At 41.1% G+C, this 108,581-nt stretch overlaps 1 protein-coding gene and 3 pseudogenes across 1 annotated transcript; 1 reads left to right on the top strand and 3 right to left on the bottom strand.

The window, feature by feature from the left end:
- Positions 1-5,816: 5,816 nt before the first annotated feature.
- WDR59 (WD repeat domain 59) lies at positions 5,817-69,457 on the top strand. The gene is made up of 26 exons (XM_074316012.1): positions 5,817-5,990; positions 10,979-11,028; positions 17,035-17,170; positions 20,221-20,306; positions 21,296-21,376; positions 23,954-23,991; positions 27,009-27,097; positions 29,419-29,567; positions 34,632-34,720; positions 36,100-36,179; positions 37,303-37,435; positions 37,573-37,697; positions 39,225-39,389; positions 41,213-41,308; positions 41,464-41,620; positions 42,123-42,192; positions 45,136-45,289; positions 48,782-48,838; positions 54,795-54,928; positions 56,064-56,145; positions 58,900-59,012; positions 60,371-60,521; positions 60,615-60,687; positions 61,664-61,790; positions 61,946-62,088; positions 68,622-69,457. The coding sequence occupies exons 1-26, from the start codon at positions 5,937-5,939 to the stop codon at positions 68,855-68,857; spliced, it is 2,868 nt and encodes a 955-aa protein (XP_074172113.1). The 5' UTR covers positions 5,817-5,936; the 3' UTR covers positions 68,858-69,457.
- Positions 69,458-83,677: 14,220 nt separating this feature from the next.
- Positions 83,678-86,161, bottom strand: LOC109433895 (cold shock domain-containing protein E1; annotated as a pseudogene).
- Positions 86,162-91,036: 4,875 nt separating this feature from the next.
- Positions 91,037-92,374, bottom strand: LOC109459264 (elongation factor 1-alpha 1; annotated as a pseudogene).
- A 7,939-nt stretch (positions 92,375-100,313) lies between these two features.
- LOC109433898 (hypoxanthine-guanine phosphoribosyltransferase) lies at positions 100,314-100,963 on the bottom strand (annotated as a pseudogene).
- Between the last annotated feature and the right edge of the window lie 7,618 nt (positions 100,964-108,581).

Below are 108,581 nucleotides of genomic sequence, written 5' to 3' on the forward strand. Positions count from 1 at the left end.
GTTTCAAGAAGAGAAAAATGTTCCAAACAAAGGGAACAGCATGTTCAAAGGCCTGGAGAACACGGCATCTTCAGGGAACTGAAGGATGCAATAGAGTTCCAATGAAAGGAAGTGGGAACCAAAGATGAAGCTGGTCCTCAGGGCAGCTGGTTCAATTCCCACATGGGCCAGTGAGATACACCCTCCACAACTAGATTGAAAACAACGACTTGACTTGGAGCTGATAGGTCCTGGAAAAACACACTGTTCCCCAATATTCCCCAATAAAAATTAAAAACAACAACAATAATGACCAATGATTAATGAGCACTGAAGATGCTAAGACTTGCAAAATTCAGAAACTTCCCTCTTCCCCAAATAAAGATCTATATTTTTCTTAGCTTATATATTCTTAAAGATACTGGATAGAAACACGAAAGAGCATAATGTAGTCCCCTGGGGAGTGGGCAGCAGGAACTGGAGAGTTGGGTGACAGGATGGATAAGAAACATTTTGTTTCATTATATACCTTTTTGTATTTGTGTTTGACCCATTTTTTGTAAATTTGTAGAAAGGTAGATAGATAGATAGATAGATAGATAGATAGATAGATAGATAGATAAAGTATATACCACGGGCACACTAAAAAGTCACATAGCTGGTAGGAGCAGAACTTCTAACCTTTATACATGCTCATCAAATAATTTTTAGTTAACAATTTCATTTTCTCTGTATGCTTTGGGGTGAAAAAGATTAGATCTGTTTAATAGCTATGTTTCTTTTTGTAAATTAATAGTCTGCCCTTCATTTATATTCCAGTCTAATGGTTATCATAAGCCAGTCTCTCTCACATCTGGCACCACTGAACAGCTGAGGGCCTGAACTGAAAGGGTGAAGCCTCTACTCTCTGCAATGTTATGACAACAAGTTTAGGTGCCCTGTGGGACCCTGAATCACAGCCCTTTTCAGGCAATGTCCCTGTTATCTCCTTGTGCACTTATTCACATGACAATTTTCCCATCTGAAATGAAGATATTAAGATACAAAGCTCTTCATCCAGTAACTTGATTCTATCCTTTACATCTTGGAGAGAATGACTCAAGGCATAGCAACAGGCATCCACAGAGACCTGCAGCCTCAGATTAGTTTCAATGTGTCATTTGTTACATCAAGAATCCAGTATGTGTTTTGCTCCAAGTTTCTCTTTTGGGTTCTTGGTTTTAAGTTAATGGGTCTGGGGAAGTGTCAAGTCTTTTGAACTGTCTCAATGCAAGGCTATCAGATGCAGAAATGTCCCCAGCTAGATTTGGGACTCTTGTTTTATTTATTTTTCTATCTCCGTATCTTTATTTATTTTTCTATCTCGTATCTTCATGCTGTCACCCACCCTGGGTGAACTGCTTCCTGGCTCTCCTTCAGCTGTGAAACAGGGTTAATAAAGCACTGACCCACCTACCACAACAGTCAGGAGAAAGAGCTGATAAGATCAGTGTTGCCAAAACTTGCAAACACGAGTGCATAACTGTTGCAAAACCCAATTTTAAACATCTCCAGAAGAATATAAGTCAGAAAATGGGAGCAATGGATTGTTAGGGCTGCTCCTGGGAAGCTTTTGGGGAACCTGTGGCCTCCTCTCTGTCTCCAAGAGCCTGAGAGTGGGGAAGGCTCCCTACAGCTTTGGAGGGAGCCCCCAGCACCTCCTCTGGGGGTAGACAAGTGACTCCCAGTAAGAAACTTCCTCCCAGACCACTCAGAACTCTTTACGTTTTTATTGTTTTGTTTGAAAAGAGAAAACTTAAAGAGAGAAATCAGGGTAATGGGCAACCAAATGCACCTAGCAAGGAGCTTGAACAAGTGGGCATGTCCACAAATATTTGTTGACTGATGAAAAGAGGGAAATTACTAGTGGGGCTCCAGACAGGATTCCAAGATTCTTAGATGTAGACAGATGGAAGGGTCAGCTAAACTTCACATTGTCTAGAAAAGGAAACAGGACTGGAAAGATAAAGGATTCTGTTCAAAATTGCAAGTCTACTGTAGTAGTTGCTGATAAGAGCCAGCCAAAGCCCTGGATTTCTAGGTTGGCCAGAGATCCTGCTTTCCTAGCAAGTGACCTTCTGAAAATGCATTGCTTGGTTATAAGGGCCTTGGGGCCTGGTCAGCCGGTTGAGTTCTACTTGACAAGGGACTCCTAACGGTCCCCCGTTTCTGATTCAGACAGGATATTCATAGGTGGATCTCAGAGGTACATGGCAATGAAGCAGCAGCCAGAGAGCTCTAGATTTAGCTTAAGTCCCTCTTTCAATGTGGGTGGAAGATGGAAAGAAAGGGCCCAAGAAGGCAGTTTGAAAGGTGTTCATGCTCCCTCTCTCAAAAATTCTACTGGGCTCTTTTCACATTTAAGAAAGAAAACATTGAGAGAACACAGAGCACCAAGGACTTGAAACCCCAAGTACTTTCTGTGCCTACGAATCATGACAAGCAGATTTTCAGAACTAGACAGACATGAACTAAAGAGGTAGGAGTGGGGGAGGGTTGCAGAAATGTTCAGGCAAGAGCAATTCTACAGGTTTTAGTGGGAAACAGATTACCAAACTATTTACAGACAGAGAGCTTTGGACTCTCTCTCTCTCTCTCTCTCTCTCTCTCTCTCTCTCCCCCCCCCACCCCTAGCCTTTTCTAACTTTTCTAGCTATACTTCTTGCTACAACTTCCCATATGCCCTGACTATTTGCTAAATTGCTAATCACTTGTTCAGTGCATATTTATTGCGCACCCACTACATCCCAGGCAATAGGGAAATAAACAAATAAGATTATGGTATGTTAGATGAATTGATTAAATTTTTTTTTTTTTAGGGTCAGGGTCTTTTTTTTTTTTTTTTTTTAAGGGGAGCAGGACTTTATTGGGGAACAGTGTGTACTTCCAGGACTTTTTTCCAAGTCAATCTTAGTTGTGGAGGGCGCAGCTCAGCTCCAGGTCTAGTTGCCGTTACGTTGCAGGGGGCGCAGCCCACCATCCCTTGTGAGACTCGAGGATTTGAACTGGCAACCTTGTGGTTGAGAGCCCACTGGCCCTTGTGGGAATCGAACTGGCAGCCTTCGGGGTTAGGAGCATGGAGCTCTAACCACCTGAGCCACCAGGCCGGCCGAATTGATTAATTTTTATTAGAGACAAAAAAGGGGTTCTAGGGAAAGTAACCTCACAGGATGAACTGGGCAGGACATGGTGGGTAGTCACGCCCCAGGCATATACTTTTTTTTTTTAGTAAAAGGTTTGTCTTTGCCTTAAGCAAGCCCTGTCCATTGTTTCTGTGCATCTAGTTTAACACACTTGTGAAATAAGGGTAACCACCCTCAAGAGAGCACATAATCTTGTTAACTATCCTGAAATCCAATCACTGCCTTGCTTTCTCCCACCTTCATGTAATCTTCCTTACTTTCCCTCCTTATTTCCAAATGCTTAAAAAGAAACTGCCAAACCATTACTCTCCATAGCATTTGAGATCTTGCTTCCTGGCAATTGTCACCACTTTGGCTCAAATAAAACCTTACAGAAGTTCTTTAAACAACGTATTCCAGGACACTTAGAAAGTATTCTGTTTCTTTCTCCCTGCCCTTGAATCTGGCTTAAAAGATTTCCCCCTCTGGGCTGGCTAAGCTGAGGTGAGGCCCTTCTCTCTAGAGCAGTCTTTTGTGGTAGAGAATTAGGAGAAAAGTGGGAGACAAGGAAGAAAGGCTAATAATATAGGAGCGTGGAGGCCATGGCTGGAGTTTTTTAAGGGCTGCAGTGTGTGAGAATAACTGATAGGTGGATGGGAAAGAAAGCAAAGGGACTTGAAGGAGACTGGTGATTCTGTATTCCCTTCTGGGGGTAAAGAATTGCAGGTAACGATTTTGAATAGTTTTAAAAATTACATTTGGTTTCACAGAAGGCATCCCTTGACCTATACAGCAGCCTAAGGGTATGACTTTATATGCTTTTCACATTCATTCATTGGACAAATATTCATGGAGTTTCTTATATATGCAGTCACCACGCAGGGCTGAAAATAAAACAGACCTGGTCCCTGTCCTCCCAAAGCTTGAAAATGTTAAATAAAAAAATAAATGTTGAATTACAAATTGTGAAGTGTACTTTGAAAGAAAGCACAGTGCCCTGAGTGTTAATTGAGGAACTGCTTTGTGTCTTTGGAATGCATCCTTCTCTTCACACTTAAGGATCTTTGTTCACACTTCAATGCTGAAGTACTATTTCTGACAGTGTACGCTATGGAAATCCTAATTATACTGAAAAGCTTAAATGTCACCTGCTTCAGGATGCTATGTCAGGTCCCCCGTTTAGGATGTCCTCTCCTGGCACATTGCTTGCAAGTTTTTTGTAAAACCCAATTCATTCTGCCAAGTGTATACCTGTTGTACAGGGACCAACTGTCTCAGTTTATCTGGATTGAAGGGTTTGCTGGGATACGTTGGTCACCCTATTGATAAGTCTGTCTTCCCCATTACATCCAATACCCCAGGAGGGAAGGGAAGGCTTCTTATCTCTACTCAGGCAATGCCTTGCACATAGAAATAGTGATAGTATTAACAACAACAACAATAAAAATAGTTTACACTTGAGTATTGACTACATTCCAGGCTCTGTGCTTAACTCCTTGTAACAACCAAATGAATCAAGCATGTCATTTTCCCATTCTGTAAAGAAATAGAAGCTAAGCCAGTTAAGCCAGGATTTGAGAGCGTGGGACAAAAGAAGAGTAGCTAATCACCATTCATTGCGCAATCAGCAGTTCTCAAACGTTTTGATCTCAGGATCCCTTTACACTCTTACAACTTTTTAAAGATTCCTCCTGCCCAACTTTTATGTGGGCTATATATACTGATAGTAATTAATAGATTTAAAAATGAGAATTTAAAATATATTTATTCATGATTTTACTTATACATTAATGCACATTAGCATTAATAATACATTTTGTAAATGAAAAATAATTTATTTAAAAAAACAGTGGGATAAGTGGCAAATCTCTTTAATGTCTGGCTTAATAGAAAACTGCTTCAAATATATGGTGATGGAAGGAGAACTGACTGGGGTGTTGAACACACAATGGGATTAATAGATGATGTGATACAGAATTGTACACCTGAAATCTATGTAACTTTACCAACAATTGTCACCCCAGTTAACTTTAATTTAAAAAACAAACAAAAAAAAACAAACCCTGCTGAATTCTCACATCTGCTTCTACCATTCAATCTGCTACAATATATACCATGTAGCTTCTGGAAAACTTCACTGTACATTGGTGAAAGAAAGTGAAAAAGGCAAATAACGTCTTAGTATGATTATCAAAATTGTTTTGCCTTCAGAAACCCCATGAAAAGGTTGTGGAGACTCACTGGGGTCCCTGGACACTTTGGCAGGCGCTGCTGTTACTGGATGAAACAATAAATTTCACATTCAGACTTTTCAATGCCTTCATGGCAGGTTTGCACAAATGTTGGATTTTGGTTTGTAGACATCCTGGGTCTTACCGGTGACACCAGCGAGGAGACAGGGAAGACAACAAGCACTGCATCTCGGCCAAACTGCAATCTGCGAGCTTTTCCTGTGTTATCCACGCGCTACTCGACCTTGGACTACAACTCCCGGCCCAGCTTGCAGGAAGGGGGCGTGTGTCCGCAGCTGCGACGAAGCTTGTGTGACTCAAGCCGAGTGACGGAAGTGGAGGGGGCGTGCCTGTTTTGGGTAGGGACGGTTCCGCAGTTGGAGGAGTCTGGAAGAGGGGGCGGAGCCAGTGTTTGGGTCAGCCAATGATTTGCGCTCAGGCGGAAGAAGGGAACGGGGCGTGGCAGGGCTCAGTCGCAGGCTGCGTGGGGCTTACAGATCCCTGGTACGTGGGTTTCGGTGGCGGGAACGCGCGGTTCTGGGACCTGGGCTCCCGACTGCAGGAGATGGCTACGCGATGGAGCAGCGAGAACGTGGTGGTGGAGTTTCGCGACTCTCAGGTGAGCTGGTCGCCAAATGGAGCCTTCTGGGCATGCGCCCTTCCCGGTTCCCTTCCCCCCACGCTGCCGGGTCAGCTTCAGGGGCGGCGGGGCGACCCCCAAGCTTGGGCTGGGCTCGTGGACAAGAAGGTGACCCGGAGCTGTTAGACCCGAGCGGGCGAGGGGGAGCCTTGATGGCCATTGGGGGCGGTTGGGGCGGGCGCCGACAGGGTTTCGGGGTTCCCCGCGGGGGGTACGGGGGATGGTGTCTGCTTTGGGACTCCGAAGTGCAGAGATTGCGTGCGAGTGAGTGCTGGGAAGCTTCCAAACTCGGATGGTGGGCAAGGGGGTGTTTGCTCCCCGAGGCTGAGGGTCGCGCTTAGTGACTTTGGGCAAGACGCAGAACTTCTCTGAGCCTCACAGCTCTGTGGACTTAACGCTTCTTCACAGGACTTTGGGGGTGGATTCGATTAAAAAACAAAACTGCATGCATAGTGCCTGTTTCGGCGCCTAAGCTTTTAAGTGGTCGCTGCTGCTAGAATAGTGGAAAATACCGTATTGCCGGGTTCGAATCCCGGCTCAGCCCCTAGCCTGTCCGCACTCTCTGCGCGTCAGTTTGCTCACCTCAAAGGGCTGGCTTGAGAATTTTACTATGAGATCATTCACACATTTAGCATGTGTGGTACAGTGACAGGCACATGGTAAGCCTCAAGGAACGTTAGCACTTACTAGTGATTTTTACCATTTTTAAATTTCCTGTCTTCCATATGGCAGGCCTCGTGCTAAGTGATTTCTCTGTATTTTCTTTTTCTAATTCATGAAAGAACCACGCAAGATAAATAGATGTTATCCCTTTTTTTTCCAAACGGGGAAGCTGATCTCTGTTTGGCTGGTCCCAAGTGACCTGGCCAAGGCTCCCCTTATGTGGCTGCATTGGGATTTGAACTAAGGCATCTGGCCGCAGGGCTCTTGTTGGCCTCATTACACTACCTTGCTTCGTATTTTATGAGCCTGTCATACAGTCATTCCTCAACAAATACCATGTACCCCCAGCACCTTAGGACAGTGTGTTGGTGATTCGCTTTTTATGCTACAAATACAGAGGGTGCCAAAAAAATGTGTACACATTTTAAGAAAGGAAAAAACTGTGTGAAATTTGTAACACTCAATATTATACTGATAACAAAAGATGAATACAAGTCTTGTGTATACATTTTTTTGGCACCCCCGGTATTTATGGAATACCTTCTGTGTGCCAGGCTTTCAGTCACTCGTTTATTCAACAAGGATTTATTGAGCTCTTGCCAGGTGCAGACTGTGCCAGGCGCTGTGTTGAAACTCAGATGATTTATACTGAAGGGAAATTGGGATTACAACAAGGGGTGCTGTGGTTTCTTCTTTCTAAAATCCCATGGTCTCTTGCCATAAAGATAATGAGTGGAGGAGCCACCAACCAGTTTGCTCTGTGGTGCTCTCTGATACATAGTTCCTGGAGAATTTGAGCAGCAGCATTTGGATTAAAGAATTCTGAAGCACTTTGTACTGTCAGCACTGTCTCTGGGAGGCCTGCACTCCCAGGGGAGGCGCCAGACTGCTAGGGATAAAGAACCACATTCCTGTTACCCTTCTTGTTAATTACTTTCACTGGGGATTAAGAACAAAATCTTGTATGGAACCTGCTAATTTGGAAGCTACTAATCTGTAAACCCTTTAATTCTCATAGAAGTACAAGTAGCCTCTTACAGAGAAACCAAACCTCCCTATAGAAACGTCATTGAAGAGACCTGCAGAGAGGGTGCAGACACATAGGTTAGGATGCTATGAAGCAGTAGGATAATAAACCGAAACAGCAGTTGTTAAAGTCAGAGGATAAAGCAAATTGCGTAATTTAACTGTCTTGTGGGAGTTTCTGTTTTTCTTTCTGATTTTTCTGTTCATTTGGAAAGGTACATCTTCATGTTAATTATGGTTTTGTGGTTAATTCTGATGGTAATTGGTGGGGGAGTAGGGGCCCTTTTTTATGAACTATTTCATTAATGTAGAAATGAAGAGTTGAAACTCTTACTATTGTCTTTCTGAAGAGGAAGGCCAGAACAATAAACTTTTAAAAACACCCTGCCTCTTTAAAAAATAAAAGCTGTTAGGTTTTTCAGTGGAAAAACCCCAGCCTAAAAGGTGAAACTCTTTTTCTTTTACACCTTATACAAGCATTTATTTTATAAATCAATACCTGGAGATATTGTCACTGATTAATAGTGAAGAACCTCTGCTGCTTGGATCTACTCTTATTGTGTTTCCCTGAAAATAAGACCTAGCCGGATAATCAGCTCTAATGCGTCTTTTTGACCCGGTCTTATGTTAATTTTTGCTCCAAAAGAAACATTAGAGCTGATTGTCTGATTAGGTCTTATTTTCGAGGAAAACACGGTATGTGGTCCCTGGAATCAATGGATGTGGACACTGTAAGAAAACTTAGAGATAATCTTCTAGGGCAACACCATCGAGTAGAATTTTCTGTGATGATGGCAATGTGGCTGTTAAACACATGAAATGGGGTTAGTACAACTGACATTGTATTTTTAATTTAATCAGATTTTAATTAATTGCCATTTAAATAGCTACTTGTGGCTAGTGGCAATGGTATTGGAAAGTGTAGTGGAGAGTCAATAGTTTATACTCAAAGAGGTAAAATGGGGAAGAGGAATGTAGTGAAAAATGCAGTGAGTTTACAGGGCTACAGATGATTACTAGAATTAGTGGGGTGATCACACTGTAAGATAGAAAAGTGCTGAATCACTATATTGTGCACCTGAAACTAATATACCAATATATGATTGTATACCAACTCTACTTAAATGGAAAAAAAGAAGAATTCGTCATGGTTGGAGTGTTGGGCTGGACTTGGGAGGGGAGAGATGCGAGACAGCCTGTAGAAGTGATCAGAGAAGAGGTCTTAAGTGATCTTTAATGGCACGCCAAGGGTGTTGGACCTTGTCCTGTAGGCTGTGGGGAGCCACTAAAAGAGTGTGAGCAAGCAAGCAGCCTAACCAGGCTTAAGTGTAACAACAGCCCTGAGGGTGGAGAGTGAGGCTGGTGAGAGGCTGGGGTGCCTGTCCAGTGAGGACTAATGAAGGCCTGAGCCCAGGCAGAGATAGGGAGAAATGGATTGATTAGGAACAGACCAGGAAGGGGGGGTGTCCAAAGTTGGGAGGAATTTCAGGAAAGACTCATGTCATAGAAATCAAAGGTTTTAAGGAGGAGTCAGATCAAGTAAAAAACTAATAGAAAGTATCGACTAATTTCAGCAGTATAAGAGATCAGTGAGTTGTGCTGGATTGTTTTTTATTGTTGTATGCCTGAGGTGTGGTGGAGAAGGGTTTTGAACCTAGTTCTGACTCCAAAGCCTGTGCATACTTTTTCTACTGCACCGATGAACTCCGTTTTTCTGCAGAAATGCCGTGTAGAAATCTTTCTTCCTTTTGGTAAAATGTGATCAGTTTTTTTGGAGTGGTGAAACCAAATGCTTTAAGGAACACAGCTGACTTCATGAACATGATTTTTTAAATAATTATTAAACTTTTATTTATTTAAGTGTATTTTTCCAGGACCCATCAGCTCCAAGTCAGGTAGTTGTTTCAATCTAGCTGTGGAAGGCGCAGCTCACAGTGGCCCATGTGGGGATCGAACCAGCAAACCTTGTTGTTAAGAGCACTGCATTCTAACCAACTGAGCTAACTGGCTGCCCTAAACATGATTTTTTTAAAAGAAGGGCTGTAGCAATTTGTGTAAGTAAGGGGCTTACAGAGTCTCATGGAATTGATATCTTTTTTTTTTTTTTTTTTTAAAGATTTTATTGGGGAAGGGGAACAGGACTTTATTGGGAAACAGTGTGTACTTCCAGGACTTTTTCTCCAAGTCAAGTTGTTGTCCTTTCAATCTTAGTTGTGGAGGGTTCTGTTCAGCTTCAAGTTGTTGTTCTTTCAGTCTTAGTTGTGGAGGGCGCAGATCAGCTCCAGGTCCAGTTGCCGTTGCTAGTTGCAGGGGGCACAGCCCACCATCCCTTGCGGGAGTTGAGGAATTGAACTGGCAACCTTGTGGTTGAGAGCCCGCGCTCCAACCAACAACTGAGCCATCCGGGAGGCAGCTCAGCTCAAGGTGCCGTGTTCAATCTTAGTTGCAGGGGGCAGAGCCCACCATCCCTTGTGGTACTCGAGGAATTGAACTGGCAACCTTGTGGTTAAGAGCCCACTGGCCCATGTGGGAATCGAACCGGCAGCCTTCGGAGTTAGGAGCATGGAGCTCTAACTGCCTGAGCCACTGGGCCGGCCCCTGGAATTGATATCTTTTATTAGCCATCAGTTAGCCCATCTTTTACAAATTATTAGTTACATTTTCTCCAGGCTAATAAGAATCAAAAGTCACTGTTAATGCTATGGTAGTGTCATTTCATGAAGGTCACATGACTCCTAACGTGTGCCACAAAAGCCACCAGCCTGCAATTGAAGGAACAAGGGCTGTTAAGGACTTTATTCTCTTCTGTTAAAAGGTATCTCTTGACAGGGAGCAGTTCTGAAATAGTCTGCTTTCCTAGGAGTACACTTCAGTATCTAAAAACAAAGGGTGAAAGAAGATATGATTGGAATTTTACATTATAAAGTGTGTGGGTAAGGTACACCAATTTTATTCATCAGATTTCCCTAGTCTAATAGAAGGTTTCATACAGCAGGCAGTGAACTATCAAACTTTATTATCCTAGGAGGTATTAAAGAAATGAAGGCACTTTAGAAGTGTAGATAATTCATAGGTGATAAATTATCAAGGAATTATTAAGAGAAACTAGTGAAAAAATTTTTTGAGATGTTAAGGAAGGGCCTTGACACATGAGCTGGAAGGACCCTGATTTTGAAAGGGTGGGAAGAAGAAGACCCCAAGGTGACTGACAACCTGCCTGCCTTCTCCAACCTGAGCTGGCTTTCCTGGCAGAACTGAATCTGTGTTCTCTCTCACAGGCAACTGCAATGTCTGTGGACTGTCTGGGGCAGCATGCGGTGCTTTCTGGGTAAGTGAGCTTTCCATGACACCTGGGAACAAATCGCAAATCAAGAGGTTTCTGGGAAATTGGAAAGTACTCTTATATTTAAGGGTTACAGTGATAGGGCTTAGTTGTGCTGTCCTAGTGACTTCAGGGGTACTTGGAGGGATTATTTGCAGTTTATTTTTGTCTGCCCTAACAGGTAAGCAATAAAATTCCTTTGAAATTTTAGAGCTTGGTAGTTTGGTCTTGAAATTGCAATTTTTTGTTTACTGCACAGACTCTTCATAAAGATGCTGTGTGGTGTGGTCTCACAGGTAGTTGGTTACTAGGACTGAGGAGATGTGGGGTCGCGTTTGGCAGTGCCAATGATTATGAGCCCCTGGACATTTACTCAATTGGCTTCCTTGGACTTTGGTTTTCTCATGAAGGAATTCAATTTTATTATGAAGAAATTGAACTACATAATTTCTCTAGTGTCTTCTGGCTCAAACTTTTTAGGATTCTGGCAGTTAAGGGTCATCCCTGCATTGCTAATCACCCTAACATTGTACCAGTATGAGAACACTTAATGGTCAGAGTTCCCCCTTCCCTTTCATATTGCTTTAGGTTAATACCCCTACTTCTCAAATTTGGCAGTATTTTCATTAACTTGGTTGTTTATGAACCCATTTATAAATCAATGAGGTATTTTCTATTAACTTCATTATTTCATTTTATTTTATTATTTTTTTTATTGGGGAATATTATTGGGGAATAAATGTAGCATGTAGTGTATTCCTCCAGGGCCCATCAGCTCCAAGTCATTGTCCTTCAATCCAGTTGCGGAGGGCGCAGCTCAGCTCCAAGTCTAGTTGCCGTTTTCATTCTTAGTTGCAAGGGGCACAGCTCACCATCCCATGCGGGAATTGAACTGCAACCTTGTTGTTGAGAGCTTGCGCTCTAACCAGCTGAGCCATCCAGCTGCCCTTCTGGAAGGTCAGCGGCAGCTCGGCAGCTGGTTGTCTTCAGTCTAGTTGTAGAGGGCACAGCTCACTGGCTCATGTGGGAATTGAACCGGCAACCCTGTTGTTCAGAGCTTGCGCTCTAACCAACTGAGCCATCTGGTAGCCCCTTCATTATTTTATTTTGAAATCATTTTTTGACTTACCTTAAGACAAGCACATACCAAAGAAAGCATATACAATGGAAAGTAAGTTTCCTTCCTCCCTCCCTCTACCCGTTTCCCCAGAGACAATTATCCATACCATTTTCTTGTGTCACACTGGGTACATAGATAAGGAAAAATGGGTATGTCTCTTTTCTGCCTCCTCCCTACTCACTTTTTTTGGATTGCCTCCATTTTCCAAACAGTATATGATTCATCCATTGACTTTTTACAATAGAAGATGAGGATTTAGCACTTTTACTTTGCTCTGTGAGTCATTTACGTATATACCTGCCTTCCCCCCTTCTTCCAATATATAACAATTGTTGGGTTTAATCAATATTTGGGGTTCTTTTTCTGAGTTATTGTTGGGAGGTCCTATGTCGTTCTGATTCTAGACTCTGTATGTGACCTGTTTTTTCTCTTTGGAAGCTTTAAAATCCTATGTTTGTCTCTTGTGTTATCTCTAATGTGTGAAATTTTTACTGTGATTGCTTTCTTGTGTGTCTTTTTTCATTGATTGTGCAGGCACTTACAGCCCCCCTCCTTTTTTACATTATTACTTGTTTTATCTAAACAAATAGAAGCATAACATACACTTGGTATCATGTAGCTGTATTAACAACTCTCAGGTACCGTAAAATACTCTCAGGTACCCTGGAATAACTGTGTCTCAAAATGTTAGACTTCTCAGCATTCACCTATGCGTGTGTTGCTCATTCGTAGCATTCTGGGAGAGAATGGGGTTATGTAAATGGAAATCATGGAAGTGTTCCTGTTTGTGTGTATTCTTAGATATGTATACATCTATATTATTTTTTAACATGATCTTGAAGTTCACCATTTCATTTTCATATATTGAACTTGAACAATATGTGTAGTAAAGTGTATGCATAAAAGAACAACTCCGATAAATATACAGATATCTACACCATATGGTCACCACTCAGATTAAAATACAGAATAATTTTTAGCACCTTGGAAGGCCCTTTCAGTTAATTAGCATTTATTTGATACTGAATTTACTCCTGGGCCATAAGTTTTTGTTTCTTCATTTTCTTCTGGGAGATCTTTTTCTTCTGTACAACCTCCTCTCCTGGTTTAGAACAATCTGCTCTTTTTCAGTGAGGATCATCTCAGTGTGGCAGGGTGAGCTCATGCAGGCGTTAACCCATTAGCCCATGAGCACCATAAGTTCTGTGAAGCATCTTGTGCGCTTTGTTCACCTGGCTGTGCTCACTGATCAGAGAATTTACATCTCAGCCCTTAAGTTCAGCATGACTCTCTGCATTTTAAAGTATGTGCAGCAAAAATTCAGCATTTGTTTTGGGCTCCCGACCCTGCGTCAAGCCCCACTGTTTGGCCTGGGCACACCTACCTACTCCACCGTTTTAACGGAAAGGTACACGTTGTTTCTATAAAGTGACAGCCTTCAGATACTTGGTGGCTTTTTGGATATGCATACCCTCAATTGCCTGCTAGGGCAGTTTTACCAACGGTCTTAAAGTGAACACAAAGATTTAAATCTTTTTAATTTTTTAAATTTTTAACAAAATTTTATTCAAAGCACTAGGAAAATTATAGTCAAAACACAGAAATAATCAGACTATAACAATGCTGCATAGATAGTGGTATATAAGTTCCCTGACGCTTAGTGACTTCTTTCTAATTAAAACGTCAATTTTCAGATCACTAGGTAGAAAATGGTAGAGGCATTATTTTGTCTCTCGGAGGCTGAAAAAATGGCTTTCATGGTGAGAATTGACACCATTTAAACAACAATGATTAGATTATTCCCAATTTAATTATATTCCCTTCTTGTTATTTCCCAGAGATGAAAATTGAGAATGTAAGGATTACTAGATGGAACTAGGAGGTAAATTACCTGTTAGGAGATATCCTGATTGGTGCCTGCTTTAATAGACAAAACACTGATTAAAGTTTTAAAAATTGCAGCCATACCATTATGCTTAACTAAAATTATCAGTCTGAATACTTTTTTACATAACACATTACGTATGTACAAGAGAAAAAAATGACTTGTTTCCAATCCTTTGACCTTCAGTTAAGAAAAAAGCCATAACCTAGTGATTTACACATGTAATCTGGCAATTTGGGCTTTTCTCCCTACATTACAAAAATTAACTGCTTGTATTTCATCCAGCAAACCCCATGTATCCGTAACTCCTATTTCAGCGTTTTCTCTGGTGGCCTTTTTGTTTATAGTGATCGGACTTGGCTACCACCAGTGCTCTCTCACTGTCAGAGTTGCCCCTGGGGGCCACACAGTAAAAGGAGGACCGTAGGGGCTGGGCCTACGACTCAGAACTGGAAGGTGACATGCCAAGGGGGTCGAGGGCCCAAAGTGACGCTGCATGCACTAGCACGTGGGAGCTCTGGGAACTTTCTCTGTTACCAAGGGCAGTGGCCACCATGTTCCTAGCGCCAAATCCGCGATGGTACAGAACCCCAAGATTTGGACCTCTTGATTGGCATAATTTTGTGGGATTTTCTGGGTCACGTGAATAGTGAACCGTTTTAGAGGTCATGTCAGGCCACTTTCGGGAAGGGCGGAAATCTGTGTCTTATAGTTGAAGAAATTTTCCTGCATTATGTCGTTGAAAACACCCCCCCCTCCCCATTTCCTCTTCTCAGTCCTTTCTGGAGCTGCTATTAGTCATGTCAAATATCCTGTATGGATTCTCTTTTGGTCTTTTTGTTGTGCATTCTGGTAGTTTTCTTTAACTTCTAACCCTTCTATCAGATTTCTTTATTTAAACTATTTTAGTTTCTAAGAGCTCTTTCTTGGTCTCTGTTCTTTATATTGTCTTCTTTTGCCTCTCTGAGCATATTAATTCTAGGATTTTTTCTTTCCTCTGTGCCAACCTCATTTCCTTTTTCTTTCTCTCGATAATGCTGGCCTCTGTCATTCAGGTTTCCTCTGATGCTCCTGGCAACCTCTGTTAATGTGAGAGAATGGCTGGAATCTCTGTTCACATGGGCGGTGATGGGGTTCACTGTGGGGACATCAGGTGGGAACCAGGCCCTCTTGTTGGAGGATTTTGTTGTTGTTGTTATTTGTTTGTTTGCTTTTTCTTTTTCTTGAGCTGATTTCTTCCTGAGAAGAATCCTCCTGTCACTAGTCACTGTCTGAAGACTAAAAGCTCAGCGTTCTGAGTGCTGAATCAGGGGAGAGGCCTAAGGGTCTTACATTCACGTCCTGTTCTGAACTCAGCCCCTCTCACTGACTCTCTGCCGGGCCTCTTTTCCCAAGCCCGGCCTTCTGTGAAGTAATTTCTCCAAAGCACATCACCCACCCCTCCAACCTGAGTGAAGAAGAGGTGGAGAGACCGTCCCGGGGCTTAAACCACTCTCCTTAGTGTTCTTGCAACCAGTTCTTGTTTGGTTTGGTTTGGTTTTGTTCTGCTTTCGGTTCTCCAGCCTTCTCCCTTCTCCTTGCCTGTAGCCTGAAGCCTCCAGCCTGAGCAGTTCTGGGTTCTGCCGTGAATCACCTTGCTTCTCACTCACTCCTGTCGGCACGTGGCCATTAGCTGCCTTTACCCTAGATCAGTTACTGTTCATTCACATGCTGGTCCTGTCTCATTGTCTTTGTCTTTGTGGGTTTCTCTCTTATGTTCTTACTCTTATTTCAGTCGGTCTTCAGAGGGGAATGAAGATAAAAACACTTATGTTCAATCAGGCATCTTTTTCCTGAAGTGCTCACTGTCTGTCCTGTATTTGCTCTGGAATGTCTCTCTGAACTCCCTGCCAACACACACCCCATCTGTACAGCTCTTAGCCTTTTCCTGTTTCTTGTTCTAATGGCAAGATGTCAGCTGGCCTGCCGCAGGATCAGGTGATTCCTTCAGAGGAGGTCAGAGATTCTAGATCTTTATTTAGCAGTAACTTTCTTAGAAGTCCCAGTTCTGTGAATCTGTGTCTTACTTAGCAGTTCTCCCTTAACCATCCCTCCTAGGGTTTCTGCTAGAGTTTTCCATACTATTTTTACTTTCCATTTCTTAGCTTTTCTGAGCAGCGACTAGTAATCTTTTTCTTCATTATTGAGCCCACTTGTCCTCATTGATATGCGATATCCTCTAACAATGAAACGAGAGCTGATGGCTGCTGAGACGTTGATTCACACACCAGAGATTTTCACTAAAAAAAAAAGGAAAATAGGTGAACACAGAACATCCCTGTTTTCAGATCCTTTATAGTGATTGGCATCTTGAACATTATTAGCACTTAATACATTATTTTTATTATTAATTATTATTTTTTGTTATTATTTGCCCTCTGGATAGACTTAACTTAGTTCCCTTTCTAGTTAGTTGACTTCCAAGGGAATTTGAGATTTTCCACAGGATGTTTGGTTAAGCTATACGTGATGTGTTTAGCACACATTTATTGATTACAAAGCACTGGGCCTAGTGATGCTGGACATACAGAGATATTCGAGACTTGGTCCATACTCCAAACACTTAGTTGGTTCAGGACGAGAGCCTTAACATTAGTACGTAGTGCTGCTCAGAGATAAATGCTGCAGTCAACATGCAAAGCACGTGTTAGGAGTAATGTCGAAGCAGTGACTGTCCCAAGTGGGGGATTGGAAGAGGCTGGGTGAGGGCTGGGTTGGAGCTGGGTGCGGTGGGTGTGGTAGGGAAGACCACCTCTAGAGGTCGATTCTCGCAGGGATGTGACTCCCATTTGCCGACCAGCCTCCTTGAGTTATTCTTGTCACTTGTATGTCTTTCAGAGTAGATAAATGGTCATCTACCTCTGGGGATTTTTTGAGCACTGCTTGCAAACTATGTAATTCTAAATGTGCTTTTGTATCTCAATGCTAATGCTGTTGTATTGTCATAATGTTGATGTTGTTCTCCTAGCCGCCGATTCCTATACATCGTTAATCTAGATGCCCCTTTTGAAGGTCATCGAAAGATCTCTCGCCAGAGCAAATGGGACATTGGAGCTGTGCAGTGGAATCCTCATGACAGCTTCGCACACTATTTTGCAGCTTCGGTGAGCTTATTTAAGAAGGACAGGAGAAGGCTTTTAAACATGTGATCTGGGGCTGGCAGGTATAAGTCTTGAGGTAGAAAAGAGAATGTAACCCTCATTTCGCAGGCGGAAAAAAGATGTGGATGGTTCTACAAGGAAGATAGAGGCAAATTACAGATGAAAAAAAGATATATGTGAAGAGGTTTTGCTGGTATTGTAGGTGTCAGACCTTGCGTTTCTAAGGATTGAATCCAGATTTTGAAAGGGACACAGGTGGATGCCTTCATTTCTGTGTGTGATGAGAACCTGTTTTCATTAGCAGTAATGTAACTAGACATTCTAAGGGTGAAACTAGTAAGCTGGTCTGGGATTGACCTTCATTGCTTTCAGAGGGATTAGAAGATTCCATATACTCTTCCCCTCAAAGGAAGGGGTTCTTTCCTGATTGGGATTCATTAGATTAGTTCACCCCCTGAAAATTTATGTGTCTGGTTATCTATGAATTTTTCTAGGGAAAAGATGCATACATTTTATTAGGTTTTCCAAGGGATTCATGACTGAAAAAGGATTCTGGGGAGATCATTTCTGGTACCTTTCACCAAATTCTCTATGAGCATTCTGTTCTAGAACGATTAGAGATCTCAACCTCGGGCTCCTTTTGCACTGGGCCAGAAGGATAGTATTTAAAGGCACGCTTCTTATTGTCCAGGGGATGTGACCATTCACAGTGCTGTCTGGTGCTGTTCTTATCAGGAATGACAGTGTGTGAGAGGAAAGCATCTAAGAAAGAAGAGCAACACTGTCAGCTTTAGAAGGAACCACAAGCTTCTCTTCTCCGTCATTCCTAAAATAGAATCTGACTGTCTGCCTTTAACCATGGATGTGTGAGGTTGAACTGGTTGGGAAGAGTGTTCTGAAGGAGAAGGGGCAGGCAGTCTGCTGCTTTCCCGTTCTCCGTTTCTTTCCTGTGTGTTAGGACGGTTGCTCTTTCTGTTGGCTTACACCTTGATGCCCTTTAGCTCCCCTCTCATGCTCAGCTCCTGATCATTTGGTCCAGGGTTTCTCAACCGTGGCAGTATAGACAAGTTAGGTCAGATAATTCTTTGAGGTGGGGGCTGTTCTGTGCCTCAGCATTTAGTAGCATCCTCGGCCCCTGCCTACTAGATTCCTGTAGCATCCTCCTTCTCCCTCCTCATAGTGACAACCAAAATGTCTCTAGACATTGTTAAATGTCCTCTGGGAAGCAAAGTCACCCCTGATTGGGAAGCAGTGATTTAGGCCGACCCCTCAGTACTCGGTGCAAGTGGATTAACACTGCATTTATTTAGGAGTGGCAAGGAAGACAGCCTTTTTTAAAAAAGACAATCATTTAAAAGTGACACTTTAGTGTCATTACTGCATTCACAATGTTGTGTGACCATGACCTACCTCTGTGTAGTTCCCAAAAATCCATCACTTCATTGTAAGACCCCTTACAATTAAGCAATTTCTCCCCATTTCCCCCGCCCCATAGCCCCTGGCAACCACCAGTCTGTGTTCTGTCTTTATGGATTCATCTATTCTGGGTATTTCATATAAATGGAATCATGCAACACGTGACTTTTTGTGTCTGGCTTCTTTATCCGTGTTGTAGCAGGTATCACTACTTCACTGCTTTTTATGACTGAATAATACTCCATTGATGGATAGACTACATTTTGTTTATCCGTTCACCACTGATGGACGTTTGGGTTGGCGTTTGTGAATAGTGCCAATATGCACTGTGTGTACATGTACTTTTTGAGTACTTCATTTTGGTATATAGCTATGAGTGGATTTGTGGGGTCATATGGTAAATGTGTGTTTACCTTTTTGAGGAACCATCACACTTTTCTACAGTGGCGGACTGTTTTACGGCACCACCAGCAATGTGCAAGGGTTCCAGTTTCTCCCCATTTTCACCAAAATTTGTTATTTCCTGTTTTATTTAAAAAAAAAAAATGATAGCCACCCTAGTGGGTGTAAAGTGGTACCTCACTGTGGTTTTGATTTGCATTTCCCTAACACCTGTTGGCCATTTGTATATCTGTGTGTTTTTTTGGAGAAATATCTATTCAAATCCTTTGTCCATTTTTTAAAAAAGAAGTGTGCTTTTATTTATTTAGTTATTTAAAATTTTTTTTTATTGGGGAATATTGGGGAACAGTGTGTTTCTCCAGGGCGCATAAGCTCCAAGTCTCTGTCCTTCAATCTAGTTGTGGAGGGCGCAGCTCAGCTCCAAGTCCAGTTGCCGTTTTCAGTCTTTAGTTGCAGGGGACGCAGCCCACCATCCCATGTGGGAATTGAACCAGCAATTCGTACTCTTAACTGTCCGTTTTTAAATTGGGTTGCTTGTCTTTTTGCTGTCGAGTTGTAATAGTTTTTTTATATACTTTTTTCCCCCCTTTCTTCCATCGCTCCCCCCCCCCCACTCCGGTGCAAGCTGTTGTTTCTCAGTCTAGTTGTGTAGGACACAGCTCCCTGGCCCAGGCTGGTATTAGGAGCCTTGCGCTCACCCCACTGAGGTATTCGGTCACCAGTAGTCGGTCGACTGCTCACAGCAGCTCCCGGCAGCTCTCCGTTTTGGTGGTGGTCATTTTCTTTCTTATGCATCTCTTTTGTAAGTGTGGTAGATGGACTCTAGGCATTTAATAATGGGAAGAGTGAGTTAAAAAATCTAGTGCAACAGCAGCTAGAGAGATGGGTGTGTGACCTTCCAGTGGTTGGGGGACATCGCCATTACCCATAACTCACATGCTTCGTGGTGCATCTGTAGCTTCAGTTCAGCTCTGACTGTTCAAGATGGGTTCATTTTGAAGATATACTGCCTTTCCATTTTGAAATTCAGAGTTTGCTGTACTGAGTTGAGGTTAGCTCAAATGTTAATTATACTTATTTCTGATGGCTTTTTAAAAAAAAAGTTCAACCTGTAGGATCTTTGCCATGCAAGTTGTTTTCTACATGGCTTCCCCTTCTCGGCCTTCAGCAGATTGGGGTGAGAGCGTATATTCTGATGTACTACCTGCTGCCTTCTTTCCCTTGTTTCTTTTCAGAGTAACCAACGAGTCGACCTTTATAAGTGGAAAGATGGCAGTGGGGAAGTTGGCACAACCTTACAAGGCCACACACGTGTAATCAGGTAAGCACCAGCCCTCCACAGCTCCCTGGACTGTCTCGCTTTGTCCCAGTCCTTTGGGGAACGAAATGAAAGCACCCTCCTCTTTCCACAGCTTGATTCTCTGTGTTGCGTCAGCCCTGGGTGGCTTTAAGATTGTTAGTTTGCACTTAGGTGATGGCTTTCACAGCAGAGAACAACCAGCATCCATGCAGTGTTAACCCCGAGCCCAGAAAACAGGTGCAGCCAGTCCAGAGGAAGGATTCGAGCTGATTTTTGCCTCAGGAGGGAGGCGATGTTATGCAGGGAATCCCTCAGGTCACAGCTCGCAGTGCCCAGGAGTCCAGAGACAGCAGGGAGAAGGCTTGTGCTCTTTTCTCCGGCAGCTGTGGGTCACCACATAGAGCTACGTCACAGTCCATTATCTAGATGCACATTTGCCTTACACTCGTGGCCTTCCAGTTGCTTCTGGAGTGTTCCTTCATCCACCCTTTCCCTGGGTCCCTGTTTCTGGGTGGGGAAAATTTGTTCTGGGAAGTAGCAGCAGGGAGTGCAGGAGTGCTGAGGTGGACCTTAGAGGTGATGGGAAAGGCTAGACCCCCAGCCTGTGCTAACTGTTCGTGTAGGAACTGCCTTTCTGTGAGTGAGGGCGTGAGGAGGACCACAGGCCTGCTTGCCCTCCTGGAAGCTGTATGGCAGCTGGGCAGCTTGCACTGCTTTAAGAGATACTGGGCTTACTCAGGGTCCCTGTGGTTGAGTCCGATGTAGAAGACAGTAAATGAAAAATTGCTTCGTGTTTCCGATGCCAAGGGAAGGACCTGAACATTTCCTTCAGAACTCAGTTAAATCTTGTTCATTCCCAAAGAACTTTGGAGAATCTCAGCCTAAACCGTATTAAGAGGTCTGTTAACAGTGACTTTCTGAAGTCACCAGAGACAAAATCTGCTAGTGCTTTGGAACCAGACTTTGAATTTTTATCTCTTCAATGTTTTGTTTGTCTCTTGTGTCCCCAGCGACTTGGACTGGGCAGTGTTTGAGCCCGATCTCCTGGTTACCAGCTCTGTGGACACCTACATCTACGTGTGGGATATCAAGTAAGGACAACTAGGAGGCATAACCACTTGGTGTCGGGCAATTTCGGACCTTCGTTTTCGAGATCAGGTGTCTTAGTTTGGTTCCCCCTAGATGCAGACCCTGAGACAAGGATACTTGCCAGATACATTATTTAGGAGGCGAAAGAAACACTGTAGGGATAAAGAAGAGAGACAGGATCGGCAGGGCCCCAAATAGAGGGTGCGTTCTTCACCTGGGTACCACTGTGAACAGGTGGGGCTTAGTATTACTGGGGACCACTAAGTGCTAGTGTAAAGCCATCTCCTCAGAGGTGTCCCCCCAAGGCTAAGGAAGTGAGGGTGCTGTCACTGTCCATCATTGGTTGTCCCCAGGGGCCTTAATTCCTTGGCACTTCAGTCCTATCAGAAAGCTTTGCAAAATGGGCTTCAGGAACCAGGGAGGTCTCTTTGGTAAAGAAACACAGGTACTGGCATTCGGAAGTCAGGCTGGAGTTTACTGAAGTGGCAGGTGAGGAAGGGGGGATTTTAATGGGCACAGACACAACTGCTACAGAAGGCAGTGCTACGAGATACATCAGCTCAGCTCTTTGCCTGCTCTTTGTGAGTCTTCAGTTCCCCATCGGTAAGAGGGGGCTGAGTAACCCTGGTAGGGTTACTCTTCATGGAGGGAAGAGTGAAACCCAGGTCCTGGCATGGTATAAGTGCTTAGCAAACGTCTTTTCCTCTCTCCCTTTGTAGAGCAAGGTTTCCTTTTCCATAACAGAGGTGACTCACTAGAGGGTGTAGTCTGTAGAGTCCCCCAGATGGGACACTTTCCCCTCACGAGGCTGCTCTGCTCCGAAGTGGCAGTGGCTTTGTGATATTTTACACTGGAAGGTGGACTGTAGGTAGAAAACTAGCCAGGTATGGAGGTATGACAGACCTGACAGACCAGTGAAAGGGATTCTTCAGGAGTAAAGGTATGTCCGCTGACTTCACCTGCATTCCATACAGATAAGCCCTTCAGAGGTGATTAGTCTAAAGGCAGAGCCAGAGGGAGGCAAGGAGCACAAAATCCAGGGAAATGGAGGAGAGAAGCTCTTAAACAAACAGAGTACCCCGGGAGCCTTGGGGCCGGTGTAGAGTATTCCTCGTTGACATGAATCAATTGTTTTCATAACTTAAAGATTACAAGACACTGAAATGACAGTTCCTTTCAGGTTTTCTAAATAGTAAGCCGAGCTGCAGATTGGCCTTGTCTGGCCCCCTAGCTCTACCGTGCTGCCCAGCTCTCGTTTTACCATTTGTAGTAAATCATGAGCCTCTTCCTCCAAGAGTCTCCCGTTGTCTCCAGGAGTAGTTTGTTGTTGTTGTTTTTTGTTAATTGGCTATAAAACAGAGAACATAAAATGTACCATCTTCACCATTTTAAAGTGTACAGCCAGTAGTGTTAAGTACATTCACATTGTTGTGAACAGATCTCTAGAATGTTTTCATCTTGCGAAGCTAAAATAAAATTTTTTAATTTTTTTATTGGGGAACAGTGTATTCCTCCAGGGCCCATCAGCTCCAAGTCGTTGTCCTTCAATCTAGTTGTGGAGGGCGCAGTTCAGCTCCACCAAGTCCAGTTGGCGTTTTCAGTCTTTAGTTGGAGGGGGCACAGCCCACCATCCCATGTGGGAATTGAACCGGCAACTTTGTTGTTGAGAGCTCGCGCTCTAACCAACTGAGCCATCCGGCCACCCCTCCAGTAGCTCAGCAGAGCTGCAGCTCTTTGTCTTCAATCTAGTTGTGGAGGGTGCAGCTCACTGGCCCATGTGTTAATCGAACTGGCAACCCTGTTGTTCAGAGCTTGTGCTCTAATCAGCTGAGCCACCTGGCCACCCCGCAAAGCTAAAACTTTGTACTCATTAAACTACTTCCCATTTCCCCCTCCCGCTAGCTCCTGGCAACCACCACTCTACTTTCTGTCTCTATGAATTTGACACCTCTAGGGACCTCATATAAGTGGAATCATACAATATTTGTCCTTTCAGGACTGACTGATTTGACTTAGCATAATGCCCTTAAGGTTCATCCATGGTGTAGCATGTGACATGATTTCCTTCCTTTTTAAAGCCTAATGCTATTCCATCGTATCTGTAGACCACAGTTTGTTCATCCATTCATCAGTTGATGGACAGGGGCTGCTTTCACCTCTTGGCGATTGTGAACATCCAGAGTAGTTTTTCACTCCACCTTTGAAATGCTGATGGGAAGCTTCCTGCAGAGTTATGCCTCCCCGCATGACTGTCCCCTTGTTCTATTACGAGAAATGACACCAGGAGGGTATTCTTTGGGCATTTCTGCTCATCCATCAGGGTCACCCAGGCCATGCTGAATCATGTAATTCTTATTCTGTGGATACAGCTATATGATTTGAAATTCAGACTCAGCCTCAATTGAAGTGACTAACAAAGTTAATCTACCTGGAGGGAGACTGGCTTCTTTTTACACTTTATTAAGGCCCTCACGTTCCCACTGAACTCCAAGTACCCACTGAAAGGAAAGAAGAAATGTGTGTACAGGTGGATGGTGGCAGATGAATTGGGCATTTGATTTCTGACTTTTATATTTCAGAGACACGAGGAAACCTACCATTGCACTGTCTGCTGTAGGTGAGTGTGTATTCCCCCCCCAGCTTGTCTTCATTCCTTTCCTTCTAGCTCTCACACTGACCACCCCACTCCCCATGTGTGATCATGGCTGGGTGGAATCGTAAGTTTCATATTGCAAGGAGCTTGCTTCATGCTGCTCTTAGAAGTTAGAATCAGGACTGTTGAGTGTGGTCAGGGACTTATTTCAGAATTCAGGGGCAGGAACCAGATTGGTTTGTTCTTAAACTTGTTATTGTGGAAAATTTCAAATGTTTAAAAAAATAGAAGAAAATGAACTGCCTTGTGTTCCCCATCCACTGTATGGCCACTCTTATGTCATCTTTACCTCTACCCACTGTCCCACCCCCGACCCCATCCCCCTGGGATTATTTTGATGCAAATCCCAGGTTCATTTCATCAACAAATATTTTGCAGTATTTTTTACAAGAGAAGAATGTTTTACAGAAAAAAACATAATCACAATATCATTAACATTCCTAAAAATATTAACAATAGCCCTTTATTATCATCAAATATTTAAATAGTATTCAAATTTCCCCAATAGTCTCTCTTCCCCCACCCCCCTCCTCTCTCTTTTCCCTTACGAATTATTTGAATCAGAATCCAAGCAAAGTCAGTGCTTGCAAGTGGTTGATGCATTTCTCATCTTTTTTTAATCGGTAGGGTTCTTCTCCCTCTCCTTTTTTGATTTGTTTTTCTTTTCCTGCGGTTTATTTATTGAAGAAACCCGGTTGTTTGTCCTGTGGTTTCTCCCCAATCTAGATGATGCTGATTGTGTCCCTCTGGTGTCATTTAATATGGATGCACTGAGTCTTTGAAATTACTTTCTGATTTACCTGTTTTCATTGCTCAGAGTCAATTGAAATTGACTATTTTGGAGATTTTGCATTGGGACTGTTGTGGCGTTTTCCCACTATTTCCTGGGAGTAGAGCTTGGTTGTGGCGCTGGTATACCTTACAGTGATGAAACCGATATATCAGTTTTGCATTTTGGCATTCTTGATAAAAACATATCTATCTCTTGTGTCCTGCTCCTTTGTATCTTCTTGTTACATTTGAATTCTGATTTGGTGTTTATTCCAAAATGATTGCATGATTCTTATCTTTTCCCCTGCACCCCCATGTCTCATCAGTTAAAGGCATTTAGCATCACGATTGTATGAAGCAGCTTAGGGTTAGGGGCCATCTCTGTCTGGCTCATTGCTGCAGACCAAGGTCAGTATGTCTGCCTGACCCGAGGGGATGCTCCGTAAATGTTTGTTACTTGGATGTACTGTGCCTCTGTGCTAAGGGCTTAATGATTCCGTTGATCTGGTATTTCCCCCACCTTTTAGGCACTTACGGTCTCAGACATAGAATGGTCCATAGACCTGGTAGCAGAGGATATCCCAGTGAATAAAAATACAAATGGTCTGGAAATCCTCGATCACATTCCTCTGACTTTATTTCCATTCAACAGGTTTCTAAGTTAGATTGGTCATAGAACAACCCTAAAAATAAAGACAGTTCTTTTTTTTCAGCCCACTTATTCTAATTGCTTTCTTTTATAGGTCTTTCAAAAAAATAGAATTAGGAGACTTTTTCATTTTTTGCACCTCAGCCAGGTTTCTCAGTAGTGGTAAGGCTGCCCTGGGAGAAAGAAGCAACTGGGAGGCTTGTGGACCTTTGTAAGCTGTCCCATCTAACCTTCCCTGGAAGGTGCAGCCTTGGGTACTGCTGCTCTCCACGTCTGTGGTCCTCAGCTCTCCGGGAGTACATTGTTCATACCTTCGGGGAAGAGAGTCAGTGAGAGCATGTCCATGTGCTCCAAGTGTTCTCTGCATCCGGGACTCTTACATTGTGGGACCTCTGTGTGACCCCGGTGTCATGATCCTAGTCAAGCAGATTGAAGTAGGGGGTTCCCAGAATCTTTGGGAGGCTTCCTGGTCTGATGGACACCCTCCCCACACTCGCACTGGAAAAAGTATTTTCCCTGCATCTCAAGGACAAAAAAGACACAACAAACAAACAAATACCCTCACCAAAACCAAGAAAGGTTAAGTCCTGGATCTTATTTCCTGTTATATCCTAAGTTCTTACTTTATCTATTAAGATCTCTAGACTTCTTGGATCAGATTGTTCTCCAAAGCCCTGGCTCTACTATGGCGTCCTCAGTAATAACCACCCACCCAAGAGGAGAGGTGTCAAAGCGGAAATATGTATTGTTTGAGCAAGGACAAGGAGAGGCAAGAAGGAGGGCCATTGTTTGGTTCTGGGTTGATTAAGTTAATTATTTTTAAGAGATAGCTAGAATTACTGTTATGCCTCAGTTTTCCACGTCTCAGCCCCTTCTGGCATCTTACAGTGTGCCTCCTCTCCTAATTGGCTCTTTTGTCATTGTTACCTCTTTGTCTGGGCAGAATGCAAAAGGCCTGAGTTCACCCAGTGCCAGGGTGTTCCCTTTCCCTGACTCACCGCAGGGCAGTAGACGTGTGACTGCTGACGAGGAGATGTGGGGGGTGCACAAAACCTTCTGAGGGCAGAACTGGGGCTTATGCTTCATCTGAGCTTCAGCTGTGGGCTTTGTTTTTCCAAGACTGTTCCTCCAAAAAAAAGGAAGGAGCAGGCCCTGAGCTGAGGCTCTTCTGGTTGGGAGTGCAAGCTGGTTGCTGGAAATGGTGAAGGGCCAGGTTGTGTGATGAGTAAATTACTAACCAGCAGAGCTAAGCTCAACTTCTGCTCTCTAAGAAATTACATTTCCCTACTGATGCTGCTCGGAGGTAACTTTTAGATTTTTTTCCTAAGTGAAGGTATTTCTTCAAATACGAGACTCTGATCCTGTTCCCATGTGTTATTTAATTCATTTATCTTTTTGGCTTCATTTTATCTTTAATGATGGAGTTGGTGCAATCACAGAAAGTTGAAGGATTCTGTGCTTATTCAACTGGAACTCATTATCCCGCTCCCCTGGATATGCTCCCCTCTGCTTCTGAAGGTGTTGAGGGCAGCAGCTTTCTCCCTCTGATTTTTCTTTGCAGCGGGTGCCTCACAGGTCAAATGGAATAAAAAAAATGCTAATTGCCTTGCTACCAGTCATGACGGGGATGTAAGGATATGGGACAAGCGGGTGAGTAATCTCTCTTTTTCCCCCAGTTGGCCTTTAATCACTCCCAGAGGATACAAAGAGAATGTTGTGATTAGCAGGGCTTGTCTGTGAGAGTCTAGGGTGCCCTATGCAGCATGGTAAATCGCCATTTTAAAATCCCAGTACCAGATGACATTTGATTCCCCATCAAACTGGTGTTGATGGAATATAGGGAAGTGAGACATTGTGATCAGTGGTTAAGAAATGAACGTGGCGTGAGTCTCATTTTGCTGCCTGCTGAGTATATCAGTTGAGCCACTACACTTCATCAAGCCTCTGTTGCCTTATCTTTACAGTAAAGGTTATATTAATAGTGAGTGTATCATGGAGGAGAGATCAAACCTGGGGGTCCCGACTCTATTCTAGAAGGTCAGCTGCCTCAGGTTGCAAAGGGAAAACTAGCTGTTCCCGGACATATACCATCCTGAGTACCTCTGGTGTCAATCACTGAGGTGGGTACTCAGTATGGTCAGCTCCTCCCTTAGAAGCCTAGCTGTCCTGTCACCCTCCAAAGCGCTTACAAACCACGTGTTCTCCCTGAAGCAGCCCATGTAACTGACAGGTGTGAAAGAGGGGTAGGGTCCCAGGCTGCAGCTGTCTGTTGGAAATTTGGTATGTTTGCATCAATGAGAAGAATGATTCAGGGAAGAGGCCTCCCACATTTCTAATTGCCAGATGATTGGGTACTAATGCATAGTGCAGTCAGCTTCATGTAAGATCTGGGGTATAAATACTGCTTCCTGCTTTGTGAAACCTGAGCCTAGAGAACCTCAGCCTTTTGGGTAGCACCTACTTTGAGTTTTCCTGAGACTTGTTCAGGGGCTGTCCCAACTTGGGTGCTGACTGGAAAGTCTCAGCTTTGCTTCTGGCTGCCCTGCTCCCTTCCTCTTCTAGCTGTGGAGAAGGTCTTACAGTTGGAGAGAGGAGAGGGATGTAAAGCACAGACTGGGATCGTGCTGGGTTGGTGTGCTAGCCAAAGCCCTCTGCCCTAGGTAGGTCTTAGGTGAGAAGGTGATTTTATAAGTAGAGGGTGGATGGGTCTATCTTCCACATGTTAGTTTTTGTCTATCCCTTTAGTCCAGTCTGGTAATAGTTATTCTTTCCCTCTCTTTGTTTCTTAAATTGATGATTGGTGTTACTTCTTCTGTCACTAGCATAGCATTTAAATATAGTAAATGGTTTAAATAAAATATTTGGTTAATTGTAGTGCATACCTATTTGCCATAGACTATTTTCAAAGCCATAGGCAAAATAAACAATGTGACATTTAGTTATGAACTCTGTCAGTACCTGTTTTCCAAAACAGTACCTGTGTTCCTTATCTTGTAGAAATATACTGCCAAAGTGTTCCTTTCTAGCCTTTTATCAATTTCATTGAAAGGGTTTAAACTTTATTTTTGGTTATTAATACTTAGGACTTCTGCTCCGATGGATTGTAAAACTTTTTGGTCATATTTTTACTTCTCTGGCACTTTTCGAGTGTTAAACCAGCACTAACGGCCGTAAACATCAGAGGCTTAAAAAGTGCAGTATTAGTGATAATGTTGAATTTCATTCAAACTCATATAGACTAATAATATTAACATTTACTAAACGTATATTATGTGCTGGCATTGTTCTAAGAACACTGATTTATTTCTCTTTATAGCTAGCCTTTAAAGTAGTCACTATTTTTATCCCTATTCTACAGATGAGTAAACTGAGGCACAGTTTGTTGCTAGGATTTGAATTCAGGGAGGCTGGTTCTGGAAACTGCACTTTTAACCTCATAGACTAATGCTAATTATAGAAGTGAAAATGCTGCTAATACCAGCATGGGCCAGGGAGCTGTGTCCTACATAACTAGACTGAGAAACAATGGCTTGAACCGGAGTGGGAGGGAGATGGGAGAAGGGGAAAAAAAAAAAAGATTGGTGGTTTTTGCCTCAGGATTGAGGTTGGGTCTGTTTGGATGTCACAGCCCCTCTTCTTGGGTGATTGTGAGGAAGGGGAGTGGGAATTGCAGACCATACTTCTAAACCGGAAAAGTACCCATTAGCTCGTATCCTTCATTAAAGCCGTGCATGGGGCTGGAGCAGGGAGAAGTTAGGCTCATAGGCCCATGTATAGAGCATGCTTGAAGGAGAGCTGGGTAAGTCTTTCTGTTGTTGTTTTGTTTTAAACAAAACAAATTGGAGTTTCTTATGGATAGAGACAGTGTCTGGTAGCATTCCTGTATCCCCACTCAGTACCTAGCAGACTGTTACGTAGACACTCAGTAAGTTCTTTCTAAATTGACAACACTCAGTGCTGATCCTTTGCAGAAACCCAGTACAGCAGTGGAATATCTAGCAGCTCACCTCTCCAAAATCCATGGCCTGGACTGGCACCCGGACAGTGAGCACGTGCTTGCTACCTCCAGTCAAGACAACTCTGTCAAGGTGAGTGGTACCCACTGGGGCAGTTGGGGGAGGCATTAGATTGTGTGACAGCACACTCCTGGGAAGGAAAACTACAGTATGTTAGTATAGTGTGTGGTTTTCAGGGGTGCATGTACTTCTTGGGGAGCTAGGCAGGTAAACCTGGTTATGTAGACCAGCAGGAGTGATGATATAGTACTATGTATCTGAGATGGCTCCTGGACTTTGTTCAGAGGGTTTTCTCCTTTCCCTTTATGAAAGGAAGTCAGAGACAAAAGCACTTAGAAAGGAAAAACAGTTTACTTGCAAAGAAGTTGCCGGAAGTCAGATTTCAGGACTGACTTATCAAAAAAAAAAAAGAAAGATAAAAAAGCACAACAGATATGTAAATACAGCAGAAAAGCCCACAGAATTGTTAAGATTACCAAGTTTATGATTAGCATATCTGGGGTGGAAAATTTGTCACACAAGTATCGTATCTGTAAAATTACAACATCTGCAGACCATCAGCATTGAGAAAGTTAGGGATAGAGTCGTTTTGTTAGAGATTCTCTAACTTACAGGAAATGCTCAAGATTTTATGTGTTTTGGTGACCCTGTTATTTTTGGTTTATCTCGGAGTGCAGTGTTTCTGTTGTTTTTCCTCTCCTCCTGGGATGTCATGTGCATGCACCCTGTTCAAAACGACGCAGGGCACAGAGCCAGCCTCGCCCCACGGTTTCTCCTTGTGGTTAGGTCTCTGCCCAGAAGGACAGAGATTTGACCACATAAGTTTGCTTAGCAATTTTGTGATTCAGCATCACTAATTTATATGTAACTTATATGTTTTGTTTTATTTACATAGGCGTGTACAACGTCCTCTTGGTATCGTTAGCAAAACTAGAATCATACTAAGGCTTAAACGTTAACTTCTGGCTTGAGGTTTGTAAATCCCCTAGCGTTGTAATTTACTTTTATGTGCCAGACGTGTTTTTTTTTTTCTTGTTGTTAATTTGTTTGTTTGTTTGGAATTTGGGTTTTTGTCTCCTAAGTTCAGGAACAAGAAACCAGCCAATTGACCTCTGCCTCTTTCTTTAAGGTCCTCAAGTTTGTCACTGTATATAACATAACCATAAAAGTAATTTACAGGCACTTCGTATGATATTCAACCATTGTTTTTAGTAATTTGTAGATAAGGCTGAAATCACCTATGGATGAATATGGATGGGAGGATGGCATGGCTCTGGTTAATTTATTATAATGACCAATTCTATCAGATTGAAACGGTGAAATCCTCTATTCATATATTGGACTCCAGCACTGATTGCCTTGAAAATAAGAATATGTCACAAACAGGACTTTGTCAGATCTTCAGGTCCTCTAATTTAACCCATCAATTATATAATTGTCACCAATTGATGAGCATATTTAAACTTGGAAACAAAATCCTTTTTTAAAAAAAGGATTAATTTTGTTAATCATCATGCCAGTCTTTATAAATGAACATGGATAAACATTCATTTCCAACCTGAAAAGTAAACAATTGCTGAAATGCATTCATGGTAATAATATTTTACTGGTATATAATTAACCCAGAGCAGTTGAACTTCTCGTTTATGACTAGTTTTTCACATACGGTAGACTTGGTAGCAGGAAAGCATTCACCAAGTGTTGAGCTAATTAAAAATCTGGAGCATGCCAAGCTTAACCTGGTGATTTCTGGTTTCTTTTTTTTTTATAAGTTGAGGGAGCAAGTTATAGTTTACCCTGTGGCTATCTGGGAAACCCAAAAGCAGTTTAGATGGAAAAGACAGCTTAACAATTTGATTATTTGAATATGGGACCTGAATTTGGCAAAAAAGTGTTGTCAGGAGAAATAAGAATTACCTCATGCTGTCCCTTTGCAGTCACATCCTTCCCCAACACCTGACTCCTGGCAACCACTGTTTGTTCTCCATCACTATAGTTTTGTGTTTTTGAGAATGTCATTAAAATTGAATCATGCAGTACATAACTTTTTTTTTTTTTTTTTATTAATTAGTTTCAGGTGCACAAGACAAAGCAAAACTTAGACATTTATCATTTATATCCCTCACACTGTGTGAACCCCCCTCCCCCCATCCACTATCCCTCTGTACGTTCCCAAAACCTCTCACCTTCCCCTTATCCCCACCCCCCTGCCCATCTAGCAACCCTCAGTTTTTCCTCCATGTTTCCAAAACTGTTTCTGATTAGTTCATTCACTTATTCTTTTCTTTAGATTCCACATATAAGTGAGATCATATGGTATTTGTCTTTCTCTTTCTGACTTATTTCACTTAACATAATGTTCTCTAGGTCCATCCATGTTGTTGCAAATGGTAAGATTTCTTTCTTCTTTATGGCTGCGTAATACTCCATTGTATAAATGTACCACAGTTTCTTAATCCAGTCATCTACTGATGGGCATTTCGGTTGTTTCCAGGTCTTGGCTATTGTATATAGTGCTGCAATAAACATAGGAGTGCATAAAGATTTTTGAATTGGAGTTTTGGATTTCTCCGGATAGATACCTAGGAGTGGGATTGCTGGATCATAAGGTAGTTCCATTTTCAGATTTTTGAGATATCTCCAAACTGTTTTCCATAGTGGCTGCACCAATCTGCATTCCCACCAACAGTGCACCAGCGTTCCCTTTTCTCCGCATCCACGCCAGCACTTGTTGTTTGTTGATTTATTGATGATAGCCATCCTGACTGGGGTGAGGTGGTATCTCATTGTGGTTTTTATTTGCATTTCTCTAATGGTTAGTGAGGTTGAACATTTCTTCATATGTCTGTTTGCCATCTGTGTGTCCTTTTTAGAAAAATGTCTCTTCATGTCCTCTGCCCATTTTTTAATTGGGTTGTTTGTTTTTTTGGAGTTGAGTTGAGTGAGTTTTTATAAATTTGTGATATTAACCCCTTATCAGATATATCATTGGCAAATATCTTTTCCCAATCTGTAAGAAATTGATAGACTTGCTGTTGGATCATTTATAGGGCTGAAAAACTTTGGGGTCACTACCTTGAGAAGCCCCCGACAGTTGCCCTTGCCACTCTATTAATGAGGGAGACCCTAGGTCATCATTTGTACTGCCTACCACAGACTCCCATTTCTCGTCACACATACGTCCCATCCCATTGAAGATAGGTTTGGCCAAATGACTTGGTTTGATCATGAAACATGAACAGAAATGATGCGGTTTCTTCTGGGTTGAAGTATTAACAGCTAGTGTGCAATTACATGCTCTCATTGCCTCTGCCACAGCAACTGGTGAAACACCAGATGGAGCTGCTCTGGTCAGGAGTGAGCGTGAGGTGGAGATGTAGAGTGAGCAGGAAACCATTGCTTTAAGCTACTGAGATTAGGGGTTGTTTGTTATTGCAGCTTAATTAGCCAGCCCTCACTATTGTGGGGTCAGAATTACACTGGGAGTCAGGAAGCCCTCGACCTGAGTTTCTCCACCAACCCTCCATGCAAATTCAATTGCCACCTCTCTTTTCTTGAGATCTTATTGCCATGCTCTCTAAATGTTTTACTGAATAGAAATATATTTCTTGGTCTTTTCATATCATAGAAGGAAAGTTAGGCAGTGGAGTAGCGTGTCTTGTCTAGAGCCCAGGAAAGGTCTCTGGTAGATCTGGGATTAGAATGGTCATCTGACCCCCGCTTGTTTGTGACCCTCATAAACCTCTTCCAGAATTGTTTTGAAAGGACTCTTTTGGTCATCCTCATAATTTTCCTATTTTTATTTCTATAATCTGTCTTGTTTCTAGAAACATGAGGCTGCTTGGTCTTTATCCCATCAGTTTGCATGCATGACTTTGGCTTTCAACTTAATCTCTTGCATTTTGCCATTGTGAAAAGATGATGAGTTTCCCCGCAGTCTGGCAGGGAGAGGTTGGCCTGTAGTTTTGTGTTGAAATAAAAAGTTTTTAGCAACCCATTTTCAGTTATCTATGTGTGGTAGGGTGAATTGTGTAAATTGGGACTGTCTAGCCAGTTGTGAAATTTTGAGTACAAGTTATAGGTGTTTTTAAAATTCCTTTTTATTGTGTATTATATCATCTATCTAGAATATTGCATAAAACATGGACAGTTTAACAAATTATTATAAAGTGAAAATCTGTGTAACTACCACCAAGGTCAAGAAAAAGAACACTGCTAGAATCACAGAAGCTTCCTGATCACAATCCCCTCTCTTTCCCCAGAAGTAAACACTATCCTAATGCTTTTGATAGATGATAGTGGTTTCTGTTTTTATCTTTTTGGTTTTACTGCCTATTTATGCATCCCTCAAAACAGTTTAGGTGTGCTTGTTTTTAATCTTTTATGACTATAATCATCCTGCATGTATTCTTTTTTTTTTTTTTTTTTAATTAAATTTATTGGGGTGACAATTGTTAGTAAAATTACATAGATTTCAGGTGTACAATTCTGTATTACATCATCTATAAATCCCATTGTGTGTTCATCACCCAGAGTCACTTCTTCCATCACCATATATTCGATCCCCCTTACCCTCACCTCCACCCCCACCCCCCTTACCCTCTGGCAACCACTAAACTATTGTCCGTGTCTATGAGTTTCTGTTTCTCATTTGTTTGTCTTGTTCTTTTGTTGTTTTTGGTTTATATACCACATATCAGTGAAATCACATGGTTCTCTGCTTTTTCTGTCTGACTTGTTTCGCTCAGCATTACTCTCTCAAGATCCATCCATGTTGTCACAAATGTTCCTATATCATCTTTTCTCACTGCCGAATAGTATTCCATTGTGTATATGTACCACAACTTCTTTATCCATTCATCTATCGAAGGACATTTTGGTTGTTTCCATGTCTTGGCCACCGTAAACAAAGCTGCAATGAACATTGGCGCACACGTGTCTTTATCTCTAAATGTTTTCAGATTTTTTGGGTAGATACCCAGGAGAGGGATTGCTGGGTCATACGGCAATTCTATTCGTAATTCTTTGAGGAACCTCCACACTGCCTTCCATAACGGCTGCCCTGCATGTATTCTTGTATTTTAATTTTTATTTTTTCTGCCATATCTTTGTAGTCAATTTTTATTGGAAGATCTTAAGCTTTGATTTTGTTTTTTGCTGTGGTGTAGGAACTCCCAGAGAGGTAGCAAGGAAATCAGGACGTTACAGCCACAGGAAGAGGACGCTTCATTAGGGAAGTGGCGGTCATTGGTTTCAGGTGTTGCTGGAGAGAAACGCACTTCATTGTACAAATAGGAAGCCATGTATTTAAGAGAGGCATTCCGAAAGCAGATTGAGAATGGAAGCCAGATTGTAAGGTAGCTAAACAGAGGCAGCAGGAACTGGTTTTGTGAATGAAGTTGCCTTCAAAAGCAAGGTTGATTGGCAGAGGCTGCTGCCCTCTCTTTCTGAAGGCAAGGAGAAGATGCAAGAAGTGGGGTATGTGGGAAAGCAAAGGCCGTTTGAAAAGGAGATAGAATAGGGCCAAAGGCACAGCTAAAGCAGTTGGGTTTAGAAAGGAATTAGGCACAACTTTTCTTCAAAGTCAGGGACATGCAAAGAGGCCAGATGGGGAGTCAGAAAATAGTTGACGTGAACATGAGTCTAGATGGTAGAACTCGTAACAGGCAGTAGTTCGGGACTGCTGCTGTCTTGTTAGCTGTGTACAGGGATATATTGAAACACTGATTGAAGGCAATGACCCAGAGAAGGAACTTTTCTCCCTCACCCTATTAGCTTGAACAGATTGTGTTCTCTGTTGCCTCAGTTTCCCCATTTGTAAAACAAGGGAATTGGATGAAATTAGTTCTAAATTCTTTGTTCTCTGAAGATGGCCACGAAGGAGATTCTACACACTACATGATTACTGTGAAATGTCCTGATCTTTCATAAAGCTCTTTCATAAAGCACCCCGAACCTTTTCAGAATAATTGCCCTTTCACCAGACCTAATATTTGAAAATATAATTTGGTCAACTCAGAACATTAAAGATTGATTATTCATTTTATAAAGAAATGCATGCATCGCTTTTCCAAAAAAAATCCTTTTAAACAGTAAGATGTCATGATGCATTTAAAACAACTCATTTTACAAAAATTGTATGCATCCTCATCTCTTCTAGAGCATATAAAAGAAGAACGTTTGTGGAGGTGAAAGTTTAATGTGACATTAAACCCCAGCATCACTCTTCCCTTGCTAATTTGCCAGTTATTATTTCACTTCATTTAAGTTTCTGCTCAAATGTGACTTCTTCAGGGAGTCCTATCTAAAAATAGCTCTGCTATCAGTCTCTGTCCTCTTACCTGTGTAATTTACTTATTTTTTATAACACTATCACTACTGGATATTTTATTATATGTTTATTTGTTTGTCTGTTTCCACTACTGGAAGGTGAGATCTATAAAGACAGAGCTTGTTGTGTTCATGCTGTAGTTCTAGTGCCTAGGAAAACACCTGGCATGTAGGAGGTGTTCGATAAATATTTGTTGAATGGATGGATGGATGAATGAATGAATGAGTCTCATTCCATTGCAATCTGTAGCAAAATTGATGTTGAATCCAAAGACATTTCCAGGATTTTTACTTGGTGATTTCTAGGGTCCAAGGACTACCAGCTCGTTACATGGTCACGGGATCAGACCTTGAGAATGTGGCGGGTGGATTCCCAGATGCAGAGGGTATGTATTCATTGCTGTTGTGGAGGAATGTAACTGGATACATTGTAAAGTTTAAAAAAATACAAGATCTGGTATTTATGGAAGTTAGAAGATATGTATTCATTGCTATTGTGGAGGAATGTAACTGGATACATTGTAAAGTTTAAAAAAATACAAGATCTGGTATTTATGGAAGTTAGAAGATACGTCACAGAGGTGTTTAATACATACACATACTTGCTGGTTGGCCAAGTGGCTCATGTGTGCCACACTAGGGTGTGGGGTCTTCAAGAGCCAGCTTTGGGATTCAGCACTTTAAGGCTGAAAACCTCTAAAGGTCTCTGTTTCTCTTGTCCTGGTGTAAGAGGGTGTCAGTAGCATACCGAGCTAATAGCCTGTGGGCTTCATTTCTTTCTCTTCTTCTAAATGGACTGGGAAGCTTATCCTTGAACTCTGCAATGTTCTGAGTCCTCTACGGCCATAAATAACACCTGTTCTATAAAACCTCTTTCAGGTTTTGCCCCATAAATGATATGTTTCTTATATGAACCACAATGGTACCTGGTATGAACTGCTTTGTGGCCCTTGCTTTGTTCTGCCTCATCACAGGGTTCTGTCTTCTCATTTGGTGGCTGCATTTCTTGAAGGCGGGAACCAAATCTCACTTGTATTGCCTCCCCCACTGCACTCTATATGGAGTGGATACAAAACCCTGGATAAAATTTGCAGCACTGCTTAGTATGAAGTCACTCTTGAGTATTTTGGTCAATTATCATGACCTTACTGCCTTTCAAATTGGTTTTCTCCAAAAAGTACCACTTGTTCCAAATGCTTTGAAGATTATGATATTTTTGGTTTGGGGTTATGCGAATAACTCTATCAAGGCTTGGAATTTAAAATAATGTTTTCGGAGGTTTGCATAAACAAGAACAGGATGAAAAATTCAGGGTGGAATAATAGAGTCTATTCTCCTGAGTATTTACCTACGGAGAGTTGCTGATGGATAAAGCCTATCTTGATTGTATCAGTTTTTGGCCAACATCTCTGTCCTTTGCGATTCCCATTTTTAAGTTAGAACTCTTAATCAAACGTGATGATCATTTCCAGACTTGTCTAGAGCTAGATCTTCTACCCTTTGTTGCAGCTTTGTGCAAATGACATCCTAGATGGTGTTGATGAGTTCATCGAGAGCATTTCTCTTCTGCCGGAACCAGAGAAGATCCTCCACACTCAAGACACAGATCACCAGCACAACTCAAGCCATGGGGAGGAAGAAGGTAATTGGTCAACTGATGTTTTAGAGGGGGTGCCCCTCTACGCATTTCAGAGTTGTAGAAGATGAAGATACCCCAGAACTACTCTCTGGCTCAATTTCAGAATGTTTGCCAACAACTGAACCTCTCTCTCCTGCTAGTCTTAAAGGAAGACCCCCCAAGCAATCTCCTGGAAGAGAAGAAATCAGATCAGCCGGGACTGCCTCAGACTCTGCAGCAGGAGTTCTCCCTCATCAATGTGCAGATCCGGAACGTCAACGTGGAGGTAGGTGTTCAGAGTTTAATGCACTGTCTCTCGTGCTTGCGGGTGGCAGGTGGTGGGACAGAGGACTGTGTCAGCTTCGGTTTTCGCTAACTCATACCTTTGCTGCTCTAATAGGTAAGTCTCTTGGTTTGCTTTTTCATTTCCTAGGTTTTCTAAAGAAATAGTGTTTTGCAAACGCAGAATTTTTTTTTCCTTACATACTACTTTCTCATAGTACAAACTAAGGGTTAGACTGATGCTTATGTGTCTTAAAATTTTAGATGCTCTGACACCTCGTTTTACCATATGTGCAGATAGTTAGATCCTGGAAGGCTTAGTGATTTGGCAGAGAAGTTACTGCTGAAGTTAATAACGGAGCTGAGTTTAGAAGCCAAACTTCCTGACCACCCAGGGCTTTTTGGAGCTTTTCTGTGTGATCTTCCCTTAAAGTTGGTGATTTAGATTCAGAGTAAGAAGGTGACCAAGCCTTTTTGTTCATTTCACACATGGAGAGGTTCACTCTTTTCCTTTTGGGCAGGTATTGAAATATTTTGCTTCAGAGAATTGAGTCTCTCTCTACAAAGGAGTTTTAAAACTCGATTAGTTTTTCTTTTGCCCAGATTCAGTTAACAGTAGGCATGGATATGTGCACTTATGTAATTATCTCATTTAACCTTTAAAACAGCTCTGCAATAAGTGCTTTTATCCCCACTTAACAGAGAGGAAATGTAGACACTAAGAGATGAAATGACTTGTCTGAGGTCAGCAGCTATTTGGTGGAAGAGATAATATTTGAATCCAGGTCTCTAGATTTCCCACGTGTGAGCCTCTTTTCACTGCACATCAGGTGTCTTCCCTAGTTGGCAGCATAAGAAAGCAAAAGAGAGAAAATCCTTGATTAATTGGTTATCTCTCTCAACTTGGTTTATATTCCTTTGTCCCCATTGAAAACAGGGTGGCTACCTGGTGATCTGGTTTAACAAGGAGATATTGATTCCTTTCTCAGGCATGCTTTTTAAAAATTGAGATATAATTCACATACCATAATTTATCCTTTTAAAGTGTATAATTTAGTGGTTATTAATATAGTCACAAAATTGTGCAACCATTACCACTCTACTTCCAGAACCTTTTCTCATCCCAAAAGAAACCCTATATCCATGACCAGTCACTCCCCAGCCCCTGGAAACCACTAATCTACTTTTTGTCTCTATGGATTTTTCTAGGATCCCTTGTTAACTTGTTAGCTATTTAATTCTTTCCTGTTTTATTTCCTGGTCTCAAAATAAATATGACAAGTTTCAGCCTACCTCAGAGCTCTAGGATGAAGCATTTTTAAGTCGAAATATTTAGAATTTATTAAATCGGTGCTAAAATTAAAAATCTAACCTTGAAAATGAGTGGTCCAAATCTTCCAAATTCATTTGTCTTTGGAGATTCTCCCTTCATCTTTGGAGATTCCAGAAACTCAGAGCACTTAGCACCCATTTGTATGTAGAAATCCTTTGTGGTTTGTCTCCGGAGCAGTTGTCACTTTGTCCTTTGCAGATGGATGCAGCGGACAGGAGCTGCACTGTGTCTGTGCACTGTAGCAGCCATCGGGTCAAGATGCTGGTGAAGTTCCCTGCGCAGTATCCAAACAACGCTGCCCCTTCCTTCCAGTTTATCAACCCCACAACCATCACATCCACGATGAAAGCTAAGCTGCTAAAGGTGGGGATCTGTGTTCAAATTCTCCATGATGTAAGAGGAGAGCTCTGCTCATACACATCGGTGTCTGAGTTGAGTAGTAAAGTTGAATGAAAACTGATGGATACTATTTGGAAGTCACCTGTCCTTATCCACTGCAGTATTAACACTTCCTATTTATTTTGTGTAGAAAACGTTAGAGCAGTGATTCTTGCCTTTTTTTGGGTCCTAGACCCCCTTTGAAAGTCTAATGGAAACTATAGACCCTTCCCAGAAAAATTGGCACAAATATTGCATGTAACTTCAGAAATGTTGCATGTGAATAATATGCAGTTCTGTAATTGCATATAATCTGCTCACAGATCTCATTAAAGCTATGCATTAATCCCAGCTTAAGAACCCTGCAATACAATTTCATTTATCTGGAAACAATACGCAAGATATATTTTCAAGCTGAAAGGTGATAGAAAAAAGTACATAAGGTCATTTAAGAGAATCCATGCCATAAAAAGAGATGGTGCCATCCTAGAATGAGTCTGCCTGGCTGCACAGGTGAATGTAAAAGGATGGCAGTGCATCAGTGGAGGTGTTACAGGCTGGCATCTGGTCTTTACCCCTCCAGGTTCAGAACCTTGATTTGTCAGTTCATGCAGAACTAATCAGCCAGAATCCTTGTGAAAAAGCCCCATGAGCTGGGGATGATATATCTTTTTCAGTGTGAGCAGTGTCACATGTGAAGTCATAAAAATGTCTTGAAACCAAGTTGGCCTGAATGCTGTTCACTTTTGCCTAGTTTCATGCATGCTTGATTCATCTTCTTAGAGTATGATCTGTGACCTAGAAATTTTTCAAGTGTCATAAGGCTCTCTGAAAGGCTAATTACTCAGATTTTTGTGGTATTTGATGTTTTGTACTAGGAATTTGAATATTTCATTGTCTCATTTTGACATACAAAAAAAAGATTTTTCTATTGGTATAAAAATGATAGGACTAGGAAGTGTTTTTAAAGATCCAATTCAGTGCTGTCCAATAGAAATATAATGCAGGCCACATGAATTTAAAAATTTCTAGTAGTCACACTAAAAAAAATTAAAAATAGCAGGTAAATTAATTTCAGTAATAGTTTTATTTTATCCAGTATATCCAAAGCATTATAGCAACATGTAATCAATATGAAAATTAAAATTATTGAGATAATTTACATTCCTTTTTTTTTTTTTGTACTAAGTCTTTAACATCCATCTTGAATTTTGCACTTACAGCACATCTCAATTCAGACCAGCCATACTTCACATGCTCAATGTCCCCATGTGGGTAATGACTTCCATATTGGATAGTGCAGATCCAATTTACATGTCTGTCTTCAGTATGTGTATGTCACATTGTATATGCAGCATGTGCCTTAAAATGATGGGATTTCTATACTTTTCGCTAAAGTGAAATCTGTTCCCCCTGGCTTGTATTGCTCACTTAGAGCAATTTTCAGTTCAGGCCAGCAGGTGTTACTTCTAAGGTACCGAGATTTCTCATGGAGAGGATAGAATAAGGAGTGAGGAAAGGAATCGAATTCACTATAAATTAAGAATAGTTGTTCCATTACTAGAAATGTGCTCTCTCAAAACCAGCGTGTATGCTTACCCTGGCTTTCTAAGAAAAGGGCATCTGAAAGTGAGCTCAGAAACGAATTTTCTCTTTGAGCCTCTAGAGAAGGTAGAAAGTAGGATGTGGCTTTGGAAGCCTCAGGCACAGCCATGCACCAGTCGCCCTGCATCTTCTCTGCTTCCAAATACAAGTGAATCAGGAGAAAGAATGTTGCTGTTCCTGACTGTGTTTTGTACCTTTCCCAGATCCTGAAAGACACTTCCCTGCAAAAAGTGAAACGCAACCAGAGTTGTCTGGAGCCCTGCCTGCGCCAGCTTGTTTCCTGCCTTGAGTCTTTTGTGGTGAGATTCTTGTACCAACCTATGCTTTGGTGTTTTGTTTCATTTCTTCCTCCCTAAACTCCTGGGTGCCCTGATTTTGTAATAATGTATCTTTATTTTACAACTCCACTTTAAGACAAGTTGTGGGTTTCTATCTGTTGATTTTTACATTTTAGAACCAAGAAGACAGCACTTCCAGCAACCCCTTTGCACTCCCGAACTCAGTCACACCACCTTTACCCACATTTGCCCGAGTAACCACTGCCTATGGGTCCTACCAGGATGCCAATATTCCTTTTCCTAGGACCTCGGGGGCCAGGTTCTGTGGAGCAGGTTGGTCTCTTTTTGGTTTTATGATTCTAGATTTTGAGAAAGATCAGCTAAGGATGTCATATAGTCTATATAGTAATCCCTATCAGACGAGTTTTCTTTGTTTTTATTTCCTAAGACTCAGAAGACTTCTGTAGTAGTGTTTATATTGTCTGATGCTGAATTGGTGTCTGTGGACATATTCTGAGAATGTTCACCAGAATAACAGTCTTGATGAGCATAATTTTTGAGTCTTACTTAAAGCCCTGATTCTAAACAGCGGACAGGTCCCCTAACCAGGATATATAAAGTACCTGTGAAGACCTTTTCCAAACATCATATATCTTGTCTCTCCTGGGTCCTGGAGATTCTGACCTTTGTCCTTGTTAAGTATGGCTGCAGTCATGAGCCTTTGCACCTCATGAAAAGGTATTGAGATAGACAAAAGGTTGACCAATGCTGCCTTAGGGTTTCCCATGTCCAGTTTATTGACTTTGTTGTACACATGTGATGTCTTCTTTGTCAGGGTATCTGGTGTATTTCACAAGGCCTATGACGATGCATCGAGCAGTGTCTCCTACAGAACCTACTCCAAGGTGAGTCTGGGAGATGGCAGGTGTAATGTAAAGTGGTTTTTGTTTTCGTAATTGATAAATTTTATCTTTTAGAGCAACTTTAGGTTCAGGGCAAAATTGAGTGGATAGTACAGAGTTCTCATATTGCCCAGTCTTCATATACGTACAACCTCTCCCAAATTACTGGTTTTTTAAACTTAAATAAATATTATAAGTTATATACTGTAGACTTCTGGTTCTGCAATGTGGGGACCGAGATGACTTGGAAACCTTCCTGCTACAAACACCTGGATATCTTGGTGTAATGTAATCAGCATACTTAGGAGCAAATAACTGAGCTCACAAGAAAGAAAGGAGATTGAACCAAGTGCATGAGCAGGCGCTACTGCTCTCCTGGGACTTGGCCAGTCTCTGCAGTAACTCAGGCAGATGAGACTTTGGCTCTATAAGAATTGGGAATTAAGTGCTAGTGACCCCCTACGTTACATTATGTTCCTTATTTGAAAAGGTTGGACTAGAAAACAATCATCTACTCACAAAGGGAAACAAGAATATCTGGATTTTGGATCAGAGGGAAAAATGTTCCTATTTGAACATTTTTTTATGCTAACAGTATTTTATTGAAGCATAATTTACAGCATACAAATGTATACTTTTTTTCCCCCTCCTTCCCTCCACCCCCAACTCCGGTTCAAGCCGTTGTTTCTCAGTCTAGTTATGTAGGACACAGCTCTCTGGCCCATGCTGGTATTAGGAGCCTTGCGCTCCCCCGTCCCTGCGGCTGAGGAAGTCAGTCAGTCGCCAGTTGTTGGTCGGCCGCTCACGGCAGCTCTTGCCGGCTGCTGGCTACCGGCCGCGTGTGGCAGCACACAGTAGCCCATAGCAGCTCACGATGGTTGCCGGCCACTCACGCTGGCTGCTGGCCACTCACAGCGGCACATGGCAGCACACAGCAGCCCAAGGGAGCTCATGCTGAGCTTCAGCTGCTCACGGCAGCCCAACTCCAAGGAGAGCCTGTTGTTCAGAATCTTAGCTGTAGAGCATGCAGCTCACTGGCCCATGTGGGAATTGAACCGGCGCCTTTGGCGTTAGGAGCACGGTGCTGCAAACACCTGAGCCATCTGGCCGGCCCGAAATGTATACCTTGATGATCAGCACCCAGATCAAGATACAGAGCATTGCCTTCACCCCAAAAGTTCCCTGGTCCCTTTCCCCGTAGGAAACTGCTCCCCTGACTTCCATCATTGTAGTTTAGTTTGCCTGTGTTTAAATTTCATCTAAATAGAATGATGCAGCATGTAGTATTTTATGTCTGGCTTATTTTATTTTGCTCAACTTAATGTTTTTGAAATTGATCCACATTGTTGCACGTATCAATAGTTACATTGTATGAAAATAATACAGTTTATTCATACTCCAATTGATGGACGTTTGGATAATTTCCAGTTTGGGGCTATTATGTGTAGATCTACACATACGAGTCTTTTTATGGACATGGATATTAATTTCTCTACCTAAGGAGTTGAATCTCTGGGTCATAGGATAGCTATATGTTTGTTTAATTTTATTAGAATTGCCAAAACATCTCCCTCCAGTGGTTGTGTCATTTTACACTCTTTACAAGCAGTGTTTCAGAGTTCTGGTTGCTACATATCCTCTCCAAAACTTGATGTTTTTCAAGCTTTTCAATGTTAGCCATTGTGGTGGGTGTGCAGTATTATCTCATTGCGGCTTTAATTTGCCCTCCCATGGTGATGACTAACGAGGTTGAACCACTTTTGTGTGCTAATTGACCATTTGCGTATCTTTTTTTTGTGATGTGCCTGTTCACGTTAATCTGTGGCTTTTCTTTCTCCCTCCTTAGTAAATTTGTGATAAAGAGCAGTTTTTTATTTATTTTGATACAGTCCAGTTTACTGCTTTTAAAATTTTGTGGTTAGTGCTTTCTTTGCCTACCCCGAGGTCATGAAAATATTTTTCAGTTTAGCTGTTTCAATAGATATATATAAGTGTTCCAGCATCATTTATGGAAAAGGTTTTCCTTTTTTTTTTATTGAATTCGCATCGATAACTTTGTTAAATCAATTGAAAAAAAAAAAGAAAATCAATTGAGTATATGTTTGTGGATGTCTATTTTTTCCCTTTGATCTCTTGGTCTCTCCTTATGCCAGCACCACACACAGTAGCCCGTGGCAGCTCACGGCAGCCCAGCTCCAGGGAAAGCTGTTGTAGAGGGCGCAGTTCACTGGCCCATGTGGGAATCAAACCAGCATCCTTGGCGTTAGGAGCACAGCACTCCAACCACCTGAACCACCGGAAGTTTATTATTCTTATCCGGGATTGTGTTGGCTATTTTAGGTCCTTTGCATTTCTATAAAAATATGAAATCAGCTTATTGGTTTTTACTATAAAGCTCATATTTGGATTGGAATTGTGTTGACTCTGTAGATCAATTTGGAGAAAGTTGATATCTTAACAATATGGAGTTTTCCAATCTACTAACATGGTGTACTTCTGTTTGGGTCTTTTTCAGTTTCTCTCAGCAATATTTTGTATTTTGAACATACATTTTTTTCATTAAATTTGTTCCTAAGTACTTGAGGTATTTGATACTAGTATAAATGACATTTTTAAAATGTTTATTTTCCAAATGTCTGTTTCTAATATATAGAAATACAGTAGGTTTTTATAGATTGATGTATCTAAATTTACTTGTTAGTTTTAGTAATTTGTAGATTCCTTTGAATTTTCCATGTGTATAATCACAGAAACATTTTCTGCTTCAGCAGATAAAGCATTTTTCAGTTCTAAAAGTTCCATTTGTTCTTTTCCATTCCCCTTCCCCCCACACCTCCCATTTTATCCATCTTTTCCTCTTGGTTTCATCAAGTGCCAAGAACAGCACTACTCTAAAATGTGGAACGATTGAAGCCAGTGTGGGTAATTCTGCATTTTCAACCACAGATCACTCTCAGCTTTGTCTGCTTATCATACTGGCTTGATTGCGCCCATGAAGATCCGCACAGAGGCCCCTGGGAACCTACGTTTATACAGTGGGAGCCCCACTCGCAGTGAGAAAGAGCAGGTCTCCATCAGCTCCTTCTACTACAAGGAGCGGGTAAGCAGCAGAGCCACTGTCTTTGATTCTCCTCCCTTCCCTGGATTCTTGTTCTTTGCCTCCCTGCCTGCCACGCACAGCCGCTAAATTAGTAATCCCCTAGTCTTTCACTTCCATAATTAGTTTGTTAAAGAAAGACTATTGCTTTGTGCTTTTCTATTGGTTTTTACTACTGTAGAGTGTATGCGGTTGGGGGCATGGATAGTTCTCATAATCCATAGTCTTCTCTCCCCATTTAACCCTATCCTTGTAATCCCCAGTCAGTAAGCTGATTCCCATTCTTTCAGGTAGAATAATTTACCTTCAGGTTTTCCTTGGTATTCTGATGTTTGTTAATAAATTAAAGGGTGTTTATGAAGGCTTAGAATCTTGATTTATTTGGAACTTCATAGTTCTGAGACATTTTCAAGTTGATCTCTAAAACGTTTTATGCTTTTCTAAGTCTACACTGAAGTATCCATTTGAATGGACCAGTTTACATAAAAATCACCTGAACCCGTCCTTATGTTCCTTATGTTCCTGGGTTCGTAAGGAACTCATCGTCCCTAAAGTAGCTATTAAGCTGTCAGAAGCCTTTGGTGACGACAATGTAGAGAACATTGGCAGAGTGTAGGAAGGATGCTGAGAATTCTTTCTTGTCAGATTGAGAGTCTGGCTTAAACCAGCTTTTAACTGACAGCATGTTTTAAATAGAGCTACCACTGAGCTACTCACAAACTCAGTCCTTAGGGATTCTTTGCTGTCCCCCGCTAATTGAGAAATGATTGACTATAATTAAAATTTTAAAATTAAATTATTTTAAATAATTCTAGCAGGTGTTAAGGAGTCTTCCACTTATTGCAGTATAGTATCTAACCTTATTAGTTCACACTAATAGTTGGCCATCTCTTACTTTGTCTGATCTTAGGGTTGTATGACTGAAAGGAGTGGCAGGAACTGATGCGTGCGTGAGACAGGACCAGTCTTGGGAAAAACCATTCGGTCCAATAGGGAAAATGATTTTTAGTCCTTTCTTCATATCTCTGATGGAATTCTCCCACCCCATGCCCCGGCCACCTGCTGTCACAGACCTTCTTGGAACACCTATATCTTCCCAGGTCTTTTGCATTAAAAAATTCTTTTTCTGCAAGGTAGCAGGTAACTGATAAGATAATTTGATAAACTGGTTGGAACTAAGGCATTTTCTAATTGACGTACTAGCCAAGCAGACTCATGGTTGGATAAATGTGGGAATTTTCTTTAGCTCCAGAGTCAGGTTGAGGAGATCTTTTAGTCAAAGAAGCCGTTCTGAATTCCCTTCAAATCTTGTCATGTGCTACTCATGCTTGTGTTTGGATTGGGCAAAATACATGGACCAGCACTTTTGACTCTGTGACAGTGTGTAAAGACCATGTTGAGTCAAAATAATTCTCGTTCCAAGGTGGGACCTCTCCTAATGCAGAAGCAGTTGTGAAGCCTACATTCGTGTTTTTGATGTCTGGGTCCTTTTACTACAAACACCATAATCATAAAGAGGGACCAAAGGAAAAATTGGGATATTTCAGTTTGGGATGGTTCCCATTGTGCCGCTTCTCCTCAGAGAATGCGCTATGATAGATACTCCAACAGGATGACATAGTAAGTGGTCTTTAAGTTTTATTCCAGATAGTGATCAAGCAAAATGGAAGGAGATACTTTTATTATAATTGTATATGAAACTTCTGTGTTGCTGTACACATATGTACAGGAAAGTTCACAAATCATAAGACGGGTATAATTCAGTGAATTAACAATCATATTGACCAAGAAATAGAACATTACAAGAACTTTAGAAATCCTAGGGAAGGGAGGTACATTTCAGTGAATGACATACAGTAATTTAGGTTAAATCTTATGAAATTGGTGATATTTGAACATTTTAGACCTTAAAGAAAAGTTTCATGTGGTTCAACCTAAGAAGCAGTTAAAATGAGTCAGTCAGTTTTTTTGTGATGAATCTGAAATAAATTCATCTCTCATTGAAGCTTGTTCATGTCCATTCCATTTACATGAGGGAAAGGGGGAGGATTAAAGAAATGACATATGGCCACGATATTGGATATAGGCCAATATCTTCTTCTGGAGGGCATTATAGTTTTGTCCCTCGAGGAGTATTTTCTGATCCTCGTGTCTCGTTTCACATGTCAAGTAATATGACTTTCATTACTTTTGTTCTGGAAATGATTCCAGTTTACTAAATTTCTCTGTGCTAAGTCTTCATTTTCAGCCCAGATTTTTCTCCTATATATTTCTGTTCTCTTTTAGATTTCTACCCCTGGGATCTTTAAATGAGTAAGAATAAAGGAAGAGACTATAACTGCATTAAAGTATAGCAATGATGGAATTATAGCATATTTTGGAGATTACAAAAAATTTTTTATAGAGCCATTGAGGATTACTGTTTGTTTCTCTTGTTTTTGTGTGTTTTTAACCTGCCCTACTGACGTCATGTTATATGAAGCCAAATGTTCTTGAGATGGAATTCCAAGGTTTGCTTCTAAAAATTAAAAAAAAAGAGTGACACACATAAAAAACCATCAAATTTCATAGGAAGTTAGAAAACACACAGAGACGCTAGTATTCATTTGGTAACCGGACCAACTATTAACAGGTGAGGAACTATTGCTTCTTCCAAGGGTAAATTGGAAGACCCAGAACTTCTGAGAAACATTAGACATTATCCTATGAACATTCAAACAATTTTGCAACCTCCCACATTTGCTTTCGTTCGTGTAAGTAAAATAGCTCTAACATAAATACCTGGAGTGGTCTTGAAGTTACTACTAGAAGAAGTTCTGATTTCCACAGTCTGTTTATGCTCCCAGTTTTACACTGATATTTATGTTGTTAGAGTGCACGCAAGAGTATAGGTCCTTTCAGCCTTAGCTCCTGCTTTCCCACATTTCTCTGGGGCTCTCACTTCCCCATGGCATCGCTCTTAAAATAATCCTGTAGTCCCAAGGTCAAGATTTCCAGGTTCCCCAATCTCCCTCCAGCCACACACCAAAAAAATGAGGTATTGAGTCTATTGAATTTCTTCCTTTTTAGGAATGAGAATCTTCTCGCCACATATGTGTGCTCCTGAAGGGGAAAGCAGAGTCTTTCACCTGTTTCTGCACTTGTGCTGTGACCTTAATGCTTGGTAGAGAACCACAGACCTTGACCATAGTTCCTTGGTCAGAGCGGTGTGGACATTAGCCTCCTTATTATCTTGAAATGGGTTTTGGGCTGAAGAGCAATGACATTGAAGCGGGGTTTGGAATGTGATGGGTTGGATGGGAGGTGAGGGAATGCACATACTGCTGTGTTTAGGTTCAGATTTTTTGGCCATTTCAATTCCGATTTTGCAGTATGCTATGGTACCTTTTAGTCCATCAGATGTGTGGGAAGCTTTCATTTTATTCTATATTTTTCCCTTTTAATTTTCTTGGTGTTTTTCTTCCCTTCTCCTGGGTGTAACGTTTTCATACACAGATGTCTCCTCGCTCTGCCCGGCGACGTTGGTCCATACAAGCAATTAACGACTTCCCGGTACTGTGCGCTGTGCAAATGCTCTCCTTGACTAATCCTGTCTCTGCCAAAAGGCCCAAGAATAAAATGCCACCTGCCTGGCTTTGAGGAACCTGAAATGACAGGCTGGCTGGGTTTTAGGACCAGCAACAATAAATTTTCACTCTTGGGAGTCAGGCACCAAGGACCACCTCTTGTTCCATCCCAGTTTCAAATGGGCAAACAGTGATACTGTTAAGGATTGTGAATGGACTTGTTTGAAAAAGAACTGGATTCTTGGAAAGAACCCTGGTTGTAAGCCTTTAGTTTACCTGATTTCATTGGGAGTATTTGTATAATTTCATAGAACTTCCAAAAGCCGACCTTTGGTATAGGGGGAAGCAAGAGGAAGATATAAGAGGCTTCCACCATTTTGTCTCCTTTTATAGTCTTAGTTAATTCAAAGAGAGAAGTACCCACCTGCTTCATTGGCGTGACGCATAAGCTAGTTTTTATCCTTTGGGAATTTTCTGGAACCAATGTTTTCCAGAAAAATTTGTATTGACAGTAAATATTTTCTATTGACAGTAAAACCTCCGCTATAGACACCCTCTCTTCCTTTCCTTTCTTTCTTACTCATTCCTCTTCTGTCTTCCTCTCCCACCCCCTTCATGTTTCAGTAGTGCCACAGCAACTTCAGGCTGTGCAAGGCGCCCTTGAGACTTTAGCATAAATTTAATTTGGTGTAAAAAAATATTTAGGGGACTAGTTCAATAGCTTTTAAGTATAAAAACCAGTTGAAATCAGGAGCCCTGAAAGTACCACTGCTGCCAACAACTTGCAGGTGAAGCCACCAGCGTGGCCACCTTTCCTCAAAAAGTCTGTCCCAGCCAACCCAACTGCTGAATATCCACTGATTTTTCCAGCAGTCCCTGCTCCCACTGCTACTTAAATAGGAACTCATTTTGACTCCCTGCTGCTCTGCTGATTATGCATTGTTTATGGGGTTGCTGCGAAGCAGTTGGTGGCTTATTCTTGGGCTGTTTTTACATTTAACCCATTTATTGTTGCCTCCAATTGTAGCAGTAACACTGGTGGTACAGTCGCAAGCTGGCTATTGATTGTCATTCAGTGCTGTTTGCACCAATGCCTCCCTCCCTCCTCCTCCCACCCAACTCCTTTTTCCCCTGTCCTCTTTCCTGTAATTCCGCGAACACCTTCTTGGTATGTTCAGAGGAGCATCTGGTGCTCATTATGTGATAACCTGTCTGTCTTGCTTTGTCTCTCTTCCCTCAATCCCTGCTCATGAAATCTGTGGGAAAGGGCATTTTCTCTTGATGGGGCATTGAGAAGACCTAAGAGCAACGCAGAGTCCTTTGCTTCCCAGAGGTACCGATTGCACCGCACAGAAAAGTACCCATGTTCCAGCTCATCAGCATGGGACTGGAGTGAGGCAGGGGGTTTGGGGGCATTTGGGCCATGGTGCCCTCCCCTCACCTTGAGAGATCAGCCACACCTCAGCCTGGTGTGTCATTGTCTTCTGTGTGTTGTCACCTGACAGTTGCACAGATAAGAAAGACTCCTAAAATTGCCAGCAAGGAATTAAGGGAAAAGGAAGTCTTGGAGTATGAACCCTTTTTGTTGCCAAAGCTCTGGAAGAAGCACCCTGGGAAACTGTCCATGCTTGTTAGGGAGCAGCACGGATTGGAGATTTAGCACATCTTCACATAGGCGGCTTAATTTATTTGAATCCCCAGAGTAATTGGCCACTAGACAGGATTGCCGAGTGACTCCTGTAGCCTGAAGGGGAGAGAATTCCTATTGTAAAACCACTAACCATCAAATTGAAAAAAAACCAAACAAAACTGTTTCATGACCCTTTAAAGATTTTTGATACTGTTTTACAGTTATTTCTTGTTGGATTAAATGAACGAATAGTGCTGTCCCATAATTGCTTTTATAGTTTGATTCTTGGTGGCAGCTATAAGTAGGTGACACTGTGTTGGGGAAGCTTCTCCTATTATAGGCTCAAAGGCAGTTTCACGAGGTCCCATAAAACATAGCCTGTACGTCATTGTCAGTACAGATCAAACAGTGAAGCACCTAGAGGCCTGGTGTCTCAAGAAGTTGACGAGGAAGTCCCAGGAAATACAGACTGATTTTCATAATTCAGTGAGCACAGTAGCAGAAAGTTGTCCAAGACCCACTGTCTTTACCTTTTCATTGAGTTCTTATTGATGATTCGCACTGTTGTGTTTCTACCAATCTCTGTAGAAACCCAAGACTGCAACTGGGGAAGAGTCCTAGGACATCTTTTTGGACTCTGAGTCTTCTTTATGAATGTATCTAAACTTAACAAATCCAGGAAGGAGATTAAACAGTGTGAGGTGCAGGCTCGTGAGCCCGGCCAGAAATACGGCATCTGGGTCTGAGCCTGGCGTGTCCCCTGGGAAGCCAGCTAGCCCGGAAGCTGCTTGCCTCTGCTGGTCTTCAGCACACTGCTCTGGCTCAGCAGAACAGTCATGGTGCTTGGCAGGGAAGTGACTTTAGAAGTGAATAACTAACTGTAGATGATGGTGTGTTGGATAGGCCTCCCTAGAATCAGGTGTTGATTTCCTTATATGCAGAAATGGATCCGTTTAAAAGTGGACCAAACTATTTACGTATCGTAGGAACAGGTGGCATAGTCGGGACTTATTTGTTTTCCTTTTTAATCAAAAGTCATGTTCTTAAAAACAGGTTAACAAGGTTAACAAGGTTAACAGGTTAACAAGTTTAGCAGCCTGACAGGCTTGTGTTCAAATCTCAGCTCTTACGAGTGTGGGCTTGAGTAACGGAGGCAACACCCCTTCTGTCAGAGAGCTGTGCTGAGGCTCGTGCTCGCAGAGTGAGCAATCCGTAGCAGGAGCTAATGTTGATAATAACAGGCAAGCCTTTAAATCCTAAGTCAAACATCTATACACTTGGACTCGAGTCTAAGACATTTCTCATTTCCCACATGTGGGCTCCTGGGTCGCCATTTGTAGGTAAGACTCTGGGGAAATAAGATAATTGCTTATGATCTTCCATGTCCATTACCCACATCCCTTGGCTCAAGTATCTTTAACATTCTAAAATGATCATTTTTAGAAATAATTCAGGTCTGCTAGGAAAAACAGTTTAAAATGAGCTAGTCTATTTGCAGATGAACCACTTAATATTTTCATTAGGTTTGCTTAAAAAGTCGGGGAATTGTGGGTTTCACTGTGGTCTGAAAGCAGTAAACCCCATCCCTCAGGAGGCTTCCGTTTATTTCCAGTTTAGTTAAATGAAGCTATAGTGAGTTGCTCAATTGTCCAAGTGTTTCTCATTTTCTCTTTGTAATAAGGAGCCAGAGTCACCACTTAGAACAGTGTTTTAGAAGCCTTCCAACCAACCTGAAGACCCACTTAGATGGATAATAGTCCCTTCTTGGTTGAATCTTTTTAGTGTAGACCTTTCTCCCTCCCTCCCTCCCTCCTTTCCTTCTTTTCCTCCTTCTCTCCCCCTCTCATGTGTGCTCATTTTCTCTCCCCCTCCCCCTCCCCTCCCCCCTCCCCCCTCCTCCTCCTCTCCCTCCCCCTCTCCCTCTCCCTCTCCCTCCCTCCCTCCCTTCCTCTCTCCCTCTCCCTCCCTCTCTCCCTCTCCCTCCCCTCCCCCTCCCCTCCCCTCCTCCTCCTCCCCTCCTTCTCTCCCTCTCCCTCCCCTCCCTCTCTCCCTCTCCCTCGCTCTCTCCGTCTCCCCCACCTCCCTCTCCCTCTCCTCCCCCCACCTCCCTCTCCTCTCCCTCTCCCTCTCCCTCTCCCTCTCCCTCCCTCTCCCTCTCCCTCTCCCTCTCCCTCTCCCTCTCCCTCTCCCTCGCTCTCTCCGTCTCCCCCCCACCTCTCTCTCTCTCTCTCTCCCTCTCCCTCTCCCTCTCCCTCTCCCGCTCCTTCTCTGTCTCCCTCTCCCCCCTCCCCCTCTCTCCCCCCCCTCCCTCTCTCCCTCCTTCTCTCCCTCTCCCTCCTTCTCTCTCCCCCCCCCCAGTACCCTAAATCTCATCTGATGACCAATTATGTGGGACCTCTGGGTTTGTCATTTCCTGGGATTTTTAAACTCCTGGAAACCAGGATGAAAATCACAACGAAATTAGTGTATGTATTTATACCCTCCCTGTTCTAGTTAAGCACACGGGGCTGTTCCTGTCACTGCTGGATGGATGGAGGCCAAATTACCCTGCACTGTGACATGACAAAACCAGTCATGTCATAGTGCATGTCGTCTTGTGTTGGTTAACAAGGCCTGGCTCCAGCCCATTGTGACAGATTGTTTGCTCTTTCGCACCTTCTCCCCTTACTTGCACCCACGTCAGGATATTTGTGGCTAAAAGGATAGCGTTTTGTGAGTACGGTCGTAATTCTTCTTCAGAAAATAACCAAGGGTTAGTGGAGAATTGAAGGGCTACCCCACAATGATAGATTAAGTTTCCTCTTGTATTGCAGAATGATGTCTCCTGTATGGATAAATAGTAACTGAACTGCTTCTTAAAATTAAATGGGTTCAGGTCCATATTGATGTTGTAGCATACGTATTTACCAATTATGATAAGCAATTCAGAGACTTCATTTACCTTCTGTGAACTAAGTCTGAGTATCCTGGATTTCGTAGGTTCCATAACACTTCCTCATCCTATAGGAAGTTACATGCATTGGGCAACCTTGTGGATGAGAAGGGACATCAGTGGTCAGTAACACCTAGCATGACTAATTTATGGAAGAGTGATTGTATAAAAATCACCTGCGGAACATGAATTTGTGAATAATCTAAATAATGAACTAATCTAAGGTTTATACACATTCCTAAAGATTACGGATTTTAAAATTGCCCCTTTTCAGTTTACACGGTGTGTACTCTCACCTTTCCGTGTACTCTTGCTGACTTGGTGAGACAGCAGTGCTCATCCTGAGCCACAAGTTGTCACTGCGAAGAGAGTGATAGATTACATTCACAGCAAATAAGTGACTTGCCTGGGGCCACCTTCAACCAGTACGTGTGGCAAAAAGACCTTGGTTTTTTTGACTTAGAATTGCAGACCCTTTCACTAGCTTCTTTTGCCTCCGTTGTTAATAAATATGTCACTTGCCTCCTGAGTTGAATCACCTTGGTGGCCCCCTTTTTAATTTCTGGCAATGAAGTAAAATAGAATATCACTCCCTTGGCTCGTTGTCATTTTGAAGATAATCAGAGGGGGCTACACTCTAATAATTCTCATTTTTCCAGGACGTCTCTCATTTCCCACATCCAGTAGACTCCTCTGTAGCCAGTTGTAGGTAAGGCTCTGGGGAAATAGGATAATTGATCCTGATCTTCCATGTCCATTACCCACAACCCTCTGCTCAAGTCTTTTTGACATTCTAAAATCATCACTTTTAGAAATAATTCAAGTCTGCTAGGAAAAATGGTAATTTCCCTGAGCTGCTAAGTTTTTCTGTCTGCCTACCATAGATGAAGGTTTGCAGAGCCCACGCTGCTGTGTCTGGATTAAATTCTCAACATATCCTATGAAAACTCTCTGAGAAGGAGAGTTTTAAAAAACACAACAACTTTGATTAGTTTCAAACAAGAACTTTGAACCTAGGGCTGAACCCAGCCTTAAAAGTTGCTCTTCTCGCACATTTTTGTGGTCTTTACTAACTTATTTACCTGCTGTTCTTTTTCTTGTTTATTTTTTAAATTCTGGCTTCAAGGTATCTGTTTTTGAGCACCTGCAGAATATATACAGTTCTGTAGTAGGTGCTTATTTTCCTGTTGTGATTTGGGACCAAGAGATCAATGCCCTATGTCATCCTCTTATTTCCTGCAGATGCTGATTCATATAATTGTGGGCATGATGTAATGCAAAGTCTCTGCAAATTACCAATGACCCAACTATGATGTGTCTGTAACTGTGGGTTTCCATTCAGCAAGGTTCCCATTAGTTATATCTTGTCGTCTCCCCCAGAAATCAAGGAGATGGAAAAGTAAGCGCGAGGGATTGGACTCTGGCAATCGACCAATCAAGGCTGCTGGCAAAGTTATCATCCAGGATATTGCATGCCTTCTTCCTGTTCACAAGTCATTGGGAGAACTGTACATGTAAGTTCAAAATTTTAAGTGTGCCATGCTTACTATTACTTAGGAATGATTATCAAAGTATTGTGTGTGGTTTTTTTTTATATGTATTGGAACTCTTTCTTCAAAAGCAGTTTCAGGAGAAGTCCAGTGTATTAGCTTCCTATTGCTGTATAGCAAATTACCACAAATGTAATGGCTTAAAACAACGTCCATCTGTTATCTCACAATTTCCATGGATCAGGAGTCTGGGTATGGCTTAGCTGGGTCCTTGCTCAGGTCTCACGAGGCTGAAATCATGGAGTTGACCAGGTGGTACACTTATCCAACGCTTGGGATCCTCTTCCCAGCTCATTCAGGTTGTTAGCAGAATTCAGTTTCTTGCAGCCATAGAACTCCGTGAATTTCATCTTCTTCCGAGACCAGCAGGAGTGTCTCACTGATGCTGCACCGTCTTGCTCACCTGTCCTCTGATTAGGTCAAGCCCATTCAGGATAATTCTGACAATTTCAGAGTCGACTGATTAATAATAACGTAATCATGGAAGTATGTCTCACCAGTATTCACTGGTCTCACCTGCATTTAAAGGAAGGGGTTTATTATACAAGGTACTTAATAGCGGGGCAGTAATCTTGGGAGCAGTCTCAGAGTTCTGCCTATTAAGCCCAGTCAATAAAATAGATAAAGCAGAGCCACTTTGGTTAAAAGGAGATGAGTGACAAGCATACACAGGCTGGCCTGTGATTCCTCTTCTTCCTGAATTTGAACACATAACAAAAAGAACTTATTTTGTAGTATACACAGCATGCTATTCTTTGTGTTAGAAACTACAGTGTTGCACATATTTAAATCCATTGTTATTCAACCTTTGAGCCTGGGGAACTCCACAGAACACCGGGTTGCAAATTTGTCTTTGAGTGTGGTCTCCTCTCTTGACCTCAAAGAGGTGAGTGATTTCACCTTCCCAGGCCTGAACCCACAGCATAACAGCGAGTAGTTAAGCATTTTGTTCATGTCATGTGGGAAGGGAGCTTTAGGCCAATACAAATAAAACATTTTGAGTGATAGCCAAAGAAGCAGTTTTTGGCCTATTTGTTAAACCAGGAGTAATTGATTTAGGAAGTTAGAGAGAAACTTTCAAATTCTTTTTCAATTTCAGATTGAATGTAAATGATATCCAAGAAACGTGTCAGAAGAATGCCACTTCCGCCTTGCTTGTTGGAAGGAAGGATCTTGTTCAGGTATTATCCACCCCTTTTGGGGGAGATTTGGAGTTTTATTTTTGAGCAGGTTGTTTTCACTTTATAGTTGTGATTTAGTGATATTTCGAGGTGTGCCTACTATTGTGCAGTTCCTCCCCCAATTTCCTTGCCAAACTATAGGGCTGGAGCAGCTTTCTAAATGCCTTGGATGTTTTCTTATTAGTGCTTAGTTGAGATGGTCCTAAAGCATTTACTGAGTATTTTTTATTACATCCCTTTTCTATTCTAGTACCATGGCGATGGTTACCTAAATTTGGTTATCTGCATCTTTCCCATTTGCACCCTTAATTCTATTTTGTTTGGGTATTTTTGCTTTTAAAAACGCTTCATTTCATAATAGGTTTAGGAAAACATTTCTTTAGATGGAGACATGTTGAGTTTTAAAATACGATGCAATCTTACAAAAATTTAAATCTTCATTTTTGCAGGAAGACAGCAGTGTATTTAAAGCAAACTGCTCCTATGGTTTTTTCAAACAACTCGATTGAGATAATATGCAGTTCTCCCATTTAAAATGTGCCATTCCGTGGCTTTTAGTATATTCACAGGGTTTTGCAATAGTCACCACAAATAATTTTAGAACATTTCATCACCCTAAAAAGATAGCCCACATCCCTTAGCTCTCAATCCCTTCTTCCCGCACCTAGCCTTAGGCAACGCTTCATTTCATAATAGGTTTAGGAAAACATTTCTTTAGATGGAGATGTGTTGAGTTTTAAAATCTACTCTGTCTGTCTGTATTGCACCCATTATTCTTTAGTGTGAAGATTAGATTAAGCAATGGAAACTACTAGCTGTTATCCTGTCTGATCAGGTCTTTCCCTTATAACCCTCCAAATGACCTAGAGCTAAAGCTTGTCCTTGATTTTTATCTGAATGAAAACATTCCTTTTAAGTGAAATTTAGTCATGGATTTAATCTATTTCTCTAAGGACCCAGCCACCTAAAATTCTGTGAACAGTAAGAAGGCAAAATGAAGCAGTGGAATTTTTGTGGAATATGTAACAGGATGTATAGGTTTAACTCAGCTCCCTAGTGGTGTGACACTGGGCAAATTATTTCCGACTCTATGTACATTTGTAAAATGGGGATCATGAGAATAATGACCTCAATGGGTTGGTAAGAAGATTGGTAAATGCAGTGCGAAGGCAGACCATGGTCATGTTCTGAAAAACAGTCTCTGAGGAAAAATGACTTCCTGAAGTGTTTTGTTTTTTAAGTTTTTGTTAAGTTGATTTAGAAGGTCAGGCTAGTCCTAGTGAAGAAGAAAGACCCTTCCCTTGGGTTCAGACAGGCCCAGGTTTAAATCTGGGCTCTGTCACTTTGTTGTTACGTGATCCTGGGCAGCTGTCTCGTCTTTCTGAACCTCAGTTTCCTCGACTGTAAGATAGGAACAATACTTCTAAGGTCCTTATGAGAACTAAATAAGGTAATGATGTAAAATTCCCATATCTACATCCGATAGATGGTAACGACCCAATATATGGTACAATTACTGCTGCTGTTCTTGCAATTATTGTCACCATTTGTGGTATGGTACTGTTTAATGGGACAGAAATGACATCAATGCAAATGCTTGAAGAATTTTTAAAAAATTCTTTGTGCACGCATTGAAGATGATGTGCCTACTATTTTGCAAAGAGTTGCAGAAATAAACCTAAGTGTCAACTATTTCTGTTGAAGGCAGTAGGAAATATGTATTATAAGTGAGGAAATGTAATAACATGCCTAAATTGTCAGCAGGGTAGTAAACATCTACTCTGTCCCTTTCCACAATTATGTAGGTGAGTCATTGATTATAAAGATGAAGGTAACCAACTTTCTCAGCTGAACCCATGCTTCTGTGCATTATTTAAGTATATAGGTAATTTAACTGATTTTTTTTACAAATCTGATAAACTTCTCTACCTGTGTTTCAGTATTTTTATTTGGTTAGTCTTTTTTCCTTAGATTATAAACTCCTTGATTTAAAATCTGTACTTCTTTTGAGTATCTCACAGAGTCTAGTGTAGTGTTTTTCAGTTAGTGGGCATACAATGATGTGTTGCTGCTAGGAAAGATTTTCCCAAAAGTTCTATTCCAATTTTAAATGTGTGGAGGGGAGTGGGCTCTGTTGATGGCACGATGTATTCAGTGTGTGCTAAATTTTGCATTTAATAGACACTTAATGGACATTGGTTTCTGCTTGATGACTCCAAGCGCTGTGAGATTTCCGGACTTGGTGTCACCAAAAAAGGAAGCCAGGTCTGTTTTGTCTTGGCCTGTTTTTTTCTGTAGTTTCAGAGAGTATACTGCAACTTTTGTAAGGAAAGCAACAACGTTTTTCATTATTTGGCTAGAGAAGGACAGATCTTAAATATGATACCGAATACTCATTTTTCTCCCTGCCAGTTCAATAATGAAGCAGTAGAAAAAGTTACATGAGTTAGTGGCTAAATAGACAGCCAGCTGAAGTTACTACATGTATTATTTCTCTGAAGTTTGCTTAGTGAAAGTTTTTAAGGCTAGTGTTTCTCAAATGTTATAGTTCCTCAAGAATCTTGTTAAACGGCCAGTTCTGATTCAGTAGGTCTGGATTGAGGCCTGAAGTTCGTATTTCAAGAACTCCCAGCTTTTGGGGCTCTCAGAGTAGCAAGGGCGGAATGTAGGTGGAGGGGAGGGTGGGTTCTTTCATGCTTCCTGTTCCTGTCCTTACCAGTCTGAGTTTGGGGTTTTTCTCTTTGATTTGTTCAGGTTTGGTCGCTGGCTACGGTAGCTACAGATCTTTGCCTTGGTCCGAAATCTGACCCAGATTTGGAAACACCCTGGGCTCGACATCCATTTGGGCGACAGCTGCTGGAATCCCTGTAGGTTGGGAGAGCTAGAAGTGAGGAAATGAGTGATGTAAATTTTAGGTCTGTCAACACTTTCAAGGTTACAGTCTAAGAGAAAAGTACAGAGGCCTGAGGAATGAGAGATGGACATGAAATCTTCCTTTTTGTGCTACAATAATTTCTGTGCACAACTAACTCCTTGTATATAGCAGAAGGAACTATATAGTATTTGTCATCTATCACAGGGATTTGAGACTCATGTCCTTTAGAGATTTACACATTAGCCTATAAGTCACATCATGCTGAACACAGGAGTTTGAGCTTTTGAGATGGTAAATGTCTAGGCTGCTGTAGAGTTTCGCAACTGTGAACAGATTAGAGAATTGCGTGTTGGCTTTTACTGTTTTCGAAAGGCCATGATGCTTTCACTCTATTAGGCAATTTATGAAAACACTGAATTTGTGTTTCATTTATAACACTGAAATATGGCCAACTGGAAATACAACGTGCAAAATGATTTATAACCAGGTAAACCACTTGAACCTCCATAACAGTGAGCCAAGTTCTATAAGGACGTTCTCCTTTCTTCACGGGAAGGTTTGCTCTACCTACTGGTTGAGGCCAGACCTGGGACACTTGTGCTCATGCTTCAGTTGCCTCATGGTAACGCAGGGATGATGATGCTTGCTCTACCCACTTCACGTAAGGCTCAAATCAGTGTGAAAACACCTTACCTAATATTAGACATTGCCTGATAGGAAGGCACCAGTATCCCTCACAAGGGCCAGGTCCCTCCGATCCCTACCTCACACTGTAGCATAGTGATCCTAAAAGGAGCAAAGGGGATATGACTACCTACAAGGTAAAACTATTCCTTGTTCTTATTAATAGCTCATATTCCTAATTCCACCTCCTGAGTCTATCGTCTGCTCGCCATACAGTGGTGGTACAGTGTTCTCTGAGCACCTTCGCATAGCTTTAGGTTACATGAATGAAGTTTACAGGAACCTCCCAGAAAGCAGTGCAGTTGGGAAAGAGCATGTATGGCCTCACTCTGATCTCAGTTTAGTCTCCTTAGTTCTTGAAAAGCTATACATTCGAGTCTGAGCCCATGCCTAGATGCCAACCAGAAGCTTTCAAATTGATTTTCTAGGTCATTTGTAATACTTACATTTTATTCCAAAGCAAATTTAACCAAATTTAATCAAAGTAGATCAAGCCTCTGGATCTGTAGAAAGCCCTGGTTCCTAATGGGGGGGGTGGGGTGGTTGAGGAAGAATTAAGCATCCTCTCTTCCTATCCCTATGGCAACAGGCCACCACGGTGGTGATAGTATCCTTCCTCCATCCCTTCTGCAGACCTATATTCTCTTCTCTCATGTTTTCCTCTAGGTTGGCTCATTACTGCCAACTCCGGGATGTCCAGACATTGGCTATGCTGTGCAGCGTGTTTGAAGCCCAGTCTCGGCCTCAGGGAATACCAAACCCTTTTGTGCCTTTTCCTAGTCGTTCTTCAAATCTGGTGGTGTCCCACAGTCGATATGTAAGCTTGTGGTTTTCTGGTTTGGGTGTCTTTTCCTAAAGGTAAACTTTCATGGGGAATGGTATTCTGATGCTACTCGTGTTTGTTTTGCAGCCCAGCTTTACCTCCTCTGGTTCCTGCTCAAGCATGTCAGACCCAGGGCTCAACACCGGTGGCTGGAACATAGGTTGGTGTGGAGCTCGCTGATCCCACCCTGGATGTTTAGTTCTCTAAAAGCTGTGTGTGAATTGTTAGTAATACGTACTCTTTAGTTGATGAATATTCTCCACGTTTTTCCTCGTTTCTCATTTTTCTTTAAATTTAGTATGATGGCGATACTACATTCAGCAAGGCCGGGACTTTCATGTTTCAACAGGCCAGTTTCTGGAAGGTCTTTGTACCTTTCTGGGTTGCTTTTCATCCCATAACCTTGAGAAACTGACAGTGAGCCTTCCCAGTGTTCACCCCCAAAACCTAACCCTATCCTTTCTCTTCACCAACCTCTTCCATGGTCATCTGCCACTTCTATTATCTACCTCTTGCCATATAACTTTTAATGTAGAGAAATACAGCTGAGCCTCATTCTAGCTGGCCATAAAGATCTGTTTAATGAGTAGATGTTTTGTGTTCTCTGGATTTTTAAAATTTGTTGTTAAAAATGATCTTAATGTTCTTGATTATAAAAGTAATACAGTGAAGGAAGAAAAACAAAATACGAAGTATCAGAGAAGAAAATAGTAATCATTGATTGCCCCACCTAGAAATAACATGCGAACATTTCAGAGCATTTTCTTCCAATCTTTGTTTATGTGGGGTCTAGATGGAGTCATTATGTGATTTTGTGTTTGGTTTTTCATTTTATCATGAGCATTTTCTAATGTCATTTAAAAAGTCTTTATAAATAATGACTGCCTAGTATACTGTGCCATAATTTGCTTAATCATTATGTGTGTACTTAATTATCAGGTTATTTTAATAATAAATAATACCTCGATAAAAAAGTAAGTCTAGGAAAGACTTCAGTTTAGTTCTATTTCTCAGGATCTTCAACTTAGCTTATTTTTATTTTGGGGAATAAATTGGACACTGCTTTATGAAAGTTTTCAGAGATTTTCTATGTCTCCTCTGATTTCCATCTTCCCATCCCATTTGAATTTCTTCAGCAGGGAGAGAGATAGAACACGTATCTTCACCGTGGGGAGAGTCCTCACCAGAAGAAATCCGCTTTGGGAGTCTGACCTACAGTGATCCTCGTGAACGAGAACGTGACCAGCATGATAAGAATAAAAGGTAACGACCTTCCTAAGTGAGAGCTGCAGGTCTATAGTGCTTCCATTCTCCAACATTAGGACTCTGGTATTAAGAAAGATATATACAGAGCCAGCTGGTATTGAGCTTGTTTTTTCTTAAAGGAACTGACAGGAAATCTTTTGACTTTTATCCAGGCTCCTGGACCCCGCCAATACCCAGCAATTTGATGATTTTAAGAAATGCTATGGAGAAATCCTCTATCGCTGGGGTCTGAGAGAAAAGAGAGCCGAAGTGCTGAAGTTTGTTTCCTGTCCCCCTGACCCCCACAAAGGGATCGGTGAGTGTGCATTTTTTTATTTTTTTTATTTTCCTGTCATTATCTGAAAGCTTCTATAATTTGTCCATAGCACAATACATGGAATGAAGTTTTAGTTTCTTGTAAGTCAGCAGAAATTTCTGAGGCATTTTGGGTCTATTTTAAGCTTCTTGAAAGCCCTTGCATTTCATGACAAGATTAAATATTTATTGTGACAGAAGTAGTTTTATATACAATCCTCAGGTAGTAATTGGAAGTAGGGGCTTTTATTCATTTAATACTATAGGTATTCAACCAATATCTATCAAACTCCTCTTAAGTCACAGTGCTAGCACATTTCTTCCCTTTGTGGAACTCACAGATTAGTGGGGGAGAAAAAATAATTAAAAATTGTAATCAAACGATTTAAGAGCAAACAAAAGGGATATTGCGGCAGGGAAAGCAGGGAGGGATAATTTTAGAAGATGTAATGAGGTGTATTGGGAAGGTCTCTCTGAGGAGCTGAGGTCTGAAGAACAAGGAGCCATCTGTGCAGAGGACAACCAACAGAGTGTCCATGCAGAGGGAGCAGGCCGATGGGAGAAGCAACTTGTTATTTTAAGTAAGTGAAGGAAGCCCAGTGTGGCTAGAACACAATGAGTGAGAAGAGTGGTATAAAATTAGATTGTAGAATCATTAGGGACTTGTAAATATAGAATTTGAATTGTATTCTAAGTCCAGTGGTAAGCTTCAAAGGGCACTGAGAAGGGACTTGCTCTGGTTTCCATTTTAAGAGGATCACTTTGGCTGTTATCTGAAGAAAGGATTGGAGGAGGGCAGAAGTAGAGGTTGGAAGAACTTTGAAGACAGAGTAGTCCAAGAGAGATTAATAGCTTAGTCCAGGGGTCATATCAACTGGGGTAGGGAGAGATGAATGGAATAAAAATATGTTAGAAGTAGACTCAACATGACTTATGAACAAATTGGATGTGCGATTAAGGAAAAGGGACAAAACTTGAATAATTCCTAGGTTTCTAGCTTGAGCAACTGGGTAGATGATGGTGCCATATTCTAAGAAAACTGAGATCAAAAGACTGAAAGAAAATTGAGAGCTTAGTTTGGGACCGTCAGAGTTGTGTGTGAGATATCAGACTGTAGAAGTCGGATGTGAGTCTGAAGGTCAAAGGAGAGATTGAGGCTAGAACTAAGATTCTGGGAATCTTCAGCATCTGGATGGTATTCCAGCTGTGAGAATGGGTACATCTACCCGGGAGCTGGAGGGTGGAGAAGAAGAGTTTGAGGAGAACAAAACATGAGAGCCCACCCACTTTGGGTCTTGAGAGGAAACTAATACCTGGAGCTTGAGTCTGAGAGGAAGAACCAGAAATAGGAACTTAGAATGAGTCACCAATGAATTTCAATGAAAAGCAAAACTGTGATATGAAAGAAGCTGAGAGATGTTTTTTAAAGGGTAAAATGGAAGACTGCCAGAGAGTCAACTGAACAGACATTGATTTCTTCTCTCCCCAGACCCCACCAAAGTGTCTAGAGAGAGCTTTTCTGAAAAGGCATAACTGTGCAAGGAGAAATGTTGGCAATAAAATTTGGGACCCGGGAGGCAGATAGGTTAGTGGTACCTGATTTTACAGGGCCAGAGAAAGTTGAACCCCAAACCAGCAGGCAGAAAAACAGTAAGATACATGACAGAACCACCAAATGGCTCAGGAATTTGTGGTACCCGGTACTTCTGGAAGTAGCACGAAAGTGAGGTTAAAAACAGGAGCATTGTTTGATGGCCTTTGTAGGGTCCCAGGTCCCCTCTTCCAATTTGCACAGCAGGTTCCTACCCTTCCTCTACCCAAGCAGAAAACTGGAAGTTCATTCTCCAGAGAAGATAAACACGTTTCTAGATTGAAAGGGCTCACCAAGCACCTAGCATAATGAATGAAGACCCAGGCTAAAGAGAAGGCCCCAGAATTTTCCAGAGAGAAAACAGGTTACATACAAGGGATAAGAAATATGAATGGCATCACCCTTCCTCAGGAGCCGTGAACTAGTTGCTGGAAACTGGATGACAACACAGTAGTACCTTCAGAATTCTCAAGAAAATGACCAGTAACCTCGGATTCTGTACCTACTTTATGAATCAAGTGTGAAAGTGAAATGTTCCTTCTATCTAAGGAGGAGGAATAGAGTCAATCCAGGAAACCAGGGAACAGAATGATCATGAAGGGAGATCTGTAATGGCAGACCTAGAGGTAGACCAGTCCCGACTGGAGCTTCAGGAATGTTGTCTCCAGGAAGAGAAAACTGAAAAAATATTTAATGTATTTCAGTGTTCAGTGTATTTATAGAAGATTCAGATATCTAAGGGAGAATTTAGAGATGAATTATTGATAAGTACATAGTAAATTAAGCAGATGAACAAGATAAGACAGTCACCAACTCTAGGAAAAACAAAATGTGCCAGAAAGGAAAAGTTGTCACGGTACATGGCTTGAATAATGTTTACCTAGATAAATAATGTAAAAGCAGAATACTGATCCAACCAAATGATGATAGAACTATGTGGGGAAGGTGAGGGACAGGTGGTATATGCGTGTGGTTGGGCAGATTGGGGAATGAAAGAGAGCTTCCGCTGCAGAAAGTCAATAGATAATGCTTAGACATGAAAAGGAAGAAATAGCTTTATAAACATGTTGTTTAGAGATAGGGAGGTAAAAACAAAAGAAACAGTTAAATGGGTTAGAAGGATTTTCCCAGGGAGTGATGGGTGTGGGAGTGGAAGGGAATGCTAGTTTTGGTAATAAGATGTGGTATAGAATATTTAACTCTAAGTTGTATGTGTGTATGTATAGTTTCAATTTAAAAAACAAGTAAACCAGAGTAATACATAGATTTAAATACTGAATAACAAGGATTATTTTAACATGGATTATTTTGGTGTGTATGCTTGAAATGCAAAGACACAAAAGGCTATTTGGGCAATGTATTTTTCGGAGCATCTAAATGCATGAAAGTATAGCAGGGAGAGATTAATGATGGCCTGGAGCAATTTTGTCTGTTAAAATTAATTTTCAGGGAAATATATGAATCATAGAGATAAGTAACTGATGCATCAATCCATCAATCAGCTAAACTCTTACTGACATCTGCTATTAATATAAAGAATCCTGCTGGGTTCTGTGGGCTATACAAAGAACTATAAAGAGTGGTTTGGGGGGCTGGGTCAAGAAGTGTAATACAATCAGAGATTAAACATTAGCTCATGAAGACTTAAATGATGTTCAAGAGTGAATGATATGTCCTACTACCATTATAAACATTATTACAAGTTTTCAGAAAAGGGGGGATTGTGGAAGATTCACAGACAAAAACATTAAGAAAAATATTTTCATTCTTAAAGTTTTTACTGTTTGGAAGAGTCAGACTGCCCATATGTAGGAAACATCAGGTATTGAAAAAAACACACACAGGGTTACCAGGGCTACCATTGGTTTCCTCAGGTGGAAAACCAGCAATTTCTTCTTGTGCTCATTACATCTGCAAGGGTCATCGTACCATATCGGCAGCAAATTTGAGGGATAAAGTTGTTTTCATTAGGGGTTAGATACTTACAGAAAGGACTCAAAGCTTCATTATTTGAGGGAATAATGCTCAACAGAGTCATTTAAAAAAAAAGAAAATCTCTGGAAATAAGATGATTTTTGTTTTTTCCACTGTGGTATGTGGCTCTTGGTTGTAATGGTGGCTGAGCAAGGCGATTGCTTTACTTTGTAAGCCCTGCCTCTAGTTCCTTCTCCAGAGGTACACATCTCTGCTCCCCTAAATTTTGTACAGCAATTTTCTGCGTCAGCTGATTAATTTATTGTCTTATTTATGTGGCTGGTTTTATTTACATTTGTGCAATAGGTAATGTTAACTAATACAGCTCTTCTGTATGGTTAACAAACTAGAATCATGTGAGACTAAGCCTTTGGAGTTAGTTTCCTCCTGGAGGTTTCGTTAAGCCTTAGGAATCGTAATTTGGTCATCCTGTATGCCAGAGTATTTTTACTGCTGTAGTCGTTTGTTAGGAACCAGGAATGATTCGTTTCGCGTTTCCCAGGTTTCACCTGCAAAGCCTATAACCTGTGGTTGTATGCCTCCTTCCCTGAGATCCCTAAGCTTGTTGGCGTTGCTGTAAAGGACACCTTGACAGCTTTGGGATTTTGAACACATTCCATGTCCCTTTGTAGCTCCTAAATAGCGAAAGTTAGCATGTATGCCAGCATGGCCCAAAGGTGTCCGCACATCCTTCTCAGCTGTTAACTATTGGCCATTCCATTTTGTGTACCCCTAAGAGGCAAGAGAAAAATATTAAAATTATGTCAAGTGACTTAGTGTTTTTGTATTTTCTATCTGTGTGAATTTGTATCCACTTAACAATTATACATACACCCCCAAAGATTATTCATTAAGTAACTAAATGAAATATTAGTTCAAGGTCGTAAAGATAATAAGGATGTTAGAAATTACGTTTAAGCTGACACACTATAGAGAAACAATTATTAATGATATATTGAATTTTTCAGAGAGATGACATTTTAATAATTTTACCCAGATAGATACGAAGAGTGATTAAGTTTACATTTATAGCTATCTCAAGTGCCAAAGAACAACCCTTTTTAAAAGACATGTTGTCATAATTCTGTTAACTTGTACACATAATTTTACATCCTTATAATTTAAATGTTGAATCTTATCAAACCAATAAAACCAATAAAGGAAATTTAAGAAATTTAAACTAATTAGGCTTTTCATGAGAACATAAACTGAAGTCTTACATAATATAAAAAGTTATGCTTAGAGTAGGCATAGCTGTTTTTAAACCAGAATTATCAAAGCAGTCTAATTTGTCTCACGATTTACCTTAATTAGGGCTACCATAAAATTTTCTCCCTAGTTACCATGTATTTAAAAAAATACTTATTGGTACTTTTTTATGGCTATCAGTTGTCATAAAGCATAGGAACTGGCTGTGATAGAAGAAAGGACCCTTCTATTGTCAGAGGTAGAAGGACAAGAGGCACAAACTTAGGGAGACTTGAAGATTTGGTGATGGAGAGATGAAGGGGCCCCTATTTGAAGGCTTCTGTTTTCTCAGGGAAGAGAGAGAAGGGCCATCAGGTGACAGAGAGGGAGCGAAGGTGTGAGGGAGGAGTTTTTGGAATGTGGCTGGGGTATGAAGTAGCCGTCTTGGAAATGGACGAGAAACAGACCACTGTGCAGCGCTGGGAGTCTGTCCATGGTCGTGTATTTAGTGAGACACACATCGTGATGGTGGGCCTTCCCTCAGGATGGTGGGTCTTCCCGGGGCAGGCATGGAGTAGGCAGGGCATAGGGGTCATCCAAGGTTGAGGTTTTGCCAGGTGGGACCGTGGAGGGAGAGAGTGGCAAAGATGTTGAGGATATTTGCCAAAAAGTGATTACAAAGTTGGGTCATGTAATTCAGGCTGACCCAAAGGGCAAACTACAGCCAGAAGGAGGCTGATGGAATAAAAGTGAAGGTGGTAGATTAGAGATGAGCGGGCAGTGACCTAAGAGGTCAGGTGTGCAGAGGGTTAGTGGCGTAGATTTTTAAAGGTACCAAGGATCATGCCAGGAATTGCGGTAGAGGGAAGATTGAGGACCAAGAACAGAAGTCTTCAGTGTACGGTGTGTGTGTCCAGACTGTCAGTAGATGAGAGCCGTGGAAAAGAGGAAAGGCTGGTGAAACCAGGTGGCATAGCCTCTAGAAGAAAGGTAACAGCCTGGAGGCAGTAATGGGGCAAGTGCCCACCCTCCTGCCCCTGCTCATTCTTAAGAGCACATGGAAGGTTTGTGCCCAAGGTGGCACAGCGGAAGGCCAGGCAGGGAGGAGGCAGGATCTCCAGAGCAGCCGGGGATGAGCAGGGCGAGAAGGACAGTGAACCTGGGCCGGCTGCACTCAGGGAAGTGACTGAGGCAGCCTGGGATGAGCGGATGGTGGGATTAGCCCTCAGGGTCTCCTCTAGGAGGCTGGGGACCAGTCACAGCAGAACGGTCCTGGCTGCTTCCCCAGTGGTTGGCGGCACTGTGGTGTCCTGACCTGGTCCATCTTGTGCTGCCGGGTCATCAGCAGGTACAGACGATATTGTAAGACCGATCAGCTCTTGGCCCAAGTGTTTACTGAGTCCTTCAGTTCTTGGAACACGTGTTTGTTTATCGCTTTCCATGTGTCCTGCCCCTGCAACTGTTGGGGTGGGAAGAGGAATGAGACCCAGCTGCCACTGCGGCAGGCCCCGGGGTTTCACCAAGGCGTATGAGAGCCAGGCGCCTGCTGTACCCTCTGCCCGCACCCTGCCACTGCAGTGACAGCAGCTCCTCTTTATAACACTTGAAATTGTAGAAGAAGGGGTTCTGCTGTTTCAAACAAGAAAATCAAAAATCACTGGTCTAATAGGAGTCCTACAGAGTCCTAAGATGAATATGTCTGTCTTAGTTCACAATGCCCAGTTTGCTTTTGCAGAACTAAACTCGTGTCTCTTGTTTTGGCCATCTCCAACCATTTGCAGAGTTTGGCGTGTACTGCAGCCACTGCCGGAGCGAGGTCCGTGGCACACAGTGCACCATCTGCAAAGGCTTCACATTCCAGTGTGCCATCTGCCACGTGGCAGTTCGAGGATCGTCCAATTTCTGCCTGACCTGCGGGCATGGGGGACACACCAGCCACATGATGGAGTGGTTTCGGACCCAGGAGGTGTGTCCCACCGGGTGTGGGTGTCACTGCCTGCTTGAAAGCACTTTCTGAACTTACCGGGAGTTGTTGGAAATTCCAGAGGACCCCGTCAGTGCCCGGTGACAAGCTCTCTGCCAGGCGAGAGGCTGCAGGACCCATTCCTAACTAGAGTGGGATGTGTTCCCTCACGGACTACACAGCACCAGCTGTCGTGGCCCTCTCATTTGGTCGTGAGCCGTGGCCCTCTCATCTGGCTGTCAGTGACGTGGATGTTGCTGGAGGAGAAGGATGGCAGCCGTGCGGAGCTGCAAAGCCAGGTGGAAGTTTTCTCGGAGAAAAGCATCTGCCTTCAGAGCCGTGTTAACTTTTCAGGTGTTAACCTTAAATCCTTGAGGAGCATCTTTTCTGATGCCATTACAGAGACCAAGTTCAGAAGCAAAGGACAGGCTCCTGAGCCAAAGGACGGTGGACATTAATTTAGTTGACAAGGGGGCCTGTGACATAAGTTGGTATATTCCATGAACTGATGGATAGTGGCCTGTTAAAATATGATACTTAAATTATAAATCTATGATGTACTTAAGGATTCTTGAGATGTATTTTTTGTTATTTCTCTTCCAGTTGCTCTCCCTTGGCTAATAAAATTCTAGTACTTGTTAAAAAAAAAAAAAAGAGAAAGTTGAACAATATTTTAGTGGATCTTTTTTTACCCTACTTCCAATTGAAGTTAACTCTTGGATTGGAACAAAGAGAGGGCTCAGATTGTCAAAGGAAATGCTGATTTACTTTTGTTATCTGGCAGGAGAAAATAGAATTTGACATTTAAGGTTCTTCCCAACCCCAAGAATCTTTTAATCATTTCTTTCAGCAAAAGGACAATGAGACGGCATCGCAGCGTTGACGTAATCGTCTCCATTGCCGCTGTGCGGGTTGGCTGAGCTCTGGTAAGTTCCTTCACTAACTTCACCACGTATTTACCTGTGTGCCAACTGGTTATGACTCAGATATCCACCAGTTCTTCAGAATCATCGTCAGTGCTTCACATTTTGTATATGCCAGGAAAAGGTTCCTTCTTTCTGGTATTTCTACCGAAACTTGTATTTGTTTCTTAGAATTTTACTATTCCAGATTGATTAACTTAAGAAACTTCGCTCCATGTCTCAGAATGTGTTGTACATAGTCACTGAGGTAGGACCCATTAATGGATTGTGAAATCAATTTAGTAGACAAAAACCAGCGTAAAAAAAAAGTGAAATAGAGTAGAAGAAAAATGATCCACATGACCATATAGAGGGTAGTGTTGTTTTGTGTAACTGGTTTACGAGAGCACACACACACACACTTGCACACGTGTATAGTGGATCACAGTGTAAATTCATTTCTCACTGCAGCTTGTGGTCAAAACACTTTCAAAACACTGTTTGAGATGATGTTTGTACTTTGTCCCTTGTGTTGCTGGGTGCAAACCACCGTGACCTAAGAGAAGCCTAGATCCGTACAGTAAGAGCAGAGGTTTCTCCTGGGTTCTGATGTGAGGTCATATGTCAGCATCTGTGCACAGTAAGCTGAATAACGACGAGGTGCAGCAGGTACATTGGGGGGGCTGATAAAGGAGGCCGCCAAGGAAATTTGAATTTGTTCACTCTTTGCCTTTCACTGGTTTGTGTCGATGCTGCTGCAATGGTGATCACGGAAGGGGCTGACTGATTACACGGAGGACCCGCTGTGTTCCTCAGTGAGATCACTCCATTTGCGGAGAACAGTCTTTTCCTGTTCCCACTGGTCAAGCTAATGTAAAAATCTGTCCCTATCTGTCCCCATCAAGAATTAGATGTGTTTATTATAGGAACCTTATCTTCTAAATCTTAAAAACCTTAATAATGGGTATTAAGAACTTTAAAGCTTAGAAAGTTATGCAATGTCTTCTTTCAATATATGTATTCCTTTTGAATTTCCAAGGTACCAGAACAAAAGTCTAATATTTTAAAAATATTCACTACTGGAAACATATTGGTCTGGGTTGGGTGCTGGCCATGGTTGAGACTCTCTCTGCCTCGGAATAGATTATTACAAGCACCTAAGTCCTTTTTTGTGTATTTGTTTTTTAAAATAATATAAGCTGTGTTCCAAAGTACCTTGGAACTTGGCAAGGAAAACAGGGCTAATAGCAGCCTTATTTGTGCGCCAGAAACAAAATGTTGCTTAGGTGACCTACTGTAAAGAATGGGGGAAGGGCAACCACCAGCTTGATTTTGTTCCCCTGCCCCCTAAAACCCAAGTGGCATAATGCTTTCCTTGGTACTGTCACACAGAATCAATGTTGCTTTAAATTTTTTTGAAAAATTTCATCTGATATAAAAATGCATTCAGTCTGAAGGTGCTTTCTTTATTCAGTGATTCCCTGGGTGGCTGGCAGGATTTAGGAGAAAGCTGGCTCCGTTTCCGTGACTTAATGCAGCAGGAACTTGAAGGAAAGACAGGAGTCATGCATTTTGTCAGAAGATTGATGCTGAAGGGTGGGGGAGCTCATCAGTGGTCTCTATGCAACAGAACAATTTCTTAGAAGATTGATTTTTCTAGCAGTGGAAAAACAGTTCAGAAAACAGGGTTATAAATAACACCCTCTACTTTATGGCTCACCGAGTCATACTTTCCTCAAAGTTGGAGCTGGCAATAGGGTGTTATATACACACTCAAAGGACATATCCCAAGGGAGAAAACACACACCTTGATTTCCTCATTCTCCTTAGAACCTACTGTCCTTGTCAGAATCAGAAAGAAACCTGTCCTATTGGCATTCCATAATACTGGCACATTTATTTCACCACAATATCATTGATTTGATATTTTTTCTTAAATCTGAGAAGATCTGATTTAATTCATCAAGTATTTAACATGAGATGAGTGCTTGGACAAAGGTGAATATAGAGAATGTGAGTTCTACCCTGCTGGAATGCAGACTCTAGTAGGAATTTGTTACATAAATGCTCCTATGACAGTGTGCTGTTGGCTTCCGGGGGAAGGAAGGAGTAACTCCACTGAGGGCAGAGATCATACAGCGGAGGAGGCTTTGGCCGAGTTTAAGGGGGAGTATTCTTCAGGTGAGGAAGAGTGGGAAGGCAGAGGGAAGGGCTAAGCCAAGATGGACAAGCAAGCGTGTCATTTGGCACCGTACGTGGTTTCTTACAGGTGGAGCTTAGGTTGGGGCTGAGAATTGAAGCTGGGGAGCAGGACTGGAGTCAGAGCATAATGGGTCCTGAACGCTGTGCCAAGGAGTCTGGGCCAATCCTTTCCCCTGTAAGCCAGTTCTCCTCAGTCTTTTATCATCCACTGATTGCATAATGGGAATTCCACACAAATACAGACCACCAATTTTAATTTTTAAAAATATCACCCAACAGGAGTGTTTAAATGAATCACATCAGACCATATCTTTCACCAAGGTTTCCTTGTGTTTGTCTTGATGATGTATATACCATAAACTGTAGGTGAGGTTCCATAGTTGGTCTATTTTAATTTTTACTCTTTTTCCCCCATGTGAAGTAGAAAAATCTGAAATTCGTTATTATAGGTTCTTGAGAACACAAGTGTTTGGTGGTTACTGAACCTGAATCAGTGTCCCTGTCTATAGTTTCTTGATATTCTTGATATTTTGATGCTACAAAATTCTTGATATTTTTTATTCAAACGTGGATAATAAGTTATGGTGAGATTTTCCTCTGAAGACTTCATTCAGCATTTTGTCCAGTGGGCAAATGAGCACGTTTCTTAGAAGCTGGAAGAGCAATAACTGGATTCCCAATCCCCTTGTTGTTCTGTTGCAGCATTTTGCTGTGCTTTTAAATATATGCTCGGCAATAATGTTATCTCCTTTTTCTAACAAAGAAAATAAGCTTTGGGGAAGACTCAAATACTCGTCAATCAAGCCATTTACAGCACAGCTCATTCTCAAGAACTGATAACTTTTAACCTCAACATTAAATACACTTTCTTCTCCATCTTTGTTGATAAATTGAAACTGTTTTGTACTTGGTCTTAAAGGCACTTCATTGATTTCCAGAGAGGCCACGTGTTGTTATAAATGATAATAGCCAAGATTTGATGAAATACTGCGGAATAGGTACAAGTGGATAACCAGTTCAATAAGGTCTGATTTCAGGTATTTGTCATCGTATTCTATTATTCATAATCTTCTTTTCAGTTACACGCTTCACATGTAGTTGCTGAAAAAAGAATGATCAGAGCCTTAGGGCCAATAACAAAAGCTATAATAACATTTGTACCATCAGAATCCCAGAAGGGGACTGGAGAGAGGGGCTGAAAATAGTAGTCAATGAAAAAATGGCCAGAAACTCCCCAAATTTAATGAAAAGCATAAACCTACCAATTCAACTAGTTGAGATTTGTTTTTAAAATTTTAACTTATTAATTTACCAAATAGAATAAACCCAAAGAAATCCATGTCAAGACACATTATAATTAAACTTCTGAAAACTAAAGACAAAGAAAAAATCTTGAACACAGTAGAGAGAAACAACACATTATCTGTAGGGGAACACCAATTCAAATGATAAGAAACTCATTTGGAGGCTTGAAAGAAGTAGACAACATTGCTCAAAAGTTGAAAGAAAACTGTCAACCTAGAATTATATATCTGGCAAAATTATCCTTCAGGGATGAAGAATTTGTCACGAGCAGATTTATCCTAAAGAATGACTAACAGAAGTTCTTCAAACAGATACGAATGATAAAAGAAGGGATGTTGGAACATCAGGAAGAAGGAACAATGGAAAGAGCAAAAATATGGGTACATGCAATAATTATCCTTTTCATGAGTTATTTAAATCACATTTGATGATTGAAACAAAAATTATAACACCATTTGGAAATGATATTTAAAAGTGGGGAAGGTAAAGGGACCTGAATGAATGGAAGGTTTCCACACTTCACTCAAGGGGGTAAACGTTATACCAGTAGACTGTTGTTCCATGTATATTGTAATGCCCAGAGCCACCACTAGGAAAACGACAGAGTGATGCACTCAAAAAAATGCTATAAATGTAAAGTGGTACAGCCACGGTGGAAAACTGTATGGCAGTTCCTCAAAAAGTTAAAATTACAATTACCATATCATTCCATAGAGAATTACCAGCAATTCTAGTTCTGGGTATATACCCAAGAGAATTGAAAGCAGAGTCCCAAAGAGATACTTGTACACCCATACTCACAGCAGCATTATTCGTAACAGCTAAAATGTGGAAGCAACCCAAGTTGCCATCGATGGATGAATGGATAAGCCAGATGTGGTATGTTTATACAGTGGAATATTATTCCACCTTAAAAAGGAGGGAAATTCTGCCATATGCTACAATATGCATGAACGTGGAGTATACTATGCTAAATGAAATGAGTCATAAAAAACCAAATACTGTATAGTTCCACTTACATGAGGTACTTAGCGTAGTTAAAAGTACAGACAGAAAGTGGAATGGTGGTTGCCTGAGGCGGGGGGAAGGAGAGCATGGGGAGTTGTTTAATGAGTATAGTTTCAGGTTTGCAAGATGAAGAGTTACGGAGATGGATGGTGGTGATGGTTGCCTAACAATATGAATGTACTTAATCCCGCTGAAATGTACACTTGAAAATGGTTAAGATAGTAATTTTATGTACATGTATTTTACCACAATGAAAAATTGGAAAGGAGAAAAAAAATAAATCAAGATGAGATTCTAAAAAGTGTTCAGGTAACCCACAGGAAGGTAAGACAAGAGAAACAGAGAAATGAGAAACAGGAAACAGATACTAAAATGGCAGATTTGCAGTAGCCCAAACTGGAATTAGCCCAGGTGTCCTTCAACCAGTGAAGGGTTAAATAAACTGTAGTACATCTGTAGCGGTGCACCATGGGATGCTATATATCCTAAATCAATTCCTCTAGCAATCTTAGATTTTTCAGCTAGGGCCCTGTAAATTAGATGGACAAAAGACAGATTGATAAGAGAAAAATAATCAGAAGTTTATTAACATGTGCAAGTACTGAGGGGTGAGTAACTCAAAGAGGTGGCTTAGAATTCAGGTTTACTTATAAGACCTTCAACAAAAAACAATACATTTTTAGGGATGTGACAAGACAAAGGAAAGGGACCTTGAGTCTAGAAGGGCAGCAAATCATAGGAAGGCAAATATATGGGAACTAGTGGTAAATAAAGGATAGTCAAGTTTGTTTGTAGCTTTCCACTGGTGCCATCTCTCCAGACTGATAAGGGTCTAAAGCTGTCTCCAGAAATTAACTTTTGAACTTCCTGGTAGTGAGGGGAGGAGGGACACCTTTGTAAATTTACGTCCTCCTTTTAGGCAAACAAGGGGTAGGGCAGAGAGCTTTTCCTATGTTTGCTGCTGCTTAATCACCTTTAGCTCAAAATAATCCTATGTCAAACATGGAGTGACATATTCTGGTTTCCTTCACCAGGGCACAAGATTAAATCCTTCCTTAGTACAGTCACTTCCTAACACACATGACGTCTCCCTCTTCTAGCGGAGCTGATGTGTGCTCCCTTGTCTGCCAAGCCATGAGATTAGAGGCTCACATGTGGATCACTGTAGTGAATGTTGTCTTTCCTTTGACGATAGTGAGTTGAGGCTTGGAGCAGTTAAACTGACTTGCCCAAGGCTTTCTGGACATGAGCACAATCAGATTTGGAGCCAGGCAGACTCTCTGCACTTCAATAAGTCATGGAAATGGAGAGGAGGGTGGGAGGGTCTGGTATTTGGGTGGTAGATTCAGTAGGATTGAGTTAGCCTGGGTTTGCCTATATTAGAGGAGGTGGCTGATATTTAATCAGCATATCTAGTTTCTCATTCCAATTTTAATCATTTGACTCTGTTCCCTTATGATGGTTGGAATTATTTTCCAATAATACTTGTAGTTGAAAGGCAGTTAAAATGTTCAGGAATAGATGATAAATGTGATATCTGCCATCACTTTACACATATAACAAATCCTGGGAGACTGGTTATTACCTCCCAAACCAGAAACCAGAAATCCCCAGGGCTGCCGTAGGCATTGTTAGTGCGTGAGAATGCCTGTGGAGAAACTTTCAGATTAGACCAGGGGTGTCCAAACTTTTTTCAATGTTTTTTACCAACGGCCATATGTGGTAAAATACACAAACAGCCGGGCCACTCACTCGAGGTAAAGTACGTATTGCCTCACCGGGTTTATTTAAGTGAACTAAACATATTTTGGGAATTTTCTGCGGGTCAATAAAAAATGGATTGCGGCGCAGTTGGCCCGCGGGCCGCAGTTTGGACACCCCTGGATTAGACCAACAGAAAAAAGGTAAGCAAAGTGCAGACATGAGTATTCCACTTCCTTCTATCATAAAAGTATTTGTCTTACAGTAGCATAAATCTCAAAACCATCTCTAATTACTACCTTTATTTTGTGATGTTAAGCTGAAATACAATATAAAGGATGAGAAAACAATTAGATAGAAATGACCTGTCTTTTTGAGCTCAGCTTTTTGCTATCATGGCTCTGGATTGCCATTCAGGAAAGCACTCTTCTCTCTCTCACCTTGGTACTTTCAGAAGATCGAAAGCTTTGCTGGCATCACCTGGCCTGTGCAGCTCGTTGATTGGGTGCCTTTGTGTCTGTACTGGGAGTAACTCTGGTTTAAAGGCCTGGGGCCAGGCCAGACATTATGTTCTTCCGCCACTGTCTCAATTTAGAGAGAATCACTGATGGAGAGCACCCCGAAAACGATCTCTGTAGTTTTTCTTCTTTTCCTAATGGAGATCAGAAATGGAAGAAAAGGGGAAAAGATGGACATTGGTGTCCAAAATAGGTCTTTTTTTTTTTCCCAATCGGGAAAATATTCCAGAAACTAACGTGCTTGCTTGCTTTAGAAGGTTTGGGCCAATCTATCTTAAAGGAATCAAACTTTTTCCTTCTGTAAACGTTGTGAATACATTTAGTTCAACAGAGCTTAAACATTTGTGCAGTACAAATAGAGGATATACTTTTTCTTGTTCTCCCACAAAGGCCTTGGCAGAATTAGAAATCCTGGAATAGAGCGGCGGAAGGAGCTCAAGGTGTAATTGTCAGAGCACAGACCTTCCCCATTTACATCGTTAGAGCTGAGAAATTATTCCCACTAGATGGCAGCAGAGATCCAGATTTGGTGAATCGGTTAGATTTTCGTTTTCAGTCTGAAGTGAGGTTGAGGATGAAGGTTAATCCAGACTAGTCTGTACCTTTTCTCTAGTTGTAAAATGAACATTCTGCTTACTTGTAATTCACCCTAGATTCATAGATCCAGTGATTGAACAAACATACACCATCAGAAAGAAAAGCAGCTTGAAATCCTGCCCCTTACTTTCTTGAGTATGAACATTTCTCACAGATTATTGCTAAAATCTAAACTTTTAGCATTAATTTTAAATTGCATTTTAAAGTGAGAAACGTAGTTAAAATAGTTATTAAGTTGGTGCAGAAATAATTGCAGTTCTGCAATTGTTTTTAACCTTTTAAACTGCAATTACTTTTGCACCAACCTAATATTAATAAGGAAGATGGATGTGGTCACATCAAATCTAGGCACCTGGTCACTAAGGTGGTTCAGAGGATTCTATGAATATTGATTCTAGAAGCAACTGAGAAAGGCAGGCGCTGAACTAAGGAGAAAGTAAAATAGAATAAAATAAAATAAAAACATTAAGGTGAAGTGAGATGGATGTCTTTTTATGTACTTTCACCATTGACCTTCACAGAGACTTACCGAGGACACAGCCCATTTTACAGTTGATGACACCAAGGCTCAGAGACATTATGCTTAAGGTGATAGAAGACAAAGCTGGGATTAGAACCCAGATTTCCTGTAGTTTAGCCCTACATTCGCTCTATCACATTGCTTTTCTAGGAAGAATGTGCAGCAAATCCTTGACAGACGGCTCACTAGAAAACATATTCATATAAGATTGGTTGATGAAACAGAACTGAGATGTGTAATTCATATGTTGGATAATTGCATCCGATTAAGATTTTGAAAAACTCAACAAATTTATGGTGATGGATCCAGATTAAAAAGATAAGTTTTTATGAAGGATGAATACAAAGTCTGCAGTTAGTTAGAAACAATTAATAGTAAAAGTACAATTTTGATGAGGAGTTCATATGTAAAAGACCTAGAGATTTTAGCCAACTGAGTGTTTGAACAGCCAGGTAATAGACCTATTTATGCCACTTTGTCAGCCCACATATGGATCATTCTGTTCAGTTCAGGGGTGTTTTTACAGGAACAGTGTTCAAAGAATAAGAAAGGTGGTGAAGTGCTTGGGAACTGTACAAAATGAATTATTACAATAATTGGGAATTTTTGACCTGGCGAAGAGAAGGTATAGAGAAGACATGAAACGGTGACTTTTAAGGGCTGAAAGTAAATTAGGTTTATTCTGTAGTTCTGGAATTCAAAAATAGGATTACGGGAAACCAGTTACAAGGAAATAGATTTCAGCTCAGTATAAGTGGTAACAAAAAAAAATTAAAATAATTGATTGTCATGACTCACATATGTATGACATAACTCATGTATGACATAGCTCACCTTAGAGAAATAACCTTGATGAGCCTTTTTTGGGGTGAAAGGTGAGCTGCCTCTGGTGTGGTCGGAGAGGAGAAGATACAAAAAATAAAACTCCATTTTCCTGTCTAATCAGGTGAGAGAAATTTTCATATTCCCTGGGGAGCTATGGGAAGAAGGGAGGAAGGTGAGGAGGGCTGGGCAGAGAGCAGCCTGCAGAAGGCCTAGCTCCCTGGTGGGATATGCTGAGTGAGAAATTTGCTGAGGTGGGAAATGGCTGAATAACTTCCGGGAGCAGTAATACTTAACATTCCATTTGAAGTTATTTCCTGTTCTATGCCATAATTGCCCTCCGCTGCTACTAGGGTAACTGGTCCATAAAAGTCCGCCACACAGTGACTTTGTGTCCCTGGGGTTTTGGGGGAACGAAAGAAGAGGAATAAGGTTCAGGATGGAGTGAAGTGACCAGTAAGAGAAGACAGTGAATGTGGGCACTGAGGTATGAGCAAACGAACTTTACCCTGGACGGCCTAGATCCATATTGGTGTCTGGAAAATCCATGGGAATGTTGGGGGAGGCAGCCTAGATCTGCCTTATGTAGATATTAAAGATAAAGGTGATTTCAGCAGGATGGAGGGATTAGGGATATCTGGATTATACTCGGGGAGACTTAAAATTGTCCAACAAAAGGTAGTGAGCTCCCCGTTACTGAAAGAGTTCTCTTGGTAGCATCTGTTAAGAGTGTTGTAGAGGGAATTTTTGTGTCCGTTGTACCAGATGAACTGTAAGGACCTTAATGAATGAAACTGACTGCCTTCCCCTCTACCTACTTCATTATATCCTTTCATTCAAAGGTCAACGTTGGGTTGGCAAGAATTTAATGTGCCTCAATACATTAATACTTAAATAACAGATTATTTTTAAAGGTGTGAGTTTTTTCAAGTATCTGTTTCATTTCAGGCACTGTAACACGCTTGATTCCTGCCATTTTATAAGCTTACATTTTAGTATGCACTATGCTTATTATAACGAGGGTTTTCTGGGTTAGGAATCTGGAGTAGTGGGAATAGTGTCTGGGAATCTGGAGACTTTTGTTCTCACCCCAACTTTGCTGTGTAACTCTAGAGAAAGCACAGGACATCTGTGAATCTCGACTCATCTGTAAAGTAAAAGTGCACAACTATTCCAGGTGTCACAACTCGTAACATAAGGACGTGAAGCAAGCAGATGTTATGATTTGTTTCATAATGACACCTTACATGGAATTATTTAGAAAGATACTTTGCATATTAAGCACATTGCATTGTTCTCTTACACAAAGAATTGTGTTCTCCCATTTTTTTCTTGAAACACTCAGCCTTCTAGATCTTTCATTCATCTTCCCACATTGATAGAGTCACAGTGTAAGGGATTTTAGTGACACAGTAGGCTCCACCACAACTATTTTAAGCAGGAATGAGATTTGTGAAAGAGAAATAACTCACAGAAACTCTAGGAGGGCTGGAGAATCAGGCATGGGAGCTATGCAGCCAGGAGAAGGGTTGCCAGATAAAAATATAGGATGCCCAGGGAAATTTGAATTTCAGTCAGCACATACTTGTTGTTAATCTGAAGTTCAAACTTAAGTGGGGGCCTTGTATTTTTATTTGCTAAATCTGGCAACCTTAGCCAAGGGTTGTGCCTAAATTATACCGTGCAATGACTCCTGAGTATGGGATGCACCCCCGATCCCCACCCCAGGTCGCTTTTCATTGCTGACTCTGGGGTCTCACCTCTGTATCCCCTGTGCAAATTGTGATCTTAAAAAGAAGTCTAATAGCCAATCAACCAAAGGATAGATGCCCAGTCTCGCTAATAATCTGGGAAATGCAAATTAAGACAAAAGATAGCATCGGTGCGGCACTATGCATGAGTGGTCAGAGCATGGACCCTGAGGCCAGACCTCGCGATTGCATCTCAGCTGTCCTGTGTCCTTGGCACGGTGCACTGTGTCCTCCTCTGAAAAGTATGAGTAACAGTCCTTACCCCAAAGGGGTTATTTTGAACAGCGTATTTCTAAATTTCCAATATTGCTTCAAAGTTTGTTATGCTCTGACATGGGGTTTTTTCTGCTCCCTTAGCAGCGTCTGCTAAAGAATTAGGGGTCTCCTGCCCCGCCTAATAGCCTCGCCATCAAAGGGTTTACTTTGGAAACCCTCAGGACTCAACTCATCATGTCCTGTATACTTGCTTATGCCAACATAGGAAGTTTCTAAATGTATTTCACTCAGCTAGGTGATCAAGGTCAACATCAAGGTCAAGAATCATGTTGACAGTGTGATATGATAGTTGATACGTGATGAATTTTACCTCCAGGGTCATCCTCCCCCAAAGCTATAACCCCAGTCTAATCATGAGAAACACAGCAGACAAATCCCAACTGAAGGACATTTTACAAAATACTTGGCCAATATTCCTCAAAACTGTCAGGGTCATCCAAAGCAAGGAAAGTCTAGAAAACTGTCAGAGCAGAGAGGAGCCGAAGGAGACATTGCAACTAAACGTAATGTTGTCTCCCAAATGGGATCCTGGAACAGGGGACAGTTAGGGAGATCTGAGTAAAGTATGAACTTTAGTTAGTAATAATGTATCAATATTGGTTCATTAATTGTGACAAATGGACCATACTAATATAAGGTGCTAATACAGAGGGGAAACTGGTTGTGGTGTATATGGGAGCTGTCTGCACTGTCTTTGCAATTTTTCTGTAAATTTAAAACTCTTCTAAAATAAAAAGGTTATTTAAATGTATTTCAGTAAAGGATTTAAAATTTCTCATAGTGGCAGTAATAAATTTCTTCCAAAACTGTTCATAAGAGGTAAGAAAAGTTTGAAGATTTACTATACTCACTTCTCTGTTTAACCTATTCTTGAGACTGCCTGTTTCACCTAAACATACAATATGAATTGTCATCATTTCAAGATTTCAAGTGACTTGTGCTGACATTTCTAAATAATTGAATCAAAATTATAATTATTCCTTATGTTATCTGGATAAATCCCTTAATTCTTAGCTTGACATTTTAAGATCAAGGAGTAATCAGAAAGTGACACCAAAACACTGCTCAGTACATGATTAATCTTTCAAAAAGAGGCTGCAAAGCCAATTAATCATTCTTAGAAATAGGGATAAACTTTTGAAATAGCATCCATCTGTGTTACTACCCTGATTTTATTTAATTGTGTCACCATGTTCAGAAATGGCAGTAACCTTGCACTCCCTGGGTACTGGCTAAAAGCGCACACACACACACACACACACACACACACAAACTACCGTTTTCCACCTACAAGACTGGCAAAGATAAAAAAGTTGAAAAAACTCAGTGTTGGCTAGCATGTGGGGAAGTATGCGGTGTTATATCCTGGAGTGTTCACTGGTGTAGCCTTCTTAGAAAACAATTTGGCAATAGCTCTCAAACTGTTCAATACCCAACCCTTTGATGTAGTTTCATTTGTAGGAGTTTATTCCACAGATGCACTTACACAAATGCACAAAAATGTTTGTATGAGAATGTTTAATTTCACATTGTTTATTATAGTGGGGAAAAAACCCAACCTAAATGTTTATCAATAGGGTTCTGATTAAATAAACCGGTGTGTTCATACAATGGAATATTATATCACCATTAGAAAAACATGGATGCAGACTATAGGTGCTGCCGTATATATTATGTGAAAGAACACACTGGCAAACTGTGTATAAAGTGTGGTCCTATTTCTGTTTTGGTTTTTTTTAGTGATATACACATATACATTTATAAATGCATAGAAAATTTCTGGAAGGATACACTATTAATAGGAATGTTAGGAGGGGCTTGAGGAATAGGCCTGCAGGGTTTGGGGTAGAAAAGAGTTTTACTTTTTATTTTTAATTTTTTGTACTGTTTGATTTTTTAATATATTGCTTTGACTCTTCAATGCAAAAGAAAAAACTGTTAAATATTATAAAGCTTCCTTGCCAAAATCAAACAAGCAATTTTTTAATATATAAGTTTTAAATATAAAAAGAGAAGTTTTCCAGATTTCTCAGCACTGACTGAGAAGAATTTTGTGTTTTGGAGACCACTGGGTGCAAACCATTTTATTTCCTCAATTTTGTTTTAAACAGGATAGCTGTACCTGGGGCAAAAGGTTTATATGGGTCACAAAAGCACACACCCAAAGAATATGTGCTTATATATTTAGAGTTTTATTGAACAAATTTATAGCTAGGTAAATTTTATGGGTGTGTTTTACATTTTAAATGAGATATCAATTTGGCCTTAGGTAGTTGGCCTGTCATTACTTTAAGGTTAAAAGCTTAGTTAATAGGCGGTGACAATTAAAATCATATTTTAAAAGTCCTTCTCTAAAGAGTTTTGGCACTGAGTATATTACATAGTCCTTGGAATAATAATGCCACCCAAGAAAACTTGAGTCTTCTTCCAAAATAGTCTTAAAAGAAGATTATAAAGAGTAAAGGAAAGATTTTACCTCAAACAGGCTAGCTGAAGACCATTCCAAGAAATTTGAATCTCAAGAAGTTTGGAGCGGTTTGGAACAAATAATAATATGAGTATGTTAAGTAAAAAAGACATGATACAGAACTTATATTTATGTTAGTATTCCAGTTTGTGAAACAAAAAACTGCACGTATACACACTTATGATTAAAGGAGACTAAATTATTCCATGATTAAGAATAATAGTACCATTTCCAACTCCAGTCCATCTGCCACCATATACCAAGCGGCTGCTGAGGCTTCGGGTTGCTGGGTGTAGTGTGGATTTGGGCCCGCCCCACCATGGGACAAGTGCTTGGCAGCCAGTTTGGAGAGCTCTGCAGGGTGGCTATGGAAGCTCCTGGGCGCCCTGTGAGAGGAGATCTACCCTGCCTCAGACAGAGTCCGTGAGACCCCTGGAAGCCAAGGAGTTGGAACAGGTGGAGGTGGTGACCTGAAAGAATGAAATTAGTGGTGGTTACCAAGAGAAATGGGAAATGGATGTTGGGACAGTGATCACTAAATCCACTCTGGGAAACAATCATTAATGAGGGTTGACCTATGAGTATTTGAGGGTGGGATCCATTGTTATTGTTTTTTGTTTTTTTTAAAATTTAAAAACGGTTTTCTTAAATTTATTTTTTTTAAAACATAACACGAGGAAGATGTTAAACTAGTGTAATAGCTCAATAAAATAAGTATTCCAGATTTTGGGAGGGATGAAGAACCCTTTACCAGAATCCCCCCAACTTGATCATAGTGGATTAATGATGGGTTTTGTGGATGTGGTTAGTCAATGACACTGGCCTGTCAGATCTTTCTTTCTGCACCAAATCCCATTGAGTTCTCTGGTCCCCTTGGCCGATGAAGAACCATTAGGCAAGGAGCACTGGCGTCATCCAGTAGGTGATGTTCTTCAACCTATTGACCAACCTGTCAGGTTGTGGAGCTGCATCAGCCTTGGGGCCTTTGCAGATTCACCAAACATTATGACCACTGCATTTGCCAGTGCGCTGATTAAGAATCACTGAGAATTCCACCTCATCTCCAGCCTGTAGCTCAATGCCATCCTGAACTTCTTTCACATGGAAAACAAGCTTCTTGCTATCTCCTACTTCATAGTTAATGAGGCCAAACTGATCTTTCACACACTCCACTATGGCCCTCTGCAAGGGTTGATATTGTAGGCCATAGTCTGTGCATTTTGGTCCAGGACACACAATGGGGACTTGACACTCGCCCCTTTCTGCAGGCAATCCCTTTTGTTGGCCATTCCAACTATGCCACATGGATAGACCTCACCTTTCATATTCCCGCCTCCAGGATCTCAATCATTCCTTGGCACTCAGTCTGTGTTGGATCAACACTCTTCAAGGGGCGAATGACTTTTCCCCGAGTAGATGGTAGGATCAGCTTCCTCAATAATGCCATTCACCGGATGTGTTTTGTTGACTTTTTCTGCACTGACTTTGTTGCCTCTGCCTTTGGACAAGCTGTACTTGACCATGTCCCCCAGTTCCAGGCCATCGACATCACCATGTCCCCCAGTTCCAGGCCATCAGAGAACTCACTGTAATGGAAACAGATTTCCTTATCATGATTGGCTGTTTTAGTGAATCCAAAATTATCCTTCAGAGTCGCCACATAACCCAAGAGCCTGTTGGAGTTAGAATTACGACCTAAAAACTGCACACAAGTTACAATCAGCTGTCCAGGCCTCTGTTTGACACTAATACTAAATTCAGCCTTATCTCCTGTTTGAGGAGAAGTAGATCCTTCTAAATCCTTGGCTTGAAAAGCAGTAGTTTCACTCCACAATCATCATAAGCAATAACACCATCCTCAGCCTCCTTTTCTTTGCCTTTATTTGGGCTAGTGGTTTTAGGATTGGAAAAAGTGGCTTCTTTTTCTACAGTGCCCAGAAAACAGTGATCTGAATGGGAATGGAACGAAACGGTGCCCTTGGAAGCTTTTTAATCCTAATAGCATGATCTCTTTGGGCAGAGAGCATATCAGGAACCACAGTAAACTCTACTTCATCTGCAGTGGAAGGACATACAGCATCACGTCCACACTATGAAACCAAACCATCTGTCACGGCAGCAATTACACCCATTTCTCTGGCTTCATTAGTGAACGGAAATGTGTTTGATAGAACTTCTGTGTTGGTTGCTCATTCTAATTTGTCATGTCGCTCTGTTGAAATATGAAACCTGACATGGTCACCTTCCAACAGGATCACCTTGGATTTTGTATCTTTGTCTCCAAAGGGAAGTTCTTTAGGAATCACAAAGTCAACTTTGTGATGCATCCTGGCAATGGGTCATTCTGGTTTTTACTGGGTACTTTTGGGATAACTTTGGTTACAGTCCCTTCGAAATGTCCAATGCTGGTATCTTCAAAAATGACTGTTCCTGGAGTCAATCGTCTGACATTTGTTGCAACTTCTTTACCATTTCTGTCCTTGATTATGAATTCCCCATTGTCTACAGGCTGTAAGGCTTCTAAGTCACCCTTAAATTCACTGTAGTGAAAGAATATCTCTTTTACTACATCATCTCTTTCAATGAAGCCAAATGCCTCCTTCATGGCATGAACTACTCCCTGACAGTGGGCTTGCTTCTGTTTCAACAGCATAATGTTTTGAGCACTAAACAGCACCAGTATGTATATTGTTATCAACTACAAAGTTATCTCTGGTGTTCAGCTGAACGTTCCCTTCCACATTTTCAGGGGTGTCAGTCAGATAAAACACTTCTTGTCCATTCATTCGTTCTTCAGGGAGGATTTCTGGTTTTATCTTCACCAGTTTAACAGCAATGGGTTTCCCAGTCTGCCGGTCAGATGATCCTTCAAATCCAACATCATCTCCTACTTTGAAGTCTTGCAGGTTGCCATGACACTGTGAACAGTGGAAGAGAAGTCTAGCTTGATGTTCTGAACACTGAATAAATCCCTAAAGGTTAGCGGTTTTTCAGTAACCCCAGTCTCACGCAGTGCTGCTGAAGTACCATTGGAGTACCCATTGTGTTCATTGTTGTGGAGAAGATTTGGATCAAAGTTCATCTTGCAGTGATAATCAAACATTGCACTTTCAGTAGTATTTGCTGATCCTTCTTTTTCAGCACACGTTTCAAAGGATGAAAGTTGCTAGTATTAAAAAAAAGAGCAAGAGAAAATGATCTATCAAGCTAGTAAACAATACAACTGCTGCTGCACCAGCCAATCTCCCAGCACAGCACTGAAGAAAACAAAGACTAGTAGCAGCATTGGAAAGTGCTCTCTCAAAGCTGTTGAGTAGGCACAAACTTCTTGTTTCAGATTGAGTGCTGTGTCTTCAGCTGAAGTGTACATACTCTTCCTTGGTCTTGGTGGTTGTTTCGAGGTTTGTTCCTTGCCTGATCTAAACTTGAAGCAGCCATTTCAGGTGGTAAAGTTACACGTTAGACCCAACGGCTCAGCGACCCCTCTCCAGCGCTGCCATAAGCCAGGATCCGTTGTTTTTAAAGTTTTAAAGAACACCTCTGTCGATAACGCCTAGCTGAAGATCACCAGTAACACATCTGTAGGTGAACATCTGCCTTTGTTGCACCTTGCATAGAGGGAGAACACTCACCGTGGAACTTTTCATACCTGGATTGACGCAGTTTACATCAAAACTTATTTCCTCCTCATCTATATGTTTATTATTTATGCCTTTCTAGAATTACAAATTCACTTACCCACTTAAGAGGAGACGAGTAAGCATCTTGGGCTTGTTTCCACACCCAACAGTGGTTCAGGGCAACCAACCAGAAGGGCAGCCAGAGCATGTGAACTTGGGTCCATCATACCACAGATGAACGAGCTCAGGCCTTTCTCAGTGTTTGGCTCTCAACTCTACATCTTTGAACTGGGGTTAATTATAAATTTCTCTACCCAAGGCATCATACATTCTGGTCATCTTTTAAATTCATTCCCTACCAATCTTTCTGATTTTGGTAGATGGAAATTAGTACCTCTTCTCTTACCCCGACCTTGGATTGCAACCACTCTTCCGGCTGCCCCTTGAGAGCTCATTGAATTCTGCACTCTTTTAATGTTTCCCTTCTGTATCTACCTCATCTGCCCACATCCCAGAATTGTTTGTTGACAAATCGAACTTAGGAGTCCAAATAGAATGTGAACAGTCTCCTTTGGTCAAGTTTCTCATCCTTATGGCTATTTTGCAGGTAAAGAACTAGCCAATGAGAAATTAAGCAAGTGTCTTTCATGATAAATTTTCAGTTGAAAAGGTAGGACCATAATTCAGGACAACTTTCCCATCATATTACTAGGTCAAAAGTAAGCAGTACACGAATGGACACTGGTGTTGGATATACATGTTGTCATGTTGCTAATTGTCTCAGATGGATGCCCTGTCTACTCTTTAACTTTGTACCTTCTACTCTTCCATTTCTTCATATCTATGGGTGAGAGATTTTTTAAAAAGCATGTTACACAAATATTATGGTGCAACAAACTGATTGTGACATCTGCATGCCTTAAGCACTGAAATACCTTTATAGTCATTGTTCACTCAGTTATATAAAAGTATTGGCACTGCTGACTTGTTGGAATGGGCCTTGGGGCTTTATAGTAAAGGTATTGTTTAAAGTAACCTGTATTCCCTTTATTATTAAGCAACATATTTCCAATCTAAAGTTGGAGGTTACCATGGTCTTACAGCTCAGTTAGTCCATTTCTGTTTTTGATTTGTCTTTGTCTTATAGAAACATCTGCAGTTTCTATTACATTTGAAATAACAACCTATGCTGGAAACTACTAAGTGTTAAAATTTATATACTTGCCTAATTCTATACATACAGTAGCCTTAAAAATTCTATATACTTCTTTAAAAGCAGAATGCAAGCTAGAATCTACAACATGGCATTCTAGCTTGGGGTGGCTATAAAAAGGTGACTATTTATCTTTCTGATTGAAATAGTTTATTTTTTCCTTATGGATGCTGATGTGTTTTGTTTTTTTTAATACTTTGCCATTAGAATTGTTGGGTGACCTTGGGAGTCTAGTTGGAAATATCCCAAAGGAGTAAGCCAGCCATGTCTTGCTTAGCTCAGAGCAGAGAGGCCATACGCATCCAATCTAACCCTTTCAAGTGATATTTATGCACGTCAACCCTAGAGGGGTTTTGCTAACTCTCAGAGGTTCCCATGGCTGGTTAGGGCTGGCTACTTTGTGCCAACTTGGGCAGCAAGAGCTGCGCTAATAAAATCAAGACCAGAAGTAAAATTCCATTTTCTGTTTATTTACGAAAGCATTATTGTAGGCAGCTTACAGTATAAAATCTCACTGTGGTAGACTAAATAACGCCCCCACCCCCAAGATTTGTACATCCTAATTCCAGGAACCTGTGAATATATTATCTTACATTGTGTTTTAGTCTGTTCAGACTGCTCTAACAAAATTCCATAGACTGGGTGGCCTATAAACAACAGAAATTTATTTCTTCCCATTCTGGAGGCTGGGAAGTCCAAGATCAAAGTGCTGGCAAGATTCAGCATCTGGTGAGAACTTGCCTCCCGGTTCATAGACAGCTGGCTTCTTGCTATGTAGTCACATGGCGGAAGGAGGAAGGGTGCTCTGTGGAGTCTCTTTTATAAGGGTACTAAACGCATTCATGAGGGCTCCACTCTCGTCACCTAATCACCCCCCAAAGGCCCTGTTTTCTAATACCATCACACTGGGGATTAGGTTTCAACATATGAATTTGGGGGGACACAGACATTCGGTCTATAGCACAGGGTAAAAGAGATTTTGAAGATGTTATTAAATGAAGGATCTTGAGATTGTTCTGGATTAATCAGAGCAGGCCCAATGTAATCATAGGAGTCCTTATAAAAGGGAGGCAGGAGGGTCAGAACTAGAGCACATACATGAAGACAGAATCAGATGTTGGAGTGGTGTGCTTTGAAGTTGGAGGAAGGGGCCACAAGCCAAGAAATATGTGTGGCCTCTAGAAGTTGGAAAAGGCAAGGAAGCATATTCTTCCCTCGAGGCCTCAGAATAAACACAGTTCTGCCAAAACATTGATTTTAGCCCAAAAGACCCATTTTAGACTTCTGGCCTCTAGAATTGTATAGGTTCTTCTCCTGGCCCAGAAAATATAGGATAAGGTCATTGAGGTGGGCACAAGAGATCAAGGTCCTGAACTCCACAGAAGGTGAAAGTGCTGTCTGACTATAGCCTAGCCAGCTCTTAGAAGGAGAAATTAATGACCAAGGATATGTGGAACAAAGACAAACTTTCAAAAGCTAGAACTGTCGCCAGGATTGCTGGTCACACAGATAAGTAGTTGGTACTGATAAGGCAAAAGTGACAATTACTGCCTTAGGAAAAGGATGACAGTGTTACTCAAGGTTTACTTTCTTGTGGGTAGATAAGCCTTTGGTAATTCTTTCTAACTCTAACTCTTTTTAAGTCTCCAGCACTTTTAAAGTCAATACTTTAGGTTTCAATAAACCTGTTGTGAGAAACCATAAAATAAATGAAATGATAACTGAATGTAATTAAGGACAAATCCTGGACTATTATTGCTTCACCTGGAAGCAAAAACTTAAGAGGTAATATGGGTCAACCAATATGTTAGACTACTTGTTCTAGCTAGAAGTGCTTTTCAAAAAGAATAAATAGTGGAAGAGTCTTTGCTTTGCAGGAAAACATTCACTTCTTTTAAACTCAGCAAGTTCTAAAGCTCTCTTGAAACAAGGTTTGGTTGGTCAGTGTTTGAATAACTAATGAATATCTAGAATCTAAATGGGTAAATTTATTGAGTGTTTATTGTTGAATAACAGCATTGTTAGCATTATTAATAATGTAATTACTAATAAAAGGTAATTAACAAGGTGATTATTAAATGGTATTATCAGTAAGGTAAACATTCTTATTAGTTGGAAATTGGTCCTCAACTATGTCTCTTCTTTTCTCTGATTTATTCTAAGGGGTAAATATTACATTGCTTTTTACTCGTTGCATGATGCTACTACCAAATTTTGTAAGCAATGCTCAATCTTGTTTAATGGAAGAATAAATATTAATGATGTATTTTTCAATTTTTAAAATTGAGATATAATTGACATGTAACATTATATTAGTTTTAGGTGTAGAACATAATAATTTGATATATGTATATATTGCAAAATGGTTACCATAATAAGTTTAGTTAACATCTATCACCACAGAATTATAATTGTTTTCTTGTGATGAGAACTTTTAAGATTTACTCTGAGCAACTTTCAAATATACACTATTGTTAGCTATAGTCATCATGCTGTATATTACATCCCCAGGACTTATGATCATATAACTGGAAGTTTGTACTTTTTGACCTCTGGTGTATTTTTCAAGCGTCACCTAGTGAAGATAATATATAGTCTTTCCATTTTTATTCTAATAGACTCTGTGAGGTTATGTGTGGTGACCATAAGAATAAAGCAATGCAATAGGGCCATGGAGGGTGTTTTCTGGGCTCTAAAATGAAATTTCCAGGGAGGGGACACTGGCTTTCTGAAGTGAGCAGAGGAGAAGCCCTTGGTGAATGTGTGCTTTTCCTCGGCCCCCAGGTTGGGTGCCTCCCACCCACTATTCCTTGTGCTTTGCTTTCCTCCCTTCCCAGCATGGCCCCCCCCCATAGTGTATCTCCTCTCTCCCTAGACCATAAGCACCCCAGGACGAGGCCCACTGTTATCCCTTCCACATCTTTAGGCCTGGCACAATCCCCGGCACATGGTAAGTGCCAATCATTGGCTGAATACATAAAATATAGAGTAAAGTGTAAAACTTGTCCAGAGGAAGAGGAAATTAAAGTAGAAAAGCCATTTAGAATCAGTTTTGTGTGTGTATGTGTGTTTCCTCATTAAACTTTGTTTTAATGGGTCTCAAAATTGTGTGACAGGATTTTTGGTCAAGTTGTTTCCATTAAAAAGTACTGATTTTAAAAATTAATAACTGAAAAACTGCCACACGCACACAAAAACAAATGGTCCACAAAACATTCTCCTTTCCTTCTGAAGGTTTCACGATGCATTGTAATCATTAACCAGTCTTTTACTATTGAACTTAAACGGCCAATTGAGACAAATAGTTCTGAGACCGTTCTTCCACCACTTATTAAGACTGGGATGGCAAGTATTGGAGATAATATTCATTTAGCCTTCTGGGCTTTCTGGTCACCAAGGTTACCTTGGTGACCTTGCCAGATCCAGCTGCCTTCTGCTATCCACTGCTTTGATGACACCCACAGCAGCTGTCTCTCTCATGTCACAAACAGCAGAACAGCCCAGAAGAGGGTAGTCAGAGAAGCTGTCAACTCACATGGGCTTGCCAGGAACCAGATCAATGATGGCAGCATCACCAGATTTCAGAAACTTCAGGCCATCTTCCAGCTTTTCCCCAGAATGATCAATCTTCTCCTTCAGCTCAGCAAATTTGCAAGCAATGTGAGCTGTGTGACAGTCCAGCACAGGTTCATATCCAGCACTGATTTGACCTGGATGGTTCAGGATAATCACCTGAGCCATGAAGCCAGCTGCTTTCATTGGTGGGTTACCAGCCACATTGCCACGATAGACATCTTTGACAGACACATTCTTGACATTGAAGCCCACCTTGTTCTCAGGAAGAGCTTCACTCAAAGTTTCATGGTGCATTTCAACAGACTTGACTTTGGTTATAATGTTGACTGGAGCAAAGGTGACCACCACGCCAGGTTTGAGAACACCATTCTCCACTCGGCCCACAGGGACAGTACCAATACCACCAACTTTGTAGAGATCCTGGAGGGGCAGGCGGAAAGACTTGTCAGCAGTTCCACTGGCATTGCCATCTTTATGGGTGATATTCTATCCCTTGAACCAAGGTATGTTAGCACTTTGCTCCAGCATGTTGTCACCATTCCAACCAGAAATTGGCACAAATGTAGGTGCTGACTTCCTTAACGATTTCCCCATATCTCTTCTGGCTATAAGGCAGCTCAGTGGAATCCATTTTGTTAACACCAACAATTAGTCGTGTCACACCCAGTGTGTAGGCCAGGAGAGCATGCTCACGTGTCTGCCTGTTTTTGGAGACACCTGCTTCAAATTCACCAGCACCAGCAGCAACAATCAGGACAGCACAGTCAGCCTGAGATGTGCCTGTAATCGTGTTTTTTATAAAGTCTCTGTGTCCTGGGGCATCAGTGATGGTCACATAATACTTGCTGGTCTCAAATTGCCACAGGGAGATATCAATAGTGACACCACGCTCATGTACAGCTTCCATTTTATCCAAGACCCAGGCATACTCAAAGGAGCCCTTTCCTATCTCAGCAGCCTCCTTCTCAAATTTTCCAATGGTTCTTTTGTCGATCCCACCACATTTATAGATCAGGTGACCAGTAGTGGTAGACTTTCCGGAATCTACATGTCCAACGATGACGTTGTTGATACGAGTCTTTTCTTTTCCCATTTTGGGTTAGATTTAGCAGTGGTTTTCACATATATCCATGGTCTGGCAGCAAACCTGTTGCGAAAAAGGAGTTTTGTGCTTCTTAAAACCTTAATCAGAAGCTAGATACTGAAAGTTTCAAGGGGTCACATTAGCAGTAATAAACCAAACTCCACTGGTTCTGGCCCGTAAGCATTTCTAAGAGCTTCCACAGGGCATCTCATCTGTGCGCATGTGCACCGTCCGGTTGGCCCCCATAAGATACCCACTTGGTGGACTTTGGAGTTGGGTGCAGACCACCTCATTTCCGTTCATCAGTACCCTGGTCTCCCACTGGGAGCTGGCTTTGGGAGGCCATTTGCTCACCACATCCTGCTGCTGTTCCCACCGGCTCCCACCAGGATCCTAGAAGTGCTCCAGAACTCTAGAGAGACCACCTGCTGCTTCATGGCCTGAGGCTCAGTAGGGCCATTAGTAGTCTTGCCTGGATTGGATTGTTGTTGTTTTCCATTGATCTTAATCACAGGGCAGGGTAATAACAAAGAGACACTATAAGGGATCTCCTGTATTCCAGACATTCTCTTCCTTACCTTTGCTGCAGAATGAGTCTAATTTCCCCTTGGCAGTCAGGATCAAGCACCTCAGCCAACACCATAACTCTCTTCTTAGCCTGTTGATTCAGAGGCATGAGGAACCCAGATGTTTGGGTGGCAGGCTGAACTTTCAGTTCAATTGTTGCGTCTCCTTGTGGAAGCATTTCTCCCTCTGAAATCAAGACTTCTAGGCTGGCAGAGTATAAAGTTGTGGGGACAGGAAGCAAAAATGTTGCTAGTGGATCACTGGAGTAATAGTGAGTGGTGCCACTCCCATTCCTACCCCTTGATCCCTGGATCTGAGAATCCAGGCTTTTGGAGAGACAGCACCATATATTGGACAGTGATTTGGAGTATGCAGAGCTTTCTGGAGAGCCTTCCTCAGCCCTAAAAGGTATGGCCACCTCTCTGGTGCTGTAACAGTCTTAAAAAGACTGGTCCACTGTTCTGTTAAGCCAGCTGTGTCAGGATGGTGGAGAACATGGTAAAACCAGTGAATTTCATGAGCTTGGGTCCATTCCTGCACTTCTTTTGCTGTGAAGTGGGTTCCTTGAGTAGAAGCAATGCTGTGTGGAATACCAGGATGGTGGATAAGACATTCTGTAAGTCCCTGAATAGCAGAAGCATTGCATGCAGGAAAGGCAAATCTTTATCCAGAATAAATGTCTATTGCAGTAAAGACAAACTGCTGCCCCTTCCATGATGGAAGTGGTCCAGGTGGCTGACTGGGCACCCTGGAGAACGGTTCCTTATCAAGGGCTCAGTGTTGGTTTCTGCTGCTGGCAGATTGGGCGCTCAGTGGTGGCTGTAGCCAGGTCAGCCTTGTTGAGTAGAGATCCATGGTATTGAGCCCATATATAACCTCCATGCCTGCCACCATTGCCACTTTGTTCATGAGTCCATTGGGCGATAACAGACATGGGTGGGGAGAGAAGCTGACTGGTATCCACAGAATGGCTCATCCTATCTACTTGATTCTTAAAATCCTCCTCTGCTGCGGTCACTGTTTGGTGAGCATTCACATGAGACACAATATCTTCACTTTTTTTTTCCCCATTCAGAGAGCTCTATCCACAAAGCTCTTTCCCACATTTCTTTGTCACTAATTTTCCAATCATGTTCCTTCCAAGTCCTTGACCATCCACTCAAACCCTGGTTATAGACCGTGTATTGGTATAATTGCACATAGAACCATTTCTCCTCTCAAGCAAGGTGAGTAACCAGATGCACTGCCTGAAGTTCTGACCACTGAGAGGGTTTCCATTCAACACTGTCCGTCAGGGATGTCCCAGAGAGGTGTAGTGCTACAGCTGTCCACTTTCAGATGGTGACTGCATATCATATAAAGCCATCTGTAAATGATGCCTGAGTCTTTTCTTCATCTGTCAGCTGATTATAGAGAATTCCCCATGAAGTCATCGGTGCAGCGTGGGAGAAAGATGTTCGTGTAGTAGGAGTGGGGACCATAGGCATTTGGGCCACTTCATCATGTAACTTACTTGTGCCTTCAGGGCCTGCACCAGCCTGTTCACATATACCACTTCCATTTCATGATGGAGTGTTGCTGTGCAAACCCAACTTTATGGGTTGGTGAGTTAAATAACACCCAGTTCAGGATGGGCAGCCCAGGCCGCATGGTAACTTTGTGGCCCATGGTCAAGTGTTCAGTCTCTACTAAGGCTCAGGAGCAGGCTAAGAGTTGTTCTCAAAAGAAGAGTATTTACCTGCGGATGATGGCAGGTTCTTGCTCCAACATCCTAGAGGTGTTGTGATTTGCTTTTCCTCTACCTTTTTGTTATATCTGTGCCCGCAACAGGTTGTATGATGCCTAATCACATTGGCGAGGCTGATCTTTACTCAGTTTACTGATTTAAATACTAATTGCTTCCAGAAACACCCTTATGGACACATCCAGAAATAATGTTTTACTAGCTATCTGGGCATCCCTTAGATCAGATAAGTTGACACAAAATTAACCATTCCACATGGTAACCATTAGCCACAAGTGTCTATTTAGTTAAAATTAAAAATTCAGTTTCTAAATCACACTAGCCATATTTCAAGCACTCAATAACTAGTGGCTACCGTGTTGAACAGTGTAGGTAGAACATTTCCATAATCGCAGAGAGTTCTAGTGGACAGAATTGCTTTGGAGGATAAAACCAAGATATGAAAAGATTATCTGACTTTATAGAAATCCCAGTACAAGCCTGTGGCACCATAAAGAGAAACACTCTTCTCCTAATTCCTAGAATATTAGTAGTGGTAGGTGATGGAGGGCCGAGGAAGGGGAGTAATGTTTTTAAAACTTCAGCTGGACTCTGAACATCCACATTAGGGTATGTGTGTGTAATTTTAATTCCTCCCCAAACATTGTCATTCTCAAAATCTTTCCGCATAGCTTCCTTCTAGTGTGGAGGTTCCCAACTTTGTTTCTGAAGTTGCTAAAACTTCCGAGAACCCGATGCACGTCTTGTGACCTGTCTCCACCCCACCCAATCCATTTTGCTATGAATTAAATGAAGAACTGGGAAAAAGATTGGAAGATACGCTGTAGTTTATGGCCCTGCTTTAGGCAGACTCACTTACGTGCTTCCAAAGACAAAGTTAAAATGAATCCATTTTCTGGAAATATGTGAGTAGATAGAGCCCCTATGTCTGAGTTTTATGTGAATGAACAATGAACTTTTTAGCCAATTCTGGTAAAGCGCCCATTACCCTTTATAATGGTCATCATTGCTTCATGAAGATGGTGCTGAAAGCGAAGGAGGAAGCCCCTGCCCCTCCCGAAGCTGAAGGCAAAGCAAGTCTTTGAAGGCAAAGAAAGCAATTGCTGAAAGGCAACGACAGCCACACAAAAGAAGATCTGCATGTCACCCACCTTCCAAAGAGTGCCCCCAGGAGAAACAAACTTGACCAGTATGCCATCATCAAGTTCCCCTAAATACCGAGTCAGCCATGAAGAAGATAGAAGGCAAAAATACACTTGTGTTCATGGTGGATGCCATGGCCAACAAGCACCAGATCAAACAGGCTGTGAAGAAGCTCCATGACATTGGTCAAGGTCAACACTCTGATCAGGCCTGATGGAGAGAAGAAGGCATATGTTCAACTGGCTCCCAACTCTGATGCCAATAAAATCGGGATCATCTAAACTGAGTCCAGCTGGCTAATTCTAAATATAAAAATTTTTCACCATAAAAAATAATAATATAATCCTTGCTAATATTTATTGCAGTGTTACTGTGTATCAAGCACTATGCTGATGGCTTTGCACACTTGAATAACAATCCTACAAAGAGATTACTGTTATTAACTTCTCTTTACAAGTGAGGAGGCAACTAAAGGTTCCACCTAGCAGAACCAAGACTTAACTCCAGTTCATCTGACTCCAGAGCTTGTGCTCAGAACCTTGTGGCTGTACTTTTTCTTGATGATGTCCAAGCATCATGTTTATTATTCTCTGTTGGGTTTGTCCTATTTATTGTGTGTCTCTCCTTCAAGACTGGGAACTTCTGAAGGACAAGGTCAGTGCCTTACTTATTGAAATGTGTAGTTGTCTTTGGCTACCAAGGCCCTTCCTATTTTTGAGTTCCCTCCCCTCCCTGCCGTTATGTAAGTTTACCTCCTCCCATGGAAACATAAAAAGACAAGAAACACTCTTTCCCTGTCTTGAGCTATCGGGGCATGGACACAGGACTTGGCCAATTACCTTTCCCACCTGGGGCAGGCACAGAATATTGAGCTAGTCACACAAAGATGAGGAGATGGTTAGTCCTTATTCATGGTGATAGTGGTATCCAGCAGTGGCCTGTGGTGGAAGTGGTGGTAGCATCCTGACCAAGTGGTTTCTACTAAAACATGGTGGTTATCTTCCTGCTCGCTGGCCTTCCACTGCTGCCCTGTTTTCTGTCCATTTTCCAACCCCTGTTCTCCTGCCTTTTATCTGCTTCTTCCAGAATATTCTCTTTTTGTGTAGAGTTGTTTCTGCTGCTTGCAACCAAGCACCATGACTAACACAGTTATCTTTGCATACCTAAAAGAATGGGGTAGTGCATTAGTAAATGTGAAATGAATGGATGAAATCTCATAAGTAGTCGATATACCTTGTAGACGAATGGAATAAAAGGGGGAAGTAAGATAAGAATGAATATGTTATAAGAATTATGGAAAGTGAGATGGGGAGGAATATATTTTCCCACTTAAATCCTTTTTTAACTTGTTAGATGTTGTACTTGTAATGTAGAAGATCTGATAAAGAAAGACAAGGCATAGGAGACATGAAGTGTCATTCTTTATTTAAATTAAAATTTATTAGGGTGACGATAGTCAAAAAAACTACATAGGTTTCAAATGTACAATTTTATAATACATCATCTATATATTGCATTATGTGTTCACCACCCAGAGTCAGTTCTTCCATTACCATATATCTGACCCCCTTTCCACTTTTCTACCATTCCCGTATTCCCTCTTACCCTCTGGTAACCACTAAACTGTTGTCTGTGTCTATTTGCTTGTCTTGTTTCTTTGTTGCCTTCAGTTTTACATCCCACGTATGAGTGAAGTCATATGGTTTTCAATTGTTTTTGTCTGACTTATTTCACTTAGCATAATGATCTCAAGATCCATCCATGTTGTTGCAAATGGCAGTATTTCATATTTTCTTATGGGTGAGTAATATTCCATTGTGTATATATACCACATCTTATTTATGCAATCATCTATCAAAGGACACTTTGGTTGTTTCCATGTCTTGGCCACCATAAATAATGCTGCAATGAATATCAGAGTACATATATCTTTACAGATAAACATTTTCAGATTTTTGGGGTGGATACCCAGGAGAGGGATTGCTGGGTCATATGGTAATTCTGTTCTTAATTTTTTGAAGAACCTCCATACTGTTTTCCATAGTGGCTGCACCATTTTACATTCCCACCAACAGTGTATGAGGTTCCTTTTTCTCCACAGCCTCTCCAACACTTGTCATTATTTGTCTTGTTGATGATAGCCATTCTAACTGGTGTGAGGTGATATCGCATTGTGGTTTTGATTTGCATTTCCCTAATAGCTAGTGAAGTTGAGCATTTTTCATATATCTGTTGGCCATTTGTATGTCTTCTTGGGAGAAGTTTCTGTTCAAGTCCACTGCCTATTTGTTAATTGGATTGTTCGTCATTTTGTGGTTGAGTTGTATGAGTTCCTTATATATTTTGGATATTAGGCCCTTATCTGAGGCATTCTTTGCAAATATCTTCTCCCATTCAGTTGGTTGCCTCTTTTTTTCGTTGATGGTTTCTTTTGCTGTGCAGAAGCTTTTTGATATATTCCCATTCATTTATTTTAGCTTTTACTTCCCTTGCCTTTGAGGTCAAATTCATAAAATCCTCTTTGAACCCAAGGTCTATAAATTTATTCTATGCAGTCTATTGTTTCAGGTCTTATGTTCAGATCTTTGATCCATTTTGAGTTAATTGTGGTACATGATGACAGATAGCAGTCTAATTTAATTCTTTTGCATGTGGCTTTCCAATTCTCCCAGCACCATTTATTGAAGAGGCTTTCTTTACTCCATTGTATATTTTTGGCTCCTTTGTGTAAAATTACCTGTCCATATTTATGTGGGATTATTTCTGGGTTTTCAATTCTATTCCATTGGTCTGTGTGTGTTTTTCTGCCAATACCATGTCATTCTTAAAAATGCAATTAGAAAACAAAAATCCCTGTGCTCAAATCTGAGGTGCAAGCCTTCAGCTTTCTCTGAAGCTTCGTATAAATTCCACTATGCGTCTCTTCAAACAACTGCTTTTCAAATACAGTAAACCCTGACCTCCTCCAGGTCTCCAGTTACTCAGCTCACGGTTTGCAGGAACTTGTCCTGTTCTTGTTTCTTGCCACTTTTTGAAGAGTGAGGATTAGTGTGGCTTCACCTTTTGTAGTCAAGCCAAGACATTAGGAAATGATTTGGTTCAGGCAGTCATCAAGAAGTACCATATTTTGCCATGTATAATGTGTATGTTTTAGCCCAAATTTGTGAGAGAAAAATAAAGATGTGCATTATACCTGGGTAGTACTAATTCCGTATCTATATAAATGTTTTTAATTCTTTTATTTATGCTTATGGGTTAAAGTGTAACTCTATAAGTTAATAACGATATCCACATGCAAAATAATGTCCTGGAATACGATAATTGGTTTTGTTGAACTTTCGACTAACTTCAATGATGGAGTTCTTAGCCTTCTATGATGTGTAAATATTGTAAATTTTTTACGGGTACATAAAATTTCTTGTACCTTGTATCTGTTCTTATATTTCGTAATTATTTGTTACATAAAATTTCTTGTACCATAACATGTTACAAAATAAATGCTAAAATTCCTTTATAATGCAAAAAAACAAGTACCTAAAAGTAAAGAAATAAAAATTTGAATTAAAAAATTAAAATGAAAGATTTTTTCCCCCTGAAAGTTTGGGCTAAAAATGTGGGTGCACATTATACACAGGAATGCATTATATACGGCAATGTATGATATTTTATAATTAAAACTGATAATGAGCACTGTGATACTCCACAGTCATCTAAGTAGACATTTGACTTCACACAAAATACAAATGAATAAATGAGTGGTGTGAGCAAGAATACAAGAAAATCACTGAAAATTTGTATAGAAAAATGTTCACCTGTTTGGCAACACATCAAAAACAGTTAATTATATATTATTCGTAGGCATTAAAAGTTGTTCTTTTTTTGTTTTATTTTAAAGTTTTTTGGAATTTATTGATTTGTATTTAAAAAGAACTGTTGACAAAGGTTCACCAGAAATAATCTGACCAAGTGGCAAAATACAGTTAATAATACTGAAACACTACTAAAGTAATTCCAAGGCATATGGTTTATATGACATAACAATATCTCTTAGATGCTGTCATTGGTATGAAAACTGACTGCTACTCACTTTTCTAAGCACACAGTGGTATAATTAACAATATTCAATCACTTCTGTTCTTTCTTGATTATATAAAAATGAAAATACCAATTAAAAAACTAACATATCTTCTCTTTAAATGTTTCTTGCATTTCAATGTTTTCATTCAGCAGTTGGTGTGGTTTAAGAGCTTTTTCATTTACAAGTCAAACAACAATCCACCTAAAGGGAACTGATAGTCCATAGGTTCATAGTGCAAATAAAGAGTTCAGGAATGCAGCAACTGACATTTCTAAAATCCAAAACAATAAAATTCCTAGAAGATACATGCAATAAGTTCTGCTAAGCAGCTGGCCACAGAACTAGAACATTTGATAACTTTACCCATAATTTCAATGGGACTCCAAATATTTCCAAACTCAACTTGAACTCTCATCTCAGGCTTTGTATTTTGCTTTTCCGGTTTCATTAATAACACAACATGATTCAAATCGCTGAAGTATCCATTATAGTCAAGGGCATATCCTACAGCAAACTTGTCTGGAATCTGAAATCCAACAAAGTCTGGTCTATACCCAGCACTTGGAGGGATCCTTTTTACCAGCAAACTTGCGACCTTGAGCATTTTTGGATTATGCTGCTTGACCAAGAAAAGCAATTATCAATTATATCTTCAATTGTCAATTATATCTTAAACAATCAAGACATTTTTTCCAGTTAAAGTTGAGAAATCATCTCTAATTACTTTTATGTCTCCTGTTACCTGGTCATTACAGTAGCTCTTCAGTCTGATAAAATCTACAGTCGTAGGAATGGATCTATCACTATTTCTGTTCAGTGCTTTGATGTAATCCAGCAGGTCAGCAAAGAATTGATAGCCCACCTTGAGTACGCAGAGGCTGTGATGTGATGGTCTCCCATTTCCATCATCACACTCGAGCAAGCCATTTGGTCCTGGCTGTAATTAGTCTGTGAGGAATAAACACCTTTTCCAAATCCTCAGTGTAATGATTAGGTATACCAATAAATTGAGGTCATAACCTGGTTCATCATCACTAATCACGATGCTGGGGCTGCGAGTTGTCATCCTGGAACCAGCAGGTGCGCCGGCTGAGTGTGTCCCAAGTTGTGCTTTTCTTGAATAATTATTTAATGGTCTAAACCTAGCTGGACTTTCTTAGCTTGGTTCTATACCCTGTTACACTTGTATCAGTCAGGGGTCCCCAGAAGAGGGAGGCACACTCAAGATTCTGCCTGCTATTCATTTTATCTATGAGAGAGGGAGACAGAGACAGAGACAAAGGGCGAGGCAGAGACACCAGAACCCACTGTATTTCAGACTCCAAACTGCCTGCCATTAGCTTATGAGGCTCTGCGTGAACATTAAGATCCTACCCACATCTCCAATTTTATCTTCTCACTCTGCGCCGTTCTCTTCTCCAAACTTCCTGGTCTGCTAACTCTCAAACACATCTCTGTTACTGTCTTTGTCTTAAATAGACATTTTATAGTGTGCCATTTTAATTCCTTTGTCATAACTTTTACTATATTTTTGAGGTGTTTTTTTTTTTCAGTGGTTGCTCTTGGGACTACAATTAACATCTTACCTTATAAGAATCTAGCTCTGATTAATACGACTTAATCTCAATACTACAGATGTTTGCTCCTATATAGCTTTATTCTCTCCTCCTCCTTTGTGCTAGTATTGTCATACAGATTACATTTTTATGAACTGAATTAAAACATGCACACCGACACCAATTTATAAGTGCTTTATGCAGTTGTCTTTTAAATCAGATAGAAGAAAAGAGACTTACCAACAAAAATACATTAATAATGTCTTTTATGTTTACCTCTGTAGTTGCCTTTACTTTCTTTATTTCTTCATGTAAATTTAAGTTACTGTATAGTGACTTTTCATTTCAGACTGAAGGACTCTCTTTAGCATATCTTGCAGCGCAGGATTGCTAGTGATGAATTCTCTCTGTTTTATTTTTCTGAGAATATCTTAATTTCTTTTTAATTTTTGCAGGGTAGTTTTGCCAAATACAGAATTCTTGATTGCTAATTTTTCTTTCAGCACTTCAAATGTGTCCCCCCATTGCTTTCTGGCTTCTGCAGTTTCTGACGAGATACCAGCTTTTAGTCTTATTGATGCTCCTTTGAATGTGATGAGTTGCTTCTCTTGCTGCTTTTGAGATTCCCTCCTTGTCTTTCAAAAATTTGATTAGCACCTCACCCCAGTCAGAATGGCTATCATCAACAAGACAAATAGTAACAAGTGTTGGAGAGGCTGTGGAGAAAAAGGAACCCTCATACACTGTTGGTGGGAATGCAGACTGGTGCAGCCGTTATGGAAGGCAGTGTGGAGGTTCCTCAAAAAGTTACGAATAGAATTACCATATGACCCAGCAATCCCTCTCCTGGGTATCTACCCAAAAAATCTGAAAACATTTATACATAAAGACATGTGTGCTCCAATGTTCATTGCAGCTTTGTTTACGGTGGCCAAGACATGGAAATAACCAAAATGTCCTTCGATAGATGAATGGATAAAGAAGTTGTGGTATATATACATAATAGAATACTATTCGGTGGTAAGAAAGGATGATATAGGGACATTTGTGACAACATGGATGGATCTTGAGAGTATAATGCTAAGCGAAATAAGTCAGACAGAAAAAGCAGAGAACCATATGATTTCACTGATATGTGGTATTTAAACCAAAAACAACGAAAGAACATACAAACAAATGAGAAACAAAACTCATAGACACAGACAATAGTTTAGTGGTTTCCAGAGGGTAAGAGGGGTGGGGGGTGGGAGATGAGGGTAAGGGATCAAATATATGGTGATGGAAGGAGAACTGACTCTGGGTGGTAAACACACAATGGGATTTATAGATGATGTAATACAGAATTGTACACCTGAAATCTATGTAATTTTACTAACAATTGTCACCCCAATAAATTTTTAAAAAATTGATTATGATGTACCTTGGTGTGGGCCTTTTTCTGTTTATTCTACTTGGAGTTTGTTGAGCTTCTATCTACAGATTTTTTCAATCAAATCTGGGGTGTTTTCAGCCATTATTCTTCAAATATTCTTTTTGCTCCTTTCCTTTTCTTCTGGGACTCCCATTATGTTGGCACACTTAATGGTGACTCAGAGGTCTCTGCGGTTCTGTGCACTTTGTCCATTCATTTTCCTTTCTCTTCCTCAGACTGGATAATCTCCATTGACCTATCTTAAAGTTCTCTGATTCTTTCTTCTGCCTGTTCAAATATGTTGCTGAGTCCCTCTAGTGAATTTTTCATTTCAGTTATTATACTTTTCAAGTCTAGAATTTGTATTTGGTTCTTTTTCATAAATTCTGTCTCTTGATATTTTCTGTGGTGAGATACCATTCTCGAATGTTTCTTTAGTTCTTTATAAATGTTTCATTTAGTTGAACATATTGAAGATAGCTGATTTAAAGTCTTTGTCTACTGAGTCCAATGTCTGGGTTTCTTCAAGAACAGTTTTTATTGATTGCTTTTTTCCTGTGTATGGGCTATACTTGTTTCTTTGTATGTCTCATAATTTTTAATTGAAAACTGGAATTTTAAGTAATATAATCTGGTAAATCTAGAAATCAGATTTCTTTATACTCTCCCACCAGGATGTGTTGTTGTTGCTGTTTGTCATTATTGTTTTTGTTTGTTTGTTTGTATAGTGACCTTTCTGAAGTATTTCTGTAAAATCTGTATTCCTTGGTCATGTTTGGCCATTGAGGTCTCTGCTTGGTTTGCTTAGTGTCAACTAATTATTGGACAAGATTTTCTTAAATAATTTGAACCAATAAGTCTTTGACAAAGGATTTTGTGTGCATATTGAAGCTTGCTTTCAATACTCAGCCAGGCAGTTGATAATTTCATCTTATCCTTTACTTCCTGCTTGTGCAGAGCCTCAAGGTCAGCCAGAGGTGAGAATTTAGGGCTCTCTCATGTTATTCTTGAGCTTGCACATAACCCAACATGTATGTGTTTCTAAATTCCCAAGAATGAATTGGAGCTCATCATACATAGCTCTGTGAAAATCTCATAACCCAGCTTTTCCTTTTAAGCTTTTTTTTTTAAATAAAGCCTATTGTTTGCCCCAGCTGTTATCCACACCTCAGGCAACCATGAAATTAAACAATTGCTTCTAAATGTTTTTGACAAATGTCCCTGGGGAAAAGGCTTTTTTCACTAGATGAGCTTCAAATCAGGTGAAATAAAGACTGCCTTGCAAGTGGAATTGCAGGGAACCGTCATAGAAGTCAAATCATGAGAATTCTTTGGGAAGGAGGCTTTGAAGGAGCTGCAACCCCAGCTCCCTCTGCTGGCTGCCAGGCTACTGGATTTCCCCATGACTTCAGACTACTGGTTTTCAAGGTTACTGTGGAGCTGGAGAGAGAGTGTTAGAACGAGAGCAAGTTAAAAACTCCATAGTGCTTGCCATTTTTACCAAGATTTGGCCACTTTTCTTGAATAAATGTTCCTTGGGTTGGTGCAAGATTTTGGCTAATTTTTAGAATTCTGAAAAATTTAACTGGTTTTCTCATTGCTTTATGGGGGAGAGAACTTTTGGAAGTTCTGCAAATCCATGAGCCTACCCTAAAGATATATTGAATCAACATCTCAGAGAATTGGGCAAAAATCTGCATTTTTATATGCATCTCCAAGTAATTCTTATTAAACCCTAAAATCTGAGAAACGACCACTTCAAAATCATTGGTTGCCACCACATTTTAAAATCGACCTTACTGAGCAGGCAAAACAGTGGAATTTACATGGTACCAGAAACTTCAGAACCTGCAACTATGGATCATATCACTCTTTTCTTGCTTTCTTCACCTCCTGCCACATAGAGAATGGAAAACATCCCTAATATTAAGGATCTTATGTGCAAACAGTATGCATGTTGCCACAAGACCTTAATGTCCTTGTTTTCCATAAAACAGCTATTTTTCCAATGCCCTGAATGCTACTGGAGACCGTTAAAGGTGATGTGGTTTAAAGGATCTTAACCTTTGTGAGAACCATTTAAATCACATTGCAAAACATGAATAGAGGGGCGGCCAGATGGCTCAGTTGGTTGAGCGTGAGCTCTGAACAACGAGGTTGCTGGTTCGATTCCCACATGGGCCAGTGAGCTGCGCCCTCCACAACTAGATTGAAGACAATAAGCTGCCGCTGAGCTTCTGGAGGGGCGGCTGGATGGCTCAGTTGTTTAGAGTGCGAGCGTGCAACAACAAGGTTGCCAGTTCAATTCCCACATGGGATGGTGGGCTGTGCCCCCTGCAACTAAGATTGAAAACGGTGAAAATGGTGACTGGACTTGGAGCTAAGCTGCACCCTCCACAACTAGATTGAAGGACAACAACTTGGAGCTAATGGGCCCTGGAGAAACACACTGTTCCCCAATATTCCCCAATTTAAAAAAAAAAAAAAACATGAATAGAAATAAAAACAGCCATTTCCTGTTCTGATCTCTGCTTGAAAATTAACAACCTGAGGGGCCGGCCCGGTGGCTCAGGCGGTTAGAGCTCCATGCTCCTAACTCTGAAGGCTGCCGGTTCGATTCCCACATGGGCCAGTGGGCTCTCAACCACAAGGTTGCCAGTTCAATTCCTCGAGTCCCCCAAGGGATGGTGGGTTCCGCCCCCTGCAACTAAGATTGAACACAGCACCTTGAGCTGAGCTGCCACTGAGCTCCTGGATGGCTCAGTTGGTTGGAATGTGTCCTCTCTACCACAAGGTTGCCGGTTCGACTCCCGCAAGGGTTGGTGGGCAATGGCAACTGGACCTGGAGCTGAGCTGTGCCCTCCACAACTAAGATTGAAAGGACAACAACTTGACTTGGAAAAAAGTCCTGGAAGTACACACTGTTCCCCAATAAAGTCCTGTTCCCCTTCCCCAATAAAATCTTTAAAAAAAAAAAAAAAAAAAAAAAGGAAAAGAAAATTAACAACCTGCATAACTGGAAATCATAAATCAAATTAATAGGGAAGTAAATTACCATCTTTTACTTCTGAACTAAAGGCACACAGATGGGTGGAATTGAGCTCACACCCTGTTTTTAATAATATATTAAGCAGTCAATGATGTTATGGTGGTGATAATACAGTTGGCCAAAATTAATGCATATTGGGAGCTCCGTCTTTACTAACTCAGCCTGAAGAGCATACAGGGAGACTTATTTTTCAAAAAGACTCATAATAAGAACCTGTTTTGCAAGATGGGTGTGTGGATTTGCGGCGACCATGTGCAAGCTTTTCATGAGTGCAGCTTCTTCCTAAGGCTTCCTGGCCTGGCTCCTTTGCTAGCTGTACAGCTTTGGACTAGTTTGTTAACATCTCTAATTCCCATTTCCCTCATGTGGAAAGTGAACATAATAATGGTGTATATTCACAGAACTGCTGTGAAGATTACTGCCTGGCATAGCTTGCATGAAGCGTGCAGTGAGGCTGCTTATAATTGTTTTTATCATGGTGACATGGGAATGAAGTGCTCAGCATAGTGGCTACTGTGTCGCTGATGCCCTAAATCTGTGCTACACAATATGGTAGCCGCTGGCCACACGTGGCTACTGAGCACTAGAACTGTGGCTGGTGCAAACTGAGATATACTGAGAGTGTAAAACACCACATTCGACTTAAAAGATTTAATGCATTGGGGGAGACAGAATAAAGGGGGGAAAGACTTAATGCATTAAAAAAAAGGAATAAAATATCTCATTAAAAATTTCTATAGTGATGGAATCTTGTTTTGATAATACTTTGGGTGTATTTGGCTAAATAAAATATATCATTAAAATTAGTTTCACCTGTTTCCTTTTATCTTCTTAAGTGGGGCCACTAGAAAATTTAAGTTTCCATAGGTGGCCTATGTTAGTGGCTTCCACATCATCTCCTGTAAAACATACTTTATTCAGATTACATTTAACCCATTCATTACTGTCTCCTCTGAAGCAGGCTATGCAGTGAGGACTATGCCAGGTACCACAGGAGTGTACAGGGAGGAGAGCCATGTCCAAGGCCTTTGTGGAGGAGGCGGCATCTGAACTGCTGCTCACTCTGTCCAGAGATCAACAGGAGACTCCAGGCTGCTGACTTTCTGTGGGCTTTGCTCCCTTCAGAACATTTTAAAAGCATGAAAGACATCATTACATCTCTACCCTGTGAAAATCTGACAGCCAGACAAGTCCTGGCTTTCCAGTAAAGGACCAAATCAAGGTAAGGGATATTCTGATAGCTGAACCTTAATCTTAGTATTTGGCCTCATGTGCTTAGTATTTGCATTATGTAGTGAGTAGTAGCTAAACATTGATGGAAAAGTTATTTGCCTTTCAAGGACATCTAAATAACAATTTATAAAAATATAATGCCAAGCCACAGGTACTGTTCTTTTGTTATTTATTCAGTTTGATTTGGGAAGACGGCATTCAATGGCTACTGTGATAATCTTGAAGTTTTGAGGGACTTTGAAAGACATTGCTGACCAGACAATTTTTTGTCTTTCGTCAAAAACCACTTCATGAATGAGATAGTCAATAGGTCTATTTTTAAGGAGATTCATGGAGAGAGGCAATGCTTTGTTTATTTGTTTTTAATCATCCATGGCTCCATGAAGAAACAGGTCTACTACTCATAGTAATAGGGGTGCAATAAGATGCTGTGACCCTTTTTAAACAAATAACAGCTTTATCGAGATAAAATTCACATACTGTATAATTCACCCATTTAAAGTGCACAGTTCAGTGGCTTACAGTATCCTCACCAAGATGTGCAACTATCACCACAGTCAACTTTAGAACATTTTCATCACCCCCAAAAAGAAACACTGCATCCTACAGCCATCACCCCCTGGAGTGGGTTGATTGTGGCCCCAAAAAATATGTCCACCTAGAATCTCAAAATGTGACCTTATTTGGAATAAGTGTCTTTGCAGAGGTAATGAAAGATCTTGAAATGGGATCATTCTGGGTAGAGCCATTAAATCCAATGCTGAGTGTCTTTATAAGAGACAGACAAGGAGAACATGCAGTGACACAGAGTGAAGATGGAGGAAGAGATTAGAGTTACAAAACCCCAAGCCCAGGGCCACAAAAGGACTGCCAGCAACCAGGCAGGAGAGAGGTAGGGTACGAATTCCCCCTCAGAGCTCCCAGAGGGAACCAGTCTTGCCAACACCTTCAATTTGGACTTCTGGCCTTCTGAACTGGGAGACGATAAATTTCTGTTGTTTCAAGCTGCCAAGGTTGTGGTAATTTCTCCTGGCAGTCCTAGGTAATTAATGTATTCCAACCTCCCCATCTTCTCCCAGCCTCTGGTAACCACCACTCTACTTTCTGTCTTTATAGATTAGCCTATTTTGGAATCATGCAATATGTAGTTTTTTGTAACTGGCTTCTTTCACTTAACAGAATGTTTTCAAGGTTTATCCATGTTGTATGATGTATCAGAGTCTCATTTCTTTTTATGGCTGAATAATATTCCATTTTATGGATAGACCACATTTGTGTATCCATTCTTCAGTTGATGGACATTTGGGTTGTTTCTGCTTTTTGGTTATTATGAATAATGCTGCTATGAACATTCACGTACAAGTATTGCTGTGGACATATGTTTTCATTTCTCTTGTGTATATACCTAGGAGTGGAATTGCTGAGTCATATAGTA

The sequence above is a fragment of the Rhinolophus sinicus genome, linkage group LG11 (assembly GCF_036562045.2).
Source record: "Rhinolophus sinicus isolate RSC01 linkage group LG11, ASM3656204v1, whole genome shotgun sequence".
In the NCBI taxonomy this organism is placed as follows: Eukaryota; Metazoa; Chordata; class Mammalia; order Chiroptera; family Rhinolophidae; genus Rhinolophus; species Rhinolophus sinicus.

Excerpts from the sequence above, each read along its gene's own strand:
- WDR59 (XM_074316012.1), top strand. The coding sequence starts at position 5,937 with ATGGCTACGCGATGGAGCAGCGAGAACGTGGTGGTGGAGTTTCGCGAC. Across the intron at positions 34,721-36,099 it reads GTGGCGGTCATTGGTTTCAG|GGTCCAAGGACTACCAGCTC; the intron begins GTGTTGCTGGAG and ends GGTGATTTCTAG. Across the intron at positions 41,621-42,122 it reads GGCCAGGTTCTGTGGAGCAG|GGTATCTGGTGTATTTCACA; the intron begins GTTGGTCTCTTT and ends CTTCTTTGTCAG.